Source organism: Podarcis erhardii (assembly GCF_964252035.2).
Source record: "Podarcis erhardii genome assembly, chromosome: 13".
In the NCBI taxonomy this organism is placed as follows: domain Eukaryota; kingdom Metazoa; phylum Chordata; class Lepidosauria; order Squamata; family Lacertidae; genus Podarcis; species Podarcis erhardii.
This window is the reverse complement of record NC_138502.1, coordinates 29,069,267-29,181,396: the sequence shown is the minus strand read 5'-3', so window position 1 is coordinate 29,181,396 and position 112,130 is coordinate 29,069,267. Positions and strand designations below refer to the sequence as shown.

The window sequence follows — 112,130 nt, the reverse complement described above, 5'->3', positions numbered from 1 at the left end:
CTTTCGGCTTCTTGTTACTGGAACAGAGCAGGATCTCAGTGTTTGAGTTCCTATAAATACTGTAGAGGGGGTGTGGTGTATAGCCTCCAATGTTCTGGGCAGAGAGGAAGTTCCCAGGCTAGTGTGCCTTTTCTTCTTTTGTTCCTTAATTACTTGAGAGATATCTTGAGTGATTTCTTGAGTGGTATCCTGAGTACCACTTAGGTGGGTCATTAGGTGTGGATTAGTTGTTAAAGTCTTTGTGTCTTGACCTCTTGAACTTTGTGAAGAGTTTTCCTGAGAAGATGGCTGTACTGTACTTAGTTGTGCTCTGGCTTGGCTTCGTGTATAGGGGCGAGCTGTGGTTTTGTGGCTTGTGTCAGCCAGATCTGTGTAGGGATTGCAGGGGGGTGCAGCATCCGGAGGTGCCACCATGGATTGGCTACTGGATGGTGTCTGTAATTCATCTGTGGAGAGGGTCTGGGTTTGGGTCTGGTGTGGTTGATTGGTGTTGGCGTTCTGTGTGCCTCTGGATCTGGTGTCAGTTTTTGTGGGGAGGGCTAAGGGAACTTCCTCTCTGCCCAGAACATTGGAGGCTATACACCACACCCCCTCTACAGTATTTATAGGAACTCAAACACTGAGATCCTGCTCTGTTCCAGTAACAAGAAGCCGAAAGCACCAGCCTGAAGATGACGAGTGAGACCTCGTCGAAACGTCGCCTAGACACCCCAACTTTTACACGGGAAGACACCCGAGGACACCAAAACCTGCATATATATATATATATATATATATATATATATATATATATATATCAGATCCACAATAATACTGTTGTTCAGCCTGCCTGGAACCCCACCTCAGCATCTCTTGCTTCTAAGCCAGATATGTAAGTGTCTAGTTGTGGATCTAGACCTGACAGGGAAGGTACACTCTGCACATGCTCACATCTGCTCTCCTCGAGTTCATTTGTTTTAGCAGCAAACTCTAGCATTTGGATATTCAAGTCTAAGCCAGACATGGTGAGTCCTCCTGGCTGCAATTCAACACGGAGAGAATTAGAAAGCTCGATTTCGCTGCCTAAAGAAAAAATATATAAGAATACAAATCCCTCCCCTGCTACCAGCGACTTCACTAGTGAGCAAATTTGTGGCGAAAGCAGATGGCTCAGAGAACTTTAGTGTTTAATTAAAAGTGCTTAGGATTCAGTGCTAATTACCCAGGCGTCCCCTTGAGAGGAAAAGCCTGCCTCGCCAGGGTAGGAGAATGGATGCTTCCATCCATCACCTTGGCCTGCATCTCTGCCTCCGTGAGCAGTGGAACTCTTGGCCGCAGATCTCCAGTGAGGAGGCGGAGAAGGAGAAGGCGGAGGAGGAGGAAGCCCCAGACCAGGCAAATCTTTTTCAGGCTGATCTCTCCATGCTTGCCACTCCAGGGTTGACATCTGACTCCCCCCACCCCTAATTGTGCTGTTGTCACACAAAGCCTTAGGCCATCTTGACTTACCAAAGGATTAAATTAAGCTTTGCTAAACCTGCCACAGAGGCCTCCTTTTACAAGCCGCCCTTTTGTTCCTCCGCCAGCAGCAAGCAAGGCAGGGGACGCAAATGAATTCTGCACACAGAGCAGAATAATGAAAATTTACACTGTGTCGTATTGTTCGGCTCCCGGTCCTGCTACTTAAATAGCGTCCTGGGTTTCTTTCCTCTGCTTATAGGAACTCATTTTCAAAAGGGGATTTTGTTTGCAGAGCAGCATCTGGTGTGAACGAGTGGAAGTCTCAAAATGCAACTTGGGGTTGACACACACACAGTCTCTGATTTGTTCTGTAGTGTGTCGCTGTCATTTGGCAGCCGAAATATGCCTTCAGGCTATAGCACTGGACCACACCATCAAGTTCTGCTGAAAGAACTGCTCCATTTGGTTTCTCCTCTACCTGAACTGGGATGCGGGTGGCGCTGTGGTCTAAACCACTGAGCCTCTTGGGCTTGCCGATCAGAAGGTCGGCAGTTCGAATCCCTGCAAAAGGGTGAGCTCCCATTGCTCTGTCCCAGCTCCTGCCAATCTAGTAGCTCAAAAGCACGCCAGTGCAAGTAGTAGTACTGCTGTGGCGGGAAGGTAAACGGCATTTCTGTGTGCTCTGGTTCCCGGCTTGGTGTCCTGTTGCACCAGAAGCGGTTTAGTCATGCTGGCCATGTGACCTGGAACGGCGGTTCCCTCAGCCTGAAGCGAGATGAGCGCTGCAACCCCATAGTCGCCTTTGACTGGACTTAACCATCCAGGGGTCCTTTGCCTTTTTACCTTACCTACCTGAACGGTTTTCCATCCCTGGTGGTGCTCAGAACAGTTTTGTACATTTAAGAACCAGTGCCTGAGTTTGCTTGTCTTCCTCTTTCCTCCTCATCCCTTGTTCATTTTGTGCCACACCTTTTTGACTGTAAGCCCGAGGGCAGGGAATTTATTGTGTGCTCATTATCTCATGCAAGCTGCTTTCTGGGAGTTTTCCAGCTTTTCAGCAGGATTAAAAATGGTGCAAATGAACCAGTGAATAAATAAAATACAATATAAATATAAGATGTGCAAAGCATAGTCTCTGCCTATTTCTGCATGAAGTGCAACAAGCGCTCTTTAACCCCATCTGAGCCAGTAGCTAATACCCAGATTCCAACTCTCAGGTGTGGCTCAAGAAACAGCAACTTTGAGATCATCCCCCCTTTTTTTTTCCTAAAAGGAGAATGCTGTCAGAGTGACACATGGTTTATTTGCACATCTGTACCAGCTGAGCATAAGATGAACAGCTCATAGCACTACCTCCAACAGATCCTTGAACTGTCGGCCAGCTAGCTGAGGGCATTCAATAGCTGTCAAGTTCATTTCAATAAACTGGATTGGTTTGACTGATCCAGCCAAATCCAGCACCCCAAGGGCAGTGGAGGCAGAGGAGCTAGAAACCAACAATGGGCTCCTCATCACAACTGGGCTTAAGCTCTAGAACCTTGTGGCTTGGTGGTCCTTGCACCAGGGACCCCTAAATCGGGATCTTCAGAACCTGGACCCTCAGAATACGAATCCCTTGAGGAAGCAATCCCCTCTACACAAGGGAAGCACCGCCAAGTAGGCATGTCACAAACTAGGAAGGTGTTTTCTGAGAGACGTGTTATGCCCCAGCCTGCCCCTTTAAGGCCCTCCATTCATCAAGAAAGGGGTGGAGTCTGGGAGGGGCAAACTAGAGGCATAAAAGGCCTCCATCCAGCCCCAGGGTTTGCTGGAGCAAGTTGCTCACTCGGAGCTCTCCGTGGTGCCGCACCTGCAGGCATGCCTTCCAGGACACGGCAGGACAGCTGATCATGCCACAAGAAAGTCTACAGGGCAAAAAGTAGGATTTTACAATTGTGTAGTTAGAAAGAACACCAAAGTTCATCTAGTCCAACCCCCTTGCAATAAAATAAAATAAAATAAAATAAAATAAAATAAAATAAAATAAAAATCAACCACAGTATCACTGATAGGTCAGCATCAAGCTTAGAAAACTCTAACCATGCTGTGAAAACTTTGATGAAGGAATGGATTCTATTTGCTCAGGTGTTCAGGTCCAGAATCTGTTTGTTTACAATGCCAGTTTTAGCCCTGAAACTTGTGATATTTCCAGAGGAGCAGCACTGTTAGTATTTCACAGGAAAAACAAGCAAGAGCCTTGGGGAAACCTTAAAGACAGATGGATTTATTATAGCACAAGCTTTTGTGGACTAGGGTCCACTTCATCATATTGACTACGCCTGAGCAGGTACAGAATGATTCTTCCGGCACTGCTGAATGACTGAAACCAGCCCAGAGATTACTGATCATTGGGTGCTGGCAAGACACACTGTTGTCCAGTTTCTGAAGGTTGTGTGGGGCTAAGGGTGGGTCTCACCCCCACTTCTCACACTTCGGACAAGTAGTCCTTTCGAATAGATGGCCTTTTGCTACTTTCTAGCTCTAGACATTTTCTAAAAATATTTTTTTATTAAAGAAAGACTTGAAATGCAAGAAAGAAGGGATTAGGAACTTGTTTAAAAGATATTAACTACAAAAATCGCTGCATACCTTGAAGAGACTCAAAACCTAATAATAATAATAATAATAATAATAATAATAATAATAATAATAATATGCTGCCCATCTGATTGGGTTGCCCCAGCCACTCTGGGCGGCTTCCAGCATATATAAAATCACTATAAAACACTGAGCATTAAAAAAACCTCACACATTAAAAACAATTCTAGGTCGATAGTCATAAATAAGATTGAAGAGGCTTCTCCAATAAGCAATTGATGGAGGGAGGCACATTCTCTGCCTAAAAATGCAGTAATCAGATGCATAGCTATCTACGACCTGATGATACGAACAGCACGCCAATATTGGCCAATTAATCTGAAATACATTCCTATCATGCTTTTGTATCCCAAACCGGGTCCACGAGGCAATAAAATTGTCCTAAAAGATTAGATAAATATCTATCACAATGAAATAACGGTGCTAATTAAAACTGAATCAAAGTCAAGCTTATACAAAATGGTAGAGTGAGCAAATCTAAATCTAAAGCAAGCAAGTAAATCAGCCAAGGATTTTGCCTCCTTCTTAAGGGCTAAAAAAGAGTAAGCAATGTCACTTGGGGGAATTGCAATTGCTGGAAAGGCCTTGCCCTCAGTAGGCCAGCCAGTCGTCATTCCTCAGGGGACTGGATTTTGCCCGGCCAAATTTGAAGACTAGCCGATGAAGGCAGCAAGAGGTTCTCTCCACCCAACATGATTTCATTCCTACAGGGCTCTGCATCCACCCTGCTTTAGAGCAGAGGCATCCCAGAATAGTCTCTCCTTGCTTTCTCTCTCTCTCTCCTCACACTTTTGAATGGCATCCCAAAGAGCTCTGCTCCAGGTGAAAGTAGGTGGAAGAAATACTCAGACACTTTGAAACTCCCCTTGCAATTTGCCCAGCCGGCAGGGTCTATATTTAGTTTTAATTAACCCAGGCAAAGCAGTCTCGGGATTATGCAGCCGGAGGAGCCCTTCCTCTGACTGACAATTTGCTAGCAACCACCTGCCTGAAACGTCTGAGGCAAAAAAAATATGTGGAGCTCCAGAAATATGGAGACATGATCTGGGCAGATTGGGCTATGGATAGAGGATCTGATCCCACAAGGAGCTCACAAAGTCTCTCAGCGTCACCTTTAGCTGGGACTCTTAAATTGCAATTATCATCGCAAAAATGGTTTTTGAGTTACTGTTTCAACATGCAATTTGCTTGAAATATGGATTGTTTTATGACTGTTGGCTTTGACTGTTAGCCGCCGTGAATTTCTTTTGAAAAACACTTGGGACATTGGTTTTGTTTTTTTTTTAAAAAAAGGTAAAGGTAAAGGGACCCCTGACCATTAGGTCCAGTCGTGACCGACTCTGGGGTGGCGGTGCTCATCTCGCTCTATAGGCCGAGGGAGCCGGCGTTTGTCCACAGAGAACTTCTGGGTCATGTGGCCAGCGAACCAGAGCAGCTCACAGAAACACCGTTTACCTTCCTGCCGGAGCGGTACCTATTTATCTACTTGCACTTTGACGTGCTTTCCGACTGCTAGGTTGGCAGGAGCAGGGACCGAGCAACAGGAGCTCACCCCGTCGCGGGGATTAAAACTGCTGACCTTCTGATCGGCAAGTCCTAGGCTCTGTGGTTTAACCCACAGCACCACCCGCGTCCCTAAATAAAAGAGTAAAAAGGTAAAGGTACCCCTGCCCGTACGAGCCAGTCGTGTCCGACTCTGGGGTTGCGTGCCCATCTCGCTTAAGAGGCCGGGGGCCAGCGCTGTCCGAAGACACTTCCAGGTCACGTGGCCAGCGTGACAAGCTGCATCTGGCGAGCCAGTGCAGCACACGGAAACACCGTTTATCTTCCCGCTAGTAAGCGGTCCCTGATTATCTACTTGCACCCGGGGGTGCTTTCGAACTGCTAGGTTGGCAGGCGCTGGGACCGAGCAGCGGGAGCGCACCCCGCTGTGGGGATTCGAACCGCCGACCTGATAATCGGCAAGTCCTAGGCGCTGAGGTTTTACCCACAGCGCCACCCGCGTCCCTACAAATAAAAGAGTAGATTGTTACTAAACAATGAAATAGATTAAAAGCTGTGATTCCCGAGCAATGAGAGAAATGCACTCTGCACATGATCAGAAGCACAGAATGTTGGCCGGGTGCCATTGATTCCTGCTGCTCAACAGCAGATGTTTAGGATGGATCATTACTTGCGGAGCGAAGTCGGGAGAGGCAGCTGACTGTGGCAGTCAATCATGGAGCCCTTTGGCTAGCTTGCTTGGCAGGTAAGACACGGTTCATTTTCCCCTTGCCGCTTGCACTTCCTCAGGAGTTATAAATTTTGCCAGCTGCAGCAGCTGATGGTGGAATCGTGGGAATGAGGAGAGAGATGAGATTCTCCAGTTCTGCCAAGCAAGGGGAGGGAGAGAAAAAAAGAGAAACCAAAGCATTTTGGCTGGGCTTGTCCTATAAATATCATGGTTATTGTTCCTACAAATATAGAGTGACTCTCCTGCACTAAATCTTGTGGGACAGAAGCTGAAGTCAACTCTTTTGCTGATTTGCAGCTCCAGAGGGTATCGCTGGAACCTCAGAAGCAGCATAGCATGTGATGCCAAGAGGAAGCGCAAGCAATCGCGCCAGGGCAGTCTTCTCTTGGAGGTTGCCCTCTTGCCCAACAGACCTCCCCCAGCAGAGAGCAGCTGAAATGGTATACATGGAGACAGCCTTGTGTGTGTTTGTGTGCGCGTGCATGCAAAAATCTAAATCTATTAAATGGTTTAGAGATTTCTCATAGGAAATCTCTCTCTCTCTCTCTCTCTCTTTGTGAGTCGAGGACCCACCACCTGCATAGGAGTATAGTAAGACACAAAGACACATTATTTTAGGTTAATGGGCAAAATTAGGCCACAATTGTTATTGGTTACAGCATGTGAGTAGTATTGGCTTAGGCATTGGATGAAACAGCAATACCAGACTCCACCCCGCACAGCCAGGAGTCATATCAGGGTTAACAACCAATGGGAGGAGCTTATTGATGCAAATACAACTGGAAGGTCCCCCATGACATCACCAGGGGTTGTGCCATGGCCCTTGCCACCAGCAGGGCATTGGACAGGATCCACGACCACTGGATTCCTTTAACGGAATATCCAAAAGAGGAGGGGTAGATGATGGCGCATACCCAATCCTCCAACACAGCACACATATTCCAGCCGAGCACGCCTCCCTGCCCCAGCGGGAAGCTGTTCCCACTCACAACCCCTCCCCTCTGGGAGGAGGAGAGGCCCTGTAAGACTGTTGTCACACTGCACTTCACTTTACCACCACAGTATCACCACAGATTTCCTAGTGCTGCTTCGCCATTGCAGCCGCATTGGACACTGATGAGAAGGGAGAGAGTGGAGGGAGATGCAGACAGAGACAGAGGCCCAAGTGATGAAGGAACTGTAAGGACAGGCTTTGCAGCTCCCTAGCTGTTTGGCTCCATCACCACCTGCCTCCTCCTTGCCTTCCACTGCTAAGGCCAAAATGGTCTTGTTGGTGTGAGGTGGGCAGTATGAACAGGAGGGGTGGGAGGAACAGGAAACTGCAATCAAACCGAGCAGGATTCAGACTGGTTCAGGGAGGGGTGTGCATCAGAGTCGCCGTGAAAGACTTTTCTCCCAATGTTTTGGCAGGGGTTTCCATGCAGGCTTCCATTGAATCCCCTGCTAAAAGAATAGAAGGAAATCCATTTTAGTAAGAGATGTCAATGTTTATCCCTTTCTGTTTCAGGAAGGAGTTTGCATGGAACCCCCGTTACGATGGAGGCATCGTTTGAGCAGCAGGTCGTAGGTAGGAAGCTACCATTATGTAGTGCACCAATATTCAAATGGGTACTAATGAGACTGGAGAAGGGAGATCCTCAGGCCTGGAGGTGAAATGCGCTCTCTCTCTCTCTCTCTCTCTCTCTCTCTCTCTCTCTCTCTCTCATCCTTGAGATTCTCTTCAGGTCACACCCCATTTTCACACACACAATTTTTTTTATTAAATTTTCTGTTTTACAATACTCATTTAAACATTCTTAAAATATCAATAGCTTCCCTTCTTCTCTTTCTATGGTTCATTTTGCATATCATAAATCCCTGCATATTTTACAAAAACTATGCCATTAAGTATTCCATTATTGCATCCATCATAACTTACTTACACTGTTGAATTTATCTTAACGCTGCCAGCATTTTCAGGTGTACACAACCCCCCTCCCATATATTCAATAAACATTTTCCAATCTTCTCTAAACCTATGTTCTTCTTGTTCTCTTATTCTATATGGTAAATCTGCAAGCTGCGCATATTTTGTCAGCTTAAGTTGCCATTCTTCTTCAGTTGGGACCTCACTCGTTCTCCATTTTCGGGGCTAACAAAACACGGGCCGCTCCCCCCCTGCCATCATTCTGAATTTCACCTCCTGATTCAAAGGCTCCTCCTTCTTCCCCCGTTTGGCCTCAGGGGTTGTGCTGCATTCATGACGCCATCCTCTAAGAGCTTTTTGCTCTCGCCACTCATTTTTATGGGTCTATCTTGCACACACGAACACGCACACCAGGTATCTTGTGCCCTTCCCACTTACTTGCACTCCGAGGAACCAGAGGTGTCCACGCTCTTTCTCATTGTGCCCTTGATCTCTGCAGCCAGGGAATCCTGCAATTCAATAAGTCACAGTGGGCAGGTGGTCTTTCACTAGTAAAAGATGCTCAGGGAATTCCCAGAATCATTTTCTTTTTCTCACTCGTTTCCCATTTTGGGGCTAACAAAACACGGGCCGCAGTAGTGGCATACATAAATAACCTTTTTTGACACCTAGGAATTTCAGTCTGAATTATCCTCAACAAATAGGACACTGGGTTTTTTTTTGGGGGGGGGGTACTTCTAAACATTTTTTTCAATTCACTATGGATTATTTCCCAATACTCTTTTACCCTTTTACAAGTCTACCACATATGAAAGAATGTTCCCTCAACCTCTTTGCATCCCGTTTTCCTCAGGCCACTCCTCTGACAGGCCCTGCTTTCCCTATTTCTCAAGTGATTTTGCCTGGCTGGAATGTGCCCTTGAACTGTGGCAATATCTCTTGCTTGCATGGCTGGAGGTAGGGGTTGTGTGTGTGTGTACAGAAACTTCTAACTTTTGTGTAGCTAGAAGAGTAGAAAAGCGTCGCATCCATTGCTCAGCTTACTGTTGCCTCAGGCCCCTGCCCATGAAGTCCCTGGAAGGTTCCGCAGAAAATGCTGCCTTTCAGCTGAAGCATTTACTACATTTCTGGCACAAATGATATAACCAACTGGGCTGCAGAGCGAAAAGCGACGGGGACTGTACAAATGTGCCGTTTTACAGAAAGATGAGACAGGTAAGCGGCCTCCTCAGCTCTCAGCAACCTTGTGCCTGTTTCCCCCCGGAATCTTCCAGCGGGGCTTAATAATTGTTGATTGCATCCTGCCAACCCACATCTTCCTCAGCTTTCATCTGTCTCTCCTGCCTATTGCTTTGCTTGACATGGTGTCAGGTGGATCAGCTTGAAAGGCGTCCTTGGTCGTGCACCAGGGATGGAGCCGCAGCAGACTGTCTCAAACTGCTGTTTCGAAACACCTCCGCTTCTTTGCAGTCAAAGGCTCCCTCCTAACCATCCCTGCACCTTCCTACTTATTGAAGCGAGGGGTTCCTGCCAGCATACGGACCACAGGATGTTCACCTACCTTTCATATGTTCCGGGTTTCCAGCCAACGAAGAAGAATTTCAGTCAACTAATTTGTCTTTTTCACCAACTGATTACTTTTAAATACATTTGCATGCTGGGAAAGCGTCAATATAAGTGCCATTTTCAGATAGCAAAAGGAAGTAGGGTGAAAACTAACTTACAATAAACAAAATCTGCCACTTATAGTTGTTGGGAGGTAAATGGTTCCTTCCCCCCCACCCTCCCCCCACCTTTTTCTATTTCCTGTTATAGGAAAAACACCAGACACCCAATATCCTCCAAAACACACACACACACCAGCCAGATTGATTAGAATTGGCCCTCTCCAACACAGATGGAAGATCTGTTATTTTTAAAAGCTCTGTGACAGGCTGAAATTCAACAGGCAATGCTTTCCCAGGCATTGATTTCCCAGCTGCAGTGATTGGTGTGCTGCCTGTTGAATTCCTGCCTGTCATGCACCTGCCAAAGCACAAAGACATTTTTTTTTTGAGGGGGGGGAGAGAAGAGTGGCAATCTCTTTGCAGAGTCACGCAATACCTCTTCGATATTGTTTGTCCCTGGCTGATTCGGGGGGAAAGTTTCAGAGCAGCCCTGTTGCCTTCTGCAGTATCACAATTTTCAAACCAGCCACATCTGCCTCCCTCCACCCCATTGCCTTGCCTAGACAGTGCTCATCCTTTTCAATTCCAGGTCAATTACATCTCTCCTCGAGATTCTGCCTGCCAATCTCTCTCTCTCCACTATTTTCCTATCAAGGCATTTTTCTTCTTCTTCATTAGCTGCTGAGAATGAGATGCTCACTTCAGCAAGGAGGAGGAGGTGTGGGGGAAGCAAAGGCATATTGAGGAGAGGGGACTTGAAATCATTTTCGTGGCCAGGAAAGGTGACTTTTAGCTATCCAGAAATAATAGTTTAACCACGGGACCCAACATGGCAGAAGCTCTGCTCTGATGAGTATAGTTAATACTAGAGCTGTGCTGAAAATTCCAAGACCGACGTTTTCAACTATTCATTAGGTGATTGGGGAGAAATTAAACTCTCCTGAAAAATCAGGGGAGGGGATTTTTCTGAAATGTTCACTTACCTTTACAAGGTAGTCCATGATCAGAAGAAACTTTTCATGTATGCGACAACAGCGGCTAGAATATTACTGGCCCCAAAATGGAAAAGCGATGAAATACCAACTGAAGAACAATGGCAAGAAAAACTGGCGGAATACGTGGCAATGGCAATGGCAAAGCTAACTGAAGGATTAAGAGAAAAAGACAATAAAGACTTTAAAAAAGAATGGGAACCATTCATGCTGTATTTACAGAAACAATGTAAAGAACTGGACTCACTAGGAGGTTTTGTGTAAACACTTACAATGGACAAAATCAATATAGATATAGAAAATATATATTGATGTTAGAATGGTAAGAGGATAATAACATGCAAGTTAAGTTTAATTTCAAGAGTTAACAAAATAAGCAGGGAAATTTATATGTTAAAAAAACCAGAAGAGGAAGTTGAGGGAAGTCGGGGGGGGGGGGTGTTTAGAAAATGTACATTATGTTATTGGACATTACTATGATATAAATGTAAAAGTAAATAAAAATTATTTAACCAAAACAAAAAACCCCACCAAGGTAGTCCATGATCTCCCATTTTTTCCTTGTTTGTTTCAACTTAAAAAAAAAAATGTCCATAGCTGGTAACAGCAGCAAAAGACACTCTTTGCTGCTTCCCACGGGGTACAGTTCCTGGAAGGCTTAGGAAGCGCTGCCATCTCATCCCATCATTCCCAAGGCATTCTGGGAAGTGAAGCCACATGTGAGACCCCTCTCCAGCTTTCCATCTGCTGAACTTATGGACAAGAGACTAGGGGTCCATCCACACTTTTGCTTATCCTCTGCCTAGAAAGCATGAGTCTGAGCAGTTTCCCACTTGAACTGCTCTTTCTAGGCATGCTTCTGAGCGGTCGTCCCCCTTGCCCAGCTCCTTTCCAAGGGAAGACCTACTCTTTAGCTCTGGCTCTAAATCAGAGTAAACATCAATCTGTGTAAAACCCCATATTGCCACTCCGATTGAGTGCTAAAGAGCGGTTTCCCCCACCTTTGGGTGGGGGGAGGGAAACAGTGGGACAAAATGAAGTGTGGATAAGCCCTCAATAAGTTAAGTGGCAACACCCCCCCCCCCAAGTGAGATAAATTGACCCTCCCAATCCCCCAAAGGAGCAGAAAAGCAGTTACCATTTTTGCAAGGGGTGTATATTTTTTGGAAAGGGGGAAGGGGGGTGGTTTTGGCTCAGCCTTAGTTAATCTGCTGCCCATTTGTTGACCCAGGTTGCTTTTTGCTCATCTTGAAATTTGGTAGGGGCAGTGATTTGCAATTGGAACTGATGCTGCATTTCCGCTGAAGTTTCTCTCGGAGTGATTCAACTTCAGGAATCTGAATACACATTAAAGGAAGAGGAAATAACTTCAGCAGGATTAAAACAAAATAAAAAAATTCCTTCCAGTAGCACCTTAAAGACCAACTGAGTTAGTTATAGGTATGAGCTTTCGTGTGCATGCACACTTCTTCAGATACTTCTTCAGGTATCTGAAGAAGTGTGCATGCACACGAAAGCTCATACCTATAACTAACTCAGTTGGTCTTTAAGGTGCTACTGGAAGGAATTTTTTTATTTTGTTTTGACCATGGCAGACCAACACGGCTACCTATCTGTAACTTCAGCAGGATTATTCAACTTAGTATTTCTCTATCTTATCTTGCTTCCATTGTGGACCTCAAGGCTGTGAGTTCCCAGGACGTCTCTCATCAGATCTCCTTCGCATCATCTGGTTTAGGGCAGCGGGTGCTCTCAGAGACCATTTGCAAAATCTCCCGTTGTGCACAGGTTTCTGTATGTACAGGTATTCCAAGGCCATTTGGGTAGGTGCACAGGGTGGCCCCAAGGTGCTGCCTGAGGCAGAACAGCAAGGCTGGCCAAGTTATTTTAGGACCTTGGACAGAAAAGCCCTCCTCTCCCCATTGCTGGAAAACAAACACGCAAGGATCACGCAGATCATTGGTCCAGGACTCGAATCTGAAACCCTGGAGAGCCTCTGCTCATTGGTATAGAGAATACTCAGTTAGATAGACCAATGATCAGCCTCAGTGTCAAGTAATTTCCTATGGTCCTAATTTGCCTGAAGCAGTCAGATCAGTCAGTAGAGCACAAGACTCTTAATCTTGTTGGGCAAAAGATTCCTGCATTGCAGGGGGCTGGACCAGATGGTTCTTGTAGTCCCTTCCAACTCTATGATTTTTTGACTATGACTCTATGACCTCATTCGGCCTAATGGGAGGGGATAAAGGCTGCACCTGTTTTCATCCCTTTGTCTAGCCAAAGCTACAGGAGCTCTGTCTTCCTCCATCACACCTGATCACCACCATAGCAGGAAAGGGATCTGGGGAGAGAAGCGGGTTGGACTATGAAGCTGAGAGGGAGGGAAGAGGGGGAAACCACATGTTGGCTGCAGCTTTCCAGCAACACGGTCTGTTTACCTTTTTTTGACCCTAGCCTTTGTTGCATGCAGACGGTTCCTGGTTCTATCCTTGCCATCTCCAAGTGGCATGGTGAGATACGCTTGCCAGAAATCCCAGAGTGTCGCTGCCAATCAGTGTTGACAATATTGAGCTGGATGGACCAGTGGTTTGATTCCAATAAGGCCACTTCCTAAGCTCATACGCACCATGTGTCGTGAAGAGAACCAGCCCAGATCCTGAACCTACCAGTCCAGGGAGTGGAAACGGACTCCTTGCCGCTAACCCCTTCCTCTTTACCCCAGCCACCCATTAAGGCCTGGGCTAAAAAGGTCATAGAGACAATGATGACATCACAACATTCATCCCCCAAGCCAAGGGAGGGGGAAGCACAGAGGCAGCAGCTGTGGGGAGTTAACATTGAAGACCTTATGTTACAAGCTACAAAAAGACGGTCAGTGACTCCTAGACCTAGAGATTTTTGGCGGGACTCTGGGAGAGAGGCAGGGAGGGTGATAACCAAGGCTACTACAAGCAGTTGCCTGAGATGGTCCTCTAATAAGGGAGGCTGTAAAGTCCTATGAATGGTGACTATTCCCTAGAGACAAATAAACGACAAGGACAGGCCTTTCTCTCTGAGGCTGCAGACACACCATTCATTTAAAGCACATGGGAACTGTAGGTTACCCCTTCATAGTACACCCAAAAACTACAGTTCCCACGATTGATTTTTTTTGGGGTGGTGGTGGCTCATATGCTTTAAATGTATGGTGTGTACACAGTTGCAGGAGATGGGGGGGGGGACAGGTGCCAGGCTACTGAAATAGTCAACAGACATCCCAAGCACAAACATTTGTTCTCTTACCAGAGAGCATTTCCCAGCGTGCCCTTGAGGATATTAGAACTCACTGCTTGTTACAGTTTCCCAGGGGGCTCCTTCACATGAGTGTGTATGTGTGCACATCACTTGAGTATGCAATCCTTGATGAAGCAGAACCTGCAAGAACCAACTCCACTGAAAACTCCATTGCGTCTGAAGTTATGGGAGTTGGGGCAAAAGTATTTGATCTGTGATGGGTCATTCACATCGCCACTCAGATGCTGCACCCAGTGAGTGACAGACATGCGTATGTGTACTGTTTATAGAAAGGGGGGGGTCCCCTTTTGGTCATGTGATCAAAAACCTAGAACTGAGAAGCTGATGGCATTATTATCGATGCAAATTATACAAATAGCAGTACTAACAGTAGTTTATCCTGCCAGGAGCATTGCAAGATCCTTAAACAAATCAAGACACAGGACTATGGGCCATATTTGTGCATATGCTCCTTTATAAGTTTAGATGCAAATTTAGGCAAAGTTTCAGAGGGAAATCTGCCCTGTAAACAGAGTATATTTTACATTTTTAAAAGGGGTTGGAGCAGAGGTTCTAGAAACTACTGGAATGCCCCCCGAAACAATACTCCTGTAACCTGCATTTCCCCCAAAAAGCTCAAAGCAGTGATCATCATTTCAGTCTATTCTATCAAAGGGAAACTGAGCCTGGGTGAGAATGACTGAGCTCAGAATGAGATGTCAGAATTCTGGGCTTCAGCAGAAGAGGTCATATTTTTCAAAGCTCCCCATCTCCCTCATTATTAGGTTTAGGTTTATTAAATTTGTATATAGCTTCTCACTAAGAAGTCCCAAAGCTGGCTATAAGCCAGTAAAAAAAGAACAATACAATGATAACAATTCCAAATCATTAGTTGCTGTCCAGAAAAATGAAAATGCAAAACCATCCCAAGGTTGGAGCCAGGCAGGTCCCCTTGGGGGAGCATTCCATAAACAAGGGAGGGGGAGATATTACTACAACTGAGTCTTTAACCTCATGTACTTCGCATTTGTACAGTGCTGTTCAAAGCACATGAATTTTCTCATTGTAATCCTTATAACACCCCTGTGAGATAAAGAAGTAGTATTATTTCCCTATACTGCAGATGAAGGGACTCTGGAAGAAACAAAGCGAGAGAATGGCTTTCCTAAGGCCTCCTGGTGAGTTCATAGAATCATATAATTGTAGAATTGGAAGGGATTAAATAGGGAAATTCATTATTGGTAGCTGAGTCTCTTAGCTATTACTCTACATCTGCATTTACAGAACGCAGTGGGTGTTTTTAGCAGGCTGAATCATCGATAGCTCCTCCCCCTGTCAACTGCAGTAGTACATTCCAGAAATCAACCAGCTCTTTCTGGGAAAGCTGGAGATGGGCTCTCTGGCAGACATAGAACTTAGTTATTTTTTATGAGCTTCAGGAATTATCGTGCCATATGTTCCTCAGGAATTAAAAAAGAAATCTGGGCACTTATGGAATCAGTGGTTAAAATCAGTGCAGTTTTGAAAGGTTCCGCCTGCCATCTTGATTCAAAATGGTGTCCAGTTGTACCCAAACACTCTCCCAGATTGAGTGCAATAGTGGGTGAGATTGTTGACGGCTTTCCCCCACTCTCCCAACCCCATTTTTCCCCCTGGGCCAAGCATGTGAAACTGAAATCTAAGTTCCTCACGCTCTCCATTTTATCCTCACAACCAAAACCGTGAGGTAGGCTAGGCTGTGACTGGCCCAAGGTCACCCAGTGAGCTTCATGGCTGGGTGGAGATTTGAACCCTGGTCTCGCAGGTCCCCACTTCAGTCCCTTAACCACTATACCACACTGGCTCACAGTTGTCTCGCCCACTGGTCATTGGCCCACCTAGCATGTCTAATTCACAGAGGTTCTTCCTCCCTGTTTCTCCCCTAACTGCACGCTGCTGTGGGTTCAGGACGAGGGAAGACGCTGAGATCCCAGCTGCCCAGCGTCTCAGCGGGAGGTGACTACGGCAAAGGACTTTTCAACAGGGAGATGGGACCATTGCAGAGCCAGCTTAGTCAAGGGGAATACGCCTTACTCAGGCTTGCTCCCATGTTGGAAAGTGACTTTGTGCAGGTAACTTGCAGCAGGATCAAATAACCCTTCTGGTTGGCAGGTGAAATTTGTTCTCGTCACCCTTCCTCCAAGGGCACCTCTTCCCTAGAAAGAGAGCCCTACTGTTGCCAAGTGAGACGTCTGAGTCAGTTGAAGGATACTGGGCGGCAAGAAGCAGTGGTGGGGCATAGGATGGTGGCAGAGCAATGGAAGTTTCCGGCAAATTCTGCAGGTGCACCTCTTCATCCCGGCCAGGGCCAGCCTGAGACATTTTGCTGCTGTAGGCAAAAGGCCCCAACACCACCCCCTCTCCAGTGCTGCCACCACCACCCCACAACACCCACCCTACCTCACAGATCCAGGTCCCCACCCTGTTCCTGCCCCTGCACTGCTGCCAGCTCCATCACCACAATGGTACCCACAGCTGTGGCTGTGCCAGCTGCCGCCACAACACAGCAATGAGGCTGTGTGGGAAATGTGGGTGATGCCTCAGTGGGGCTGGCAGCAGTACAAAGACAGGGGAGGGGAGAGGCTCAGATCCACTGCCTGAATCAAGTGTCTTCACTTCCACCCTTGCCTCTGACCCCTGCAATATATGTTTTAAGATCCACCCTTCACTTGTGATTGTAATCTGGGTAACACTGTTTTTAAAGTTGCATTTTAAATTGTCGCAAGCCTCCCTCACGGGGAGGGTGAAGGACAATGATAAACCAACCAGCAATGTTGTTGTTGTTGTTGTTGTTGTTGTTGTTGTTGTTGTTGTTGTTGTTACCGTATTGGCCTTAATATAAGCCTCACCTTTTCCCCAAATACCCACCGTGAAAAGTGCAGCTTATATTTGCGACCTTATGATATGCAGCCAGGAGCGCGAGGCACTCAGCGACAGAAGTGCAGCAAAGCGGTGCCTGCCCTGTGCGTAGTCCCCCATCCTCGCCCCCAAGGCCGGGAAGGGAGAGAGCAAGGAAGGAGAAAGGCTGCCGGCAATACAGCGCAGCTCTCCCCCCACCCCCCCAGTATGCAGCCAGGAGCAGCGAGGAATGGAGCGGCTTATATTCGGGTGTTTTGTTTTTTCCCCCTCCAATTTTCAAGGTGTGGCTTATATTTGGGTGTGTCTTATATACGGGCCAATACGGTATTAGGGCTGGATTAACCATTAGGCAAAATAAGCAGAAGCTTAGGGAATGAAGGGAAGGGGGTTGCCACAGAGATTTTCCATGGCTGGATTTTTAACATGAATGGTCACAGATTGCTCAGCTGAGCATTCATTTTCTCAATTGAAGCCTATTAAAAAATCCCTGCAGGACCAGTACGCGACAAGGCGTATCTCTTATCTTATCTCTACTAAGGCATATCTCTTATCTTATCTCTACTAAGTATAGAAGCACATGAGTTAAGTGAGATTAGTTTTGAGGAGCCAATCAAACACTTTGCAATTAGGAAAAAGTAGGAGAAAAAAACTTCAAATATAGATAAAGTGGAAGTATACATATATATTAAAAAAAATAATTTTCCATCTTACTGTAGGGTTTTTTCCATTTTGAAAAATATTTTATTTTATTTATACTTTGAGTTGGATATATATGGGGGCACTAAAATCTTTTAAGTGCTTAGGGCCTCTAAAGGTCCTAATCTGGCTCTGATTATTATTATTTAGTACTAAATTGCTTGTCTGTTTGGCTTCTGTACGTGGAAAGGGGCTTGCGTGCGCCATTTTGCCCTTCAGGCCTGCCTTGGAAATGTGTGAGGTGTTTCTCTGCCCAGAATTGTAGCAGATGCAGCCATTTCTTGAGCGCTGGGATTAAAAAGGACGGGAAGAACCGAAGCTGCTTCATTTCCTTCCTGGCAGGCTGCTCCTAAAAGCACAGGGACAGAGCAAGTTAAAAGAAGAGGAAGAAGATGGCCACTCTAGGCCCGCCCCCCTTCCCATCTCTCCTGATGACTTAATCTCTCAGGTAATAGGGGAAGGGATGTAGCTCCACATGCTTGGCATGCAGAAGGTGCCAGGTTCAGCCCCTGACAGGGAGGGCTGACAGAGACCCTTGTCTTTAGCCCTGGAGAGCTTCTGCCAGTCAAAGTAGACCATACTGAGCAAGACGGACCAATGGTCTGAGTCATTATAAGGCAGCTTCTCGTCTTCCAAGGGAGAAATTCTGCATGAAATGGTTGTTCTTTATTAGGCATTTATCATTTAGCAAGTGTTATCAGCCCTTCCTTATTCTCTGAGGCTTCACCTTTAAAAACAACAGAAGCAGCAGCAGCAGCTGCTCCTGTGCCTATAATAGCTGCTGGGCAGGCAGAACCTGAATGGATGAAGTCTCTCTCTCATTGTTGCCTCCTCCAAGCCAGGAAAAGCTTCACTGGTTGAATTTCTGCCTTTGCACAGAGAACTGACAGGAAAATAAATAGGCTTGCCCAATGACCAGTTTCTAAAAAATAAGCAAACATCTAAGACAACTTCTGAGATTTTAGCATGGGCATGATTTTCAGAAAAACGGCCAGGGAATCTTTTTAAGACTTGGAGATGGTAAGGATGATCACCGATTGTAGGGTAATTGACTGTTAAAAGCATAGTTTACAAGAGGAGTTTGAAAGCTGGCAGTCTTAACAATGCTCTAAACAAAAGCTACTCCTTCTCCCTTATGGGGTACCCAAGAGCCCGTACAGTGGTACCTTGAGTTACAGACGCTTCAGGTTACAGATGCTTCAGGTTACAGACGCCGCTAACTCAGAAATAGTACCTCGGGTTAAGAACTTTGCTTCAGGATGAGAACAGAGATCGTGCGGCAGCAGTGGGAGGCCCCATTAGCTAAAGTTAAGAACAGTTTCAGGTTAAGAACAGACCTCCAGAACAAATTAAGTTCTTAACCAGAGGTACCACTGTATAGAGACCTTAAGTGGGTTCCCTTTTGGTAGGAGAAAATAACAGAGGGCAACCAGAGAATATTGAGAAGCAAAGCAGCTAGTAAGTCTGATTTTCCTTGAACTGTTGCAACAGGGTCCTCACTCACCACACGCAGGAGGGAGGAGAAACCCAGAACAAAGCTCTTATACAGTGGTACCTCCGGTTACAGACGCTTCAGGTTACAGACTCCACTAACCCAGAAATAGTACCTCGGGTTAAGAACTTTGCTTCAGGATGAGAACAGAAATCGTGCGGCAGCAGTGGGAGGCCCCATTAGCTAAAGTGGTGCTTCAGGTTAAGAACAGTTTCAGGTTAAGAATGGACCTCCAGAACGAATTAAGTTCTTAACCCAAGGTTAAGACTTTTGTATAGACTTTTGAAACTGCCACCCTGTAGCCCAAGACCACCTCCCAATACATCATACATACATTACAGAAGGGGTGGTCTACAGCAGAGGAACTGATACTACAGATGCCCAAATGACTTTTAAATCCTAGGGATGGTTCCTCTTTTATTCCTGCCTTTACCTTCTGCTGTTCCTGAATGACAAACCACTAGAATATAGGTGGAGAACCCACAACCTGCAATGGCTGATGCCCATTGGCACCGATAGTGTAGAAGGCAGGGAGACCAACAGTAGGTGGCGCTAATGAGCCAGAACCAATGAGAGGCAGAATCAACTAATTATATATTTGCCCTTCTTCCACCCTTCCACAAGCGGCGGCACTGAGACTAAGCAGAAAGAAACTGATACACAGGTGGCATCTGGCCAGACTGAGGTTGGGGGGGGCAGTGCTCCATATACCCAAATGGACCAGCCTCCTCTGCCCCTGGACTATCCTTCCTCAGTGCAGCCCCTAATCCCACCCTCCTGCTTCCTGGTGCTGCCAGCATCCCTGCTGAACAACACAACCAGGATGTGAAGGATGGTGTGTATGATATACAGAGGACCAGACATTCTCTGGGGTGCCCCCCCAAGCTATGGAACTCCCTCCCCACAGCTCTAGAAGTCATATCCCTAGCGCACTTGCCTGCAGACGCACATTCACAAACACCAAGGCAACATTGAGCGCACTGTCTCCCACTTCACACTTTGCATTTGATGCAATTCATGTTGAACTGTGGCTCAGAAAAGGAAAGAGGAAGCCTGTTTTGAACAACAAAACACAGCCATTTATCACAAACAGCAATTATGAGAGATGTTTTCCCCTTAGTGCAACATCTTTGTGATTTTAATATTAAATCATACGATAGGACTTAGATCCAGGCTATGACCAAGTCGGTTCTTCCTGGATACAAAATGCCGCTGCTTGCCCCCGGTGCCACACACAAAACCACCTGTCAGATTGCTGCTGAATGAGTTTGACTGTAATTTCTTCTGCAATTAACACGGCCAGATCCATGGGAGATAAAATGTTCTTGTTTGTTTGTTTAAGGGACACTGCTTTGATAAGTTTACTAACAACCCCTGCTTTAGAAGCTAGTGCAGAACCAGCTATTGCAGAGTTATTGAATATAGCTGGGTTTAAAATGAAAAAGAAAAACCAATACAGAGTTGAGAGCTGTGGCAATACCTCAGGTACTTTCTGTGTGGGAATATGGCAGCTGCAAATTTATAGATACGAAGCTGCTTTGGGGGCTCAGGCCTTCCTTCCCTATAGACCTTCTTGGGTGCTGAAACTGGTGGAGGGGGCCCACTTGGTAGTTCTGTTGCTTGGGGTGGAGAGAGAGTGGCAGCTTGGGAGAAGATATTCTCTGCGGCAGCCCCCAAACTGTGGAACTCCCTCCCCACAGAGGTAAAACTCTCCAAATATCCTTATTTTCCAGGGAAAATAGGTTCAAAAATCTTTGAACCTAGCAGTTTGAAAGCACACCAGTGCAAGTAGATAAATAGGTACTGCTGCGGCAGGAAGGTAAATGGCGTTTCCGTGCACTCTGGTTTCTGTCACGGTGTCCTGTTGCACCAGAAGTGGTTTAGTCATGCTGGCCACATGACCCAGAAAGCTGTCTGTGGACAAACACCGGCTCCCTCGACCTGAAAGCAAGATGAGCGCCGCAACCCCGTAGTTGCCTTTGACTGGACTTAATCGTCCAGTGGTCCTATACCTTTCACCTGATTTTCCAGGGGCGGTCCTGGATTTACAGAAGCTGTCCTGGTTTCTGATTTGATCCCAGAATATTCCACTTTTCCTTGGGACATTCCTATTTTCATCAGAGAAATGTTGGAGGGTATGGAGTTACCCGAGCCACCTGAAGGCATAGGGTATAGGGAATCTTTGTGATGCTTAATGTTTTAGTATGCTTTCATATACGTTAGAAGTTGCCCAGAATGGCTGGGGCAACCCAGTCAGATGGGCACGGTATAAATAGTAAATTTTTTATTATGTAATAGGATGTCTCTATTTTCATCAGAGGGACGCGGGTGGCGCTGTGGGTAAAACCTCAGCGCCTAGGACTTGCCGATCGTCAGGTTGGTGGTTCAAAACCCCGCGGCGGGGTGCGCTCCCGTCGCTCAGTCCCAGCGCCTGCCAACCTAGCAATTCGAAAGCACCCCCGGGTGCAAGTAGATAAATAGGGACCGCTTACTAGCGGGAAGGTAAACGGCGTTCCGTGTGCTGCGCTGGCTCGCCAGATGCAGCTTGTCACACTGGCCACGTGACCCGGAAGTGTCTTCGGACAGCGCTGGCCCCCGGCCTCTTAAGTGAGATGGGCGCACAACCCTAGAGTCGGACACGACTGGCCCAAACGGGCAGGGGTACCTACCTTATTTTCATCAGAGAAATGTGTGTGAAAGGTGCGTCACCTTCATTATATACAGCTAAGGACGTGCCTTTTTACCTCAGCTTTAGATACTTGAGGCGTCAAAATAAGACCCAACTTATTTTTATGGTTGCTAGTTGTTTTGAATTGTTTTTATATTGTGTTTTTATGCTGTAACTTGCCCTGGGAGCTTAGGGTAAAGGGCAGGTAATCAATCATTCAATCAATCAATCAATCAATCAATCAATCAAATAATAGACCAAATTGGACCACTGGTCCATCCAGGTAGTTATTATTTATAGCAACTAGCAGCAGCTCTCTGAGGTATCAGAAAGGGAGCCTTTCCCAGGCCTATGTGGCATTTGCCAAGGATTGAACCCGGGACCTTCTGCATGCCAAGCAGGTGCTCTACCCACTCAGCGACAGCCGTCCTCCTCCAAGTGTGTCCCTGCTTTCATTTGTGAAATGTAGGGTGGCACGTTACTCACATCCCTTAAATGATCTTCCCTGTTCTTATGGAGATGTAAAAACAGTTAACTGGCAGTCATTATAGGCCCTTATTATCCTATGCAGCAATTTCAGACTTCAGAGCGAGTGCCTGAAATGCAGGACAAGAGAAATTTGTGTTATGTTTCTGCAAAACAGCTTAGATTTCCTTATTCTGATTCTTCTTCTTTTTAAGCATATCAGCTTCGGCTTGTTGTTACTTTCAGAAGCTCCCCTCTCTTTCTCAAGCATGCTTGCTTGCTTATTTATTTATTTATTTCTTTATTTATTAAAGGCAGGACTCACTGAAATTTGTCCAGATCCTTCTTGTGGAAAGAGAGCTTCCAAATTAAGACCACTCCATATGTTGTTAAGCAGGTGGAGACTTTAATTGAAAACCTGCCTACAAGAGAGGCCTAAATAGGTTTGAGAATGCAGCACTCTTTGGTTTCCTCTGTTGGAAAGACATATCAACTTTGCCTCCAACAATTTCAGCAACCATGCCTCCTTATTAACTAATGACAAACTTTTCCCTATTTGCTCATGTAAAAGTCTCTCCGTTGTGATCATATATTGAGATAATATTCCATAACCCTTTTCTTATTATCCATTGGTCCACACCCAGTTCTGTATCTTCAGTTTCCACTTCATGTTGAATTTGCTATATTCTTCCATTTGTGTTTCTTCCATTCTTTTTCCAAAAAAATAAATAAATGAAAAATTGCCAGAGATTTAATAGCTTTATCCCTTGGGATCACCACTCCAAGTCATAGGTAGAACTCTTTCTCTCTCAATTCTATTGATGTCAGATTATCCAGATAACTCTGCATCTCTCCATCTATAACTTTATTTTTGTTTTCCAAAATCTCAGCTTTATCGTTTGGTTGCTTCATTTCTCCATACACTTGTATAGTGGGTTCTTCCATTTCATCAGTTGCTCCTTCTAGTTTTGCCATGGTTTCATCTCTCTGTCCTGCCAGTTCTTCGTTGTCTAGAGCAGTGTTTCCCAACCTTGGGCCTCCAGCTGTTTTTGGACTACAATTCCCATCATCCCTAGCTAGCAAGACCAGTGGTCAGGGATGATGGGAATTGTAGTCCAAAAACAGCTGGAGACCAAAGGTTGGGAAACACTGGTCTACAGCATCTATATCATTTCTGATACCTTACCCAATTTCATTCATGTCTGGCTTAATTTCATTCCTCATTTCATTTGTCTCCGATCTGTAAGATTTTATTTGTTCAGCAAATATCTGCTGAAGAATGCCAATAGTAAGCAGTGTGTCCAAAGCTGTTTTTCTTTCCTCTATCGCTTTTTAAATGGAACTTGCCATACTGAATGTTAAGGTTACTTAAAACATAAATGACACACAATCGATCTGACATCTTCCACCCCCCAAAAATTAATGGTGAAGCTATGCAGGAATCTCAGCTAAAGCATCTGTGACAGATGGCCATCCGACTTCTGCTTAAAAACCTCCAATGAAGGCGAGTCCACCCCCTCTCATGGGAGTCTTATTGTCAATACAGTTCTTCTTGATGTTTAGTCGGAATCTCCCTTTGTAACTTGAATTCATTGGTTTGAATTCTACTCTCCAGAGCAGGAAAAAACAAGCTTGCTCCATCTTCCATTCTTAAGATGACTATCATATCTCCTCTCCTTCGCCTCTTTTCCAGGCTAAACATACCCAACTCCCTCAACCATTCCTCATAAGGTTTGTAATATGGGATTAGCACCAACTTGCTTAAAAGAAGTCAACTTCACTGGGCATAATTGCTAGTCTTTTGGTCATATCTGAAGCAATCCTTTGGATCCCAGCCATAAGCTAGACTTCTTAAAACACTGGTGGCCACCAAAGATTCAGTTAATCGATGGTGGTTTCCACACAGTATTTAAACAAGAAGAACCCAAAACAACTGGGATGTGGCTGCTTAGGCTGAGCAGCTTTCATAAAGTTTGTTTGAGTTGGCCTGTCAGAAAACTGAGGAAACAAATCATTCCAGGAATTTATTTTTATGCTCTTGTTGATGCCAACAGCATTCTGAGTGGCACAGTGAGGTCTCAGGCACCGCCCTTCTTGAGATGGTCTTATGAAAGACTCATAATGTGATACACCATCAGTGCCTGCTCATTCTGTTGAATGAGGCCCTGCATATCTGCCACTGCCCTTTCCTGTTCTCTGCAGATTAACAAACGAGGAGAGGTGATTGACGTGCACAACCAAGTCCAGACCGTGACTGTCGGGGTTGCTTGCACCTCCTCCAGCATGACGGTCCCCAACGTGCTGCTTCTGGCTCGCCCCACCTGCCCTCCCGAAGAGACACCCCAGAGGTTTAAAGCATTGCTCCGCCAGTCTTCCTCGTCGCTGGGATTAGAGCTCACCAGGTAAGCCCAGCTCCCAGCTCCATACAGAAAATCCTGCAGATGCTGCAATGCCTTTCAAGGCTTCGTAACGTAAGACAGGCCACCATTTTTAATGGATGGAGATGCTGCAACTTGAACAGGTCAAACTCATAGGTGAAGTGTTCATGGTATCTCTAGGCTGTAAAAAAACCTTCACCTGTTCATTACCGCCTGTTATGCCACAGCTTTTCCTGGACTGAAGACTCTCGCAATCCTTTTTTTTAAAAGGTTGGCAATCTTACAAGGGTGAGTTTGGGGTAGGGGTGGACAGGATAGGGTTGTAGAACCCAAATGACCACACTATGACTTCTGAATTTTGTTTTAACTGTTTTTAATCCTGAACTTTAAATTGTTGTCAGGTGCCCTGGGACCTGTTGGGTTTTCCACCTGTATTTTTCCATGTATAAGACGCCCCCCCCCCATGTATAAGAGTTCCCCATGTATTTTGGGGGACTTCAATTTAAGAAAACGAGGGAAGATGGCACAGAGTTGTTGTTTTTTTGGGGGGGGGATGCCAAAAATAACTCACCCGCACGCATTGCAAAATCCGCCTCTCGTTTGTCGCTTCGCCAGAAGAAGCTGCCAATTGCCCACCCAATTGCCGCAGTGTCAGCCAATCAACACCAGCTATTGATGCAGCAACCAGTAACACGCCCAATAGCCACTGACAGCCGCGGAAGGAACCTATGCACTATCCATGTATAAGGCAACCCCCACTTTTCAGCATAATTTTAAAATAAAACAACCTAGTCCTATACAGTGGTACTTCAAGTTACATACACTTCAGGTTACACACGCTTCAGGTTACAGACTCTGCTAACCCAGAAATAGTACCTCGGGTTAAGAACTTTGCTTCAGGATGAGAACAGAAATTGTGCTCCGGTGGCGCGGCAGCAGCAGGAGGCCCCATTAGCTAAAGTGATGCTTCAGGTTAAGAACAGTTTCAGGTTAAGAACGGATCTCCGGAATGAATTAAGTTCTTAACCCGAAGTACCGCTGTACACGGAAAAGTACAGTACTCATTATGATGGTGGTGTCCTTTATCATGGCTCATGGCTCAGCCATCTCTTAATGAGATTTGTGGGTTTGAGCCCCACATTGGTCAAAAGATTGCTGCATTGCAGGGGGTTGGACTAGATCATGGGGAGGCAAACTAAGGCCCGATTCAGCTCTGCTTCCTGTCCTATTTGGATTCCTCAGTCCCCAAGTCCACAGCAAACTGCCATGCTGAGTTAGACTATTAGTCCGTCTAGCCCAGGACTGTCTACACTGATTGACAGAGGCATTCTGTCTCCCACCCCTCTTGGCCAACTTTTCCTGGAAGGGTTTGCAATCCTTCTTGGTGGGCTGGCTACTAACAATGAATGCTGATTAATGAGCAACCAAGGTCATCTAGGAATGGAAGGTGGCAGGTGGAGCTGTGCCTTTGTGTGTGTGTGTGTGTGTGTGTGTGTGTGTGTGTGTGTGTGTGTGTGTTGTCAGTTTTGTATGGTAAAGGGAGGAAAAACAGAGGCAATTTTGTATTGTTACAAGCTTTGAATGTGCACCGTGACCATTTCTGGAGGGTTTTGTATCATTTGCTAGGTGTTTACTCAGTGGTCTTGATGGTTGTTGGCTACCAGCTACTAGACAAGCCTCACCTGCTTGAAAGGGATTGCAGAGAGCAGCCTGACAGTGCAGAAATATTTGTTGGTTTTTTAAATAGATGAAGAACTCTGGACCTATTTGTCTAGAATTTGGCGGGATTTATCCATCCAGGCTATGCTTGCAAAGTTCATCCAGTTCTGCCAAACAGAGAACAAGAGAGAGGCTAAAACCATTTCTTCATTTTCCTCACTAATAGTGAACTGGGAGGCACAAAAACTTCATGTCTTTCTGAAGCTGTTTGGACCCAATTGGGGCTGTTTTTGTACGTGCTGAATCAGCGCCCAAACTGAATCATGCCCCTAATTCTTCCTTTCCACCGCCTACAGGCTTATCCCTCTTCATTTTGTCAAGATCTCGCTCCACAACGCAGAGAAGAAGCAGCTGCGATTCAAGCTGGCGAGCGGCCGCACCTTCTACTTGCAGCTCTGCCCCCAGCCTGGTGCGAAAGAGGATGTCTTCAAACTGTGGGTCAAGGTGGTCAACATGCTGCGGCCACCCTCGGACCAAGGGCCCCTATTGCACAGCAAGAGCGAAGACCCTGGGGGGTCTGGGGAGGCCATGACCGATAGGGCACAGGTGTGCAACTCCTTCTGTTTATATAGCGTAATCGCTATACAAGACACTTTGCAAGGCGGCATGAGCACAGGAAACGGGTCTATCTAGCTTAGTATTACCTACACTGACTGGCAGCAGCTATCCAGGATTCCCGAGAGGGGTTTCTCCCAGGCCTCCAGGAAGATGCCACGGATCAAACCTGGAACCTTCTTCAGATGCTCTGCTACTCGGCTACAGCCCTTCCCCATGTCTCCATGCCCCCTTGCTTAAGGTTACCAGATTTTTTCCAATGAATCCGGGGACACTACTAAATAGATGAATTTTGCCAGGGGACTGATTTGTAAATCTGGGGACTGTCCCTGGAAAACGGGGACATCTGGTAACCTTACCCTTGCTGTCTTCTGCCTTCTTCATGCACCCCTTGCTGCCCCATACCAATATCTCCGATGCTGCAGGAATGTCATGGGAGAGGTCTGGGGTGGGAAAAACAGGGAGAAGCAGTAAGAAGAGACTGACTGGATTCCCCTCCCACCTCTTAGCAACACAATTCGATCCTTGGATGCTTTAAGCTGGTTGGACATCCGTTGGAGAGAAGGCAGAGAGAGAGAGAGAGAGAGAGAGAGAGAGAGAGAGAGAGAGAGAGAGGGAGGGAGAGGAGTTATCTTTTAATTTACAAACAGCTTGGTACATGCACTCACATATCACGAAGAACACGAAGCAGCCCCCAAATCGGGTTGCTTCTCTTACAGCTCTTGCAGGAGTCTGTTAAATCAGATTTGTATGAACATTTCTGCTTTTTTAAAGAAAGAGCAAACGGCAGTTTGATTCCGTAAGCTGGGTGGAGGGTGGAGGGGATGGTTGGTGGAAAGGGACAAAAAAAAAAAAAAAAAAAGCACACACAAACACACGCACACACACCTGGGATATTTTCTGTGCTGCTCCACCCATTGGTGTGGTGTAGATGGCAAAGTGGTGGAATAGACATGAGTATGGTGAGGGAAGAGGCAGGAGTGTGTGGACCCTCATGTGCCAATTGGGCGCACAGAAATGTTGCATCTGAACCTTGCTTCCAAGACTGCAGCCCACTCCAGACCCCGGCAGTGTGGTGTACTGGTCAGAGTGTTGGACTAGCACCTGGGAGACCTGGGTTCCAGTCCCAAAGCCACGAAGCTCGCTGGGTTCCCTTGAGCCAGCCACTGGTTCTCAGCCGAACCTACCTGGCAGGGTTATTGTGAGGATAAGATAAGGGTTAGAATTATTTGGTGGTGCTTTCAACGGTCCTGATCCATCTATCTGCCCCAGAGCCTGCGATCCTTAAACCTAGAAGAAACCGTGAGCATCCATAGTATCTATTCACCCGCTGAAGTTCGCAGCCCTGCCCAAGAGGACGTCAGGAGCAGGCGCAGCCTGGTTTTCTCAATGGGGAGCCAGCCCAGCTCCAGAGCCCCCAGCCCTTCTCCATTTGAAAGCGAAGGAAGGACAACTGAGTTTGAGGACCTGGGGGTGCCGGAGCCATTGGAGCGCCCGCCCAGCACCAGGAGTCGGGACAGTCAGCCCGAGAGGACTGAGAGGAGCCCTAGGATGAGCAGGTACTGGGTTAGGGCTTGTTTGGGAGAGGGGAGGGGTGTTAAGGGAGCTGAAATTTGCAGCGCTCCAGCTCAAACACACTGTTTTGAAAAGCAAGAGAGAGAGAGAGCAAGCAACTACTGGGAGGCAGTGGGGTGTAGTGGTCAGAGCAACAGACCAGGACAGTGGGAGACCTGGCTTCAAATCCCCACTTGAGCGTGAAGCTGATTTGGTGTGCCCTGGGGCCAGGTGCCATACAGAGGCTGCGTACATCGCAGACATTGAAAGCAAATTTCCCTAGGCACGCATGCGCACCCCCTGGGAATGGCAACTTACCTTTCACAGAGCTACAATTCCTAGCACCCCTCACAAACTACAGCTCCCAGGGTTCTTTGAGGGAAAGCCACATGCTTTAAATGTATGCTGTTTGTACGCAGCCATAAAGTTGCTGAAAAGATTGCAGGGGATACCACAGAGAGCCACCACCGTCACCTGGTAGTCAACCAAACCCTTTAGGAACCTGGAAGATGCAAGTCATTTCAGCCTGTAAACGGGGAAGGGTGGCACCTGTAAGCCTCTGAGATGTTGCTGGACTAGGAATGATTGGGGATTAAAAAGGTAAAGGGAGCCCTGACCATTAGGTCCAGTCGTGGCCGACTCTGGGGTTGCGGCGCTCATCTCGCTTTACTGGCTGAGGGAGCCGGCGTACAGCTTCCGGGTCATGTGGCCAGCATGACTGAGCAGCTTCTGGCGAACCAGAGCAGCACACGGAAACGCCATTTACCTTCCAGCCAGGGTGGTACCTATTTATCTACTTGCACTTTGAGGTGCTTTCGAACTGCTAGGTCGGCAGGAGCTGGGACTGAGCAATGGGAGCTCACCCCGTCGTGGGGATTTGAAGCGCCAACCTTCTGATCGTCAAGTCCTAGGCTCTGTGGTTTAACCCACAGCGCCACCCACGTCCCTACGATTGGGGAGTAGCAAACCAGTATCTATTGGTTATTTAATCAAACAGTGAAATGTATTTTATTGCTTATTGCTTATTTTTATTTTCATTATTATTATTTCTTTATCCCAACCTTCCACATACAGATCCCAGGGTGTCTTAACAACACCTAAAACGCAACTTTTAGAACAGAATTACTATTCAGTATTGGATTTGACAAACAGCGTTATAGCTCTGCAATTTGGAAAACAGATTTCAGAGTTGGGTTGTTTGTTTTGTGGCCCCCTGAAAGCTGAGTTGCAACCACCCCAAATTGAAACACATCAAATGTTGAAACTGATTTTCGGACTTAGGGTTCATCTGGACTTCTTTTTGTGCCATGCTTTCCAGGCCCAGGCCTGCACTTTAAAGCTCCCTGTCCAAGCAGTTGTTATCACGGCACTTTCATGGAATCATAGAATGGTAGAGTTGGAAGGGACCCTGAGGATCATCTAGTCCAACCCCCTGCAATGAAGGAATCTGCAGCTGAGCCATACGGGGATCAAACCTGCAACTTTGGTGTTATCAGCACCATGCATGCTCTCACCAACTGAGCTATCCAGGCCCTGAGAACCCACATTTTAATGCTGAATTGGAGCAAATGGCAACTGGCAGAAAACCTGATTGCCATTTGCTCCAACTCAGTGGTAAAATGTGGTTTTTCCTGGGGAAAGCGATAGGGCGGAAGAACACCCGTTTCCATCACAGAGCTTTAGAGCTTGGATCTGTGCCTGGAAACATGGTGTGAAAGGAAATCTGGACAACCTTTAGGTAGGTTTCACCTCCAGTATACATATGTTACTGGTTGTGGGTGTGCATCTAGTGGGTTAAGAAAGCAAGAGACCGGAAGGCGGGTATTGAAGGCAAGCCTACCTCCATCCTAAAAAATAACGTTGCAAGGTAACTAAATTTGCCCAGGGATCCAAAGCTGGGGAAATTTCCCACGGTGGCCGTAGGGAATTGTGTGATGTCATTGGATAGAGTGGTCTTGACGGGCTGTTCTTGTTTCAGGAAAACCAGTAAGAGCAGAAGTAGCAGAAGGAAGTCTCCCCGGAGAAGTAAGAGATGCTAAACGTCCGTCAAGAGCTGACAGTTCTGCCCTTTGGTGGCTCCTATCAATCACTTTCCTACTCTAGCTGATAACCAGCCCTGCTTAGGTTCTGAACTGGTCTCTTTAGGATGGCTACTTCTTGCACTGCCAAAGATGAGGATAAAGCAGGCCACAGTTTTGTCATTATTGTTGCTTAAAGAGAAATGCATCTCGCCATAGTGTGACCAGTGCCCCTGGTTCAGTCTGCTGCCCAGGTGTTCACTGCTGATGGGCGACATCAAGTCTCTGTTCTTAGGCTTCTTCTTCTTCTTCAAGCCAGACCTGGGCCATACAGCCCTTCAAAAGCCACAGTGGAGGCTGATCCTTTAGGGCCCAGCGGTTCTCAACCTGTGGGTCCCCAGATGTCTTTGGACTACAACTCCCATCATCCCTGAGCTCTGGCCTTGCTAGCTAAGGGTGATGGGAGTTGTAGTTCAACAACATCTCAACCACAGGTTGAGAAAGGCTGCTTTAGGCTAAATGTTCGGTCTGTCTTCAGCGAGACTCCATTTGTTTGCCTTCTTACTTACAACCAGTTTCCTATCAGCTTCCTCCTCCTTAGTTTCAGTGTTGTCCTTATAGACATCAGCAGGGATGAAGATGGAGGCAAAAGCAGAATTAGTTGGCTCTGCCCATCATTGGCTCTAGCTCCCCTTACTGTTGGCCTCCTGCCTTACGCCCTACCTGTTGGTGATAAGGGGAAAAATAGGTATAATATGAGAATTCATTGGCTGCCTAGATCTCGGCTTGGGACAATTATTAGTTGGTGGGAGAACCCCAGCAGAGATTTAAAATCACAAAATGTGCAGCTAGGAAAACGTGGAAATATAGACTGTTGAACCTTTAATATATGCCCTTGTGAGTTACAAAATAGTCTCCTCTTCCCCCAGCATAGAAAAAGACCACGTTTGGTAAGTTAAAATGGTTTACTTACAAACTCTCCAAAGGTCAGATTCATGTGCTCTTCCACACAGCATTCAGAAAATGTTGCAAAGGCAGGAAAGCCTGGCTTAGTTACAAAAGCCAAGTGGTATAGGAACACAAGAATGGCTTGTTAAAGCCATGCGGTCTGAGCTTGGAGCAACCAGCTCAGACCTTCTCACATGCTGAGGATGTTGGTGGTCCCCAGCTCCTGACATCTCTACCCACTAAGCCATGCTAGCTTGAGATGATGGGTGTTGGAGACCAACATCATCTGGAAGGCTGCAAGCTTCCCATCCCTGGATTAGGCCTACACTATCCCTTCTCTCCATCACAGAGCTACAATTCCCATATTTTTCTAAGAGGGGGAAATGGCTATTAACTCAGTTTAAGTTAATGGGTCTCTCTTTTTCAACTCAGGCTCCTAACCCTGCCTGCCTGATCTTTCCATCTCTCCCTTGTTTGCCTGCACGCTGTGTCCATGAGCAGGCCCTTGTGCTCCAGGGAGTCATGTGTCTACTTCCTTTTCCTGTTTCCTCCGCAGGTTCAGGCCGGAAGCCCAGCAAGATTATCTCCCTCATCAGATCCTGCTCCTGGGGGAGGCGGAAGAGGAGCAAGAGCCGAGATGCCAGGTCCCGGGGCAAAGGAAAGAAACGCTGAGCGGAGAGAAAGTAGAACCCAAATTCCGGAGCCTCTTGGCCACCTCAACATTACTAAAGAGACTGGTTATAATAAAAACAAAGAACACCAAAAAAGCAAAGCATTGTGGGTAAAGGTGGGAAATGAGAAGCAAGGGTCAAAGTTAAGGGGGTGCAGGGCACACTGAACGGCAAAGACAGTTCCAATTTCTGACACTGTGTCGCTGCTCTGCACCTGCAGCACCCGCCAAATGGTAGGGCCGGCCTAGCTTAAGAAACTTCCAGACGAGGCCAGAAGCGGACTGAGGGAGCGAAAGCTCTGTACAGGACCAAACTGTTTCCTTCTTGGACGTGCTGTCCTTTCTGTTGAACCCCAAGACGAAAATCCCTCCACTGGTAATCAATAAGGCCTCACACCTTTGGATTGGCCTGTTCCAATGCGGCCAGAGGCAATTATTACCGGATCCCCTCCATTTCTCCACTTGGGGCCACCTTCATTAAAATTCTCAGGGGAGTGCCAGGAACATTAACTTTCGACTGCCTCCGTTTGCCAAGGTCACCTGATGGATTTTGCCACTTTCTGCCATGGGGTCCGCTAATTAACTCGGGCAGAATGGAGAGGGACTTGTGACCCCTGGCTAGCCATGAAATTATCACTCTGACGAGATTGTGCTTGAAAAAGCAAAGTGGGTGTGTGAATAGGCACTAGAATTGAGTCTTTGCAACCACAAGCACCGAGGGTGTGCTATACCAAGAGGCAGGTAGGTATGCTGGGAAACTGCACTGAAATGAATTTTGAGGTAAAAATTGCCTCTTATTTGCTCTTCCTAAAGCACATTTCAAGGTACAAACGTTTTTTGGGTTCCCCCCTCCCTTTACTCCCCCCCCCCCCATAAAGGAAGATAATTACAAATCGGCTTTCAGCTTTTTTTTTTTTTTACCCAGCCAAATAACAAAACTCAACAGGTGGATTTCTCACCTAACAGCCCTCCTCACATAACAATTAGGATCTCCAGATGGGAATTATACCAGCCTGATTTCCATCAAAAGACATGCCCGGCCTATTCAGTAGGGGCCAGGTGGCCACTACAAACTAGGTCCAGGTGTGATGTGTGACAAGCCAGCTGTGTCTCTCCTTGTTACCCACTCCTGCTTACCTGGGATTAGGCCCCATTTCTGCGGAGGTATTTATAGCATGACACTAAGTCAAGCAAGGCAGTGGATGGGCTGAATGGTCCCTCCAAATCAGTTACAGACCAGACTATGTGATTCTTTTCAAAACACCCGGGGACACTGTTATTTACTAATGTTTGTTGACTCCCTTGACAATTACAAAAACCATACAATATACTTATGGCCTTTTTTGTTATATTGTTATATGTTGTATTATACTTTGGGAGATTTCTCCCCCCCCCCAAAAAAAATACAGTTTTACTGATTTCCAATATATAACAATTACAAAAAAGACCCACTTCCCCCTCTCCAGGACGGTCAATCCAGTTATGTTTGCCAAAGTCCAAACTGTCATTTTGGTGTTTGCTGTTCTTTGGGGTTATCAGTAAAGTATTAATATTTATTTATTTTGCTTATGTGCAAATCAATGAAACATTTTTTTAAAAAAGTAATGGCCTGGATGAGGCCCAGACAACAAATTAAATCCTGACAAGATGGTGGTTCGGGGGGGGGGGGTGAGCAATTCCCTAATTCCAGGTGAAGTTCCCCAGAAAGGGGATGCTGTGCAGCTTGAGTGTGCTCCTAGATCTAGTTTTGTCATTGAGGCCCAAGCAGATTTGGTGACTTAGCGTGCTTTTTAAGAGCTTTGGCTGATAGGACATCTACAATATCTCCTGGGCAGAGTCTGCTTACCTATAAAACACTAAACATTTGGAACACAGGTACATAAAGGGATGCCTGCTCCCATTTCAGGCAGCTCAGGTATTCAGCTCATCTCCTAATGCCCTTCTCCAGATGTCCCCATCAATAGACAGGTGGTGATACAGGGGGTTGTTTATTTGTCTGGAGCACTCCATGTGAGTAATTCCCTTCCTGTGGACAGCAGGGCAAGCCACCTGTCAGCCAGCCACTCCAGGGCAGATGCTTTTGTAGCTGCCTGCCCCATTGTTGTTTAGTTGTGTCCGACTCTTCGTGACCCCATGGACCAGAGCACGCCAGGCACTCCTGTCTTCCACTGCCTCCCGCATATGTAATATGGAATGTTAGGTGATCGGCAGGTGGGCATGGGCATGGGTCGGCCAAGATGGCCACCCTTGCTGTAGCACAACAGGCAGTGGGGAAGGGCCAGCCCTACCATCAGGCGGAATGAGGTAACTGCTTCGGGCAGCGGATCCTGAGGGGGCAGGCAGAAATAGCCATCTCCTGAGCTCCCACCCTCTGTCAACTGTCCATCTTGTTCAATAGGTGGAATGGAGTCGGGGGCAGCAACCACACTTTGCTCAGCCAGCAAAATGTCTCAAGCCCATACTCAACACTTGACAACTTGCCACCATGACATGGTAAGTCTGTGTGGGCCGCTCCCATGCCCTGTGGAGCAGTAACAGGCAGCTTCACACGTAACACCCTGAAAGGACATGAGAGCTGAAAGGCAAGATGTGCGTATTTTAATCAACCACGTGAAGGAAATGACTTGTGACTGTGAATGCACCATCACAGATCCAGCACCACGGACAGAACTTCCAGGACCCGACTCTTCTCAGTGCAGTCTGTGCCCATGCTCAGCCGCAAGGCATCAAGCAGCATTTAAATTGGGTTAACATGCATCTACTACAAACCAATTTCAAGTGGCTCAGGGCATGGAGGCTGGTCTGAACCTCAAATGTCTTGTGCATGTACAGAGGTGTACTAGTTTGTGCCTAGTTTGAATCAATGCTTTCCAGAGCTGAATTCTAGAACCAGTTATTTTAAAACACACACACCTCAACCTGGAATGCATGAAGTGGGATCCAACAAGGGGGCTTCTGAGCATTTGGACTGGACATTCATGTACCATTGAGTAAGGAAGGAACATTCCACAATGAAGGCAGCGCTTGCCACAAATCTCTGCAGCCACCTGGTGGTCAGATGAAGCCATTTCACTTCTCAATTCCCCCTTTTGCTTGCTTTTCAGCTTTTCCCACTTGCTCATTCCTACCTCTAGTGGAAAAACCATGTAACTGCAGCCCCTTATCCCACTGCCTCTAGCAGTGGCGTAGCGTGGGGGGTGTAGGGGGGGCCGGCCGCACCGGCCGCAACTTCTGGGGTTAGGGCAAATCCACGGGTTAGGGGGCACAAATCCACGGGTTAGGGGGCGCAAATCACTTGCCTTGCCCCCGGGTGCTGACAACCCACGCTACGCCACTGGCCTCTAGGCCAGGAATAAGCCCTAAACACGTTGACACTCAGCCTCTAGCAGAGTTTCCCAAAGCTGTCTTTGGACTACAATTCCCATCATCCCTGACCACTTGTCCTGCTACCTAAGGGATGGTGGGAGTTGTAGTCCAACAACAGCAAGAGACCCAAGGTTGAGAAAACTGCTCTAGCAGAAATGGACCAAAGCTGCAGGATTTATCCACCAGTTGGTGTGCATGTATGAGACCACAGCCCCGTCGTTTCTGTATGATGCACAAACAGACTGCAAAAAACCTACACGACTTGGTTTGCTCCCCCATGAGGATACCAACTCTGAGATGGTAGCCTAGTGCAACATTTTAAGGCTATCCCCACCAATCAGGGATCTGTGGTCTTCCAGTTGTTGCTGAACTACATCCTCCATCACCCCTGAACACTGGCCAGGCTGGCTGGAGCTGATGGATGTACGATAGGGGGTACGATACCTGAAGCAGCATAGGGTCCCCACCCTGGCTCCAAATAGTTCTGAAACGAGGAAGCGAAGAGGCAGCACAAAACCTGTTGAAAGTCAACAAAACCTACTGGTTGAAGCAGGTGGCGGGGGCTGCATAGAAACATACAGCCACTGTTGGATATTCTCTCTCTCTGTGTGAGAACCATTTGTTCCAGAAACACAGAAGAGCGGAGAAGAAGTTTCAAGAAGCAGCAGAAGGCTGAGGTTGTTTTGTTTTGCAAGGACGTTTTCTGTGGGAACTGTTCTTTAGACATGTGTAGTGTGACAGGAAGTACTGATTAACAATGCTTCTGTGCAACTTGTTGTGAATCTCTTGCTTGCACCTCGCGGTGAGAGAAGCAGTGTGTCTTGTACTCTTGTTGGACTCTAAGCATGCCTTGACCACGACCAGTGGGGAATGTCTGTATATATTTGCTACCAATATGCTTTTATGCTTGTCAAGTAAACCTCTACACTTGACTGAATCTTTATGGCGTCCATGAGTGTTTATCGCCTACTGTGTGTACCTTCAACCCCTTCCAAGGAAGGAGCTGCACTGAGATGTGACTCTGCCAAGTATGGATACTGGCACACATGCACAGCAAAAGTAATGCCGGACCCAATCCTTCTCATCCATCAGAGGTTGATCCAACAGCCACAAGTTAGGAAAGTTGTTGTTGTTGTTTAGTCATTTAGTCATGTCCGACTCTTCGTGACCCCATGGACCAGAGCACGCCAGGCACTTCTGTCTTCCACTGCCTCCCACAGTTTGGTCAAACTCATGTTGGTAGCTTTGAGAACACGGTCCAACCATCTCATCCTCTGTTGTCCCCTTCTCCTTGTGCCCTCCATCTTTCCCAACATCAGGGTCTTTTCTAGCGAGTCTTCTCTTCTCATGAGGTGGCCAAAGTATTGGAGCCTCAGCTTCAGGATCTGTCCTTCCAGTGAGCACTCAGGGCTGATTTCCTTAAGAATGGATAAGTTTGATCTTCTTGCAGTCCATGGGACTCTCAAGAGTCTCCTCCAGCACCATAATTCAAAAGCATGAATTCTTTGGCGATAAGTAAGGTTATATCTAACTTAGGAAAGTTAGATATAACCTTACTTTCCATTTGACCACCATGGTATTTGAAGCAGAAGCAGAATCGCTCCCCGCAGTTGTCTGCGTGGTGCCACCTTCCTTCTTTGCACTGGTGCCCCTCAATTTCATTCGGCATCAGGAAACGTTGCTATACATTCATTCCCTGCTCCCTTGATGACTACCCTGTTCCTCACCCCTATTGCCTGTAGCGGTTTAGGTCTTTAAAGAAGCTTTGCCGTGAGAGTCAGCTGGTTACGAAAACCAAGCCCAGGCTGTCGTGAAGAGGTGGGCGAGAAGGAAAGAGAGAGGCAACAGCAGAGCCAAACACCACAAGAGACAGAGCTCAGGAGCAACAGCAACACCATGTTTATTTCACCGAAAGGAGACACAGGAACGTAACAGGAATACGCATGTGTCAAAATGAGGGGCTGGCTATGCAAAGTGGTGTGCAGCACACATACAGGAGCGTGCAAGGAATGGGTGTGGGACTTTTAAGTTAACATTTATAAATGGGAAAATACGAACATCCACTGAAGGGGGGGAGACCCACAACAGAGCAATCTGTGGAAACCAGCCATACAGCTGCCCAAGTCTGAGAATTACTGTAACTGTTGTTAGAAGACGCTTTGGAGGAAGACAAACAGAGCTGCCCTGCTCCAGCAAGGATGAAACAGACACGACGCAGATTCCGTGGCCGCAGGGGCAATGCAGTATTAAAAACTTCAGTGGAGAGAGGAGGAGGAGGAGGAGGGGGAGAGTAAAGTGCAGCAAAATTCTCAGCAACACAAGAAAGAGAGGAGAGCTTTGCCTCCCCAAAAGGGGAGCTCAGGGTGTGGGGCGAACAAAGCCAGCTCTGGGTGGCTAAGTGTTGGCAAAGGAAGGGGCACTAAATGGGTCCCACGGGGGAGTGTCGGGGGGGGGGGCACAACAGGATCCCGGTCAGCTTTCTTTGTCCCTTTTCCTCAATGATCTGAGACGGTGTCTTTTAATGGAGAAAACCTCACCGGATCCAGATGAGAAATAGACCCAACTATTGCGTTTGCCCGAGGCTAAGAAAATTGAAGTTGGCAGGAGAGGTAAAGGACAAAAACATCCCCTCTCAATCCCATCATGCATGCAAAAAGCCCAACCTATTACTCCCACAAGTCCTGCCTATACCACTACTTGCCTTTACGTACCACACACAGAGAGAGACAGAGAAGGTGTGCATTTCTTAAGGGAATTAGCAGTGAAGGCAGTGACTATAGTGCAGGAAGCAGGGAGAGTCATGGTCTGTGAAGATGAGCTTGGAGCTGTGTGCTTTTTGGACTTTGGGCCAGCTCTTTCCACAGGGCTCATTCCTCTTACCCATGCCCCATAGCCTTCATAGCGAAAGTACATTGGGGATTGCAGTTTTGCAAAAGGGCCCCAAAGAAAAAAGGGCCCACAGAACCACAACGCCCAGGGTTCCTAGGATGGAGGCAGAAGGAAGCTGTGAAAAGCTTTATCAGACATGGAAACAATGATTCCCCAACTTTCCTGATCTACAGGAAGTGGAGGACAGATTGGCAACAGGGCACTGTGGTTGGCAGACCCCCCGTTTGCTGCCAAGCCCTGCAGGGTCCCTCCCCACAACCACACCCCAAACTTCAGGATCACAGTTGGGCTTTGTCCAGGAGGCAGTCCGCATGAAGCCCCCTCTGTCTCACAGACGCCCCACCAGCGGAGGGCAGTACAAAATTGCAGAGTCCTCACGACAGACACCTCTTCCTCCGATGAAGCCCCTGCAGGTGGGAAGCTGCATACGAGGCCTCCCCTCTTCTCACCACCTTGTCCAGCCCCAGCTGCTGCAGCTTCTCCACCAGGTTCAAGCTGAAGATGCTGGGCTTGTCCTCCTCCTCCTCCCTCTGCCGCAGCCGAGGTGATCCCAAAGCCCACTCCCCTAGGCCGCCCAAGCGGCAGCGCCACAGGGAGCCCAAAGGAGGAGACAGCCAATACAGGGTGCCTGAGCCTCTGGGGAAGTGGGCCAAGGCTGAGGCTGCCCCCGCCCCTCTCTGTGCAGAAATGCCTTGCTCCGTCAGCAGAGTCACTAGTCCAAGAGGGGGGTCCTCCTGCTGCTGCTCTTCACAGCTGGGCTCTTCCTGCAGGGGGAGCTGGGGAGGGTGAGTGGGGCTCAGCCCCGTGCCGGACCCACAAGAGGGCACAACTGTATTATAAAGACTGGAGAAGGAAAGGGTGGACACAAAGACACAAAAAAAAGAGGAGAGAAATTCAGTTCCATGGACTGGAGGCAGGAGTAGCTGCAGTCACTAAAGGCACGCATAGGATGCTCAGGAACAAGTTCAGCTTCCTTCTGCAGCGGTAGGTGCATTCTTTAATGTGCAGAATCGGTGGCTAAGCAGGTTGGCTCAGGCTGACATTACAGCTCACTAGAAAATCCCCAAGCAGAGCCATGAAAATGCTGAACCTCCTACTATATGTGGGAAGTTGGCAACCCAAGAGACTGAGCTAAGAGAACACGTACAGAGAACAGGCAGCTTCCCCCAAGTTTGCCATTCAGAGCACAAGAGATCAGAACTAAATCAAATGAACAGAGGAGCCACTTCCATCTGAATGCAGCATTCTCTGCCTGCCACCCTCTCGCTAAAAATCACAAGCTGTTTGTGGTGCAAATCCTTTTGAGTTGACTCCTGAATTTATTCCTGTTCCATCCTGCAAGGGGACTGAAGGCACAGAACCCTACTCCATGATGTGACTGGCTTGGGCTGTGGCTTTGGGGTTGCCATTAAGCCTGGGCAGGTTGAGAACCAGAGGGATTTGATCTATCTATTGGGACCCAATCCAACAGGAAGTAGGGATTTGCACCGATCGCCTTCAGGGCACAGAGAGGGAGATGCAGATGCCACATAGCTTGGAATTGCCAGGGTTAAAATGGAAAGCCACTATGGACCATGTTTCTCTGTTGGGTGCAGAGTAGCATCTCTCCTTGTAATCTCTGTGGGGAAAGCCCCATAGGCCTCATTCTGGTCATCAGCATGACAAAACAACCCAGAAGTGCCAATAAAGGCACAAGTGGGGCTGCACCTTCTTCCTACCCTGATGGACTGTGCATAGGCGCCGACTCCATGGGGCCTGAGGGGGCCCGAGCCCCCTCAAAAAAAAAGAAGCGGGGATTCCCTAGCTCATTAATATTCACCGCCCACGGCGGCAGCCAATCGGCTGCCGCAAAGGGCAGGCCCTCACAGGTTCACTTAAGGTCGGGGCAGCCCGGGGCTCGCCCCTTTCGTTCCCCCAGCAGCAGCGGTTTGGAGGTCTTGGCCCCCCCCCCCAATATTTTTTATAAGTCGGTATGGGCCCCCGCCCCCCCCAATATTTTTTATAAGTCGGCGCCCCTGGGACTGTGACCCGTTGCTCATTACTGAGACAAAGCGGGGGGCGGGGCGGATAATGTGCCGGCTGGATTTTCCTCGCCCGGGCACTGCCATCGTCAGCCTTCCCCATCCTGGACCCTTTCAGGCGTTGTTGGACTCCAACTCCCATCAGCACGACCAGTGGCCAGGGATGATGGGAGTTGTAGTCACAATGGCCTTGGGAGGCAGCTGCCCTTGAGCTGGCCCTGCGGCACATCTACAGATGCTAACAGGCTGGGTGCCACGCCTGAACTAACCCAGAGATTCTGAATGTGTGAATCTGTTTTTAGGGGACTGGAGAAAAGGGCAGGCACAGGTAGCGACACTGCTTCCTGCTGGTTGAAAACGGCACAAGGACAGAGACACACTGAGCCATAACTTCATTGCTCACAAACGCTGCCATTCATTGCTCTCGCTATCAGAAGTTCATGTTATAAATCAGACACACTAGTTAGTCAGTTGTCTGTTCCTCTTCCTGCCCCCTTCTCCCTACTCCTCTGTGCAGTCAAGAAGATGGAGTAAGAGAGGCAGCCCTTTCGGTCTGACCCCACAATATTAGTGCCCCTTTAACCTGTGCAAAGCAGATGGGTTAGTGCTAAGGCTAGAGAGAAAGGTTAGTGGGTTAATAGATGTGGCTACGCCCAGTGGCTGAATGTAGCTGCCTGTCCCCACCGTCAAATCCTCTTCAGGTTCTTCAAAGCAAGGCAGTGCGGTGCAGTGGTCGGAGTGCTGGGCTGGGAGAATGGGGGTTCTAGACCAAACTTGCTGGGAGGCCTTGCGTCAATCACTGCCTCTCCTACCCTCACGGGGCTGTTGCAAGGATAAAATGGGGAGGAGGAAGAAGCATGGATACTACCCTTGAAAGAAAGGGTAATAAGTCATCAGTGGCCTGTAGCATATGGTTTGGGGCAGGGAAGTTGATTCACAAGTCAGTAGGGCTGCCCCCCCCCCCTGTGGACTGCCCCTCCCATCAGATATCAAACAGATACAGAACTATATGACTTTTAGAAGTTGTCTGAAGGCAGCCCTGTACAGGGAAGTTTGTAATGGTCGGTGTTTTTATCGCGCTCTTAGTATTTTGTTGGGAGACGCCCAGAGCGGCTGGGGCAACCCAATCAGATGGGTGGCATATAAATAATAAAATTATTATTATTATTATTATTATTATTATTATTATTATTATTATTATTGTTGTTGTTGTTGTTGTTGTTGTTGTTTTTAAAAAGTTGGGGATTTTCTTAAACAGGTGCTTTAAAAAGGCTTTTAATTTTGGACAGCTTGTTTTTTAAAAAGGGAACTGTATATTATGATACGTGGGCTTTAATATTATAAAAAAAAAAACCTTAAGGCTGTTACTTACAAGGTTCTCCAGTTATACAGGTCAATGTGATTCCTGCATTGCAGGGGGTTAGACTAGATGACCTTTGGGGGTCCTCTTCCAACTCTCTGATTCTATAACTAGTATATGAATAGAGTGTATTTGAAGGTGGCGTGTATAAGGCTGCCACTTTTATTTCTTTCTGTTATTCTCGTATTGCTCAAAATTATTGCCATTAGCCACCCTGAATTCTCGGGACAGGGAATGAATCCTGCTGCAAGTGTTATCTTATCATTAAAAGAGCACATAAGAAGGCTTGGATTCCCTTTGGGTGGGGAGGGCCAGCTCATTCAACCTCTGATTCCTCTGAACCCTGGGCAGGAAACTTCCCATTCTCCTTTATAAACACAAGACCGCTGGCTGAGAGACAAGCGGAGGGGGAAGGCTGCTGCAGCAGCTGCCAATTGACCTAAGAGTCCCGTGGAAATATTTTTATCAGACACATCAAGACTTGACATTGCTTCAAGGCAAGGCTCCACATCACATGGGAGGAGCCCACTCTGACTTCTTAAGCCATCGTGATGTTCAAGGACTCCTCTGGGTTATGGCTTAACATGGATCAGAAACACAACAACAAAAAGGTTTCAAACCCCAGCTGCTCTTAAGATGCCACAGCTTGGGCTCCAGGAAATGTGGAGCAAGTGCGCCTCTGACCATGTGCAGAATGCCTTTCCTTCTGAACATCAACGCCCCAGTGCCTTATATTAAGGGGCAGGACCCTCAAGGTCTCACAGGTGAAGTTGTTTGAGCTGCAGCACCTCTATTTCCTGAAACTGAGCCACATGACCACTTTTGGGTGCCTGTATTTTCCTAGATAAAGGCCTTGGTCCTCCTCTGCAGGCATCAGCAGATGGGCCTTGAGATCCCTTCTCCTCAAGCCAGCATTGCTCAGGAAGGAGAGTGAATGGGTGAGGGAGGTTTACTTGCCCAGCTCTCCCCAGGAAGGATAGAGAGAAAAGAGACAGGGAAGAGATTTCTTACTTCGGAGCCCACCCCATCAATACGCCAAGGGCTGCAGGAGATGCCCATACCGGGGTCAGCAGTGCCTAGGATCCAAAATGGTGGGGAGGGAGATTGCAGGTTAAAAATGGCAGACAAGACACACACACACAGGGAAATCCTCCTTACGGCGATGGCGGAGGAGCATAAGCAAAAGGATGATGGAAAGCTGGCAGTAGGGAGGACCACAGAGGATGCTTACCTGGGTGTCACCATGGTAACCTCGTTGCTAGGGTGCGAGAAGCAACAGGTGGTGATGGTGAAAGTAGGCGGGGTCTGGGGCAGATTGTTAACGGAGTGAAATACTGAAACGGACAGGAAAATGGAGGGTTAATGAGTGGGGCAGGGTGGTGTTGGTGAGGCGTGGAGACAGACAGAGACAAATGCCAGGTTATCTAAGGGGGAGGTATGGAGGAATACTTTTTCGTAAATGCCGACAGGAATGAAGCCATCTCCCTCTGCCCCCACCCCCAACCCCTTCATGTTGTTCAAGGTGATTTTCAGGAAATGCTTTTCCTGCGGGAAAGGACATCCCTCACCATCAACTTGTGGACTGTGTGGGCTGTATTCAACTTAAGTTTTACTCAGGACAGACCCCCCTCAAATAAATGGTCCTCATATCTCCATTTTAATGGAGTGGGACGTAAGCTGAATACAAACCCAAAGGTCTAGGTGCTTTTGCAGAGGTCAGGTCTTAGCAATGGCTGTTTGCCCCATGTTTATGCTAGTTATTGTGAAGTATAAAAAAAAATGAAAGGAAATTGCAAGTACACTGGGTTTTTTTGACAACATAAGCAGGGTATTTTCCCCAACCTTCCTGAATTTTCCTCTTCCCTCCCCCCATCATCTGTGCCCCTAAATACTATTTTGCTCCCATCTTCAAATTAGAAAGGGCAATTGCAGGAGTTATAAATACATGGCTTACGAGTGGTCGGTAGTTAAGGAGATATCAAACCATCAGCTTTGAAGCCTCAGGAATCACGTTAAAACACACAAACCTGAGGTGGTGGAACTGATTCTTCATACGTGTTTTTTTAAAAACTGAGGGAGTCATGAAGAGTTAAACGAGATTGCCAAACCACCACCTAGGTATACCTCACAGAAAAAATATATATGGGTGTTTTGTTTGTAGTATCCCTGTTCCCAAGTGGACAGGGGAGACGGGACTGACTGGCAGAACTGGGGGTCACTAGAACAGCAGCCCCCCAGCCTGCAAGCCCCTAGCCATTCAGGGCAAGACACAAACACACACAACAGCTGCTAATTTGCTACAGAGCACCTCAACAGTTGGTTCACAAAATGGCTGCCAGTGGACGTCAAGCAAAAGTAGTGTGACTCAGGGACAGAGGCGCCAACTTCTCAAGACGATTGAGGGGGCCTGATGCAACATCCTGACATTGCGAGGAGCTGGGAGGTGGAGCCAAAGGCCCTCTGAACACTGAGGGAGGCTCAATGCCCCCCTCAAAAAAAGGATCTTGTGGGGGCCAAAAGTGCCTCAGCCCCTAGGATCTGGTGCATATGCTCAGGGGTGGGGTTATCACACCACGGGGATGCCATATGACAGAAACTTTTCCAGCACACTCCCCAAGCTTTCCTACTGGCACACAACGTTTAGAAATGAACCAACGGACTCACCACTAGGCCTCTCCTTGGCCTTGGCAGGTGTCGAGGTAGCAAGGGCCGGGAAGGAGCCTGCATCCACATCGTCTTCTTCCAGGTCATTCAGGTTGTAGACCTCCTCCAGGTCTGTGTCAAGCTGCCGGAAATCTTTGGTGAGCACACCTGGCCGAGGGTCCAGGATCCCTGCCAGATGAGGCCGGGCTAGCTGCTGCCAGTGGTGGAGGGTCATGGAGCCTAAAGAGAGACCGGGAGGGAAAGGGACGTAGGCAGGAATGCAAGCTATGCCAAGTAACTTGTGTTTAAAGTCAGCTGGCCAAGGTTAGCAAAGCTGGACAGAAGCAAGATTATCAAACACCTTGCAACAAGACTGGTCCAGCTCCTTGGAGTTATGTTTTGCACCCCACATCTTTAGAGCCAGAGAATAATAATAATAATAATAATAATAATAATAATAATAATAATAATAATAATAATTTATTATTTATACCCCGCCCATCTGGCTGAGTTTCCCCAGCCACTCTGGGCGGCTCCCAATCAAGTATTAAAAACAATACAGCATTAAATATTAAAAACTTCCCTAAACAGGGCTGCCTTCAGATGTCTTTTAAAGATAAGATAGCTGCTTATTTCCTTCACATCTGAAGGGAGGGCATTCCACAGGGTGGGTGCCACTACCGAGAAGGCCCTCTGCCTGGATCCCTGTAACCTCACTTCTCACAGGGAGGGAACCACCAGAAGGCCCTCAGAGCTGGACCTCAGAAACATAGCCAGAAACATAGGCTTGACTAATTGCCAGTTGTACTTTTGATGCTGAGGGTACAGCTCTCCCCCAAGCCCCAATCCATCCCATTAAAACTGGAAATACTCTTGCACTCAGAAGCTACATAAATGGGGATTTTCCTCACGCAGATCCCAGAGCAATGGACAGGCACTTCTTCCTTGCAATCCCCGTTTTCACTTTCCCCCTTTTCCAGGGCAAGGGATCAAGGGGGTCAGAGGCGCCACCTTCTTAACAGGATTGAGGGGGCTCATGTGTGAAACTGTGCAATGGAATGGCATCAAGCACCCAACGTTGCACGATGTCGCGAGGAGCCAGGGGGCCGAGCCAAACACCCCCTGAAAATTGAGGGGTTCAGCCACTTGGAAAAAAATCATAGGAAGGGGGGACTGCCTCAGCGCCTCAGCGCACCAGATGGGGATTCTTTAACTAGATTTCACTCCCCCCCCCCGCATTTCCCATCATCCTTGACCACTGGTTCTGTTAGCTAGGGATGATGGGAGTTGTAGTCCAAAAACAGCTGGAGGGCCAAGTTTGGCCACCACTGATTTAAGATGTTTCAGCTTATGTTGAAAAGTGCTTAGAGATCTGTTTAAACCCTAAGTGGTATGTAAAGTGTATAAACAAATAAATGAATACTGCCAAATGACTTTTTAAAAACCATCACATGCTTCCAGTTCCTATGCACTTGGAAGCTAATTCAACAGATGGGCGCATAGGAATAAATTCAGCAAAATATAGCCCAAAGTGTGCCCATGGATCACCCACCCGCTCCAAGGGAGCTCACCCCCCCTCCCCCTAGTTCTTGACTGCCGTCTCCCACTGACCTTCCAGAGGCTTGATGATTTGAAGCTTATCGGGGAAACAAGAGAAGGAGCCCAGAGAGAACCCAGAACCGCCAGAGCTGCCCGAATAGTTGGTTCCGGTGGACGTGATGCTTTCGTTGGGTGTGAGGAACCCACTGGAGTCCTCGGCGTCCCTCGCCAGCCGCCTCAGCTTGCTTTCCCTCTCCATCTCGAAGAACGAGCGCTCGGTGCTGTGGCTCTCCTGGCGGGCCGACAAGCACCGGACAGCAGCTTCCAAGTCGTGCCGGCCGGGCGTGCCTGGTGTGCCAGCCTCGCGCCGGCTAAATGAAACCACAGAACAGGGGGTGGAATTAGCCACGCTGATCACCGGCGCCACCAAGGCCTGTGGCGTTGTACAGGAGACAGGTCTCCGCCCTGAGGAAACGACCACGTGAAAATAGTTGTGGCAAGGTGCCTATACCGTGTCTCGGCAGGACTCACCGCGCTTCATCCGGCCCTTCAGAAGCATGGCTGTCCTGCCCCTCCAGGCCTCCAGCAATGGGGCTGTCTGAACCGTAGAAGCTGGTGCGCGGGGTGCTCAGGCGGCTGCAGCCCAATGAGGAAAATTTGGGAGAGTACACAGGGAGGCTCAGGGGAGACTCTGCCCGCGATCTGGCTTTCGCCACCTGGTTCACAGCCTTCACCGTCTCAAAGACCCGACGGACACCCCTGAGATCAACACACAAGGCGGAGACGGAGTCAGTAGTGGGAAACAAAGGGAGGTCATGGCAGGGCAGGACTCTGGTAATATGGCGCCCTGAGCAAGGACAAAATTAGCATGCCCCCCCTCCCATATTTCTTAATTTGTCACAATAATTCCTTTTGGTCCAGTTGCTTTTTTAAATGGATCTTCTCATGATACTAATATAGGCCAGGATTTTCCAAACGTGGGTCCCTAGCTGTTTTTTGGACTACAACTCCCATCATCCCTGACCGCTGGTCCTGCTAGCTAGGGATGATGGGAGTTGTAGTCCAAAAGCAGCTGGAGACCCAAGCTTGGGCAGTCCTGATGTTGTGGTTGTTATTTTGTGCCCCCTCAGCTCAGCGCCCTGTGCGGGGGAACCATTTGTGGCACCCTAAATTTTGCACTGGTCATGCTCAGCCCGCTGCTCAAGTGTAAAGCATAACCTCCCCCCTCCCTGCCAAAAAAGCTTAGAACAGCGGTGTTGCTCAAAGCCTAAACTCAAAGCGGCCACCCCCTGCTTACAACCCACAGACCCATCAAAATTTTAAGCTCCACCCCTTGTCAAGAAGTCCCTCCTCCTCTGGTCCCCAAGAGTTACCTTTTCTAACCCTAGCTTTGCCCCAACCCAAGTTTTTAAACCAGGGACTACTGACGGAGGCTGATGGGAAATGGAGTCCAAGGACAGCTGAAGAGCCACACAGGTTCTCCCTGCCATCATTCTGTATATAATTTTTTATTAAATTTTCTGTTTTACAATTTAAAGTACTCCTTTTTACATCCTTAAAATATCAATGACTTCCCTTCTCTTTCCATGGTTCATTTTACATATCATAAATCCCTGCATATTTTACAGAAACTATACCATTCAGCATTCCATTATTGCATCCATCAGAACTTACTTACACTGTTGAATTCATTATCTTAGCGCTGCCAACGTTTTCAGGTGTACACAATTTCCCCCCATATATTCAATCAATGTTTTCCAATCTTCTCTAAGCGTATGTTCTTCTTGTTCTCTTATCCTATATGTTAAGTGTGCAAGGTGCGCATATTCTGCCAGCTTAAGTTGCCATTCTTCTTTAGTTGGGACCTCGCTCGTTTTCTAATTTTTGGGCTAACAAAACACGGGCCGCTCCCCCTGCCATCATTCTGAATTTCACTTCCTGATCCAAAGGCTCCTCCTTCTTCCCCCATTTGGCCTCAGGGGTTGTGCTGTATTCACAATGCCATCCTCTGAGAACTTCTTGCTTTCGCCACTCATTTTTATGGGTTGATCTTGCACACACGAACACACACACACACACCAGGTATCTTGAGCCCTTTCCACTTACTTGCACTCCGAGGAACCATAGGTGTCCACGCTCTTTCTCATCGTGCCCTTGATCTCTGCAGCCAGGGAATCCTGCAATTCAAAAAGTCACAGTGGGCAGGTGGTCTTTCACTAGTAAAAGATGCCCAGGGAATTCCCAGAATCAATTTCTTTTTCTTCCATTCCATTTGTGCTTCCCCAGGAGGTGGGAATAGAGAGCAGGGCAGACTGGGCTGGGTAAAACCCTCACCCATAACCATGGGGGGGGGGTGGCTTCTGTGCCTGTGTTCAAACCAGACAGGAATGTCAGACTGGGGAATGGGGGAGCGAGGAAAACATGTTGGAGCTGCTTAGTGGTCGGACTGTGCATGCTCAGAGACACTGTTAGCATGGTTCATGGAACAGAACCCATTGAAGAAAAAACCAAATCCCCATAATTCAGTCCTGACTCAAATGAAATCCCGAGGCGGGCAATTAAAATGTTAAAAGTTAAATAAACCTTGTGGAGGGAGGAGTGTTAAGGTATATAGAAGTGTACATATGGTTGATTTGAATATGTTATTATTGAATATTATTGAATATGTATATTATTGAATATGCATACCCAATGTATCAGCCGCCTGGGGGTTTTTCACTGTTTGTGTTTCGGTGGTTAGTAAAAAATAAAATATTTTTTAAAAAATGAAATCCCGAGGCTTGCCCTTCTTTATCCCACTTTCCCCTCCTCCCTCGCTGAGGACTAGGAGCTTGAAATGCACCCGTTGGAATGTGAAGGAAGCAACCTGGCTGCTCTTCCCAATAAGGAGGCATGCTCTTCGCCTCCTCCTCCTCCTAAAATAACCACCTTCTGCCATCCCCACTGCTCTGCCTCCTATCAAGAGTACTCTCTTTTACAAACCAATTCTGTTTCCCCGGTATCTCCTCCTTTACGCAGCCCCCCACCCCCAAGATGCGCTGTACTTACCAGGGGCAAAAAAGTAGGGGAGCTGTGACGGTGGATGGTGCTGTTGGGGAGGCTGCGATTCCGGAGGTTTTTCATCTCCTCCTGGGCTTCGTGCAACATTGCCCCACACTCCACGTATTTCTCCTGCAGGTCTCGGAGCTGAAAGTGCAAGAGGAGAGGCATCTCATCTTAATCAGGCCAAGCCACAATGAGAAGAGAAACTAGGGGCAGTTGTTTTACTCTAGAATTGATTTGCAGTGCATAACTCTGCTGCAACTCTGGGCCAGTATACCTGAAGGAGCGTCTCCACTCCCATCATTCTGCCCGGACTCTGAGGTCCAGCACCGAGGGCCTTCTGGCGGTTCCCTCACTGCAAGAAGCAAGGCTACAGGGAACCAGGCAGAGGGCCTTCTCGGTAGTGGTGCCCGTCCTGTGGAACGCCCTCCCACCAGATGTCAATGAAATAAACAACTATTTGACTTTAGAAGACATCTGAAGGCAGCCCTCTTTAGGGAAGTTTTTAATGTGTAACATTTTTAATCTTTGTTGGAAGACGCCCAGAGTGGCTGGGGAAACCCAGCCAGATGGGCAAGGTACAAATAATTTATTAATTAAATAATAATAATAATAATAATAATAATAATAATAATAATAATACACCAGTTACATGTTCAGGTTCAATTAAAACATGTGACTGAACTTGCTGTGATATCAGTCAACAGTGATGATCTCCTGACCTTTGCCCCCCCTTTTTTTTCCATTACAATAGGTATTTATTGGCATTAAAACTTGTTCAACAGTCATGCCCTTCTGTCGGAGAACCCCTGGGAAATGTATGTGAGTGGGGAGAGCCAAAGCAGGCTGGCACAAAACGGATACAGGGCCCTGTTCGACCAGGCCAAAGGCCCAGCTAGTCCAACAACATCCCATTCTCACCATGGCTGGCCAGATACTTAGGGGAAGATGGCAAGCTGTGCATGAGTGCAAAGGCGGTCTGCTCCACCTGTGACTGTCTGCGACTGGTTTTCAGAAGCGCACTTCCTCCAACAGAAGCTGAGCAGTGGCTCAGCCGGTAGAGCATCAGACTCTTAATCTCAGGGTCATGGTTTCGAGCCCCACGTTGAGCAAAAAGATTCCTGCATTGCAGGGGGTTGGACTGGATGACCCTCGTGGTCTCTCCCAACTCTACAGTTCTATCTCTGCCTTCCTCCCTGTACTGTACACCAAAGAAAATCCCCCGTGTTGCAAAACAGGACACTCAGAATAACAACAAGCAACACATCAGCTTACTGATAGCTGATCCTTGGCCATTTGATGTATCTTTGGGGACTACAGTCATACCTCGGGTTACAGATGCTTCAGGTTGTGCGTTTTTGGGTTGCGCACCGCGCCGGACCCAGAAGCACCAGAACGGGTTACTTCTGGGTTTCAGCACTTGTCCATGCACAGAAGCGCCCAATCGCGACCCACGCATGCACAGACATGGCGCTGCGGGTTGCGAACGTGCATCCCACACGGATCACGTTCGCAACCCGAGTGTCCACTGTATTAATTTGCTGATGAAGATTTATCATTCAATCAGTTCGTTATCCTGGAAGAACTGTCCTGTCTGCTGCAGTGCTTGGAGCACCCTATTGCAATGTTTGGAGCACCCACCATCTCATGTCTGTAGGATATTGACTGTGGGAGAGGCATTCTGCCTCCGTTTCAGTGATCTTTGACAGTGACTTAGCATCCTACCATTCCTGTTCATGGAACATTTACTTGATTGCTGTTAGTTTGTGACTCCAGGCACATATTATATGTCTTCTGTTTATGAATCTTGAAACAGCATAGTGTTATAAAAATATTGCCAGTGTATTATTAGCTGACGTGTTGCTTGCTGTTGTTCAGATTCCTCTCTGTACTGGACAGACGCAACCAGCCATCACCCACCACTACCACCCCAGCCGCCGCCCTGTCTCCAAGGATACAAACCTCTGTTCGTAACTGCTGCTGAACCTCCTTGGCAGCAGCAAGATGCTGCTGCAGCTCCTCCACTTCTGAAGCATACTGGAGGAAGAAAGATGAGTTATTGCCACCAGGATCATCCACGGTGTCCTTGGGGTTTTTTTTTTTTAAAAAAATTTATGATGGGATAGTGAGCTGCTTGTGCGTAAAAGCTTGATCCCTCTGGGGTTTGGCTGGTCATCCAAACCGATGCACTAACGGAGCCCCCAAAGCATGACTCCGTCAGTCGCTGGTAGAATCTGACAGTGGGCGTCTACGGAATTTACGCCAACATAAAAGCTCTTTGACAGACATGCGCTTTCGAGACTCTCTGCGTGACAGTTTCCGGCGAAGGGTGGGCGTTCCCAACGGGGGTCCCGTTACCTCTCCACTACTCTCACTGGAAGCATCCCAGAGCCTCCCCTCCGCTGTGACTCCTGCACTCCCCCTGCTGGTTCCCTCTTCTACTGCAGATTCTCTCCTATTCTCCTGTAGCCTGTCCACCACCTGTCTCTCCGATGGCAGTTCCCTGACATCCACCTCCCCCCCAGGGCCCCCTTCACCCCCTCCCGCCTCCTCTCCCACTGGCGGTGAGGGCGGAAAGCCCCTGAAGGAACTCTCCTCGTCGTCCGAGGATTCTAACACTTCCAGCCACGGCGTACCGTCTCTCTCCCCGTCTTCCTCTTCTTCGTCGGAGTCGGCTTCTTCACCCACCCCTGGCTCTGGGAACCCTTCAAACTCTCCTTCCTCATCGGTGGTCCCAAAGTGTTCCCTTCTAAATCGAGCCACGGGTTGCGGTTTTCTTGGGAAACGCTGATGAAATGTTTCTATTAAAACCTCGTCATTGACTACCTCTGCTGGTACCCAAGTGTTTTCCGACTCTGCTTCCCCCTCCCATTCTACCAGATATTCCACCTGATTCCCCTTCCACCTGGAATCAATGATTCCTGCCACGTTCATGTCGCGCTCTCTCTCTTCTATCACGGGCGTTTGGGTGGCCTCTCTCTCACGCTCCCCCCACTCGCGTCCCTCTCGGTACGGCGACAGTAATGACCTGTGAAATACTGGGTGTAATTTCATGTGACTGGGCAGCCTGAGTTTGAATGCCACTGGGTTGACCTGCTGTATGACCTCAAAGGGTCCCAATCTTTTGGGCCTCAATTTCTTACTCCCGCCCTTGAACGGTAGCCCTTGGGTGGACAACCACACCCGGTCCCCCACCCTTATAGTTTCACCTTCCCTCCTATTTCTGTCTGCTTGCTTCTTATATTCTTCCTTGGCTTTCTCTAAGTTAAGTTGAAGCTGACGGTGGATCGCCTCCATCTCTTCAAAAAAATATTCCGCCGCCGGCACGCTCCACCTCTCCCCTCCCTCTCCTGGGAATGCCCGGGGGTGACACCCATAATTTGCCAGGAAGGGACTCATCCCTGTGGACACGTTCTCCGCGTTGTTGTAGGCAAATTCTGCTAGAGGTAACTTATCCACCCAATCATTTTCTCTGTCTTTTACATAACACCTCAGGTATTGTTGTAAAACCCCATTTGCCCTTTCCGCTTGCCCATTGGTTTCTGGGTGCCGGGCAGTTGAGAAATTGAGTTCTACGTGCAGTAAGCTCATAAGTTTCCTCCAGAACCTGGAAGTAAATTGTTTCCCTCTGTCGCTGACCACCCTCAAGGGGGCGCCATGCAACTTGAAAATATGTTCTACAAACAACTTGGCGGTTTCCTCCGCTGTGACTGCATGTGAACAAGCTATAAAATGACACATCTTGGTTAATTGATCTACCACCACCATGACAGCTGTTTTGCCTTTGGATTTTGGCAGGTCCGTCATAAAATCTATGGATACTGCCTCCCATGGCCTTTCGGGCGTGGGTAAGGGTTGTAATAGCCCCGCTGGCGCCACCCTCTCTCCTTTCGCTCGCTGGCACCTGTCGCAACCCCTGACATATTCCCGTACGTCCTCCCTCACCTTGGGCCACCAAAACTCCCTGGTAACCAACCACATGGTTTTGTGCTGTCCAAAATGTCCCGCTGTGGGGCTGTCATGCAACTGCTTGAGTACTCTGCCCCTCAGTTCCCCGTCGGGTATGTACAGTGCCCCTTTGTAATACAACGCCCCGTTCTTTTCTTCGAACCCCCCTGTGTTCTCCTCTGTCCTCCGGAGCTCTCTGAGTTTCTCTTGGGCGTATTCATCGTTCTCCGTACCCTCTATCAGTTCCCTCTGCCCCACCAATGCCGCCCCACACACCCAGCGGTCTTCAGGGATTACATGCCTTGCCTCAGGCGCTCCCTCCCCCTCTAAGTACTCAGGTTTCCTGGAAAGAGCGTCCGCCCTCACGTTCTCGGAGCCGGGCACGTAACGAATCTCAAAGTGGAATTTGGAGAACTCCTGGGCCCATCTCACTTGTCTCTGGTTCAGCACTCGGGCTGTTCTCCAGTATTCCAGATTTTTGTGGTCAGTTCGGACTTGAACCTTGTGCTGCGCCCCAATCAGCAAGTGCCGCCATTTCCGGAATGCTTCATGAATGGCGAGCAGTTCTCGGTCGTACACTGTGTAGTTCCTCTCTGATTTGTTCAACTTCCGCGAGAAGAATGCACACGGTCTCCATTCAGACGTATCTTTTCCCGGCTGGAGAAGAACGGCCCCCACCGCTCGGTCTGACGCGTCAGTCTCCACTCTCATTGGTTGTTGTAGATCCACGTGCAAGAGTTGCTCTTCCGACGCAAACGCCTGCTTTAAGCGTTCGAACGCTTGTTGCGCTTCTCCCGTCCAAACAAATTTCTTTTTGCTACTAAGACAATCCGTGATGGGCGCTGTTAAATGGGCAAAGTTTTTGATGAACTTCCTATAGAAGTTTCCGAAGCCCAGGAACCTTTGCACGTCCTTCTTGGTCTTTGGTGTTTTCCATTCCAGTACCGCTTGAACCTTGCTGGGATCCATGGCCAATCCCTTGTCAGACAACCGGTACCCCAGGAATTCCACCTCCTTGGTATGAAACTGACACTTCTCCAGTTTCACCCACAGCCGGTTTTCTCGCAGCTTGCTCAGTACCTCTCTTACATCTCGCACATGCTGCTCCTCATTGTCTGAGTACACCAGAACGTCATCTAAGAACGCTACGCAGTTCTTGTAGAGCAGTGGCCCCAGGACGTGATTCATGAATGATTGAAAACAGGCGGAGCCCCCTTGTAATCCGAAAGGCATAACGGTGTACTCAAAGGCCCCCAAGGGGGTGAACATAGTGGTCTTCCACTCATCCCCCTTTCTCACACGTATCAAGTTATATGCCCCCCTAAGGTCCAGCTTGGTAAAAATTTTCCCTTTTCTCACCCGTGTTAGAATGTCATCAATTCTGGGCATAGGGAAAGTCACTGGTTCTGACACTGCATTTAGGGCCCTGAAATCACATACAAGCCTGGGCTTGCCCGTGTTTTTTTTGTCCACAAAGAACACTGGGCTGCCCCCCACCGCTTGTGACTCTCTGATGAAACCTCGCTTGAGATTCTTGTCAATGAACTCCCTTAACTCCTGCATCTCACTGTCTGACATTGCATACAGCTTGCCCACTGGCAATTGTGCTCCTGGGAGTAAGGTAATTTGACAATCAAAGGGTCTGTGCGGGGGCAGTTTATCTGCTTCTTTTTCGCTGAATACGTCAAGCAAGTCAGCGTATTGTGGTGGCACCCTCCCTTTGTCCATCACTTCCATCCCTGCTAGAGTGCCCCTGGCGCCTGCCTGAGCCTCTCCCTCCTTGCAGTGTTCTAGGCAATGTGCTGATCCAAAGGAAACCACTCTCTGATGCCAGCCTACTAGCGGATCGTGTAGCGCCAGCCAGCTCATACCCAAGATAATAGGAGCTCCTCCCAAGGTGGCTACGTTAAACGCTATCAGTTCGGTGTGTCGTGCCACCCTCATTATCATTGGTACAGTCTGTTGGCTCACTTCTCCTCCCAACAGCTCCCTCCCATCAATCGTGGTAACCTGCAAAGGCTTACTCAATGGGATAGTCTGTATTTGGTGTGCAGCTGCAAACTCTTTGCTCATGAAATTACATGAGCTACCTGAATCCAATAGCGCCTTTATCTTCAGTGGGTGTCCGTTTGCCAGTTCCAGCAACACCTCTATCACAAGCGCTGGTCTTGGAGGTTCCGGCGTGGGCACATTCATTACTCCCTGGCCTGGCTGCGGTGCCCTGATGTTGGCAACCAGGCGTTGGCTTTTACTGGCTCCGTGATTTCTTCTTCCTCCTTCCCCCCAACAGTTCCCGCCATCCCTTGCCATTCCTTCCTTTGCGGACAGACTCTGGCAAAGTGACCTGGCTGTTGGCAGAGATAGCATCTCTTGCCGCTCTTTCCCTCCTTCTTCCGCCCTTCACTGGTGTTTGAAACTGCGCGCGCGCGCGCTGTTCCAAGTTCCATCGGCTCTGCTGGCGGGAAAGGCTGCTCCGGAATCTCTGGAATGCGGAAGTCCTTCCAACGTTCCCCCTTTCCTTCCCGCTTTTCCATAGCTCTAGCTTCCTGGCGTGCCCCAATGGACAGCGCTGATTTAGTCAGCTGATCCATAGACTCCGCCCTAGGCGCCCGGGAAAGTTCATCTTTCACTGCCGGAGAGAGACCTTCTTCAAACAGCATTTGAATAGGTTCACTAGCAAGGTCCCACCCAAGTCTATGAATCAGCATGGTGAACTCAGTCCAGTACTCACGTACAGATCGGCTCCCCTGTTTACACGCCATTAACTGCCTGCGCACCACTCCCTGCTCGATCTCGCTGGAAAACATCAAGTCCATGGCGCGGAAAAACTTCATTGTGTCCTTTAAGATTTCATTATTGGCTGCCATCAGGGGCCGAACCCAGTCCCTCGCCCCTCCCTCTAGATGGCCAATCACGTACGCCACTCTAGAGTTCTCGTCGGGGAAGTCATCAAACAGTAGATTGAGAGCATATTGCATCTCTGTCCTAAAGGCTTGATAGTTCCGGGGATCCCCCCCAAATTTCTGCACCAGTCCAGGCACCCGTCTGGCAAGTGGGGTGGTCTTCCCCTTATCTGCATCTTGAGCCCTCCTCTCCTCGAGCCTCGCCGTTTGCAGTGCCAGCTGGACCTCCAACGCCCTGTACCTTTGTTCCAGGCTTGGATCTGCGCCAGCTCCCGCTCCTGCTCCTCCGGTTCCGGATGGTTCGCTCATGATGCCTTCTGCTTGCACAAGCTGCTTTCAAAGACTGTCAGATTGCTATGATGGGATAGTGAGCTGCTTGTGCGTAAAAGCTTGATCCCTCTGGGGTTTGGCTGGTCATCCAAACCGATGCACTAACGGAGCCCCCAAAGCATGACTCCGTCAGTCGCTGGTAGAATCTGACAGTGGGCGTCTACGGAATTTACGCCAACATAAAAGCTCTTTGACAGACATGCGCTTTCGAGACTCTCTGCGTGACAGTTTCCGGCGAAGGGTGGGCGTTCCCAACGGGGGTCCCGTTACCTCTCCACTACTCTCACTGGAAGCATCCCAGAGCCTCCCCTCCGCTGTGACTCCTGCACTCCCCCTGCTGGTTCCCTCTTCTACTGCAGATTCTCTCCTATTCTCCTGTAGCCTGTCCACCACCTGTCTCTCCGATGGCAGTTCCCTGACAAAATTATTTGATTTTACAATTATAAGAATAGGGCAATACACATCCATATTTAAAGATTCCTCTGAATCTCTGGACTTCCCACCTTCCTCTCCGTGGGTCCTATTGTCAACCCTTTCTACTGTATATTATTCAGCAGTCCATATTTTGTAACACTCCATTGTCTCCATAGTACAGTCGTACCTTGGAAGTCCGACGGAATCCGTTCCAGAAGTCCGTTTGACTTCCAAAACGTTCGGAAACCAAGGCGCGGCTTCTGACCGGTTTCCGATTGCCCAGGCGTACCGGAAACAATAGCGGAAGCCCCATCGGATGTTCGGCTTCCAAAAAAATGTTCAAGAACCGGAACACTCACTTCCAGTTTTCGATCGTTCGTGAGCCGGAACTTTCAACACCCAAGGCATTCGGGAGCAGAGACACAATTGTATTTGCTACATTACAAGTGTTATTGCAGTCCTGCTAATGCTTTCATCTGCTTACAGTGGTCTCCAAGATAAATTATAATTCCCACCCCCACTCTTTGTTAAGGTTTTGGTATTCTTGCACACTCTTTATAAAGACTTGAGGAATGAGATCACCCCTCTTTTATTGTCCATTCCGGGTCGCCCAGCCACTGCCACAGTGTCCTTTCTCTTGGCAGACCAAGATGAGCAGGTGACAGCAAAGGTTGCAAGGTTTTTAGCTGGGGCAATCCGAATAAGATCCACTATTTAACTATTGATTCAAAACCCTAAAATGTATTTTATATAATTGTCTTTTCATTTCTATTCTTTGTCTGTTGTATTGTTGTTTTATGGACATCGCCGATGGCTGGCGCAAATAAAGATTCATTCATTCATTCATTCATTTGGTCTTCTTGGTTCCTGAGCTTCCCGGTCACTTTTGCCATTTCGGCATAATCCAACAGTTTAATTGGTTGGGTTTTTTTAATTAAAGGGAAGTGCTGGACACATTGACGCATCCACTGCAACACAGGACTGCTCATCTTGACTTCCTAGATATGCTAGGAATGTTCCCTTGTATCACACCCACATCCCTGAGGCACCCTTGACTTCACAAAGGAGCAGCCTTGTTTCTGGGTGCACTCTGGGTGCCGATTCCGGCCACAACCGGCCCTTTGCTTTATGCTTACCACGCGGCACTTCTGCTGCAGCTCCACAATCTGCGCCAGCAGCTGGCTGATCTCCTCCTGCTGCCGTGCCGTGTCCTCCGTCTTGCGGGCCAGCTCCTCAGAGAGCAGGACCACTTCTCGACTAGCATCCGCTGTAGTAGGAAGAGAGACACAGGATCATTACAACTTAAGAGACACCGGCAGCATTCAACGCACCAGGGCGCAGCTTCCAATATGCCCACAGCAGGATCCAGCAGACCAGAAAGTGGGGCAAAGCTTTCTGCCACCCCAGCCCACTCCAATCATCCTCTGCTACCCCCGTACATGTTTTCTGTCCCACAGAGGTCCAGCTCCGAGGTCCTTCTGGTGGTTCCCTCACTGCGAGAAGTGAGGTTACACGGAACAAGACAGAGGGCCTTCTCGGTAGTGGTACCCTCCCTGTGGAATGCCCTCCCATCAGATGTCAAGGAGATAAACAACTATCTGACTTTTAGAAGACATCTGAAGGCAGCCCTGTTTAGGGAAGTTTTTAATGTTTGATGTTTTATTGTGTTTTTAATATTCTGTTGGGAGCTGCCCAGAGTGGCTGGGAAAACCCAGTCAGATGGGCAGGGTATTAATTATTATGCCCCACCTTCCTTAAGCATACCTGAAAGTCAGGGACGTCTGTAATCAGAGGTCATTTTAAGCCGCCCTTTCCCACGTCAAAAGCCACCTTCTTTCATATATGCCTCAAGTATTTTTTAGTTATGATGGTACTAGAGGGGGAACATGTATGAATTGTCTCCTTCCACAGAAGGTGGTTGGGATCAGAATCTCACTTTTGGAGTTTGTACACATGCTTTGTGGTGTAGCAGTTAAGACTTGGACCTCGGAGATCAGGGTTCAAATCCCCACTGAGCCATGAATAAAAGCTTGCAGGGTGTGACCCTGAGACAGTCCCTGCCTGTCAGGCTAAACTACCTCACAGGGTTGTCGTGGGGATTCAGTGAAGAGGGGGAGAGTCGTGTGTGTCACCTTGTGCTCCTTTGAGAAACGGTGGGAGATAAACGCATGAATGTGTTTTAATGGAAACTCTTGCTGTGTGCTCCTATGTGTATCTACTCAGAAGCAGAACCACTGAGCTCAAGGGGACTTACTCCCAGGTAAGTGTGTATAGCAGGGATGGGGAACCGTTTTTTTGTTTGCTTACACCAAAAGCCATACTCCCCTCTTTGCCAACCCTCCGAGGGCTACATGCCAGAAGAAAGCAGGGCAAGACACATGTGTAAATATGGGGGGGGGGGGCCTTGCACACACAAACACCTCTCTCACTCACACAGACAAATAATAGAGGACTGTTTTAAAACTTAATTCCAGAGTGGAGGCAGGTCAGAGCAGATACAGAGGACTGGGTTATTCTTTGCCTCCCCACCCCACCAGGAAACCCCCCCACCAAATACCATCCCTCCAGTCCTGGAATTATGCCTGAAAGTAGCCTTCTATTGTTATTAATGGGGCTTAAATTTCAAGCTCCCTGCCCAAAACTAAGAACTTACAAAATTGCTCCACGCAGTCGATCATCAGCTTCTGCTCCTGTTCCTCATATTCAGAGGTTTCTGTGGCAATGCTTGTGACCTGGGTTCAAATAGACAGACATATGTAACATTAAGGGGTTATCTTTATGTTACACCAAGACGTTGTGAAAACGTAGCAGCGCTCTGGGAGATAATGCACCTAAAACCTTCTAAGACAGTGGTTCCTGAGCTTTTTTATGCCCCCCATCGACCACTTCAAAATGGCCAGCGGTGTTCACAGACCACTTGATGATTTTCCTGCCTATTGTCGCAATCACAATACACCCTGTGCTGGACGCTGCATGATTCTTGCGTTCCAGTTTGGATTCTAGGATTTCAGCTCGGTAATACGACTGAGCGAAAGCATCTGAGCATGTGCCGAGTATCTTTCCTTGATTCCCAGACAATTAGATAGAGAAGACAAATCACATACACCTGCAGCCCAGCCCAGCCCAGCCCAGCCCAGCATCTCACCTCTGTCCGCAGTTTCTGGTTCTCCTCCTCCAGCCCTTTGAGTTTCTGCTGTAGGGTGTCATACTGAAAACACTGCTGCAGAGAGAGGGCAGATTCATTCCTCCGCAACCTGTGAGGAGGTGGAGGGGAGAGATGTAGTCATGAGAAGAGCAGAGGGGAGGGGAGACAGCAGTGGCCTGAGATGGCTCCTGGAATTAATGTTTCATTTCTAGAAGCAGAGGTACTGCAGGGCTCAGTCTCACCCAGTAGCCAGGCCTTCTGACCTGGAGAGTCTTCCATTGGCCTACTCCTAGCTTGGATCTGGCCTGGATACAATCATGGAGTGGTGAAAGAGGCATTTTGCAGATGGTTGGAGTACCTGGAGCCATCATTACATGCCTTTAGGCACCAGGCAAAAACATTCCTCTTTACCCAGGCATTTAGCCATTAAATAATCTATGGCCTGACTTCTGGTCGAGCCACGGACCCGTCGCAAGCGGGACTTTTTCTTGGTAGAGAAAGTCTGGGTTCTCGAGGGTAAAAGGGGGTGCTACAGGGCGCGATAGCCCCCCAAAACCCCTCTGGAGGGAAACCAGAGGGTCAGGATCCCAGCGGAGCCATTTGCAGATCGCCCGTCCGCCAGGTAACTCCGTAATAGGAGCGAAGAGAGCGGCGGGCGGAGAAAGCAGGCACCGGGAAGCCATTGTCTCACCCTCGAGAACGCAGCCCCAGGCTTGCAGGGCGAGTGATCGATTCTCAAAAGCAATCAATCGGAGCCAAACTTGGATTATAATTGGAGTATGAAAGAAAGGCTTTGAAAAAAAAAGGATGAGATAAAAAAGAGGTCAGTTTTGACTGCAATCGGAGAGGAACGCAAGACTACGAGCGGAGCGTGGAGTGGAGGCTGGTAAAACGGCAAGCGGTTTGAACTTCTCCCTCTCAGAGAACTTGTTAAAAGGAGATAAATTGTTGCAAAAGTAACAAAAAGTTACAGAAAAAGAGGATAACTAAAAGAGGGAGCAGAGGGTAACTATTTTGTGACTTTAAAAGGTCTTTGATACAACAAACGGTCTGAGCGAAGTAAGAAAGAAAGAAAGTTACTTCTTGGTACTTTCGGTTTTGGAAAAAAAACTGCGCAATGAAATAGAACTTTTGTTTCTCCATTTTAAGTTGAAGGGAGTCATCCAGCGACAAACAAAAATATAATAAAGGGATGGAAGGACAATATTGAACAGTAAAAATTTTTTTTCTTCTATGATTGGGTACCTCTGTATTTAATTAAATTTGAACGTTTAAATATAAAAGGAAAGAAAAAGGGACTATGTTGGAATGAGGGCTATCTACCCAAGCTGTTTCTGTTCTTTTTTTGTGTGTGGTCCTTTCGTGTGAGTCCGCGGAATGAACTGAGAAAGAACTGCCTAGCTGCCTGTCTTCAGTATGACATTTTTATTTGGAGCCGAGGAAAATTGGAGCTGAATTAATCACTCCTCTATGTTTTATTTTTATTTTTCATTTTTCATTATTGGATTAGTCTGGACCGTCAAACTAAATATCACCCTTCTTTTTCTCTTATCTCTCGGTCTTTACATTTGAACTTAAAAATATCACTGTCCTTACATCTGAACTTAAAAATATTACTTCAAAATAAGGAGACTGGCAGTTTTTACAATTATTTGTGGACAGACCTGTAGATAATTCTTTTTTATTTCCTACCTCTGGATATATTTGGTGCCCCTTGGACATTTCTGGATATAATTGGAATCCCTATCAGCATTTTTATTAACTTTGGCCATATAATTGGAGTATAATTTTGGGAACACAATATACAGCTATTGGGTTACAAAAATTTAGACAGTATAGCAGCATTATTTGGAGGGTATTTCTTCAATAAGAAGTCGGTATGGATATAGCCTAAGTGGTGGCAAGAAGAAAGAAGTTACAGTGGTGCCCCGCAAGACGAATGCCTCGCAAGACGAAAAACCCGCTAGATGAAAGGGTTTTCCGTTTTGGAGGCGCTTCGCAAAACGAATTTCCCTATGGGCTTGCTTCACAAGACGAAATGTCTTGTGAGTTTTTCCGACTTTTTTCCCTCCCCCCCCCTTTTCTAAGCCGCTAAGCCGCTTATCCGCTAAGCTGATAAGCTGCTAAAAGCCGCTAAAAGCCGCTAAACCGCTAATAGCGCTAATCCGTCAATGGGCTTGCTTCGCAAGACGAAAAAACCGCTAGACGAAGAGAATCGCGGAACGGATTCTTTTCGTCTTGCGAGGCACCACTGTAACTTCTTTTTTGCAGTGGGAGATTGATCTCTCAAAAGTGTGAAGCTTAAAAATTGATTGGTGTTCCCCCTATAAGTATATATTTGTGAAAATTACTTTGGTAAAAATTGATATATATATAAATTGTTTAATATTTAGGTTTAAGTGCATGAGAATTGGGAAGGGTAAAAATTCTTATTTTTTTCGACGCCTTTTTTGAAAAAAGGGATTTAATGATTTTATACTTAGATTGAATATTGACTGTTATCGATTGTATATATACTGACTGTTTTTGATTGTATATCATATCAGGTTGTTATTATTATTCTGCTGTCTCTTATTGTGCTTTATATTATTGGTGCTTTGTAATGTGATTTTATTGTTGGACACTGCCCTGGGATCTTTTGATAAAGGGCAGTATAATAAATAAAATAATAATAATAATAATAATAATAATAATAATAATAATAGCAACAACACAGGAGTTGAGGTGAGTGGCAATGTAGCTAGAAGAGATATTGTTGGGAGAGGAACACCCAAGTTCAAGTTCAAACATGAGAACTGTAGTACAGTGGTACCTCGGGTTAAGTACTTAATTTGTTCCGGAGGTCTGTTCTTAACCTGAAGCACCACTTTAGCTAATGGGGCCTCCTGCTGCCGCCGGAGCATGATTTCTGTTCTCATCCTGAAGCAAAGTTCTTAACCCGAGGTACTATTTCTGGGTTAGCGGAGTCTGTAACCTGAAGCGTATGTAACCTGAAGCGTATGTAACCCAAGGTACCACTGTACTGTATTTACTTGAGTCTAACGTGCCATCAAATCTCATGCGCACCTCCATTTTCAGAACCTTGAAACCAAAGAAAGTATTTGCTGGCGAATGTAAATGTGCCATCGGATCTAAAGCGCACCTTAGTTTTCGCAAAGTAATTTGGCCCAAAAAGGTGAGCCTCAGATTTGAGTAAATACGGTATTTCTTCCCGCCTCCCCTCTCGCCCGCAAGGCCATTGCATCTCTCACACCACCTGGTGGTTAAATGAGGAACAACAGCTCCGTGTTACAAACAGATGGCTCTTCCTGATTTAATTTTGCATTTAATGCAATTAGAGAAAAGCACAGGGGAGATGCTAGCCATTTTTCGGATCTGCTGGCATGAACAGTGTAAACTGCAGAATTTCTGAAGACTCTAGGTGGGGTTTCTTTCTCCTCGTTCTACACTGGATTCGTCTCGCTACATGGAGAGGATGGGCAGGAGGACGGCAGCAGAAATTAAACGGTTTGACTTGTGCAGAAGGTCTCCCCTTCCACCCCAGCTTGAGATACTCACGGAGTGGAGGTGGCAGAGGTCGGCTCGCTCTCCTCTGTGCTGTTGGTGTACAGGTGCAGAAGGTCGTCCCGCATTGATATCTCATGGCGAAGCTGAGCTATCTTGAAGTGGGGAGGGGGAGAGAGAAGAGGCACAATGGGTTCCATGGAAGAAAAAAGCAGAAGTTAAACCTTCTAATCTGAAAGCCCTGCTACCCCTTAACTTCAGATCTTATAGTAGTTCAGAGGTGGGGGTTGTATTCCCTTGTGGACAACTTTCCAGGGAGTGCACACCAGTGGTGTCAGAGGCAAAACTGAGCACAGCAAAGAATCAGAGGGGACTAAAAGGGTCATCTGTTCAAAACCTGTTTAATACAGGAATCTTCTGCCCAGCTTGGAACTTGACCTTGAGATTAAGAGGCCAATGATCTACTGACTGAGCTATACATCCTAACTTCATTGAGGAGGCTACATTCCAGCCATGCAAAGCCAGAAGTTTTAATACACAGACACCCATCTCTCTATCCAGGCAAGAAAGAGGCCTTATTACAGTTGAGGGACACATTCCAGCCAAGCGAAAGCACTCAAGGAGGGTGCAAAGTAGAGTTGGTGAGGGGCGGGCCCTTAGGGAGTCCTAAGGGCTGGAGAGAGAGGCCTGGAGCTCACCTTTGGCCTCTACACCTGAGGGTCCTCACCCCTGCTGTAAGTTACAGCATTGTTAACCAATGCTAGTTCTACTCAACAGCAGACCCACCGACATGGCCAACTTAGCTCCATTAATTTCAGTGGTCCTATTCTGAATAAACTTCAGCTGGATGCAGCTCACAGACTGGCTTTTCTCAAACTTGGGTCTCCAGCTGTTGTTGGACTACAACTCCCATCATCCTTAGCTGGCAGGACCAGTGGTCAGGGATGATGGGAGTTGTAGTCCAACAACCGCTGGGGACCCAAGCTTGAGAAGCACTGTCCTATACCCTATGCACCCAACAGAAAAATATTCCCTTCACGCATCCTTCCTGTATTTACTGCTATACACACAACCAGCTCACTTTTTCTCCCAACCCCCAGCTTATCTCTCCACTTTCTATTCACCCCAAGTGGGGTGGAGGGACAAACAAACTCCCTGCGTTTCATGTACACATACGTAGTGTCAGCTTCCTCCCTGGTCAGCAACAGACACCAGAAGGGGCTTCCTCACCTCTTCCTTTGCCAATTCAAGCTGTTCTTCCAAGAGTTCATTGCGTTCCGACAGGCTCCGGTTCTGCTTCAGCAGCGATTGTCCGATGCGGGCGGCTAGCTCCAGGTCATGCTCCTTCTGTGGGGATGGGGGGAAAGCACAGGAGCAGTTATAACAGAGCAGGCTTCTCGCCTCCTCCTTCTCCCTTCCCTGCTCCATGCTGCCTGCTGAAATTTGATTCTGAAAGATCCACTTTTCAAGAGCTCCTCAGTCCAGTATATCCGAAGGAGTGTCTCCAATCCCATCGTTCTACCCAGACACTGAGGTCCAGCACCGAGGGCCTTCTGGCGGTTCCCTCACTGCGAGAAGTCAAGTTACAGGGAACCAGGCAGAGGGCCTTCTCGGTAGTGGTGCCCGCCCTGTGGAACGCCCTCCCATCAGATGTCAAAGAGAAGAACAACTACCAGACTTTTAGTAGACATCTGAAGGCAATCCTGTTTCGGGAAGTTTTTAATGTTTGATGCTTTATTGTCTTTTTAATATTTTGTTGAGAGCCGCCCAGAGTGGCTGGGGAGGCCCAGCCAGATGGGTGGGGTATAGATAAATAATTAATTATTATTATTATTATTATTATTATTATTACTACTACTATTACTATTACTCCCTTCTTGCCCATGCCACTCCAAATCAAGATCCTTCTTGGGGGACTTTTCCTGACTGTTGAATAGCCAGCTGACTTTATCCATCTATTGGGGACTGCCATCACTTCTATTAGTGGGGTAGGAGAGCTGAACATAATGCAAATATATTTCACCTCCGGCAACCAATGTGCCCCTTGGGTTTCATGGGTAGGCTGAGCTGTAGAATCGTAGCATTGGAAGGGAGCAAGAGAGCCCTGTAGTCCAAGCCCCTGCAGTGCAGGAATATTTTGCCCAATGTGGGGTTTGAACCCATGACCCTGAGATTAAGAGTCTCATGCTCTACCAACTGAGCTATGTCAGAGCACTAAGCCTCCTAGATTAAAATATACATCAGAAGGCTTAGTTTGGTCAGAATTGAGTATACACCTCCAGAGTAAACGCTGAATACATTACTTCTGGTAAATGACCCACCATAGCTGCTAGATGGGCATGTGAAAATTTGTGTCCTGGGCTTTTTAGACTCATCTACCCATGTGCTATTTGAAACTAAAGGGGCACATTGATTGCCAGATGTGATGTCTTTCTTTTTATATATATTTTATTGGTTTTCCATTTTTAACATTAATATAACATCTTATTTCCTTTTACAAATTTTTAGCTCTACTGAGCCACTCAACTTCCCTCCATCCCATCGTCTGGTTTTTGTATACCTACATATTTCCACACATTTCTACCATCTCAATTCTAGCTTTTCCCCTTAATATTATTTTAGTCTTTAAGCACATGTAGAAGCTTCCTTCTACTAAACATTGTGAGGTTTATCTCAATCCTGCTAGTGTCTTTATATGTTTACAATGATTGTCTATATACTGAATAAATTTACTCCACTCTCTCTGGAACACTTGGTCACTCTGGTTTCGGATTTTCCCCGTTAGCTTTGCCAATTCTGCATAGTCCATCATCCTCGTCTGCCATTCTTCAACCGTCGGTAATTCTTGCTGTTTTCACTTTTGGGCTAATAAAGTTCTAGCTGCCATAGTGGCATACATGAACAATTTCTGGTCGACTTTTGGTATTTCCTCTCCTATCATACCCAACAGAAATGCTTCAGGGTTTTTTGGGAAGATAAACCTAAACATTTTTTTTAACTCATTACAAATATTTTCCCAAAATAGTTTAACTTTATTGCATGTCCACCACATATGGTAAAAATCCCCTTCTTTAGCATTACATTTCCAACAATTCTTATTTCTCATTCTATACATTTTAGCTAATTTAGGTAAAGGTAAAAGGACCCCTGACCATTAGGTCCAGTCATGGCCGACTCTGGGGTTGCGGCGCTCATCTCGCTTTATTGGCCAAGGGAGTTGGCGTACAGCTTCCGGGTCATGTGGCCAGCATGACTAAGCCGCTTCTGGCAAACCAGAGCAGCGCACGGAAACACCGTTTACCTTCCCGCCAGAGCGGTACATATTTATCTACTTGCACTTTGACGTGCTTTCGAACTGCTAGGTTGGCAGGAGCAAGGACCGAGCAGCGGGAGCTCACCCCGTTGTGGGGATTCGAACCGCCAACCTTCTGATCAGCAAGTCCTAGGCTCTGTGGTTTAACCCACAGCACCACCCGCATCCCCTTAGCTAATTTAGTTGGAGTTAAATACCATCTATACATCATTTTTCTATACATGTATACATTTTTTTCTTTCACCTCTCCTACCCCACTATATGACTTGAACAGGACTTGGCGCAGTGTTTGAGCTTCAAATAGTCAGTAGCAAAGGAAGGTTACCTCTTCTAGGAGGCTGGTGACGGCATCTATGTCATGGTAGGTCTTAGTGATCCTGCTAACCCGCTCAGAACAGAGCACTGTGGGAAAAGAGGGGGGGGGGAGAGTTAGTTGACATCTGTACATCAGTAATCCTGTTAAGGCAGGAAGAACTTAGGGCAGTGTACCTCATGCTACAAAGCATCAAGATCAAAGAGCAAAATCCTAAACAAAGTAAATCTGAATTCTATGATTCGTATGAATTATGAACATTAAACATATTTTGCATGCATCTTCTTAAGTTTTCCAAAGTTAGGGCCCCTCAAGATGGCCTGATTGTTCAACATGCACCCTGATTTTTTGTGCATAGCTTACAACGAGGTCAGACCATATCCAGCCTTTACTGAGCATCCGTACGGGGCAGTTACACGATAACGAACATTCATCCTGCATTCGTCCCAATTTGCTTTTGGGGTGTTCGTGTGTCTTTCAGTCAATCGTTCATTCACACACACATCCCATCAGCATTTCCATGCAGCAAATAGTCTGGTCATTTTTTTAAAGTGGGTTTGTTGCACTAGGGCAATAGAGTCCTTCATTATTCCACTTCAAAGGTGCAAACCTGAAGTTTGGAAATGCAGTTATATCCCTCCAGCAAAAAAAGTGAGTCTTGAGGCACCATTAATTCATTCTCTAATAATAAATAATAATAATAATAATAATTTATACCCCGCCCCCCCCCCAGCCAAGGCTGGGCTCAGGGCGGCTAACAAGCAATAATAAAAACAAGTTGAATGAATACAACTTAAAAACAAGATTAAAATACAACATTAAAATATTGAAACATTAAAATATTAAAATGCAGCATCATCACAGGAGGAGAAAGGAAAAAGAAAAAAGAAAGGGGGAGGGAATCAAACTGGCTGCAAGCCAAAGGCCAGCGGAACAACTCTGTCTTACAGGTCCTGCAGAAAGAAATCAGATCCTGCAGGGCCCTGGTCTCATGAGGCAGAGCGTTCCACCAGGCCAGAGCCAGTGTTGAAAAGGCCCTGGCTCTGGTTGAAGCTAATCTAACTTCCTTAGGGCCCGGGACCACTAGGGTGTTGCTATTTATGGACCTTGAGGCTCTCTGTGGGGCATACCGGGTGAGGCGGTCCCATAGGTACGAGGGTCCTAGCCTGAAGCTGCCTTATACCGAATCAGACCATTGTTCCAGTGAGCTCTGCACTGTGGACACTGGCCGGCAGGACCTCTCCAGGATATTAGGCAAGAGGTTGGTCTCTCCTAGCCCTACCTGGAGATACCAGGGATTAAACCTGAGACTTCTGCATGCAAAGCAGTGGCTCAGCTGCTGTGCTATCTATCCCCTTCACCAGAAGAAAGTCTACTGAAAACACACTCACAAACACAAACGATCTTTTAAAAAAACAACCTTTGCTTACAGAGCTGTTGGGCATACTGCAGACCAGAGTGCCAGTGAGACCCCCAAGACATGTGCCATCTTTACTTGCCCAGGCTTGTTTGATATGTACCCAAGCTGTTGTGGCCAACAGATTTCAGGCAAGGCTGAGGGCCCAATCCACATCCAATGCACTGGGCTGATACATGGGTGCCAACTTAAATAAAATATTGGGGGGGGCAGGTAAGCCCTGCCACATATAATTGATCACATGATGCGGCACACACACACACACCATTTGAATGGCAATGCCCATCATCTTTAGGGTGGTTCGGCCCCCTCAAATATTTTATTAAGGTAAAGGTAAAGGGACCCCTGACCATTAGGTCTAGTCGTGGCCGACTCTGGGGTTGCGGAGCTCATCTCGCTTTATTGGCCGAGGGAGCCGGCGTACAGCTTCCGGGTCATGTGGCCAGCATGACTAAGCCGCTTCTGGCAAACCAGAGCAGCGCACGGAAACGCCGTTTACCTTCCCGCCAGAGCGGTACCTATTTATCTACTTGCACTTTGACGTGCTTTCAAACTGCTAGGTTGGCAGGAGCAGGAACTGAGCAACGGGAGCTCACCCCGTTGTGGGGATTCGAACCGCCGACCTTCTGATTGGCAAGTCCTAGGCTCTGTGGTTTAACCCACAGGTGGCGACAAAGCCCCCTTAGCCCCTAGGAGTTGGCTCCTATGCCCTGACAACAACAGCCAGAGTTTGAGGTTCCCTCCACCCCACAAGTCTGAAATTCAGCCCAAATCTGCATTCACACTTACAAAGAAGCAGATGCAAATATAATGCAAATTTGTGTGATGACACAAGTTTTTTAAGAAACTTGCACCATCATCACCCCTGTTCAGCAGGCACCTCCCATACTATTCAAAGCATATGTTTTCAGCCATTATGGACAGAGACTTACAACTAAATCATGAAAGTGGAGATTTGCAGAATGCTGAATTCTGTTGTTAATAAAAGTCATCATCATCAGTCGTTTTTCGGTGCTGGCATAGAACACACCCAGCCATGAGATAACTTTTATTCCAGGAGGAGGGAACACTCCCCAAAGCTTAGCGCACAAATTTATTGTGAAAACAACAGAGTCAAGCATTCTGCTAGCATTATGCCAGTATTGTGCCAGCTGCATTGGCTGTCTCATTTGTTTCAACTTAGAAGGTTGATTTTGTCCTTTGAATTATTTTTTAACAACAATAACAGCATACACACACTCACCCCAAACCACATTTCCACCTCTTTAGCCAAGATCATGCATCTCAAAAAAAGGGCTTGTGTCTGTAAAACTTGCACTACAGGAAACCTGCTTTCTGCAAGGAGTAACATTCACAGACACTCCCACTTTCTCTGTTTGCTTAAAACCACTCAGTGAACCCTCTAGACTACTGGAATTTGAACCCAGGTTTGCCAGATCCTAAGCTTTTTTCCAGGTAACAATTACCTTGTTCATCCCCCCACATCTGTAACACAACAATGTCAGCTACGTAGGCCAGAAGACTCGCTCCATTTATAAACTGCTCTCTTCCCACTTTCCAACCCACAGTTAACAATATTCACATGGAACGCAAGAAATGCTTCAAAGGTGTTTTTATAATGCAGTGTGTGAAAATGCTCCACTCTAGCCTAAGGGCCAAGTAGATGGTATAAATTGCATTTACTAAATTTGGTTCCTGGCAGGGACAAGTAACGTCCCGTTCCGAAGCAGAAGCGTGTTGGTGTTAAGTGAAATGCACGTTGTCTCGAGCTGGAAAAGAGAAGAAAAGGAAAAACACGGCCAGGCCAAGATGGGATTGAAGGAGACATTTCCGGTGCTCAAACAAGCTCCTCTACAGAGTCAATCTTGCCCTATTTAGCCTCTCTCTAAGGGCAGTGTCAGTTCCAATCAGATTTGCATCACTTCCCCACACACACCTTTTGCCCAAGGCTCCTTAACTAAGGTTGGCTTCATGGTCTTTCTTTGCAAGGGAAAATCTGACATCTCCCAATACAAGAGACTGAAGGAAGTGACCTCTCTCCCCTCTTAAAGCCAGTAACTGTGCAGCAGAGCCACCGAAAGGAACCGGCAACAGGATGTCAATTACAAAATGGTTATCCATAAGTGTGGCGTCTTATGGATGTACAGGGTGGGTTTGATTGAAATCAAATCAATTTAAATCACTACTCAGCAAGACTTGATTTAAATTATATATTTTTTATAGAAAGACTCATTCTTGCTGGTATAATCTTAATATTTACAACCAGATGAAGGTTTCATTTTTGGAATAATAAATTTTCAGAGTAGTTTTTATAGTTATCTCAAAAATTGCTGGTTCGGTTATACTATTAGAAATACATTGACATAATTATGAAATGATTGTGAGGTTTAATAAGTTAACTGTTTATATTTGGAGAACTTTTCTTCTGTACTTTACTGGAAGGACAAAAATAATCATTTCCTTAAAAACAATTTAAACAATTTATTTAATTAAAACAATAACATTATAGCATATGTATAATGTACAGTGGTACCTCAGGTTAAGTACTTAATTCGTTCCGGAGGTCCATACTTAACCTGAAACTGTTCTTAACCTGAAGCACCACTTTAGCTAATGGGGCCTCTTGCTGCCGCCGCGCCGCCGGAGCAAAATTTCTGTTCTCATCCTGAAGCAAAGTTCTTAACCTGAAGCACTATTTCTGGGTTAGCGGAGTCTGTAACCTGAAGCGTATGTAACCTGAAGCGTATGTAACCCGAGGTACCACTGTATAATGTTTGTTAACTCATGAGTTTTAGCACACATGAAAAACTTAAAACAAATCCTTATTTCCTGCTGAATAGCCTTTGGACTATAATGTAACCTAAATAGAAAACTATCTTTAGAAAGATTTTTCCTCCAAAAGCATTTTATTTTAAAAATCCAATGTAAATCAAAAAAATCTGATGTAAATCAAAAAGATCCTTTTAAAAAAAAAACACATTTATTTTTATCCACCCTGTGGATGTATGTTAATGAGGGACAGGAAGAATTCAACATATGTTTGTCAGAAGAAAACAAAAAGAATATGTTTCCACAATGGCCTCTGTTGGACTGAAGTGCCTGTATGATGAATGCTTCATCCAATGTGATTCAACCTGTTCTCCAAAATTTTCAGCACAGTAGTAAACTGTTTTGTTTCTAAAAGGCACTCAAGGTCATGCATGAAGTAGGTAGTTAGAGAACTCTGGAGAAACCTTCTCCACAATGGCAGAGAACTTCCATTATTCTTGGATGTCGGCCATGTTGGATGAAGCTGATGGGGGAACTGTAGCTTGAGGGCCTAGATCTAGGCTGTATTAGGAAGCTGCCTTATGCGTAGTTAAACCACTGATCCATCCACCTCAATATTGTCTATATCAAGGATAGTTGTTGTCTTGCTGACGTTGGTCTCCTGACTCCCAGCATGACCAATGGCTAGGGATTATGGCAGCTGGAGTCCAACCACATCTGGCGGAAAACACATTGGCTACCTCCGGTCCATGCAGACTGACAGGAGTGATTTGCTGCCTTGCCTGGAAACGCCAGGGTTCCACCTGAGACAATATTCAGCCAAACCATGTGATCTACCTCAGAGATACGACCCATCCCACTAGGAAATCAGTTGTAAACAGTTGCCTCTAAATTTCCATTTTGTTCAAGCACAATCTGCTGTAGGTGGGGGAAACAAATATTTCACATTCCACCGGATCAAATCGAGATCTAAGATCCGGGAACCACGTTGCCCTGCTTGGGGGGCTTTTGCCCCTGCAACCGTTCCAACAGGAGTTATGCACTGTGCTAATACAGTGGTACCTCGGGATAAGTACTTAATTCGTTCCGGAGGTCCGTTCTTAACCTGAAACTGTTCTTAACCTGAAGCACCACTTTAGCTAATGGGGCCTCCTGCTGCCGCCGCGCTGCCAGAGCACGATTTCTGTTCTCATCCTGAAGCAAAGTTCTTAACCCGAGGTACTATTTGTGGGTTAGCAGAGTCTGTAACCTGAAGCGTATGTAACCTGAGGTACCACTGTAGTCTGAAATAAAGGGAGCAGAGAAATGTCCAAGCAAGGGGACTCCAGAGATCCAGAACGCTCTGAAGGTTTCCCTCAGAGCCACGGTCCCAAGTAAGTCCTCCTGCTCACCTCGGCTTCTCACCCTTATGCTGTTGGGTTCAAGAAACTGCAGATCATTGCCCTGCAGAGCTAAGCCTATCTGTTCCCAGCCACAGCCGTCTGACGCAAGGAAAGTAGGTTAGCTGGAACTATCGGAGACGACATCAAATCCCATTATGCACTTCTCGGATGAGGCTGTTACGCAATGGAGTCGGGCCACAGTCAAAGCGGTTATGATCCCTGTCCACTCCCCCCCCCCCAGCCAGGCGGGACATCCAGTCCTTCCCCGCCCGACTGCCATTCAAGCCAGCTAACCCCGCCTCCTTTCTTGCGTGCGTGCCTAGTGGCATGTCTGCACAGCGGGGAGACGCCATGATGGTCCTGCCTGCCCGCCTGCCCAGCCCCCTTCGTGCCATACGGGGACCCCCTCCCTTTGGCACCTCATCATCCATGTGAGCCATAATTGGAAATAATTGGAGCATGAATTCCAGCAGAGCAGGGATAAACAAACCAGCTGCGCAGATGCCCGTGGCCCTTGTTCACCTAGCTATTCCCGTGCGTAGCCAGCATGGACTTGCAGCTCTACCAAATCCTTCACTTCTGTACCACAAACATAGGAAACAAGTCAGTGTCCAAGATTTTAAGGATTCAGACATTCCAGTCTTTCCGGGTCTAGCATTACAAAATATGCTCCCTTTGAAAACACATCAGGCAGCCTCCTGTTCTAAGCCGTAACATTAAAGTAAGCAGTTCTGACCTACTTTGCAGGGGTGTGGTGAGGATCACTAAGTGCAAGGCATGTGAAGCGCTGTTGCTAGTGCGATTTCCAAAGCTGAAGTCTTTAGGGGCATGTTAATAATATGCTTCACTTTTATCCCCTTCCGTTTTTTGCCCTCCATCAGAAAGGCTGGTTTACACATTATAGCTAGCGCATCGAGAGCACCCTGTTGTCAAAGGGTGGTTCATTACACGTATCAGGCAGCTTCCATTATTTACTCTAAACATTGGTACACCCCCCCAGCTTTCAGACATGACTGCTCCCGACAATTTTGCTATTACAAGTCGCTCCCTTTCTGGTGGGGTTGGTGCACAGGAGAGATAAGACCTGATGAACAAGGACCAGAGTGCTGGCAATACTCGTGATCCATAGATCACAACTCAGTCTGCAGGAGGATGCAGGAATGTTCAATCCCTGGCATCACCAGGTAGCAGTGCTAGAAACTCAGGTGTGTTAGTTGGCGCCAAATGGTACCTTAAACCTAGGTTACAGTCGCCACAATGGAACGTCCAGGTGCCATTTTGCCTCCCCGCTGGATGAACATTGATAATATTGCTCATTTCCTTTCTATACCTCTTTATATTTTAAGGAACAAATCTCAAAGTGGTTTACAACACATTAAAACATGAAACAAAACAATCCAGAATAAAACTAGTTCAAGCTTCAAGGAAAATATTTCAGGTCCTCTAGGTGACAGTTTTGTTTTCCCAACCGAGGCATCCAGAGATTTTCATGTGGTCACATTTGGACCCATGGCAATTGCAAAATGCACCTGGCAAATTTCGAAAACTGTCCAAGCCTGAAAGAAGGGCATGTTTAAGTGATTAATGAATAACATTGTTTTTTAAGCACTTCACCAAGGCTTTTAAACAGGTGAAATCCTTGCAGCCACAGTGGAATATGGCTTCCAATGGGTCCACAGAGCTCAGATCAACAAGTTCAAGTCTTGCCTCCAGGCTAAATCCTTCACACATCCCCCCTGCCCGGGCATACATCACACCAAATAATCTATATAGTACACAGCACAAGATAACGAAACACCATACATTTCAAGCAAGCCAGGACACTTTCAATAGGCTTAGGAATGGCAAGCTGAAAGAAAAATCTGCAGCCCCAAACCCAGAGTCAGTGTGCTGGAAGGAAAATGACTCCCTCACCCCACATAAAGCAGAATTAGAATTCTTAAACATCTAGCAAAACACAGCCATTAGGTCTCCCCAAAAGGAAATCAATTTCTGTTTCAGCATTATTTTAGTTTATTTACAAAACTTCCTTCCCTCCCTTCACTGTCAAATGATCTCAGGGCAGGACACAGCAATAAAACCGACATTTTCTATATATATATAAAGTAAATCAATAAGCACTAAAACAGAAATATTGTCCTCCTGTCCCTCATTGTAACGGTCCTGAAATACCTTGGAGAGAAAATACCCCCTCACTACTTCAGAAGAAGGATAAATGATCAGTATTTATTTTATCTTTATTGAGCTTTTGGATTAAGGCCTTTATTTAGGCCATAATCCAGGAGCTTAATAGTGATAAATGAAACAATGGGCAGCTACCGTGAGGTAAACTTCAAAATGGGATGGGGGCAGAAGGCGTCCTTGATCCCTTTCGCAGCCAGACGGTCAACCCAAATCTCGGCCCACGAAGCAGGTCGACTGGAGACACAAAAGCCCCAAGGAAAAGGAGGAAGCAGGTAGCTGGGAACAGAATTGTTTGGATGTTGGTTTACGTATTTGTGGATATTCCAGATCCTACATAGGTATGAGCATATTGGTTGATCTCATGAACACTGTCCCCAATGATGTTTTAGAAAATAATAACAACAGTGCAGTGTAGTCTGAGATATATATATAGATGATATAAATAGAATGCCAAGGCAGCTTACACACACACACACACACAGAGCAAGCAATCTTACAAACACATGCTATCAAATTAGCAGAGAAGGATGGTGCATTAGAGTGAATGAGAGCCTGCCCCACCCACCTGAGTTTGCTCAGGCTCAGCCAGCCCCTGCCTGACTGCCTTCTTTCTTGCAACCAATCAGGGGGTGGTGGCAGTAGCTCTGGCGCCCCCTACTGTTGGTCTCCCTGCCTCCCACCCTACCAGTCCCCATTGGCACCAGTTCCACCTTCTCTTCTGATGTACCTGTCCCCAAAGGACACCAGCCAGACCAACTGAAAGCAAGAAGCCAGCTATTAAAAACCTAACAATGATGCTAAACTACTGGAGGTGCACGGGGCCTTGGTCACACCAATGAGCTGCCCCTCTCTTGGCTGATATACTACAATACCTAGCAAACAATGCAGCACATTCAGACAAATTACCCAAGACTTCAACTACTGAGTTTCCTGGTCTTATTTGCAAGGCTGTTCTACCTTATGCTGCCCAGGGACCATCACACAATTGGTAGGACACCTGCTTTTTGCAGAGCATTCCTATGAATCATCAAGTGGACATTCCCACCCCCAAGTTTATTAAAAACACATGGAAAAAATAATATGAAGCCAAGTTCATACAAGCAAGTTCAACGGTTCGGTCATAACCCAACCATGACACTGCATGCGGGAACGAGCCATTGCATTTCAAACTTCAAAGGCGGTGCTCCCCCATCACCTGGAATCCTTTCAACCACAAGATAATTTATTTTCCTACAAGGCAGCCATAAGTGCAGGTGCAGAAAATCTAATGGTGAGTCATCAAGAGAGGCATATGTGAATTCAGCTCTATTGAACTCCCAGCATCCCACTGAACACATGACAATTTTGTATATGAACACAGGAAAAAAATTGTATATATATTCAACAACGAAAGGAACCTGCAGTCTGTCCCCAGTTCTCTTGGCAAGTGATCCTGCATAATACATTTTTCTCCCAAAGCCAGGTCTTATTCCTATACAAACATGTATGAAAGAACATATGAGGCCCAGAGATTGTGCAGATCCTCAGACGCCTCATTTATTTTTTAACAGAAAACGGAGCGCCTCCCTTTTCGAAGTCTGTTGTCCTTGATTGCCCTGCTTTTAGAGGACCAATATTCTTCTACAGGAAATGTTGATTAAAACTCTTATTTACAAAACTTCTCTCTCTATAGATCAGGGAACCCTCTGCTCACCTCAAACATTTCATTGTTTTTCACACAAGGGAGACCACCCAGCCCCTCAAAATCACCATGCTTAATTACATTTAAACAAGGGTCTAATAGGAACGCTTCTTTGTCATTTTAAGAGAGAGGCAACTCTGAGGGGAAGAAAACAGCTATTCTCCTCCTCACTCCAAAAAAACACTCCCAGAGCTCTTTAAACTATCAGGCCTTGCCCCATTCCTCCCTATGAGATGCCAGTAAACAGTAATGAATTGCCACACACCCATATAATTTTTGTTTAACTGTCTGCATGGGATCTTAAACTCCAAATATCATGAAGTTTCACTTCCAGCTTTGTTTTGGTGGGTGGTGAAGAGAAAGAAGTGGGAATTAAGATGGAAAAATCTGCAAAGGTCATTTGATCTAATTCACCTGTTGAAAGGCAGGACGGACCATCTACCTACAATGGTGATCCCAGACTCTAGATTTCTCTCTACTCCCAACTGAGGAAGGTGTCAGTGTCACGATTAGAGTGTCCAACCAGTACCTGGGATACCAGAGTTCAAATCCTGACTCAGCCACTTGGGTGACCTTGAGCCAGGCCTTGTTTCTCTACACAATCTCCCGCACAGGATGGTTGTGAGGCTTAAAACGGGGGGGGGGGGGGAGCCAAGTGCACCACCTTGCGCTCCTTGCAGGAAAAGTGGGATAGAAGTGCAATGCTAAATAAAACAAACAAGACTCAGAGGAGTAAAGTGAGAGTCAGTCGGGACTTCTGGGTTCTTTTCTCAGCCTGAAGAGGCAAGCTCCAACAAACTGGTTTAAACCATCGAGCTGGGAGCCAGCTTTGTCCCTTAAAACTGGCTGCGCTCCTGGGGCCTTCAAGAGCATCCCTGAAAAGCAAAACCAGGGAGGCTATTTCAGCGTGACAACCAAGTGGTGGAGAAAGCACACACCTGCACGTGTGTGTCAGGTGGATGCTGAAGCCACAGGGGCAGAGCCTGGGTGGGGTTGGGAATGCCAGCCCTACAGAAAGCGGGAAAGAACAGTCACAATTCCTTGATAACCTTCTGGAAGAAAAGTGGGTTACAGGCAGTAACTGCCAGCTTCTCCCAGACACACACCTGCCCCAGCATCTATTGTAGTCAGGTATAGGAGGGTCCAGACACTGCAGCCTCTCTGGGTGGCTGGGATTTGTTGGCCTGCTTTTTAAACGTCCATCACTGTTTCTAGTTTTCCTTTTGCTTTGGTTTCATCTCGCTTTTAATTTCTGCATTGCATTATATTGCAAGTCGCTTTACATTTTGTAAAGGGAGAAAGAAAAAGTGATGCGTAAGTCCAGTAAGTAAAAGACTAACAGGCAAGCCTTCCAATAACTCTGTTCCATCTCAGGACACAGGTGGATAATTTTTATTTTAACAAAACCAGAAACCCATCGTCTATCCCTACCATATAGCACCTGGGTCCAGGGACAATGCTTTGCAATCTCCCCACCACCACCAAGTCAGGTCGTCTGCTCCCAAACATCTTCAGCAGCTCAAAGGAGACTGAAGGTCAGAGACGGAAACATCAATCTGCGAGCCCAAGCCTCGCACCCGCGTTGCCCTCTCTTCCCAACCCTACCTCCCGTTTATCCCCCTGCCTTCTTACCCTCCTCCAGCTCCTGGGATATCAAGTCCGTGTTATCAGCCAGCTCCGTGTTCCCGTTGACTTCGTCGTAAGAGGCAGGGCTGGTCCAGAATTCCATCCCCTGCGAGACCAGCAATTCCCCGACCTCCGTGGGCAACATGAATCTAACAGGAGGACACGCGCCTCTTCCCTTCCTCCCAGCGAGAGGCCAAACAGTTGTGCAAAGCGAGCAGAGGGGCTGCAAACGCGTGTATAAGCGGAACAAACACAACCCACGCTCCCCTCCTGCGCTGTTTTGCAATGCAGCCTCTACTTGCCCCTACCCACCCCTATTTATAGAGTCTGCTGTCCACCTGCTTGGGAAGAGTCCACTGTGGCCTCAACAAATAGGGGGGGTCTATAGGAGGGAGGGACGGAAATAGACCATTAGCACAGCTCAGAGCATCTCGTCAAAGGAACGGCGCAAAGCACAGAGGGCGCAGCTTGCTAGCTGAGAACCAAAGGCTTGGGTAGTAGAGTTGCAAATGGAAAATGGGGAATGGGCGAGGGGCGGGGGGGGGGAGAAGCAGCTAGCCTCCCCCTGTTGTTATGCAGCAGAATGGTCTATCCCACTCCCAGCTCCATCTTTATGCAGTATTTTTTTCTGAATGGGAGGGTGTGGGTTGGTGTGGTTTCAGCTATTTCACCACAGACACGCTTTCTCTCTCTCTCGATCAATTCACCCAAAATAACCACCACATGCTGATTTTGTACTCAGTAGCCTAGATCAGTCGGAATCTTTGCCCCATGCATAACAATGCATTGGGGAGGGGAAGGATAGATAGATAGCCATATTTAATCGTCTCAGTGTTACATGCGTCTGAGCAAAGGATGCCGGAAAGTGTGTAAGGACTTATGTAAGCATGTTTACACACATAAGGTTTTGGCAGTCTGCCTTTACTAGAAACTGCCAAGGACTAGAAATCTGGTAGCAGTTTCCAGTCTCTGAGCCCTTCCTGCGCTTGTACGTAGAGGAGTCTTTTAATGGAATACTGATCAGCGTTATCACCTGCTACTGCGTGCAGTTGGGGCTGTTGTTAAAGGCAAAGGAGCTGGAGAAACAAAAAAAGTTGGTGGTCCTAACTTTGGTGTGAATGCATGGTGTGGTACTTAACAACAGTACAGCATATGGGCAGCGCCTCTTGAGAAGGATTTCAATCTGCGTTAGAGGGACTAGGGTAGTTTCTAAAAAGAGAGCAATCAGATTTCCATAGGCACTCTGTGGGGAGTGAAATAATTCAGGGTGGCATGACTGGGACTTTCCTGTGATGTATTTTAGGGACAGTTACAGGAGACTGAAGTGGATCCCAGTGCGATCAGGTTAAGCATTTGAGAAGTGGTTAAATGGGGGTCTCTAGGAAGAGCCTGTTCATGTCAAGCTGGTGTGCTTGTTGCTGCAACTTCACTGCTGCCCATTGTGCAAACCCTAGGCAGACTCTCACCAAGGATCTGCCTTTGGGGTTAGCTAGGAATTATTTAAGCGCCCCCACCTTTTTATATAAAAGTAATCCATCATGATCAGTTTTCCCCCACCCTTGAGGAACTGCTAGTACTGCTGCTATCACTTTATATGGTTCTGTTGGCTCAATACCAGTCCCCTATGTCCAGGTCACCTACATATTGCATAGCGAAGGGTTTTGGCAGCTGCAGAGCTTCCATCAGACGTGGCGTTTCAGGCAGCGTGAAAAGGTTTCGAGGGAGTCCTGAATAATTTACGTAGGGGCTTTAATAATGGAAGACATTTTTGCTGGAAGGAGGAGGAAGAGAGCTCTTGCCAAGGATTGTGGAGAATGACAGGGCAGCAGGAAAGACAGCAACATCACCAAGGTTTGCATTTTAGAGAAGAGGCAGCTCACCTGTGACTCTTTATGTGTCTGGTGGACTACAACTCCCATAATCCCTGACCATTGGACTCTGCTAGTTAAGGAAGATGTGAGCTGGAGTCCCATAATATGTGGATCCAGGGCCATGGGTTAGCCACCCTCTATTTTAGAAGGAGGTTTGGATTTCTAGGGGATCAAAAATGAAGGTGCCAAAGAAACTTCCCTGGGGATTGAACCTGTGACCTTCTGCATGCCAAGCATATGCTCTCCTGCTGAGCTACAACCTTTCCCCATCACTGCACAGAAGGGAAGCAGAAGGCCCTGTGTGGCTGAGACAGCTATAGATAGAAGCAAATACGGACAGAGGTAAGTGGCACACAGGAGGCAGGTAATCCTCCTCCATAATTAGCTGTACTGTTTCGGTTACCCTGCAATCTGCTTAGCTACCCGGGAGATCTTTGCAGAGGAAGATTAGTTGGAGAGCTCAGTTTGGGGAGGGGGGTGTCACAATGCAAGCCATGCTTTTAAGCACACGATCCTACACACGCACAGCCTCAAATGCGCCCACCCACTCAGAGAAAAAGAACATACAGCATACTAAAGATAATGCAGAGAGAGAGAGGGACAAGGTAATTTTGGCCTAGGGTAGCAATACATCTTCGGCTGAACCCTCCCGGCACAGAGGCAGCCGGTGGCAATTCTGGTGACTGCGGCAACTGGAGAAAGGAGCAGGTCTTTATTATGCTGCTGGACCATACCTGTAAGTGGAGGGCTGTTCACACAACTCGTTTTCCCCGCACGCCACAAGTTTACTCCCAAGGAGCAAGTCCCCCAAACTGCTCGTGCAGATGCAGAAAGTGCTGCGTGAACAGCCCCCCAAATGGTAAGAAGGCAACTACAGTGGTACCTCGGGTTAAGTACTTAATTCGTTCCGGAGGTCCATACTTAACCTGAAACTGTTCTTAACCTGAAGCACCACTTTAGCTAATGGGGCCTGCTGCTGCTGCCGCCGCGCCGCCAGAGCATGATTTCTGTTCTCTTCCTGAAGCAAAGTTCTTAACCTGAAGCACTATTTCTGGGTTAGCAGAGTCTGTAACCTGAAGCGTATGTAACCTGAAGCATATGTAACCCGAGGTACCACTGTACTGATTCTAGACAATGAGTCATACATGGGAAGCTAATGCCAATTCAAGCCGTTCCTCCTCTTCCTCTTCCTCTTCCTCATCTTCCTTCTTTATTTGAACACTGTCCTGTACCCACAGGTCTCAGGGCGGTTTACAATATAAAACGCATCAGCTAGCAGTCTGTGTCTGAGCTGTACTACTTCAGACTGCCAGTAGGAGGTCATGTCATAGCGAAAGCAAAAAAAGTATCCTCTGAACAAACCCTCTAATACAAAAAAGTCCTCGCACACAGTAATGTAGCAGAGTGTTCTAGCCTTTTCCCTGACACACTATTTTATTGTGTGCACGGACTGGGGGGGGGGCTGAATCTAGATATATGCAAAAAAAAAAAAAAACCCAAAAAAACAACAACCCTGCTGTGGAAATGCTTTTTTTTAATAAATAAGTTTTAAAATTTATATTGAATTTGCCATTAGCTCACCATCGACCATCTAGTGTCATATTTGTATAATGCACCTTAAACACACTTAAAACGTTCTATTTGCAGCTGTATAGCTGAGTCCCGTGTGTATCCCTGCCTGGGTTGTGCCACTTCAGTCTGCTCACATGATTGAATGAGATTCCTGCATTGTGGGGGGTTGGGCTAGATGACCCTTGAGGTCCCTTCCAGGTCTACAATTCTATGATTCCATGTGAGCACAGTGGCACAGTCCAGGCACACATTGCTAAACCCCACCTACTGTTATATGCTTATCTGGAATTCCATTTATAGGAAGACAGGCCACCTTTGTTGAATGGGGAGGGTGCTTTAGACAGCTGGGAAGGGGGGACTGCTTGTTCATTGTCCTTCAGAGTGCGCTCTCCCCCCCCCCCCGTTTAATGCAATTTCCTAGTCCCTTGTGGAATCAGGAAGGGCAGAGCAGCAGGAGGGTGGTGGGGTGTGTGTATTTAATAGCTGATAGTAAGAAGATGCCGCAGCTCAGACTCAGAAATAGCAGGGATGTTCTAGGAGTCCGGAAATCTCCCCGGCCAACCTTGTTAAGACATGATTAGCTCTCAGTGACCTTGTCCAGAGGGTAAGTAGGGTGGATACTGATTTAGGGCCACCAGCAGAGCTGTCCAGCTGGCCTTCATTTGAGCTGGAGGGGGCGCTTCCACCTCAGAACGAGTTTCCCAGGCAAGGACATAAGAACAGCTCCTTCTGGACCACCATTTTAGCCCAGAGTGCTCTTCTCAGAATCACCAACCAGAGGCCAACCAAAGGAATTAACCAGGCACATGCTAGTGAATATCCATTCATTTGTTGGGCTTCCTTGTTTTCACCTTTCCTCCTGCGAAAACTCAGAGCCACCCACAAAGTTATCCCACCCACCCCTAAGCAGCCATCACAACAAAACTATAAAGCATTAGTTAAAAACCTATAGCAGAATCCACTGCATATAAACATAAGCACAATATCTAGCAGTCAGACCTGGGTAGACTCGCATTCCTCAAACTACGTGCCAGAAGCTTAAATAAACTGCAATGCTTTTAATTGACATTGAAAAGCCATCAGGGAGAGGGAAGAAGCAAAATTCCCCAGGGAGGGAGTTCCACATATAGGGGCCACCACAGAGAAGGCCCTGGCATGTGCCACCACCTTATGGATCGCTCCCACTGGTGGAACCACAAGCAGTGCCTCTCCTGCAGATCTCAAAGCAGGGGCTGGCAAGTAGAGGGAGAAACCTCTCAGTTGTTCATAGCTGGGATGTCACCTGCTGTACAAAGCTAAGAGGCACAGCTATTGCTGTGCCCGTTTTTTTTTTTCATCTGGCCATGCCCAGTCTTGTCTCTGGTCCCCCCCACCTTTAGCATGTGGCCTCCAAAAGATTGTCCATGAGGGTATGTGGCCCTCAGGCTGAAAAGGGGTTCCCCACCCCACCCCCACCCCAAGCCACACACCTGCTCTTCAGGAGAAGTACTGCTCTATCCACAAAAGGCTGCCTACCCAACTCCTGAACCCGGGAGCCACTGGGATTCAGTCTCAAAGCCCCCATTACTGCCTTTAGACACTGGTCCTGCATGTGAATGGCCTTTCCTAACTCAGGTGGAATTGAGAGATAGGGTTGGGTATCATCTTCGTGCTGCCAACACTCAACTCCATATACCTGGATGACAGCTGCCTGCACACAGAGAGATGTTGAAAAGCCCTGGAAACAAGCTGGAAGCCTGTGGAAAATATGTAGAAGCCGGCAGATCGGATCCAGGATGATGCCATGGGTCAATGGTACCCAAAGCCACAGAGGGATCAAGGAGAATCAACAAGGTCACACCCTCCCAGTAAAGGTAATCAACCAGAGGGAGCAAGGCCATTTCAGTTCCAAAGCCAGACTGAAAAGTGTCTAGGGCTTAGGGAGAAATTTCGCATTTTACCAAAAGAATATGCAAACCAAAACGCAGCCATCTTTTGAAATGCACATCTCTCCAAATTTTGAGCTGAGTGGGGATTTGAAGTCTGGCCTACCCAGGGGTCAGCAAACCTTTTCAGCAGGGGGCCAGTCTACTGTCCCTCAGACCTTGTGGGGGGCAGGACAATATTTTGGGGGGGAAACAATGAAAGAATTCCTGGGCCCCACAAATAACCCAGAGATGCATTTTAAATAAAAGCACACATTCTACTCATGTAAAAGCACACTGATTCCTGGACCATCTGCAGGCCGGATTTAGAAGGCGATTGAGCCAGATCCAGACCTTGGGGCCTTAGTTTGCCTACCCATATCCTAATCCAACCCTCTGACCACTGCACCACACAGGCTCTCAAGATTGTCTGTACACACGGGGAGGTGTGTTTTCAGACTAGTGTGCAACCGTATTCTCTATTCCTATCCCCTCAATGCACGTATACACAGACCTTCATATCTATACTGTGTCTGTATTTTGCAGAGGTGGCCAAGTTACTGTCCTGCTTTCTCTTTTGCCTATTGGATTCTTAGACGAGTTAAACATGGTGAGGGAGAGTGGCACATCTCTGCAGAGCCAGTAGGTCTGCCCTACCAGGAAGTGACCTGAGAAAGCACTCTGCATACACATGGAGGCAGTGAGGGCATTCTCAGCACCAGACAAATTATAGCCATTCCAGCAGAATGAGCCTTAGATTGACAAACAGCATGGGACAGGGTTGACATGGAGAGGGTGACATCATGTGCACAGTACCCCGAAACGTCGCCTGCATCTGGTACTGTGTTCACATTATCCCACGGTGTGCGTACGCCCCCTAGGGTCCCGGTTCCCCTGGAGGTCACTTACAGAAATACTCCAGGGTTTCCTCAGTCTGCTGCGGCGTGAGGCTGCTGGCAGCATCGAGAGCGATGAGCGGCGTGTGAATCCAATCGCCGTGGTCGTACCCAAACACGGTGTCTGCCCGGAGTTGGTACAGGGGTAGCTGCTCTCCCAGCAGGCTGATGATTTCAACCTCGGGGACATTGGTGCTACTGCAGAGCTCTGTGGGGAAGAGTAAAGAAATATTATGGCTTTGGCCAAAAAGGGTTGCGAAGGACAGAAAAGGGGTCTTTGGTCTTGAGCCCTGGGTTGCCTCAGATCAGCTTTTGCCAACCTGATGCAGTTCAGGTGTTTCTGACTCGCATCAGCTCCAGTCTGATAGATCAGCCCTGGAGAACCTTTGGCTCCCTGAGATGCTGCTGGACTCCCCAATCCCAACAGTCACAGGCCTGATGGTAGTCAAGAAACAAGCTAGAGCCACAGGTTCCCCACTGCCAGAGACAGAACCACCATAAGTGGCCCCAGTACCAACTTTAAGTGTTTACACACCCAAAGTGAGGTTTCCCACAAGCACACCTGTTTTGGACTAGCTCACCTGTACAAAGAGAGGCAGATCAGGAGCAGGAATGAGACAGGGCCCCACAGAATCTGCTGCTTCCCAAAGTGATTGCTCCCATATCTCCATTAAAATATCAGCCCTGGGATTAGGGTAGCCAGGGATGGAGGGGAGAGGATAAGGGGATTTGCTAACCCCCCCTTTCTACACAAGAAATAAAGGGATGTGCAGGAACCCTGACCTTCCCCACCCAACCCCGTCACCTGGCTAGTCTACCTGGGAAACACCATCCAACCGGGGGAGTCCATACTGCAGGTATGGGGCACCCGTGGCTCTGCGGAACATACAGAATCATCTAGCCCAGTGTGGTGGCATGGTTAGCGTGTCAGATTAGGGTGACCAGGGTTCAAATCCCCGCTCAGCTGTGCAACTCCCTGGGTGGCCTTGGGCCAGTCACGGGTGCTTATCTTAACCTACCTCACAGGGTTGTTGTGTGAGGATAAAATGGGAAAGGAGAGAGATACTACCTTGAACTCCTTGAAGGAAAGGTGAGGTATAAATGTAATGCATACATACATTCCATTAAAAAATCGAGGTCTTTTTTAAAGAACTTTTGGGGGTTTGTGAGTGGGGGAGCTGGCTTCCTTTGCAGTTTGTGAGTTGACTCACTTGCTCGAGATCTGGAATAATTAGCATGGTATAGGAAATTTTCTGCAATGTAATAAATCCACAATACTAATTCCGACCCACTTTCTGTAATTGCGAAACCTGGAGTGTGAGGGTGTGCAGAAGGGCCACACACCTCCCCGTTTTCGAGAGTCTCTAGCCTAGCAATCACAAAGAGAGCAGCTCTGCTTCTTCTTTGCCTCTTTGAACCAGCAATAAACCGATGCTTTCTTTCCTACTGAAAGAGAACTGCTGCCTCCTTGTGGGCAGATGTGGGGAGATAACGCAGCGAGAAAGAAATTGGATGTTTTCAGAGGGAGAGAACTGGACGCAGGTAACAACTATTCCAGAAGGACGGAAGTTGGTTTGAATGAGGAGTTGCTGCTCCTGCGTGTGAACACTCATCCAGCCTTGTTTTCAGTCAAGCAGCTGCTGCAAGGTTTTGTAACTGGTTTTGAAAAGCTGCAAAACTGGTTTAGCAAGAGGCAGCGGTAAGAGAGGGCTGCCTTGTGCAGCAGCCACCACAGATGCCAGCTGGTGCCTTCCATCTGCTGGGCATCACGCAGTTGAAGGCTGCTGATCACGCTGGTAAGCCAAGCCTCTCTCAAACCACTTCCAGCTCCCTTAAAGGCTATTATCTGCCTCCAAGCTCCTCAGCTCATGAGAGAAAGTTGATTAACAGTGGCCTCTGTTTTCAATCTATCTTCAAGGAGTATGGGATTCAGGTACAGGTGGATGGGTGGGTGTAAAACACAGAAGGATTGCCTTGCTGAGTTATGTCTCCATGATACCACTTTGAACAGCCATGGCTTCCCCCAAAGCATCCTGGGAAGTGTAGCTTGTTAGGAGTACTGAGAGGCTGTAAGAAGATCCCTATTCCCCTCAGAGCTACAAATCCCAGAGTTTCCTGGGAAGAGGGATTGACTGCAAAAGCACTCTGAGAATTGTAATTCTGGGTTTAAGATTCACTGCATGCACAGTTATAACAGAAAATGATGTACCGATGGTATGTAACACCTGTGAAATTAGCAAAAATGTATAAGATAAATAACAAATGTTGGAAATGTAAAGAAAAAGAAGGTACCTTTTTTCATATGTGGTGGGAATGTAAGAAGGTAAAATGCTTTTGGGAAATGATTTATAATGAATTGAAGAAAATGTTGAAATATACATTTGTTAATAAACCAGAAGCATTTTTACTAGGCATTACAGGTAATGAGATAAATAAGAAAGAAAAGAAGTTATTTTTATATGCAGTGACAGCAGCAAGAATATTGATGGCCCAGAAATGGAAACAGGAGGAATTACCTATGATAGAAGAATGGAGAACTAAAATGATGGATTATGCAGAACTAGACAGAATGACAGGAAGGATCCGGAATCGACGAGATCAAAGATTTACAGAAGATTGGGAAAAGTTTATCCAATATATGCAAAAATGAGTGATAATAAAATTACGTTTGTAAGTTTTAAGGAAGCTCTGTGAGGGGAAAGGGTTAAAAGGGCAGAAATGTGTAAAAAGTAACAATAGGAAGGAATGGCAGACAAATTGAGGGAATTCAAAAAAGAGAAGTAAGATGTAATTAAGATGTATGGAATGTATAAATTTGTTTTTGTATTTGAAAACTAATAAAAATATAGTATAAAAAAAGAGAATTGTAATTCTGTGAGGAGAACAGGCATCTCCCCTCAAAAACCCCTCTCAGGCCCCTTAAGAAACCACAGCTGCCAGAAAGAAACCCAGCTGCTTTGCGGGGAAGCCATGGTATCATAGCGCTTTAAATACAGTTGTACCTCAAGTTACAGGTGCTTCAGGTTACAGATGCTTCAAGTTACAGACACTTCAGGTTACAGACTCCGCTAACCCAGAAATAGTACCTCAGGTTAAGAACTTTGCTTCAGGATGAGAACAGAAATCGTGCGGCGGTGGCGTGGCGGCAGTGGGAGGCCCCATTAGCTAAAGTGGTGCCTCAGGTTAAGAACAGTTTCAGGTTAAGAACGGACCTCTGGAACGAATGAAGTTCTTAACCTGAGGTACCACTGTATATGGTGCCTTGCCCTTACTCCTCGTCAGTTTTTGGAAAGCAGAGCTATGTTATAACGCTTGGCAGAAGGACCACAAGAGGCTGTGGCTATACCACAGAGGCCTGCCAAACAGGGGTGCCGTTGGGGGGAGGCAGGGAGCTGAGTCCCCCCAAAAAATTCAAGGAGGGGGCCAAGCTCCCTCAATATTCTGCAGCTGTGGTGGACCCTGTTGGGCCTTCCCAAGGCTGCGGCAGGCCCACGAAAAGTTGGGCAGAACCAGGCACGTGTGCTGCCAAATGTCATTGGATTTTAACTAATGTTCAACCCTAGCCGGCATGAGCAACCTTCAGGGCTCATTTACTTATTTAATAAAATTTACACACTGCTTGATTGTAAAAAAACAAACAAAACAAAACCTCAAATTGTTTGCAAAAAGAGAAAAAAATAAAATCAATTTTGAAAACTGCAACAACGCTTTAAAATATACAAAAGTTAAAGTAGCAAAGCAGATTGACTCAGCTTTCTAAGCATTTAGGCAGACTTGTCTAAATAAGAATGCTTTCAGCCGCCTCTAAGAAGAGCGCAGTGAAGATGCCTGCTTGATATCCATAGGCAGGGAGTTCCAAAGTGTCGGTGCTGTTATGTATTCAGTGGCCTGAGCTTGAGTCTGGACAAAGGAATCGGAACTCCTGTGTTCTGATGCGATACATGATATCCAATCCCAGAACATTTCAGGATTTGGGCCTCTGCCATTGGCCCTTAAACTCTGAGTCATGATTTGCAGCTTGGATGTTTAGACAGCCGATCGCGTAGGGAGTGGGAGTGGCCCAAGCCTTCAGAAATGTATATAAGGAGTTGCTTTGCCCCTGTTGTCCAGTTCTGTTAGTTCAATAGAGGTTCTTGCTGTTATCACTGTGTCTTGCCTCGTGGGAACCCACCTATACTTCTGGTGCTGCCATGCCAAATGATCGAGTTCTTACCAATGCGGCACCAGTGGCAGTGCCAATTCCACTGATTGAAGCCGTAGCGTGGGCACACATGACGGTAAGGTGATCTCGTAGGTCAAACTGGTCCCAGGTATGAGAGCTGCAGTAGTCCATCAGCATCAGGAGGGCCACATGTACCTCCCCCTGCTACACAGAGACCTTAGAAATCCACACGGAAGGAAGGTCCACAGTTGTCCCATATCCTGGGAGCCTCATTGTAACAGGCGGCAGCCGGTGGAGAATGATTCATTGGGGAAAGCAGGGCAGGTTGAACAGAAAGACAGACTCAGCACAGCCCATTGTGCTTGCCAGCACTAGTCCCGATGGCAAACAGACATCCTTTTTTTTTCCATATCGGCTCCACCCAGGCACGATGGTTTGATTTCATTTTAATCAGAAGTTGACAACTTAGGTGTGATTGGAGCCAAACCAGCTATGTTGGCAGGGAGTGGCGCAGTCTGATCTCCTGGAGAATTGCAGGCCTGTACTTGCGAAGACTGTTCTCGGGATCTGGGTTCCCTTTCCTACAGGAAATTGTTCAGAGCTTCTTTAAGGTAGCAAAGATTGAGAACGGCCACAGCGGCTGGAACCAGAGCAAAGTTTTCTGGCGAATCCCATGCCCACAGGCAGGATTCTCTCTCTCTGCCAACTTTCTTTTTTCACCCTAGCAAGGTTCCTGCATCTCTAACAGTTGCACAACGGGTAGAAATTCAACAGGCTTCCCATCTCTGCAACTTTGTGCAGAGGAAACGTTGCACCCACTAAATTCTGCCTCCCTTACAAACAGTCCTAAGCCATGTTCCTACTCAACTCTAAAGTCCCTTTTAAAGCTGGGCTGGCTCAGTCAGCAGAGCACAAGACTCTTAATCTCAGGGTTGTGGGTTCGAGCCCCATGATGGGCAAAAACAGATTGAGGTTGAATCCTGACAAGACAGAAGTACTGTTTTTGGGGGACAGGAGGCAGGCAGGTGTGGAGGACTCCATGGTCCTGAATGGGGTAACTGTGCCCCTGAAAGACCAGGTGCGCAGCATGGAAGTCATTCTGGACTCACAGCTGTCCATGAAGGTGCAGGTCAATTCTGTGTCCAGGGCAGCTGTCTACCAGCTCCATCTGGTACGCAGGCTGAGACCCTACCTGCCTGCAGACTGTCTCACCAGAGTGGTGCATGCTCTAGTTATCTCTCACTTGGACTACTGCAATGCGCTCTATGTGGGGCTACCTTTGAAGGTGACCCAGAAACTACAACTAATCCAGAATGCGGCAGCTAGACTGGTGACTGGGAGCGGCCGCCGAGACCACATAACACTGGTCCTGAAAGACCTACACAGGCTCCCAGTACATTTCCGAGCACAATTCAAAGTGTTGGTACTGACCTTTAAAGCCCTAAACGGCCTCGGTCCAGTATACCTGAAGTAGCGTCTCCACCTCCATCATTCTGCCTGGACTCTGAGGTCCAGCGCCGAGGGCCTTCTGGCGGTTCCCTCGCGAGAAGCAAAGTTACAGGGAACCAGGCTGAGGGTCTTCTCGGTAGTGGAACCCACCCTGTGGAACGCCCTCCCACCAAATGTCAAAGAGAAAAATAACTACCAAACTTTTAGAAGACATCTAAAGGCAGCCCTGTTTAAGGAAGCTTTTAATGTTTAATAGGTTATTGTATTTTAGTGTTTTGTTGGAAGCCGCCCAGGGTGGCTGGGTAAACCCAGCCAGATGGGCGGGGTATAAATAATAAATTATTATTATTATATTATTGTAAAAGATTGCTGCATCATAGGACTAGATGACGCTCACGGTCCCTTCCAACTCTACAATTCTATGATTCTATGAAATGGGTGTGGCTTATAAGAGCTGGAGTTCTTGCTTGCTGCAGTTCTTGTTTCGCCATCCTGGTGCATTACATCGACAGCTGCAAACTTTTAAGCCAGCCACTTCTTCTGTGTCATGATCTACAAACTGCAGAAGGCGATGACGCAATCTCCATGCTGTAAAACAGGGTTGAGGAGGTTGCAAGTTCAACCTACAGGTTTTGTTGAACTCCAACCAACCCTAATTGGCACGAACTCCAGTCAGCATTGGACAAAAGTCCAGCAGGAACCAGACTGGTTCTCCATCCTTGCTGTCAATAAAGCTACTGTACAAGGCAAAGCAGCAGCCTAGGGTGGTCTTTTTTCTAAGCTAGTTGCCATCGTATTTACAAGTGGATAGAAATTGCCATGGAGGGGGGTCTCTCCAGTGGACATCAAGTTAGATTCCAGGTTTTCTGGGTTGGAACATGGGCCAAATAGGATAAGGACCCCAACTTTGGGTCTGTCCCTGCTGTCGGCGGAAAGGTCATATTTCCATAAAGCATCATTTCATTTTCTTAATTGAAGATAGTGCAATGCCCTTCCATTCCTAAAGAGCGCTTGTGTAATAGTGGAGAGTTTAAGTGGGCAAGCTGTGAACCAGGAAGTCCCTGGCTCAAATTGCACCTCGAGCATAAACTTTAGGCGAGTTGCTGTTATCTCAGCCTTAGTCCTGAACTTGCAATGCAAAGATAATAATACGGACCTTCCTCTTTATGTGTGAGATAATGTGTGAGATAATATTTCTGGCTGCGGTGGTACCGTCAGAGCAATGTCCTGAGCCCCACTGAGAAGAATGAGCAGGATTCCCCTCCCCCCCAAAATGCAACAGGACTGGCTTAACACATTTCACGTGAATACCCCTAAGGAGACTTTCTTCTGAGAAGACATGCATAAGATTGCGCTGAATAAGAACACGTGCAAAATAAACTATTCCAGTTCAATTACTTCTGAGGAAAATAGGAGTTATTCTGAGTACTTTTTTAAAGGGCATATACAGTGGTACCTCGGGTTAAGTACTTAATTCGTTCCAGAGGTCCGTTCTTAACCTGAAACTGTCCTTAACCTGAAGCACCACTTCAGCTAATAGGGCCTCCTGCTGCCGCCGCGCCACCGGAGCATGATTTCTGTTCTTATCCTGAAGCAAAGTTCTTAACCTGAAGCACTATTTCTGGGTTAGCAGAGTCTGTAACCTGAAGCATATATAAGCTGAAGCGTATGTAACCCGAGGTACCACTGTACAGATTTACAGTAGTACCTTGATTCTTGAATGTAATCCGTTCCGGGAGTCTCTTTGACTCCCGAAACCATTCGAAAACGAAGGTGCGGCTTCCAATTGGCTGCAGGAGCTTCCTGCACTCAAGCAGAAGCGGCATTGGACGTTTGGCTTCTGAAAAATGTTTGAAAACCAGAACACTTCTGGGTTTTTGCCATTTGGGAGCTGATTTGTTCATCAGCTAAGCCATTCAAGAACCCAAGAACCAAGGTTCCACTGTATATTGAATTTATACTCATTTAACAGCTAAGACTTCTTCCAACACCCCCCCCCCGAGAATTGCAGGAGGCTTCTAAGAATCCTTTACTTTACATCTCTAGCACTGCCCTCCTTCTAGATCTACATTTCCCTGAATTCCCTGAGGAAAGAAAAGCACTCTCTGTAACACTTTAAACAGCCATGGCTTCCCCCAAAGAATGCTGGGATCTGTAGTTTGTTAAGGGGGCTAAGCGTTGTGAGGAGACCCCTGTTCCTATCACAGAGCTGCAATTCCCAGAGTTCCCTGTGAAGAGAGGTTGGCTGTCAAAATACAGGCGTGCTCCCCTGGCAGTACCCACCGGTGAGGGTGGTTGCATCATGTTGCTTCCGTCGCCCATCCGGGGTTGAGGCAGAAGCTGCCGGTGCTTCGCTGAGGAGGAAAACGGGCTGGTTACTATCAGGAAGGCTCCGGCCTGGCTGTGCCTGCTCCAAAGCTGATGTGTCCAGTTTGGCTGGTGTCACGGGGGGTGGGGGGGCAGGATGTAGCTGTCACGTGCGCCACACGGTACCAGGCGTGGGTAAGGGAGAATGGTGCAGGACTCTACCTCTGCTCCACACCTGGGGAAAGGAAAAGAAGCAGAGTTAGCATAGCCTTCGAGCGTCCTGTTTTTGCAGGGACAGCCCCAGAATTATGAAAGCTATCACCCCAGCTTCTGATTTGAACCTGGAATGTCCCTATTTCCATCGCCAGTGCCGCCGCCACTGAGCTCTGGGAGAAGGATAAGCCGGCACTCGTTCCAAGTGGCAACGTACCAAAGTGACTTCAGAGCAACCCATTGCAATCTACTGCAGCCTAACAGGATGGCCCCTCAGGAATTTGTCACACATACACATGCACGCGCACACGCACACACGAATCTGGAAATCTGTCTGTGCTTGGCTACCCAGAGCTTAAATGCATGACCTTTCACACACCCTTTCAAAGAGATGCATTTGGAGAAGATCCCTAACTTGCCTGAGAGAGAGAGACAAGACCTGAAATACAGGACAAAAATGCATCAATACAGAACGTAGCATTTTACATTGAAATACGGGACAATCCTGTATTATGCAGTACAGGTGGCAACCCTACATTTAAAACACATTTCTCCCTCCCCCAACCGAAGAATTCCAGAAACTGCAGTTCATAGATTTTTTTAGAGATTAAAGAATTGTAGAGTTAGAAGGGACCCTGAGGATCATCTAGTCCAACACCCTGCGATGCCGGAATCTGCAGCTGTCCCTTACGGGGATCGAACCTGCAACCTTGGCGTCTTCACCACCACACTCTAGCACCAACTGCCTAGTTGTTTTATTAGTATTATTATTTATTATTTATTGAGACTTCCGGGTTGGCGCCATCGCCGAATGGCGGACTCCCTCCGAGCTCCGGAGGGAGTCTGCTCGGCAGGGGCTGGGTCCTACCGCACCGGCGATGCGGGGACCCTTAAAAACCACGGCCAGAGGAGGCCGTGGACATGGAGACTCGGCTGGCACCGTTAGCGCCCTCCCGACTCGTGAAGGAGCCTTTTTAAAGGCTCCGGATCGGGTGCCGGGGAGAAGCGTGGTGCTTGAGTTCTCTGCTATCCCTGCCGAGCGCAGCCGCATGCCATCCGGCGGAGAGCGCTGACTTCTTCTATTGAAAATTTGGATCTAAAAGAAGAACCCGTGAGTAATTGGAATATGGACTAAAAAAAGGGGACAAATTTTTAAAATTTGGAGCGAACGGGGGAGGTGGAAAAAAGGAAGTCAGCCCCCCCCCCCGAAATTGTAGAAGAGCCAAAACAAAGGAATGGATAACTAAGATCGAGAGTAACCTTATTTCGCCGAATTAGCAACTTCGCGAGGGAAATTTATAAGATTGAGCCGGAGGAGAAAAGTGGAATTTGTATTAAAAAGCAACACCCCCCCCCCCGGAATCCCTGGAGCGATTCGTGAAAATGCCTGGAGAAGAGTAACGGAGGTTTTGACAGGTTTTGACAGCTGTCAAGGAGCTGTCAAAACGGAAGAATGTAACAGAGACTTGGTTATGGACTTTGCCGGTTACATTTGATATAAGTTGGGTATAAATTGTTTCAAATTGTTCAAATAAGGATAAACAAGCTATTTGGACTGGTGGATGGGCTTTGGAAGGGAACTTTGTTACGGGAATCCACCTAGAGGAGCTGAGGGATATTGCATGTGTTTTTGACAGGAAACTTGTGCAGTTGAATAGAACTTTTAATCTCCTGGGAAACTGCAGAAATGGAACACTATTTTGTCTACAGAGATCTACACACTATAGGAAACAATGGAACTATCTGTTGGAAAATGAAAGGATCATGATGTAATGTTTTGTTCCTGAACAACAAGCCTCTGCAGGGATATTAGAAACTTTTGGAGAAAGAACATTTCTGTGGGAGAACAGAGAAACAAAAAGGAGGAGAATGGCCGACAAGAACAAGGAAATAACAAGAACTGGACAGAAATGGGAAAGGGGATATTTGGGATATCCAGATTTGACAAGCTTATGGATTTAAAATTGGAGTTTCTACTCCTGGATATAAAAATCTGGATAGAAGAAATGGACCCTCTTCTCGTTAGACTTCTTTTAGGATTGGACATTCGTAATTTAATGATTGGACATTCGCAATTAATAAGACTGGCAAAGAATCAGAGGGATGTGGGTTTAACGCAATGTGGGAACTCCAGGAAGATATTAGAGATGGAGGGTTAGGAGGAACGTAACAGGGAAAAAGGGGAGGGAAAGTAGGAATCCAAAGGTTGTAAAATTATTATTTAATTCTATGTTTTTTTCTTTTTTGTATTATGTTTGAAAGGGGGAAACTCGTGGAAGGGAATAGATCGATCTTAGGGGGATGGGAATTACGCTAAACTGGGTAATGGAGGATGATTGCAATTTGGGGATAAGAATTTGTTGAACCTAATTGTTTATTTGGAAGATTTGGAATACATGAGGGGGTGGGGAGGGGAAGTCCTAGTTATTGGAAAAAGTTTATAAATTGGATTTAATTTGTTTTAATTTGGAAAACCTTAATAAAAATTATTAAAAAAAAAAATATTAGTATTATTATTTATTAAATTTATTAGTCACTTTACCTTGCCCAGAACAACCCAAAGTGACTTACAATCAAGCAAGTGAGCTAACAAACAAACAAACAAATTCACATAGATACTTTAAAACCAATGGAGGGGGGATAAATACATTAAAAACATCCCACTTGCTTCCAAAAGGCCACAGGTAGTTAAAGGCCTAGTTGTAGAGGAAAGTTTTTGCCTGGCCTTTGTCGTTTGCCCCTCACAGAGCTACAATTCCCAGCACACTGAACAAACTACAGTTCCCAGGAGTCTTGAAGGGGGTGGGAAATGTGCATTTTATATATGGTGTGACTGTACGCAGCCTCTGATTGATGTGGTTAGCAAAGAGAAAATAAAGTGACCTCTCCAATGCTCAGAGAGATTCCTCCAAAGAGGGGAACTGATCCCTGGGGAATCCCTTGAGTGAATGAATGCCTTAAATGGAAGACAGGTGAACAGACAGACAGACAGACAGACAGACAAAATAAACCGGGAGCTTGACATCAACTTGGTTCCCTGTCACTTCGTCAAGATAAACTTTCAAAGCACCAAAGACAGGGCATCCTGTTCTTCCTCTTCCAAGGTGCTCCTGGTATCTCTCTCTCTCTCTATATATATATATATAAATAAGGTAAAGGACCCCTGGACGGGTAAGTCCAGTCAAAGGCAACTATGGGGATGCGGTGCTCATCTCACTTTCAGGCCTAGGGAGCCAGCGTTTGTCCACAGACAGCTTCCGGGTCATGTGGCCAGCAAGACTGAGCCGCTTCTGGCACAACAGAACACCGTGACGGAAACCAGAGTGCACGGAAATGCCGTTTGCCTTCCCGCTGCAGTGGTACCTATTTATCTACTTGCACTGGCATGCTTTTGAACTACTAGGTTGGCAGTTCTTTATATAGGAACAAAATGAAATGAGCTGTTTGAGGTTGCTTTCGTGGCTAGGACGTGCCCGCTTGGACACTGGCACAACATTGGAGATTTATGGCTGGTCTTGCGCTGGATTTATAGCACAAACAGCTGTGGGTGTGACGTGGGAGTGAGAGTTGTTGCAGATGCGTAAAACATCACGTACCAGGTGGCAAGGCTGAAGGAAGGTGGACTTTCCTCCCTAGGTCACGAGGCTCCAGAGAGCTAGGCATCAAAATGTAGATCAAAATAAGGAACTAGAGGGGAGTGTCAGCTACTGAGTTAAATCATACCTTAGCACTCCCTCCCCCCCAATTCCGTTCATTCTCTCCTTGCTGGGGTCTTGAGCAAGCAGATTTAAGGACTAAACTACTTGCGAGGTTACACAAAAACACAGCTATGCAGATAAAAGGCCACAATGCCAAATTAAAGGCCCAGAATCCCAGGTAAAGGTGCCTAAAATAAAGATGCCATCAGACACGCCTCCCTGGAGAGAGCACTCCACAAGCAAGGGGCCACCACTGAAAAGGCTCTTGCATTGCCCACCCCTCCAAACCTCCCTTAAAGGAGGAAACACACAAAGAAGGGCCTCGTATGACGCAGACCCAACTTTTGTTTCCACCTATCTTTTTAATTTTTTAAATAAATTTCAAATTAGAATTTTACAATCACATATCCAACATACAACATAAAAACAAGATTCCACATAATCTGCTGGACTTCTCTCCTCCCCTTTGTGGGTCCTATTATTAATCATTTCCTCCTTCATCTTTTATAATAATCCAAATATTTTACGTCTCCGTTATATCTAAAATCCACCATTAAACAAGTGTTATTCCAATTCTACCAATGATTTTAAGTGTTTACAATGGTTTTTAAGGTGAATTATCAATTTTCCCCATTCCTTAATAAATTTTTGGTCTTCCTGATTCCTGATTTTTCCAGTCATTTTTGCCATTTCGGCATAATCCATCAACTTAATCTGCCATTCTTCTCTGGTCTTCTTCTTTGCCTTCTTTCCCTTTGTTTCCACCTGCCTCGAAGCAGCTGCACTGGCTGCCAATTTGCCTCTGGGCCCAATTTCAAAGCTTGAAGCCCCTGGCAGAGAGATCCACTAGCCAACCAAAAGGGGAACCCAAGCTTTTCTCCTCAGAGCTCAACTGAACTCACGTGTTCTGCTTATATTTGGAGAAGTGCAATAAAGGAGCCTTTTACGACAAGGGCAACTCCCTGACAGAAACTCTCTCCTAGGGCACGAAGGCCTCAACCCATCATGTTTGTTTATTATCTGAGCCAACGGCCGCTCCGTTGCCTTGTGACTGCCGTTTGGAGCCACAAGGCATCAGCAGCAGGGTAGGTTATTATCAGATGCTCTCAGACAGCTGTCTCCCGCTTAGAACTTCGGCTGAATTTCAATTCCTTCTCCTACCTTTATCCCTTGCAGTTGCAGAGGTGGCCTTCCCATCAGCTAAGCCGAGGTTCTTAAACAACAGATTCTGAACACTGTTAAGTCCGCAGTCCTGGTGTGCTTCCAGGGTCCCAGAGCAAACTGAACAACTGCTCTTCTGTCATCAGCACCAAGTGGGTTTGCAATGGACTTTCTTCCACACTTGGGTGGGATATTGTGCTTTTACTAGGAGTATATCCCACTGTGTCGAGTCCACAATAGCAGGCACAGCACAGCCATCCTTTCTTCACAGGAGCTGCACCTTCCCACTGCATCTTCAACAACAATCCTGTGAGGTAGGTTAGGCTGAGAGATGACAACTGGCCCAAGGTCACCCAGGGAGCTTCATGGCCAAGTGGTGGTCTCCCAGGTCTCCGTCTGAGGAGTGAGGAATTGGATCTGGCTGACAGACTTAATCAGGGCCGGCCCATCCATGAGTCAAGGTGAGGTAGTTGCCTCAGGCGGCAGGAGCCACAGGGACAGCAGATCTGGCTTCCAAGGAATGAATTGTCCACTGCTGCAGTGGCAGCAACAGCTGTGGCAAACTCCTTGGAGCCTGGATCTGCCTTCTCTTTGGCAGCCCCCACAATGCTGCCTCTACAGCGAACTCTTGGGAAAGAGGAGGCGCTGCTGGTTTCCTCCCACCCCTAGGGAGCAAATGGCAGGGACTGCCCTCTAGAGACTCCTGGGTTCTGCACCAACCTGGTGTGATTCAGAGCAGGCCCTTTTCCTCCCCACAATGGCCTTGGATTCCCACTTCAAACTTCACGTAAGGTTGATTTAATTCCCACTTTGTTCCCAATGTAGATCTTCACTTAGACCTTCTTCCCAATTTGGGGAAGGGGGGGTCACTATTTTGTGGTTTGCCTCAGGTGGCCAAATGTCTTGGGCCAGCCCTGGTCCAGATCCTGATCTCCACATACCTCCGCAGGGTACCCTTTGGCATCTGGGTGGGGCCACCCAGCTGCCAATCACCTGATGTGACAATGGCATCAGTTGGCCTGTTTCATCCCCATGTGCTCTGAAATAAAATTGGGCAGGCACTACTTCCTAGCACAAAAATTCTACAGGTTATCAGCCCCAGGAGAAGTCTTGCGTGCAGTGCTATCCAGGCATTGACAATGAGCTACCGGTGGACTCTTAGAAAGTCCTGTGGGCCTTTACCTGTCCCACCTTTGATGTTATGCATTCACCCTAAGGGATGCGGGTGGCGCTGTGGGTTAAACCACAGAGCCTAGGACTTGCCAATCAGAAGGTCGGCAGTTTGAATCCCCACAACCAGGTGAGCTCCCGTTGTTCGGTCCCTGCTCCTGCCAACCTAGCAGTTCTAAAGCATGTCAAAGCACAAGTAGATAAATAGGTACCACTCCGGCGGGAAGGTAAATGGCATTTCCGTGCGCTGCTCTGGTTCGCTAGAAGCAGCTTAGTCATGCTGGCCACATGACCTGGAAGCTGTACGCCGGCTCCCTCGGCCAATAAAGTGAGATGAGCACCACAACCCCAGAGTCGGCCACGACTGGACCTAATGGTCAGGGGTCCCTTTACCTTTACCTATGACCTCATTGGCCAACAGGGGAGTCCTAACGGGTTTAATTTGACCCACAGGCAAAAGATTCTCTCCCGCTCTGTCCTAATGGAACTCTCTAACCGCTACCCTGTGGGGGAAAGATACAGTTTGCCCCCTTTTAAAATAAAACATTTCCCCCTCCAATTCTTTTTCTTTACGAATCAATTATTTCACCCCACTCTGCCCCGACCCACCTCATACTGCGGCCTAGAAAGCTACACAGCGACTTCGCTTACAAGGGCAAAATGACAGCTACGTGATCTGGGCACGTTGCAGCAAAGCCTGTCCAACGGTGTGAAACAGCAAGCCGGGAGGAGTCTTCCTGAGCTTCCTGTCTGCAAACAGAGGGGCTGTGCCGGCAGAGAAAACTGTGCAGCCTCAGGAGTGAGAACCTTGGCAGCAGTCAACCAGCCTCTCAGTGCGGGACGTTTGCTGTCAGGTGGGATAACAGGACAAGCCAGGACTCCACACCTCAGGGGTATGCACAGCTTGCAGCCCTTCGGATGTTGTCGGACTCTAAAACCCATCAGCTCCTGCCAGTATGCCCAACGGTCTGGAAGCTATAGTCTAGCAACGTCTAGAGAGCCGAAGGTTCCCCACCGACTGGCCGCCATACTGGATGTTCCAAATTATAGCGAGCAACCCAGCTGCACGACCCCCTGAGCTGTGGTTGTCTCTGTAACTTTGCAGAGTTGTTTTTGCTGCTAGGAATGGCTATCGGAGAGGAGGAGAGCTTTTTTCCCTCTCTCTCTCTCTCTCTCTCCCCGGTCTCCTTCCTTCGCTTCTGTCCATCCTACCCATCCATTCCTCCCTCCCAGCTTCCCTTCCCCCCATCTTAACTGCTCAAGGAGAAGGAAGGGCACAGACCGTGCTGCTCCTGGTGCCTCTGCAGGCTCCGGTGTCTGTCTCCCCCTGGGAATGAGGTGGTGTCTTCTGTGAGTCAGCTCTCAGATTCCTTGGCTGCCAGCGTTGTGTGGCTTTGCAGCTTTGCTTGGCCTGGTTCCTGTTGGCATGTTCGCTCTGCCTGCAGGGAGAGCCCAAGACATTTTGCTGCTTGAGGCAGGGGACAAGATGGCACCCCCCCTCCCAATCCAGGTACAGAGGCTGACTGGCCTGGTCTTTCAGGGCTGGCACCCGACTCCTGGGGAGCCTTCAGCCAGGGCAGTGCATGGGCCCCATTTATTCTGCCACAGCAGAAGCAGCAACACCAACTTTTGCATATCTGTGGGCCAGAGCACTACATCTGAGGTAAATTAAAATGACGGGCAGCCATGGTGGAAGGGAGCCGAAACCTGCATTGCTGCCCACCAACTGCTAAGACATCTATCTGGTGGCACAGTCTGGTCAGGATATTAGCTCTTCTGAGCTGGTGACTGATCTGGCCAAATGCTGACCAGCGGCCATTGTTAAGGATGAATACAGTGGTACCTCTGGTTACGAACTTAATTTGTTCCGGAGGTCCGTTCTTAACCTGAAACTGTTCTTAACCTGAAGCACCACTTTATATAATGGGGCCTCCTGCTGCTGCCGCGCCGCCGGAGCACGATTTCTGTTCTCATCCTGAGGTAAAGATCTTAACCTGAAGTACTATTTCTGGGTTAGTGGAGTCTGTAACCTGAAGTGTTTGTAACCCAAGGTGTTTGTAACCCAAGGTACCACTGTATGTTGGTTTTGGTTTCTTTCATTTTTCCAAACTTAAATTCAGTTCTCCACATTCCCACAACAATTTGCTTAATAAAAAAAAGCCCGTATCAAAACTTGTCAACATTTTGAGGATGAATTTCTCTTACTACTTTTTTTTTTTATGTATGCAGTTTTGACCAACATATACATTTTTGCAAGCGACTGCCCCTAATATGACGCAATTCTGTATATTATTGTTTTTTCCCCTGTGGGCTTCCTACATCTGCCTTCTGCAGTCAGTTGTCAGAATATTCGCAAGTCTGAGCAGTATATAGCTCCCAAGGCTCATCCACAAATTGTGATTTGAAAGAGTTAATTAATGATTTTTTAAAGAAATTAAATAAAAGTCAAAGGAAGAAGGAATGGCAGCTGCAAATGATGGAAATACAAACCTAAGTAGCAGGTTAAGAGAACAAGAAGAACGGGTGTAGAAAGAGGAATGGGCATTATTTGTGGAGTATTTGGAAAACAACTGTAAGCAAGTTAAAACGCTAGCGGGATTATTGTAAATTCAACAGCATAATGTAGATTAAGATATAATGGAAAGAAATAGATGGAGGAAACAGAATATGCAGTTACTTTTGGAAGTACCGGAACCATGGAAGGATAAGAAGGGAAAACATTGGGTGTACTGTTGTGGAATGGTGGAAAATGTATATCTGAAAATTTAATAAATATATATCTTTTTTAAAAATCAAAATAAAACTAAGGTTGTGACAAGATTTGTGGCCACAGAGAGTCCTGATGCTAGTATTGGGGAGATTGTCAGGGCTTGGTGCTGATAGGACCCAGCTACCCACTAACCGCCATCTCTCTGGCCAAACTACGAGACCTGTAAAGCAGGTTGAGGAACCTGTGACTTTCTAGATATTCTTAGACTACAACTCCCATCATCCCTGACCATTGTCTATGCAGGCTGGAGCTGATAGGAGTTGTGGTCTAACAACATCTAGAGGGCCACAGATTCCTCATCCCTGGACTACAACTCCCATCATTCCTGGCCATTGGCCATGCTGACTAGGGTTGGTGAGAGTTGTGGTCCAACAATGTCTAGAAGGTCGCAGATTCTGCATCCCTGCTGCAAGGAGGCCAGCCAGGCCTGTAAGAAAGCATCTGAAGAACAGGAGGCCAGAGTTACTCTAGAATAACTTCCACGTCAGCTCACTGAGGAGTAAGGAGACTGCTGTGATTTAACTGGGCCAGTGAACACTGAACTGTCCTGGCATCAGGGGCAAAACCAGGCTTTATTTCACCCAGGTTAAAGACCCAGTTTGGCACACACACACCCCAAACATTTGCACACACAGAGAGAGACTGGGACCCTCTGGATGCTTCACCTGGGGCACAAAAATCCCGAATAGCTCCCATGCAGCCTGGCATTTCTTTGTTTTCAGTCCTAATGTGTGTGTGTATTTTTGGCCAATGAAAACAATGGAAAGATCAGCTTTCTCTACAGCCAAGATGTAGACGCCTTTCCATTCTGTCTGCTGAAGAATTCTGTGCGGCGGCAGAGCTTGCATAGTTCTTTAGCAGCATACAAAGCGATGTACATCTTTGACGCTCTTGGTGTCAACATAGCAGTTTGCGCTCAGCCCGTGGAGCCACCCCCAGGTGCCACCCTTCTTGCCCTCAAGCCAATGTACCTGTTGCCAAATAGCAGTCTCCCTGCCAGCCCGAAAAAAAGATCAACTGCTTAATAGCTCCAAGCTGACTGCACCCAGAATAAAATGCCTGGCCATTGTCTAAACAAGGAGTCAGGGGGGTGGTGAAAGGAGAAAAGGAAAATACCACCTGCTACATGCACAAAAACCCCAGTTTGATTTAGGAGCCATTACAAGAAATGGAGAACAGGGACAATGAGTTGTACAGAATGCTGAAGTCCTACAACTGACACCTGGCATGGCCCCATTCTTCTTTTGCAGACTGCACAGTGCCCTGTCTACATACTTCTATGTCGATCCCCGTAATCCTAAGGACTAGCAACTTGATATACATGGTTTTAAAGGAAAGCAGAGATTCTTATCATGCCGAGTGTTTCAACAAATAAGACATTCTATCCACGCACAGAGCAGCGACGGGACTGCAGAATCCAAGCATAAACTGACGGCAATCTGATAAAGGACTTGAGGCATCTTTTTAGCTATGTGCTGCTGCAATCTCAGCTGTGCACTGAAAAGTCCCCAGGTTCAGTTATCTCCAGGCGGGGAGACCCTGAAAGAGAGCTGCTGCCAGCCAGTGTAGGAAACACTGTGCCAGATGGACCAATGCTCTGACTCGATATTAAGGCAATTTCTGAACATTCCTAATGATTCAGGAGGATCGATTCTGCCACACACTTCTGGGCTGCCTGGGACACAGCAGCCACTTCTGCTGGCTAAGGCTGAGCGCCCACCAAAGTCATCCAATGTGAACCCCCACCTCCCCTCCCGCCATTGGAGAAACATCCTCTGGCACGCAGGCTTATTCATATTTCACCCGGGGCCTTATTATGAATGCTACTAATGAACCGTGAAAAGCTATTAACTACGTCCCGGCTAATCAAACTTTTTAGCCAAGAGGGAAAGGGAAGCAAACTTGTTCTTTCTTGCTTTCTCTCTCTCTCCCTTTCAAAAAGTTAAGTCAGATTAATGAAAATTAGGAGAAGCATTTCTAATTCGCAGGAAGGAGATAGCCAAGGGGAACAGGACATTTCCCCCACTATCTTCTTTTCTATTGCTGCTTTGCACAAATGGAAAGAAAAGGCAAAAACCTCTTTGTGTGCATTTGGGGTGGAGGGGTGGCTGCGAGGATCTAGGAATATTATAGCCCTGACATCTGAACAACCCAAATATTGCTGATCTCTTATAGCTCACAGATCCTCACTTTCCCTGAGTTTCTATCCTATGTGTTCCATACAAGTTTGCAGAACTTTTGTCGAGTGATGAGATCCTAAGGTGTGGAGGGGGGAGGGCTGTGAAAAGGTTGAGGGTTTATCCTCTTTTATTTCTGTGCGAGAAGATTATCCGTGCTTTTCACAGCCAACATGAAAGACAGCTCCTCGACTGCTGTCCCCTGTCATGGCGATGGGGAGTTATGGGGAAGCTGCACCTGTTGAATTCCTGTCCGTCCTGCTGCGGCTCAAGGCAGAGGGTCCCACTTGAACACACACACACACACACCCCTCCAGCCTAAAACTTAGGCGAGGCCCTTGGGATGCTTGCAAATTCAGTGTGCAGCAATGTACATCTCTCTTCCTGCCGTTATGAAAACACACACACACCCATCCCTTTTCTTCTTCCCTTCTTCTCTTGCAAGTTAGTTGCTTTAGCAAAAAATAAAAAAAATCACAACTTAAGCAAATTTGACTTACTTCTTGTGCCCGAAACTCTTCTCCTTCTCCTCCGTGCGCCAGATACAGCCCAGAATGAACTGCTGAAAACTTTCGCCTCTCCTTTCTCTTTCCGCCAGCCTGGTGAACAAAGCCTCTCCTCCAGCAGGTGCGAAGGCAGAGAGGGGTGGCCACACTGCCTGCTGGGAATTGTAGTCCAGACGGGAGCAAACGAGGTTATTTAGAGTTCCTAGCTGGAACCTTATTCCCCGAAGCTCTGATTTGTTCGTGTGCATATCTGGCTTTGCTGGGGGGGGGGGTCAGGTAAGTGACAGAGTTTGTGATCCTGTCAAGCAGGAAAATGCTTTCATATTATTATTTTTAATACAAACTCCCCACCTCCAGTATTTCCCACATCTGTATTTATAATATTTACAGTATTTTAAAGAATATTCAGTGTTGCTGGTTTGTGCATGTAGCATCGTGTTGTGCCTGGGTGCTTTTTCTTACTTTTGAGCATTCACACCTATCCTGAGTGTTGTCAAAACTGAAAGCTTGCTTCCAAGATTTTGGGTATTTGTGTATTTATCCAAAATAAACACAAACAGAAAAATAAAAAATGCAATACATTTAAAAGGGGGAAAAATACAATACTCATAATCAACCAATTCACTAAGTAATTATCTATTACTGCTGCATATTCTATTTTTTCTAGTTCTTTGCTTCCAACATTTTGAGCATCACCTGACTTATGGGGGGGGGGAAACATCCCTTTGGAGGTTGAGAGAAGGTGTCTGTGGGTCGGGCAGTGCAACTCACAGCCCCAGCATGACAACAGTGGTACCTCGGGTTATGTACACTTCAGGTTACATATGCTTCAGGTTACAGACTCCGCTAACCCAGAAATAGTACCTCAGGTTAAGAACTTTGCTTCAGGATGAGAACAGAAATCGTGCTCCGGCAGCACGGCAGCAGCAGGAGGCCCCATTAGCTAAAGTGGTGCTTCAGGTTAAGAACAGTTTCAGGTTAAGAACGGACCTCCGGAACGAATTAAGTTCTTAACCCGAGGTACCACTGTACTCTGAACTGAGTTTCGCGGGACTTGGGGCACGTCCAGGCTGTCACTATTCAGTTACATAGTGGCAGATTCAGGGCTGTCAGTTGCAGTGGATAGAGAGGTCTCGTGCAACAAACAAGATTCCCCAAAGGATTTTGCAATAAGGAAAGTGACAGGGAAATGCAGCAGAAAGTGTGGGACGACAATTGCTTTGACGAGAAATCATCTAGTCTCCCCTCAAATGGACAGGGATGAAGCCTTGATTAACAGTTTGTCTAGAAGTGCCCTTACTTCCTGCTGCATGAAGGAGTTCTGATGCTTTCCAGCAATGCAATAATATCTGGAATCTACTGAAACAGTTGGCAAAAGCCAAATATTTTCAAAAGCCCGCCATAGATTTGCTCTCCGTGAATTTGCCTAATCCCTTTTCGAAGCCATCTAAGCTAGTGACTATCAACACACTTGACGACTCCATAAGTTGGTATTTATATGCTTTGTGAAGAACTACTTTATTTTGTCCATCCTGACAGTCAGTTATGGTGGGTGTCCCCTGTCACACCCTTCTCCCTTTCCAAATAGCCTTCTGTCCTGAACTTTCACCACTTTGTAACGAAACCAGGTTTTACTGCCTGTGCAATTTTTCTGAAGCCCATAAACCTGACCTTTGAAGAATTTGTAAGTAAACCATTTTTTAACTTACCAAATGTGTGCTCTTTTTTCCTCTGTGCTAGGGGAAGTGGGAAACTTTGGAAGGAAGTTGGAAGGGCATATTTTAAAGGTCTAACAGCCTATATTTTCAGGCTTTAATTGGCTGCGTATTTTGTGATGTTTAATCTCTGCTGGACTCCTCTCACCAAAAAGCATTTGCCCCAAACCTGCATCTTGACATCCAGGAAATTCCCCTTTATACCCTTGAACAAACAGATGTATCCATTCCTGCTGTACATCTTCTGGAAGTGGCATAAGGTACATGTATTCAAGTTGATTCCTGGTGCCCTGGCATTGGGGAGGGAAAAAGTATACCAAGAAGAGCAATCCCCCCCCCAAGCTCTTCCCTGTGCTATTTCCTTACCATAAAACCCTCAAAAGGAAAGCACTTATTTGATTAGTTCAGTTGCTGTGTTCCAAAGGACCCACTGTGTGGCAACAGCAAGCTTTGCATCAACCAGATTATCAAAAGAAAATGCTGTCTCTCGTTTTTTCCTTCCCCCTTCATGCGAGCATGTCTCTTTCACAAATGAAGTTTTTGCTAACATTTCTTTTCCCAGCAGATTACTTACTGTATTTCTCCCTTTTTTTTATACATACAAAATTATGTATTTTGCACAATGCCTAATGGGCTCCTTCCTCGCCTGTTGTTTGTTCTGAACAATACAGAAGCAGGAAAAATGGCATCCCCTGTTTCATCTTCAACCTCGCCCACCCTTCTCCTGCTGCTGCTGTTGGTCTCCTGGCATCTGCCAGAAAGGCCATGCCATCTCTGAAGATGGGGGTTCCATTCCATAGAAGAAGATAAAAGGAGAGCACACTGCTTCTGTATGAAGGTGACTAGTATTATTATCGCCATTATAACACAGAGGGGTGAAGCTGAGCGTCTGGAGGCGGTAGGAGGATGGATGGTGGCTAACGGATTGAGGTTGAATCCTGACAAGACAGAAGTACTTTTCTTGGGGGCGACAGAGGGAGGGTGGGTGTAAGGGACTCCCTGGGCCTGAATAGGGTAACTGTGCCCCTAAAGGACCAGGTGCACAGCCTGGGAGTCATTTTGGACTTACAGCTGTCCATGGAGGCGCAGGTCAATTCTGTGTCCAGGGCAGCTGTCTACCAGCTCCATCTGGTACGCAGGCTGAGACCCTACCTGCCCGTGGACTGTCTCGCCAGAGTGGTGTATGCTCTAGTTATCTCCCTCCTGGACTACTGCAATGTGCTCTACGTGGGGCTACCTTTGAAGGTGACCCAGAAACTACAACTAATCCAGAATGCAGCAGCTAGACTGGTGACTGGGAGTGGCCGCCGAGAACATATAACACTGGTCCTGAAAGACCTAGATTGGCTCCCAGTACGTTTCCGAGCACAATTCAAAGTGTTGGTGTTGACCTTTAAAGCCCTAAAAGGCCTTGGCCCAATATACCTAAAGGAGTATCTCCACCCCCATCACTCAGCCTAGACACTGAGGTCTCCCTCTGAGGGTCTTCTGGTGGTTTCCTCACTGCAAGAAGTGAAGCTACAGGGAACCAGGCAGAGGTCCTTCTCAGCATTGGCACCCTCCCTGTGGAACACCCTCCCACCAGATGTAAAGGAGATAAAGAACTACACAACTTTCAGAAGGCATCTGAAGGCAGCTCTGTATCAGTAAGTTTTTAATATTTGATGATTTATTATTATTTTATATGTTCTGGAAGCTACCCAGAGTGCCTGGGGAAACCCAGCCAGATGGGCAGGGTATAAATAATAAAATTACTATTAAAAATTATTCTTAGCTGGGAAGAATACCAGTTTGCCTGAGGTCGCTCAGGTGGAAGCCTGCTCACTTTCAACTGGGCTTATGTGAGAGTGATAGCGGTGCAGTGAGATTGATTTTAATTCACATTGCTCAACCGTACTGATTTAAGCAGGACATCCTGGAACCAGCCTTCTCAGCAGTGATGCCTTCCCTGTGGAACGCTCTTCTCCCATCAGATGTCAAGGAGATAAACAACTATCTGACTTTTAGAAGATATCTGAAGGCAGCCTTGTTTAGGGAAGTTGTTAATGTTTGATGTTTTATCGAGTTTTTAATAATCTGTTGGGAGCCGCTCAGAGTGGCTGGGGAGGCACAGTCAGATGGGCAGGGTATAAGTAATAAATTATTAGTATTATTATTATTACAGAAGACATTCTGGTTTCTGACTGGATCCTGGAATGTCCCATTTTTTGGTCCGGCATGAGTCAGCTGGCTCCCGCAAGATATCAGGACCGAAAAAGCGAGCATTCCAATTTGGATCCCCCAGATGCTGGAAGGTATGTAATTTACTGGGCTAAGGCCCAGTTGTAATCTTTCAAGCCTGGGACACTGCTTTAACCCAAACATGCTTTTGGAGAGCCACTCTCGTTCCATCACTAGAAGGATAAAACTCTAGGCTATTGCCCTATCTTCTCTTCCTGCCCCCCTCTTCTCTGGACATTCTCAATTCTTATTCATCATCCTGGGCATAGATGACCTAACAGGATGTCCGGGGTGTGCCCACATACACCTCGATGTCCCCAAAAAAGCAGGGATTCTGGTGAGGATGAATAAAAATATTGTCATTTATGACAGAGTATGAGTTTGCCTTCAGTAAATGTTCACCTTAGAATCCCTAGGTGCACATGAAATGTGCTATGCACACCTACGGTCCTGGGCGTTGCTTCTGCCTGCTCCTGAGCACCCTACAGAGGGTCTCTGTTCCAGGGAGGGGGAAAAAATATTCTGGAGATAAACTTCTCAGGGTGCCAAGTGCTGCATGAAAGCACCAAAAACTCTGCTTTTTAAAATTCTGCTTTAACTAGGCCTGCCAGAGTTGACTGTGGGCAGGAAGGCGTACAAGAAGTTTGTACTATTCACAATGTTTTGGCAGGCAGAATGGAAACTGCTTCATTTCACCTAGGGAAAGAGAACAAGGTGATGCGAACGCATACACTTATGCTCGCTTCAGGTGGGTGGCAGCGCCTGCAGTCACCCAGAGAACGAGCACGTGCCCAAATTGGGGAGTGAAAGCTCATTTCCCCAGGGGATCTCCCTGCAAGTTTAATTTCCAGCTTTCTTATCGGCTGCATAACACAAGCAGCCGGGGAGTTTTATCTGGGCCCATGAATTCCAGCATCGCACTCATACACCATTTCAATGTTTCTCACCCAGAGGCCGCACACAGCACCTTATTTCTACCAGGACAACATGTTGCTCGTTCTGCCAGGAATAGTTCTCCTTCTCTGCCTTGCTGTAGCCTGATTAACAGGAACTGACAGGTCCTGTCTCCCAGGTGAGGAGAAGAATGTATTAACTGACAGGCCAGTGCAGAACACAACAGCCAAGGCAACGAGCTGCAGTCCTGCGCAAGGCTAGAGGATGCTATTGCAGTTTCAGGTTAGCAAGGTAGTCTAGGTACATCCCCGCTAATTCAAAACCCGCTTACCAGAACACTGTGCAAATAAATTTATTACCAGCACTTTCACATTCTGCCATTCTTCACCCAAACGCAAGGCAGTGGACGTGGGGCTCTCAGGCAGCGGGACCAGCTCAGGATGGAGTTGAATGTTGCTTTGACATTAGGAAGGGGGTATCTCCTCTCACCAGTTGGTTCATGAGGTCAACTTCATGCACAGCTGGAACGAGGCATCTGTGGCTCTCCAGATGTTTGCCAGAATGCCAATTCCCATCAGCTCCAGTTTGCAAAGGCAATGGTGAGGGATAATGGAAAATAGTCTAGTAACATCTGGAGGACAAGCCAGTCTTGATTTACAGTGCACATTGGTATGTTCACATGTCACCCTTACTTTTCCTTTCAAGGTGAAGCTATCATCCACTGGCTTGGGATACAAGGTGGAAGAAAAAGCCATTCCTTGTTTATTTTTTTACAAAAGAATCAAATGTAAAACACTGGAGAGCTGGGACTTTCGCCCAGTCCGAGTTTTTACTTGTTGGCTAGCCCACCAATTAATCAAGGAAAGGAAGATTACGGTATTTAAGTGTGGAATTTAAACCCAGCTTGGCGAGTTAACCCACCTTCAACTGGGTTGCAGCATTAACAACGTACCCACTTTTAAGAAGTGGGTAACTTCTTTAAAATGTCACCTAATTGATTCTGCAATTTATTCTGCATCCACACTAATTTGCTGGTTCTGCTACTGCTGGAAAGAAATCAATAAAAAATGTGGGGCACTCCTCCCTCCTCAACCCTTTGAAATCTCATTGAACCACCTGTCTGGCTCCTGACATTTCATTTCACACACATCTCTGCAGTCATAAGAGTTGGCAGCTTGCTGTTATGTCAAAGCAGAGATTGGTATTAAGCCGAATTCTGCACTCCTGTATGACACTGATTTTTTTGTGTGCCAACAAAATTGTGGTATACTTTCGTCACTTTCATCTGACCTTGAAACCTTACTTTTTTTAAGGTGTTTATTTGTCTGGTTCATAAAGGATGGAAGAAATAAAACTTTGTTTAGCATCATAATTATAGCCTCATCTGGCATTTTTTCATAGCTGAAGAAGGAACCCCAGCTAGTTTCCTTCTCGTTTTTGTTACTCGTCTTGCTCATCTCCTCCTGTTCCGTTACACCCATATCCAATCTCTGCAAAATCAAATCCCATTCATGCTAGAAAGCCGGCAGGACAGAGGGAGAGCCGTTTGATGCTGGAAAACAAGGCATGCAGGGAGACAGCTTTTACTCTCCAGCTCCCTTTGATCCTAACTCCATCCTTCTGCCATGCTGCAGGGATTAAGGAGTTCACAGGATATGGAGGGGGGGGGGGACTTGCTCCAGCAGGCTTGAGGAATAAGGTGCACTTGGGGAGGGGGAGATAAGAAGCTGAGGAGCTGGGGGGGGGGAGAGACTCTGCACCAGCACCCTCACGCTTAATCCCAAGAACCAGGTCACTGAATTAAGTGCAGGTAAATACCCAACCACAAAAAAGTCTGCACACACTAACTTTATTGTATTTGCCTCTCTTGCTCTCCTTTGTGAGCTTCTCAACAGACAGAATGCTAGACGGCCTTGATCCCTGGGTTAGTGCAGTAGAGGCACTTCAGCCCGGACACTGAGGTCCAGCTCTGAGGGCCTTCTGGCAGTTCCCTCACTGCAAGAAGTGAGGTTACAGGGAACCAGGCAGAGGGCCTTCTCAGTAGTGGCACCCGCCCTATGGAACACCCTCCCATCAGATGTCAAGGCAATAAGCAACCATCTGACTTTTAGAAGACATCTGAAGGCAGTCCCGTTTAGGGATGTTTTTAATGTTTGATACTTTATTGTATTTTTTTGTTGATAGCCGCCCAGACTGGCTGGGGAAACCCAGTCAGATGGGTGGGGTATAAATAATAAATTTTAATTTTAATTATTAGTGGATGTTACCTTGTGAAACGTGGACACAGTTGCCACTCGAGAGTGGTGGTTTCTCACAGGGGTAACGGCAGCGCCACACTTCACACAATCGTTTGCCACAAATAGCTGTTTCCGGCAGCAAACACCACAAAAGCACAAGCAATAGCACCCCAAAACACCTATGGTCCCCCCCCCGCATTTACCTGGGTGTTTGTAAAGCATGAGCAAAAGATGTATATCCTTAGTGTCTGCCAGATGTACGTGTGTCTCCTCCCACCCACCCCCCAAAATGCAGTTGCTGGCGAAAGCACGGCGGCGGAATGTCTGGTGAAGTTTCAGAAGTCGCAGCTATACGGACAGACCCAGATTTCAGGGCTACGGAGGTGGGACCTTCCGTGGGCGAGTAAGTTATGGGACAAAGAGCTCTGCATAATAAACTATTTTATTTTTATTTAATAGATTCATATACCACCCTTCACCAAAAGATCTCAGGGCATAAAACTATGCAAAGCAAGCCTACCCATTTGTTCATTTGCATCCTTTGTACTGGTTTGTAGAATTCTTTCTGTGACATAGGATTTGGACAACTTTAGTGGGCAATTACGGTGCGTGGTTTAAGTGTAGCATCTAGTCCACCCATACCTGCACTGGGTGGGAGATCCAGTTTCAACATGGATGAGTGGATAAAAGTGAAAAAAAATAACCATGGCTTTTAAGGCCAGGAACAGTAAAGGGAGATGACCTTCAGCCAGCATCGCTCCGGAAATGGTGTGCAGAAACCAGAACTACAAACAGATGACTTCACAGGTTGGCAGGGCATCAGGAGACTGGTTAACGTTCAACCATACTACTGCAAGGTGCAGACTGATGTAGCAACTTTTGTTCTGTATACGTGACACAATTCTTATGGGAAGCCTAAACACACAGTTTCTTCAACGGTATCTCAAGGACATCAGCAGAGCCAGGGTCTTGAACCCCATTTTCAGCATCAAGAGCTGAATCCTAAAATGTAGTGAACGGCATGCATTTCTCTCACTGCTGCAGTCACCAAATCCTGCTTATTTTAAGGATTAAAAGGCAGACCTCCCTGATCCCTGGCCTTGTTAAACTCTTTCCCCTCCCTACCAACTTTACACATTTTTAATTGACAGCCTCTCCTTGGAAAGAACAGTTAACAGAGTTGGTTGGTGCAAAGGTTTATGGACAGCTG

The 112,130-nt window shown here is 47.1% G+C and overlaps 2 protein-coding genes and 2 long non-coding RNA genes across 6 annotated transcripts; 1 reads left to right on the top strand and 3 right to left on the bottom strand.

The window, feature by feature from the left end:
- The first annotated feature begins 13,650 nt into the window (after positions 1 to 13,650).
- Positions 13,651 to 32,311, top strand: LOC309328140 (Golgi-associated RAB2 interactor protein 4-like). Its single transcript, XM_081838123.1, has 8 exons — positions 13,651 to 13,746; positions 15,272 to 15,326; positions 16,096 to 16,259; positions 24,570 to 24,769; positions 26,761 to 27,010; positions 28,292 to 28,578; positions 30,552 to 30,598; positions 32,096 to 32,311. Exons 2-8 carry the CDS (start codon positions 15,272 to 15,274, stop codon positions 32,209 to 32,211), a joined length of 1,119 nt encoding a protein of 372 aa, XP_081694249.1. The 5' UTR covers positions 13,651 to 13,746; the 3' UTR covers positions 32,212 to 32,311.
- Positions 32,312 to 34,786: 2,475 nt separating this feature from the next.
- LOC309326861 lies at positions 34,787 to 36,321 on the bottom strand. Its single transcript, XR_014150396.1, has 2 exons — positions 35,545 to 36,321; positions 34,787 to 35,377 (listed from the first exon to the last, which is right to left on the bottom strand). It is a non-coding gene; the product is annotated as an uncharacterized lncRNA (long non-coding RNA).
- Positions 36,322 to 37,451: 1,130 nt separating this feature from the next.
- On the bottom strand, positions 37,452 to 78,492 carry LOC309328006 (trafficking kinesin-binding protein 1-like). 3 transcript variants are annotated; one of them, XR_014150691.1, is made up of 16 exons: positions 78,005 to 78,491; positions 66,952 to 67,028; positions 64,544 to 64,660; positions 63,368 to 63,468; positions 59,810 to 59,918; positions 59,318 to 59,396; positions 57,801 to 57,931; positions 51,032 to 51,106; positions 49,076 to 49,213; positions 48,134 to 48,204; positions 46,559 to 46,786; positions 46,100 to 46,398; positions 44,510 to 44,728; positions 43,077 to 43,179; positions 42,857 to 42,921; positions 39,235 to 39,307 (listed from the first exon to the last, which is right to left on the bottom strand). XR_014150691.1 is itself a non-coding variant. In XM_081837793.1 (15 exons), exons 1-15 carry the CDS (start codon positions 78,141 to 78,143, stop codon positions 38,839 to 38,841), a joined length of 2,355 nt encoding a protein of 784 aa, XP_081693919.1. In that variant the 5' UTR covers positions 78,144 to 78,492; the 3' UTR covers positions 37,452 to 38,838. The 3 variants fall into 3 exon arrangements, 1 of the variants encoding a protein (XP_081693919.1); XM_081837793.1 differs by lacking the exon at positions 42,857 to 42,921 and having other exon boundaries at positions 37,452 to 39,307; positions 78,005 to 78,492; XR_014150690.1 differs by having other exon boundaries at positions 39,175 to 39,307; positions 42,907 to 43,179.
- Positions 39,580 to 40,190, bottom strand: LOC309328363. Its single transcript, XR_014150819.1, has 2 exons — positions 39,831 to 40,190; positions 39,580 to 39,799 (listed from the first exon to the last, which is right to left on the bottom strand). It is a non-coding gene; the product is annotated as an uncharacterized lncRNA (long non-coding RNA).
- Positions 78,493 to 112,130: the final 33,638 nt, after the last annotated feature.

Coding starts and splice junctions, on each gene's coding strand:
- LOC309328006 (XM_081837793.1), bottom strand. CDS start 78,143: ATGTTGCCCACGGAGGTCGGGGAATTGCTGGTCTCGCAGGGGATGGAA. Junction 57,932..59,317: donor CGACTGCGTGGAGCAATTTT/GTAAGTTCTTAG, acceptor TTCCTACTACAG/CGGATGCTAGTCGAGAAGTG. Junction 46,787..48,133: donor TATGGTTCCTCGGAGTGCAA/GTAAGTGGAAAG, acceptor TGTTGATCTCAG/GGGTGTCCGTCGGGTCTTTG.
- LOC309328140 (XM_081838123.1), top strand. CDS start 15,272: ATGAAGGGACTCTGGAAGAAACAAAGCGAGAGAATGGCTTTCCTAAGG. Junction 16,260..24,569: donor TGGAAAGTGACTTTGTGCAG/GTAACTTGCAGC, acceptor TGTTCTCTGCAG/ATTAACAAACGAGGAGAGGT. Junction 30,599..32,095: donor AAGGAAGTCTCCCCGGAGAA/GTAAGAGATGCT, acceptor TTTCCTCCGCAG/GTTCAGGCCGGAAGCCCAGC.